The sequence below is a fragment of the Tamandua tetradactyla genome, chromosome 14 (genome assembly GCF_023851605.1).
Source record: "Tamandua tetradactyla isolate mTamTet1 chromosome 14, mTamTet1.pri, whole genome shotgun sequence".
Lineage (NCBI taxonomy): Eukaryota > Metazoa > Chordata > Mammalia > Pilosa > Myrmecophagidae > Tamandua > Tamandua tetradactyla.
This window is the reverse complement of record NC_135340.1, coordinates 17,272,201-17,416,379: the sequence shown is the minus strand read 5'-3', so window position 1 is coordinate 17,416,379 and position 144,179 is coordinate 17,272,201. Positions and strand designations below refer to the sequence as shown.

At 37.8% G+C, this 144,179-nt stretch overlaps 1 protein-coding gene and 3 long non-coding RNA genes across 6 annotated transcripts; 3 read left to right on the top strand and 1 right to left on the bottom strand.

The window, feature by feature from the left end:
* The first annotated feature begins 39,513 nt into the window (after positions 1-39,513).
* On the top strand, positions 39,514-79,503 carry LOC143654822 (uncharacterized). Its single transcript, XR_013161985.1, has 3 exons — positions 39,514-39,686; positions 71,012-71,143; positions 79,420-79,503. It is a non-coding gene; the product is annotated as an uncharacterized LOC143654822 (long non-coding RNA).
* On the top strand, positions 45,450-49,703 carry LOC143654820 (uncharacterized). Its single transcript, XR_013161982.1, has 3 exons — positions 45,450-45,856; positions 47,315-47,466; positions 48,885-49,703. It is a non-coding gene; the product is annotated as an uncharacterized LOC143654820 (long non-coding RNA).
* An 8-nt stretch (positions 79,504-79,511) lies between the features above and the next one.
* LOC143654821 (uncharacterized) lies at positions 79,512-86,546 on the top strand. 2 transcript variants are annotated; one of them, XR_013161983.1, is made up of 4 exons: positions 79,512-79,611; positions 82,174-82,320; positions 83,325-83,375; positions 86,316-86,546. It is a non-coding gene; the product is annotated as an uncharacterized LOC143654821 (long non-coding RNA). The 2 variants fall into 2 exon arrangements; XR_013161984.1 differs by lacking the exon at positions 79,512-79,611 and adding an exon at positions 79,686-79,765.
* A 26,947-nt stretch (positions 86,547-113,493) lies between these two features.
* MBIP (MAP3K12 binding inhibitory protein 1) lies at positions 113,494-140,661 on the bottom strand. Of its 2 annotated transcripts, none has more exons than XM_077126929.1 (9): positions 140,440-140,661; positions 136,652-136,771; positions 134,632-134,856; positions 134,446-134,542; positions 131,973-132,038; positions 131,591-131,743; positions 127,871-127,968; positions 118,728-118,766; positions 113,494-117,656 (listed from the first exon to the last, which is right to left on the bottom strand). In XM_077126929.1, the coding sequence occupies exons 1-9, from the start codon at positions 140,566-140,568 to the stop codon at positions 117,552-117,554; spliced, it is 1,032 nt and encodes a 343-aa protein (XP_076983044.1). In that variant the 5' UTR covers positions 140,569-140,661; the 3' UTR covers positions 113,494-117,551. The 2 variants fall into 2 exon arrangements, with proteins under 2 accessions (XP_076983044.1, XP_076983045.1); XM_077126930.1 differs by having other exon boundaries at positions 113,494-117,659; positions 140,440-140,659.
* Positions 140,662-144,179: the final 3,518 nt, after the last annotated feature.

Genomic DNA, 144,179 nt, shown 5'->3' with positions numbered 1-144,179 from the left:
CTACAGGCGAACTCACTACCCTCCCCTTCATGTGGGACATGACTCCTGGGGTGTAAATCTCCCTGGCAATGTGGGACACGACTCCTAGGGATAAGCCTGGCCCTTGCATTGTGGAATTGAGAAACACTTCTTGACCAAAAGGGACAAAAGAAATGAAATAAAATAAAGTTGCAGTGGCTGAGAGACTTCAAACAGAGTCGAGGGTTTATCCTGGAGGTTATTCTTATGCAGTATATAGATATCCCTTTTCAGTTTTTGTTGTACTGTAGTAGCTAGAGGTAAATAACTGAAACTGTCAAATTGTGATCCAATAGCCTTGATTCTTGAAGATGATCGAATCTAGAGCTTTTAAGGTATGACCATGCGATCATGAAAACCTTATGACCGCCATAAGGTTTATCCAGTGCGTGGGCAGATGAGTAAGAAAAAATAAATAAATAATAGGGTAGAGGGGTTATGAGATATTTTGGGTGTTCTTTTTTAACTTTTATTTTTACTTTTATTCTTTTTTTTTGAGTTATGAAAATGTTCAAAACTCAATTGTGATAATGAATGCACAGCTAAATGAGGAAAGTGTGAACCACTGATTGTACAATTTGGACGATTATATGGTATGTGAATTATATCTCAATAAAATTGCATTAAAAAAAGAAAAAATATGGATTCACTACCCTCTGCTTCATGACAATGCTATTATGGGAAGCAGTGCCTTATTTTAGTTTACTGTTTTATATATATAATAACAGAGTAATTATTTAGCACAAAACAGGGAATGACTTAAAATTTGAATACTGGACAGCTCTATTGCTAAAGTTATCTGAAATCTCCACCTTCAGGGATATCTTTCGGCAGTCTTCTCACTCTGTATTTCTGCAGCCTTCTCTTTGTCCTCTAAGAAAGCTTTCTGTTTTCATTTCCTCTCTTTTATGTTCTGACTCTCCTCAGTCCGGCAGGGGTGTGAGGAAAGCACTCTAAATTCCTGTAACTTTATGATGCAGAGAAGATTGACTCTCTCTTAGGCTCACCTTTTCCTATCCAAACTGTCCTATGGTCTACCTCACTCAATCAAAAAAGCCCATCAGATGCTTTCCCAAACAAAAAGGAGTTCTCTCTTCAAGAGTGATTCTGCTGCCCTCCTACAGCAACCAACTACAGCAGCTGTCAGCCTTAACAGACATTTTCTTTTAAGTCATAGCCATAAGTTTCTCTAACACTAGTTTGCATAATGCTTTAAATAAAGTGATTTGACAGAACAATTGAGTAGAAAAGGATGATGTCCAGTTGTCAAGGGAGTTGATTCTAGCTGAAGCAGGAAAAGCTATAGATTGAGGAAGAGAAAGAGCTTGTGATTCCTACAGCTCTTTCCTCCCATGGTCTCAGAGTGAGTGTGTGATGAAGAAGGTATGTGAGATAGGCAGCAAAAAACGTCTAACCTGTGGCTTCCAGAAGCTTGGAAAATAAAGCTATCCCAATGTGTGTAACTGAGGGGGTGGAAGCCAGTGTTTTCAAAGAAAAGAATGAAGGTTCAACTGAGACCAGGGTGAGAAGGAATTCCTGGCTACTTCTCATTTTCCAAGAATGCACTTGAGCTGAAAGGCTGATTTGAAGGCAAGCAAGCTCCCAAGACTCACCTTAGGGCTCCACTTAGGAGAGCGATATCCTGGGAAGGGAGGGGAATGAGCATTGCAGACAAAGATTACCCAGAAATTTTCTATATTTCATCTACATATTCTAGTGTTATTGCATAATATACTACCTCAAAAGTTCATCTTAAAATAACTTTATGTTAAGAGTACTTCTAAGTGGGTGCAAGGGTGGTTCAGTGGTAGAATTCTCGCCTGCCATGTGGGAGACCCGGGTTCAATTCTCGGTCCATGTATGTCCCTGCCCCCTCCCCCCATAAAATCTTCAGCAAATGGTGCTGAAATAATGGGACACTCACATGGAAAAAGAATGAAATGTGACCCCCACCATACAGCATACAAAAACAAAAATCAGTTGAATGAGTACTTCTATATTTCAGGGATTCCAGAGAATGTTGTGAAAAGGAAACATATTGTATGGCAGTATTCCATAAAATAAAGTGTCTGGAGAAATTTATAAAAGTTTGCAAGGCTACTTCCAGATGGCACTATTACAAATGTATAAAGAATATATGACTACTTTTAGGTATAATATCCTAACAAATCCAAATATTGCCTAGTGGATATCTCTTATGTATTTTGCACAAACTGCTTCATTTAAAAATGAATATGAAGCAGTGTTTATAATAAAAAGTGTGTGAATATAATAAGCTTGTAGAGTGAGAATAAAAAAATAGTTGCCCCAGTGAGAAATAAGCTGTTCAACAGCAATGGAGACATATGCCAATTTCTTATTTTGAGTTAACTTTCTACCACTTCTTGCAACAGTGATCATGAAACTTTCTATTCACAGCTTCACTTTCAAATACATCATCAGCTGATTTATTTTTATATATATTTCTATAGTGTGTGAATATTTTTCAGGTTTTAAGAAAGCCAATCAAAGCTGTATTCATAGCATGTACTTAGTCTAGTTTCCCTAAAACTTTTTTGGAGCTTTTCACAATGTAAACTCGTGTATGAATATTGTCTTTTGGTCTAAGTGGTTTTACATGGTGGTTAAAAAAATAAGCAAAGAGGCATACACTAAATGTTTACAGTGGTTATTTTTGCATGGTGAAATTGTTGGTGATTTTTTCATTTTCTCATTTTTCTTTCTATTGTTCTCCAAATTTTTACATTGACCATTGATTAAGGTTCAAATGTAGAAAATAAAGTCTTAAAAGTACTAGAAGAATTATTGTAATGCCTGGATACATCTAAGAGTATATTAAGCAGATAATCAAAAAGTATTGGCTAAAAGTCTCCTGAGGGAGGGGAGAAAGACTATGGAACTATTAAACTTTACCATCAGGGAATCCCCTGATACTGTGTCAAACTTTAGGGACACCCAAATCAATAGGCCATGCCCTCGAGCATGAGGTTTACTCTTGTGGTAGAGAAACTTAGACTACCTATAGGCATGCCTAAGAGTTACTTCTGGAGGGCCTCTTTTGTTGCTCAGATGTGGCCTCAGTCTCTCTAAGCCCAACTCTGCAAGTGAAATCATTGTCCTCCCCCCCCACGTGGGACATGACATCAAGGGGTGAAAGTCTCCCTGGAGACATGGGAGAGGACTCCCAGGAATGAAACCAGACCTGGCACGGTGGGATCAACAATTACATTCCGACCAAAAGGGGGTAAGAAATGTAATTAATAAAGTATCAGTGGCAGAGGGAGTTCAAATAGAGTCGAAAGACTACTCTGGAAGTTGCTCTTATGCAAGTTTCAGGTGGACCTTGCTACCTATCATAACCTGCCAACCCCTTACAAGGACCATTCAAACCAATCCTAAAGAACACCTAGGGCAATACATAAGATTCCGCAAGGGTTCCAGGCACTAGAGACACTTTCCAGAAACATACAACCTCCAGATGGGTCCCTGGTCCAGATAAGTCCTGAAACCTAGCTCAGCCTCTCCAGAACATCAGATAGTTTCATCTCCCTACCCCATATTAGTGACAGACCCTTCCAATATGAGAAATTTAGAATTGCCATAGCTCAAACACCCCTAAAGAGAGGGATGGAAAGATTAAAGATGATGGTGGGATTATACAGAAAAGATAGGATTTAACAAATGAATATGAATGCTGAATCATTAAACTGATATCTCTTTTAGTCTCCAGTATTTTAGAGCAGCAAAAAGTAAAAACCTGAAATTGTGAAATTGTAAGCCATGTCAAAGTCTGAAATATGTTCTACAGCTAATTGTGGTACTATGCTTTGAAATTTATAGCTTTTTGTATATATGTTATTTTTCACAAAAAAAGAAGGAAAAAAGTCGATTGTGATGATAAAAATTATTTAAGCCCTCTAGCCTCCTATATTCTGGAGCAACTAGAAGGAAAAATATGAGAGGATTGTATGGTAGCCCACGATAAACTCTGGGATCTGTCCTGTAACTACTTGTTAAAGAGTACTTTGAAAGCTATTGTTTTTTTTATTTCTCTGCTTTGCATATATATTATACTATACGATAAAAAAAGTACGAGAAGAAAATATTACTGCATATTTTAATGATCTTTGGTCTTTCTAAATATGACAGCAAAGTCAGAAACCATAAGTGAAAAAACTTTTGTATTAGACTACATCTATAATATTAAAATTCAGTATGGTAAATGAGTCCTTAAAAAACATAAAAGAACAGTTGCTGTGGAAATATTCACAACATAGATGACAAAAAGTTAATATAACTAACAAATAACTACTATAATTCAGAAAATAAGATGAATGACTCAAAAGAAAAATGTCAAAGACCAGGAACTGGCATTTCGCAAAAGAAATTCAAGTGACCTAAAACATGAAAAATATATACATTCTTAGAGGCAAATAAGTAAATAAAAATAAAACTCCAAAGTAGTGCATTCCATCTTTCATCCTGACAAATATTTAAAATAGTGAAATATTCAGTGTTGACAAAGATGTGAAATAAGAGACACTCTATATTCTTGATGGGAGTATAAATTGGTTCAACTTTTACAGAGAGTAAATTGACATTACCTATCAAAACTAAAGTGTTCATAAGTGATTCCATATTTATGAGTTTATCCTATAGGGATGTTTAATAGACATGTCATAGTGAAGCAGTTAGTGCTGTGTAGTACCTGTGTCCTTTTCTTTCTGACACACACTTGGATTTGCACACATGCCAAGCCTTGTAACTAGTTATTTCCAGGACAATGTGACTGGAAGTATGTGGGCTGTTTCCAGACGGAGGTGACTGGGAGTGGATTTGTGGGTCTTTTCCATGTACTCTAGGATTTCCTCATCCATGGGCAGAATGCAGGGGAGGGAAAAGACCAGAAGGTTAGTGGAACCAAACAATTGAAGGAGTCTGAATGCCTGAGTAACTGCGTAGACCAGAGCCCATCACCACCCTCGCTTGCCAAACTACATTGGGCTGTGGTGGGACCAAGAAATAAGCTTTTTTTTTTTGTCTTAAGGCACTGAGATGTTGTTACAACAGATAATCTACTCGGACTGATGCATGTACATTACTTTCATTGAAAGATAGTCATTGCAGTGTTATTTGTAATAGCCAGGATATAAACACAACCTAACTGTCCATTAACAAGCTACTTATAGAACAATATGTATAGTGTGATCTCGCTTTTTAAAAAATCACATATGCATATCCTCATAAGCAGAGGGCAATGCTGGAAAGAATCTATGCCGACCTGGGAGTGTGGGAGGCGTGCTTTTCATGTCAAGTGCATTTTTCAATGATTTGAATATGTCAGAGTTTCCTATTACTTTTATATTCAAGAGAAAAATTCAATAAAAATTCATAGCATGTAGTAGGTTTGTGGGCTTAAGTAGCTTTAAATACTTCCTGAAACAAGAAATAATAATAGCAAACAGTTAATAATGCTTATGTCTAGAAGTGGGTAGCACATAGCAGTAAGCAAAGTAAACAAGTAAAAAAAGGCAAAGCAGCATATACCAAAAAGAAAATAGTGCTTATCTTGAGTGGTGGAATGACAGGTGGATTTTATGATTTTTGCTTTGTGCTTTTCCTTGTTTTCCAAACGTTCTGCATTGGGCATGTAATACTATTGTAATTAGGTGGAAAGCAACAGCGTAAACATTGCAAATGTAGGCAGTAAATAAGACACTTTCAAATAAGACTACTCTGCTAACCTCTCTTAAACCAGGGCTGCACTCTCTGAAGATATAAAAGCATTAACTTGACCTTCACAGCCCTTCCTATACAGTTACACTTTTTCTAGTCCCCACCTGCTAAAATAATCTTTTTGCCTAGAAGGATAGAAAGAAACCTCAAGTAAACACAGACCTAGCTGGGTCTTGACTCAGGAAGAAGTAGGTGATTCTTTTAAAAACCCAGAAAACTTCTTTATTTAATAAATCACCATGGTCCAGCTATTATAAATAGAAGGCAGGGAACTGTATTATAATTGCCTGTACTTGGCTGGCAATTGCCAGCTAATTTTGCCTGATCTAAAACAAACAATAACAACAAAAAAACATGTAAGACAGTTCACAAACAGAACTTTAAAAACTAACTCCATCCCTGGGTTCATCAAGGAATGGCTAGTACAGAGGGTCTTTCACCAGAGAAATGCCCTGAGTTATTAGCTGAGAGAACTATGGAGTCGCCTCCAGGACTGCGGTTCTACTTGAGAACTTAGTGGTGACAGTGGTGGGAGCCAAAAACTGCAGTGCGTTCTGTTTGTGCCTGTTTTCAGGAGGGAGAACAATGCATATACATGTGAGAAGCAAGCTGGTCCCCCTCCAACAAATGAAGAACTAAGTATTTGAGAAAGAACTCTCCATATTGTGAATTTCACAAGGAAATGAAGAGTTCCTCAGTAGAAAATGAAAGGAAGTGTAGGAAATTCAAGACGAGGAGGAAAAGAAGACTCAAAGTCCGTGTTGAGAAGAGGATGGAGGAAGGACTGTGATGGAGGTTCTTCCCTTAAAGGGTGGCTCTGAGCTCTCCTGGTCTGTGTGGGTGTCTTGAGGTACAGCAGACGATCAGAATGACTCTTTTCTGATGAGCAGTATTGATGAGAGTTACCTAAAGATGGATCTAGAAGAACCCTCTTCAAAACTGATGTCCTCCAGTCAGAAAATTCCCGTTTCTCTAGGTCAGAAGTTTTAGGTCCAGCAGTGAATTTTGAAAATTTTCAAACATACAGAAAATGAAAGAATTTGATAGTGAACACCTGTATACCTACCACCTAGGTCCTACCACTGACATTTTATTATATTTGTTTTATCACCCACATATGCATCCATCCAACCCTGTATCCACCATTCAATCCATCTTATTTTTGATGCATTTGAAAGTAAGTTTCAATCATCAATGCACTTGTCCTTAAATGCATTAGCATGCATATCATAAATTAGAGCTGAATATTAGTTTACAGTTCTTCTTTTAAGGTAAAAGTTTACATGCAATGAAATATACAACTCTTATGTGTGCCATCTAATGAATTTTGACAACTGTGTGCACCTTTGTAACCCAAACCTTTATCAAGATACAGAACATTATCATCTCTCTGGAAAGTTCTTGAATCTTTCAGTTAACTGCCCCCTTCCCCACCAGGAGAAACCACTGTTCTATTTTTTTTTTCCATCACAGACTAGTGTTGTCTGTTCTAGAACTTCAATGAAATATAATTATACGGTGTGTAGTCTTTTGTATAAGGCTTCTTTCTCTCAGTGTAATGTTTTTGAGATTCATTCATGTTGTTGCATATGTCAGTATTTCATTTCTTTTTAATGCTATGTTGTATTTCAGTTGACTAAATATACCAGAGTTGATTGGTCCAGTCTGCTATCCAGTCCAAATATCTGCATTGTTTTCAGTTTTAGACTATTATAAATAAAGTTGCTATAAATGTTCTTGTAAAAGTATTTGTGTGGACCACATGTTTTCATTTCCCTTGGGAAAATACTTAGGAATGGAATTGCTTTGTAATAGAGTAGGCATATGTTTAGTTTTAGAAGAAACTGCCAGACATTTTCACAAAGTGCTTGTATGATGTCACACTCTGACCCTGGTGTTTGAGAGTTCCAGTTGCTCCATATCCTCATTTACTGACCACATCCAACATTTGTTGTGGTCAGTCCTTTTTAATTTTAGCCATTCTGGAAGGTGTATAGTGGAAGTTGTGTAGTGATTTTAATTTGTATTTCCTAAGCTAGTAGTTTTCAAACTTTAGTGTGCTTAAGACACACCTGGAGTACTTGTAAAACAGATTCCTGGGCCCAACTCAAGAATTGTGTATTTTTATTTGTTAATTCTGGAAATCCTAGCCCCAGCAGAGCTGCAAGTTTATTAGGTGTGTGGTGGGACTCAAGTATCTCTCTCTCACCAAGCACCCTTGGAGATTTTGATGAACGTGATTCATAGAATAGCTCTAAGAAACTGGCCCACTGGTGGTTGCAAAACCAGTATCTGATATCTACTATGACTATGCATTGGTTTCTTCCTGACAACTAGAATTCATTTAACTAGTTCCAATGGAAGTGTTTGAGTACTTTTTTGTGCTTAATAATGAAACATTTATTCTGGTTGCTAAAGTTTTCATCTTATAAAATTGGGGAATCAGGGATGAGCACATTATCTTAAACAGAATAAAATAATCTAAATTATTTGAAAATTCCAAATGAAATATTCTAAACTACTCATATTTTCTGGTATCTAATTTCATATTATCCTAAAACTTATGTGATGCATCAGAAATGAAGGAAAGGATTACCATGATTTTATGTTTTCTCATGGTTAAATTTTTTTTAATAAGAGAAGTAGCTTTACAGAAAAGTAATGTAGAAAATATGGAGTTCCCATATATCCCCTCAACATGCACAATTTTCCTTAATATTAACATTTTGCCTTAGCACGGTGCCATTGTTATAATTGATGAAAGAGTGTTATTGTAATTATAATATTAACTATAGGGTTCACTGTTTGTTATCCATTCCTGTTTTTTTTTTCTAATTTTTATTCTAGTAACATATTTACGATCTAAAATTTCCCGTTTTAACCACAGATGAATAATTACATTCACAATGTTGTGCTACCATCAGTACCACCCGTTACTAAAACAGAAACTCTATACAACTAAGCATTAACTCCTCATCCCTTTAGCCCTAAACTGGCCCCTGGTAACCTGTATTCTACTGTCTGACGTTATGAATTTGCTTGAATCTAATGATTTCATAGCAGTAAGTTCATACAATATTTACCCTTTTGTTCATTCAACATGAGTCTTCCAGGTTCATCCATATTGTTGAAAATATCAGAACTTCATGCCTCTTTTTTTTTGCATGGAGGCACCTGGAATTGAGCCTGCGTCTCCGCATGGCAGGCAAGAACTTTACCTGCCATGACTCACCCCAGAACTTCATTCATTTTATCCAAATAATATTGCATTGTATGTACATACCACATTTTGTTTATTCATTCTTCTATTGGTGAACACATGGGTTGCTTCCATCTTTTGACAATTGTGAATAATGCCACTATGAGCATTGGTATGCAAATATCTGCTTGGGTTTCTACTTTCAATTCTTTTGTGTATTCACCTAGAAGTGGGTTTGCCAGGTCACATGGCAATTCTATATTTGACTTTGCAAAGAATCACCAAAATTTTCCACACAAGCTGTACCATTTTACATCCCCACCAACAATTAATGAGTGTTTTTATTTTTCTGTATCCTCTCCAACACTTCATTTTTCTGTTTTTTTAATAGTAGTCATTCTAATGGGTATGAAATATCTCATTGTGATTTTGATTCATATTTCTCTAATGATTAATGATGTTAAGTAGCTACTCATGTGCTTCTTGGCCATTTGTATGTCTTCTTTGGAAAGATATTTATTTAACTTTTTGTCCATTTTGGAAAGATATCTATTTAACTTTTTGTTCATCTTTTTGTTGTTGCGTTGTAGGATTCCTTTAGGTTTTCTGCATATTAAACCCTTATTGGATATGTAGTTTCCAAATATTTTCACCCATTCTGTGGGTTGTCTTTTTACTTATGTGATGAAGTCCTTTGATGTACAGAAGTTTTTAATTGGGGAGGTCCTTTTCATATTTTTTTCTTTTGTTGTTCATGCTTTTGGTGTAAAGTCCAAGAAACTATTGCCTAACACAAGGCCCTAAAGATGCTTCCCTATGATTACTTGGTTCTTATATTTGGGTCTTAAGTATATTTTGAGTTAATTTTTGTATATGGGTGAGGTAGGAGTCTATCTTCATTCTTTTGCATTGAGATATCTGATATTCCAGCACTGTTTGTTGAAGAGACGCTCCTTTTCCCAATGAGAGTACTTGGCACAATTGTCAAAAAACAACTGGCAATAGATATAAAAGTGTATTTCTGGACTCTCAATTGAATTCCATTGTCTATATGCCACTTCTTGTGCCAGAACCATGCTGCTTTGATTACTATGGCTTTGTAATGAGTTTTAAGATTGGGAAATGTGAATCCTTCAACTTCATTCTGTTTCAAGATGGTTTTGCCTATTCAGGGCCCATGACCCTTCCCATACAAAATTGATGATTGGCTTTTCCATTTCTGCAAAAAAGGCTGTTGAAATTTTGATGGGGATTTCATTGAGTCTGCAAAACTCTTTGGGCAGAGTTGTCCTTTTAACAACAGTCAGTCTGCCAATCCATGAATGCAGAATGTCTTTCCATTTATTTAGCTCTTATTTTATAGTTTTCATGTAGAAATCCTTTACACCTTTGGTTGAATTAATTATTAGATATTTGATTCTCTTAGTTGCTATTGCAAATGGACTTTTTCTTGATTTCCTCTTCAGATTTTTCATTGCTAGTGTATAGAAACACTACTTATTTTTGCATGTTAAACTTTTATCCCACACTTTGTGGAATTCATTTATTATTCTAGTAGCTTTGTTGTGGGGGGATAAAGTGGTGTACCTATTCACTGTCAGTAGGGAAATGAAAGGTGCAGCCCCTTGGAGGGCAGTGTGGTGGTTCCACAGGAGTCTGGGGGTGGGTTTGCCATATGATCCTGATGCCCCATTGCTCCAGTATATACCTGGAGTAGCTGAGTGTGGGGACATGAATGGACATTTGTACACTGTTGTCTGTGGTGGCAGTGTTCATTGATCCACTATGAATGGAGGTGGCCTAAGGATACAATCACTGAGAAGTGGAAAGGGGAAATATGGTGTATGCATTCAATGGACTACTGAGAGGCTGAAAGAGGGAATGAAGTTGTGAGGCATGCAACTAGATGAATGAACCCTAAGAACTGTATGTTGAATGAAATGTCAGGAACAAGAAGACAATATTATCATGGCTCAATCATATGAACTAACTATAATACAAAAATTTGGTGAACTGAAGTTGAGAGCATGGGATATTAGGTTGGGACATATTGTAAGGGGTCCTAGATTGTAAGCTCTCATAGCAGTCACATATATTCAGAAAGTGTAACTGTTAATTCTAAATTCTCAGATACTGGGTTTTTTGTATATAACCTAGTCTTTCCCAGAAACTTCAGGTATTTATGTGACACCTGAGACTCAGAGTTAGAGCTCTGAAGCTATGAAAGTCAGCAGTACCCTATACAGAAACTGTTTAAAAGTTGTAAAAGTGATCAGACATCGAGTAGAGATATGAATGAAGCTGATCCGGATAGGACTAAACTCTATGAGAAAACAGGGTAAAAGATGATATCATCCATATTTTAAAACTTCAACTTCTGTATGAGACTAAAGGGAGAGATGTTTATTTGGTGCAAAATTTGTATTTTGGGTAGCGCATTTACTAATTTAACTTGTATGGTCAGTTTAATTCAACACCATTAGTACATGGAAACTTGAATAGGGCATGAGATTTTATTGGTTTGTCCAGGTTAGTATGATGCCCTGATAAAACCCAGAGTGATGTGAACAGTGAATAAAGAAGTATTTGCAAAGTCCCCTTGGAGGGAATGGGGAGAAAGGGGGAAATATTCAACTTCCCCATTTGGAGAATTTCTGATATTCTTGCAAGCTTTGGGGACAACCAAATCAATAGGCTGAGCCCTCAATCTTGGGGTTTATCCCTATGAAACTTATTCCTGCAAAAGACAGGCTAAGCCAACTTAAAATTAGGCCTAAGAATCATCCCCAGAGAACCTCTTTTGTTGCTCAGATGTGGCCTCTCTTTCTATGCTGACATGGTAAGTGAACTCACTGCCCTTCCCCCCTACATCTCCCTGGCAACATGGGACAGAAATTCTGGGATGAACTGGGACCTGGCATCAAGGGGTTAAGAAAACCATCTCAACCAAAAAGGGAAAGAGAGAAATGAGACAAACTAAAGTTTCAGTGCCTGAGAGATTTCAAACAGAGTTGAGAAGTTATCCTGGAGGTTATTCTTATGCATTATATAGATATCCTCTTTTTAGTTTATGGTATATTGGAGTGGCTAGGGGGAAGTACCTGAAACTGTAGACCTGTGTTCTAGTAGCCTTGTTTCTTGAAGATGATTTTATAATGATATAGATTTTACAGTGTGACTGTGTGATTATGAAAACCTTGTGTCTGATGCTCCTTTTCTTTAGGATATGGACAGATGAGTAAAAAATATGGATAAAAAAATAAAGAAATAATAGGGAAAACAAAGGTTAAAATAAATTGGATAGATTGAAATACCAGTGGTCAATTAGAGGGAGGGGTAAGGGGTATTGTATGTATGAGGTTTTTTTCTTTTTTTTTCTTTTTCTAGAGAAACGCAAATGATCAAAAAAAAGGCCATGCGATGAATATACAACTATGTGATGATATTGTGAACCATTGATTATACATCATGTATGGAATGTCTGTATGTCAAGAATGTTTGTATGTTTGTGTAAGTTTTTACAATAAAACTATGAAAGTCAGAATAAAAAAGAAGGGATTGCCGGATTTTTTTCCAACACATTTCATGTATCAGTTGAGGTGATCATGTGTTTTTTCCCTCCAATCTATTAATGTGGTATATTACATTTATTGATTTTTTAATGTCTGACCATCCTTGCATATGTGAAGCAAATCCCATTTGATCATGATATATCATTTTTTTCCTGTGCTGCTGGATTCATTTTGCTAGTATTTTGTTGAGGACTTTTGCATTTACATTCATAAGGGATATTGATCAGTAATTTTCTTATGGTATCTTTACCTGGCTTTGGTATTAGGGTGATGTTGGCCTCACAGAATGAATTAGGAAGTAATCTCTCCTCTTGAGTTTTTTGGAAGAGCTTGAGTAAGGTTGGTGTCAATTCCTCATATGAAATATTTGATAAAATTCACCAGTGAAACTATCTGGTCCTGGACTTTTCTTCATTCAGGAGTTTGAATCACTTTGCTTACTATAGGTCTGCGAAGATCTATTCTTCTCGAGTCAGTGTAGTTTATTTTCGTGTCTGCTTAGGAATTTGTTCATTTCATCTAGGTTATCTAATTTGTTGACATATAGTTGTTTAAGGAATTCTCTCATGATCCTTTTGTTTCTGTGGATCAATAGCAATGTCCCCTTTCATTTCTGATTTTAGTTATTTGTGTCCTCTTTCCTCGTTAACCCAGCTGAAGTTTTATTGATTAATAAAATCTGTTTTTTAGTGTTGATTTTCTCAATTTTAAAAAGTTCTCTATTTCATTTACCTCTTCCATAATCTTTGTAATTTCCTTTATTTTGCTCACTTTTGGTATAGTTTGCTTTTCTTTTTCTAGATTCTTTAGTTGTGAGGTTAGGTCTCTGATTTGAGATTTTTCTTCTTTTTCACTTGTAAGCATTTAGAGCCATAAATTTCCCTCCCAACACTGACTTTGCTGCATCCCATAAGTTTTAGTGTGTTGTGTTTGCTTTTTCATTTGCCTCAAGTTATTTCCTAATTTCTCTTGTGATTTCTTCTTTGACCCATTGGTTAAGAGAGTGTGGTTTAATTTCCATGTTTATTTCTCATTTCATTCCACTGTAGTCACAGAGGATACTTTGTATGATATCCAAACTTTAAAATTTATTGAAACTTGTTTTGTGACCTAACATATGATCTATCCTGGAGAATGACCCACGTGCACTAAAGAAGAGTGTGTATTCTGCTGCTGTTGGTGAAGTGATCTATATATGTCTGTTAGGACGAGTTGGTTCAGAGTATCATTCAAGTCTTCTATTTCCTTATTTATATTCTGTCTAGATGATCTATCCACTACTGAAAGTGGTGTTTGAAGTCTCCTACTATTAATGTAAAACCATTTATTTTTCTATTCAAATCTGGCAATACTTGCTTAATATACTTTGAGGCTCTTCGGTTGGATACATATATATTTTCTTGTTGAATTCACCCCTTTATTGGTACAAAGTCCTACTTTGTCCCTCATAACAGTTTTTTGACTGACAGTCTATTTTGTCTGAGATTAGTATAACTACCCCAGCTCTCTTTTGGTTGCTATTCATGTGGTATATTTTTCCTATCCTTTTCGACCTACTTGTGTCTTTGAATTTAAGAGTCTCTTGTAAACAGCATACAGTTGAGTTATGCTTTTATATCCATTCTGCTAATCTCTGCCTTTTGAATGAAGAATTTATTCCATGTACATTTAAGGTAACTACTGATAATGTGGGACTGCCTTCTGCCATTTTGCTATATGGTCTTTGTAAGTCCCTCAATTCTTCTGTTAATGCCTACTTCCATATTTACTGGATTTTATAGTGTACCATTTTTAATCCCTTCGCATTTCTTAATGTATTTTTCATATACATGCAAAAGGAAGTTTTTTAGACTGAAAGGAAGCTTACCAGGGGACTAAATTTAACATTCTAAATCTATAGCAATCAAATTTGCTTTAATATAAACTTAACTTCAATAGCACACACATACACTGTTCCTATATTCTTCTGTGCTGCACCTTTTTGTTGTACTTGTCACAAATTATATCTTTATAGATTGTATATCCAAAAACTATAGATTCATTAGTACTTTTTTGCACTTGCATTTTAGAACCTGTAGAAAGTAAAAATTGGATTTACATACCAAAAACATTTAAATACAAACAATACAATTCCAAAAAATCCAATTCAGTAGTATTGGTATTTGAATTCCCCATATGGTTACCTTTGCTGGAGGTCCTTATTACTTTATGTTGTTTTGATCCACTGTCTATTGTCCCTTCCTTTCCATCTAAAAAACTTCCTTTTGCATTGCTTGTAGGACAGGCTGAGTGGTGATGAACTCCTTCAGCTTTTGCTTTATCTGGGAATGTCTTAATCAAATTTTTGAAAGATTTTCTTACTGGATATAAAATTTTTGGCTGGTAATTGTTTTCTTTTAGCACTTTAACTATTTGTTTCCACTACTTTTTTTTTTCTCCATGGTTTCTGTTGAGAAATCTGCCCTTATTATAGGGATGCTCTTGTATATAAAATGTTGCTTTCCTCCTAAAGCTTTCAGAACACTCTCCTTGTCCTTGGCATTTGGCAATTTGATTACTATGTGTCTTAGCATGGTTCTCTTACAGTTTATTCTGTTTGGGGTTTATTGGTCTTGAATGTGTGGATTCCTCTTTTGTTAAATTGGGGGAACTTTTCTACATCATTTTTTTTTTTTAGTATTCCCTCTGCTTCTTTTTTCTTCTTTCTCCTCTGGGACTCCCATATGCATATCTTGGTATACTTGATGGCATCCCACAGGTATCTTAGACTCTGTTCGAGTTTTTAAAATTCTTTTTCCTTTCTGTTTCTCAGTCTGACTCATTTCAGTTTTCTTGTCTTCAAGTTTGCTGATTCTTTCTTCTGCCAACTTCAACATGCAGTTGAAACCCTCTGAGGAATTTTTCATTTCAGTTATTGTGGTCTTTAACTCCAGTATTTTTGTTTATTTACTTTAAAAATTTTTTTCTCTCATTATTGAGAGTCTCGTATTGTCCATTCTTTGTTTGCCTGATATCCTTTAGTTTTTTCCTCCATATTTTCCTATATCTTTTTTAGCATAATGAAGATCATTAAAAAAAAATCTTTTTCTGTTATTTTCCATCTTCTTGTTGATGATTTCTGGATTTATATCTTGTTCCTTTGGATGGACCGTTATTTTCTGTTTCTTTGTTTGTATTATAATATTTTTTTGCACACTGTACATTTCAGTATTTTAAAGTGTGATTCTGGGATTTAGCCCCTCAATTGTCTGTTCCTCAAGTTTGTCTCCAGCTAGTAATATGACAGAAATTTCCATGAGTGCCTAGAGCTAACAAAACCAAACCAACCAAAGCGAAAAATACCTTTCACGGACTTTTCGAACTGTCCCTGCACTCACTGGTGCTCTCCTTCAGAATTTAACCCTTCTTCAAGAAGTTCAGCCTAAGGCAACTGTGAGGTGTAGGGTTCTCTCTGTCCTTCATGAGCCTGAGTTGCATGTTGGGTTTGTGTTGCTCATAGTCTTAGTAATTCCCTCATTTATAAGCATTCAAATGCTCCTTCCACTTCCCTGAAATAGACTTTTCCCCACCCAGTGTGCTTTACTGTGATTCTTAAAGCTAGTAGCCCTTCATTCCAATTAAGCAGCTCGGACTGAATTGTTTCTTACATTGCTTTAGCTGTCTGCAGACTGCATCTGCCTGCAAAGTAAGTTCTGGGGTGGGGGAGAGCCAGAGATGATTTTCTTGGTTCAGTCTTTCAGACTGCCTCTCTGTAGATTGGCATTCACATATAGGGACCACAGTACATGTGGTGGTTTCTCAGCTCCTTCCAGAACAGGGCCAGGAGGGGGTGGATTAGGGTCCAGCAAGGTCTTCTCCTACTTTTTTTTAAAAAGCTGTGTTTCTGAATTTAGCTCTCACCTTGTTGTTGTAACCCTTTTGCTGTTTTCTGGAGTTTGAAAGAATAGGGCTCTAGCAGTTTTTGCTAGTTGTCAAAAGATTCTGTTGGGGAATGGCACCCTGGAGCATCTTATTCTGCCATCTTGGTGTACCAGAAACCACCACGATTTTATTTTTATCAGTGGATTCATGTATTTACTAGTTCTATTTTACACTAATACTGTTGAATGTGATCTAGTGAGTGAAATATAGGACTGAAGTAGCCTAGTGGCAATTGGTAAGAAAAATAGTGGAAACAAATACTTTATTATTATTATTGCATAGGTTGGTAAGAATGAAAAAGAAAAATAGGCTAGAGCTGCCATTAACCTAGAGGGACAATAATGATGTTGTACATAGGCCTTGGCTAAGGAAAGACTTAGATAAATAATGAAAATAATAACAATAATATTAAATTTGTTAGTGCTTTTTTTATCAAGAACTCAAAGGCATTTATGAATGATGGCTCATTTTATCTTTCAGCATTCCTGTAAGTCAGGCAGGAGAGAGATATTTTTCCAGTGCAGAAATGAATGGATAGAACCTTTAACAAAGGGATAAAGATAGAACCATAAAAGACAGAACCAAAAACATACAAGAATAGAACTAAACATGGCCCAGAGCTCCTAACTTCCTTTCGTACATTCCAGTTCCCAAGCCCTGCTTGGTGTATGCAGTCATTCCCAGAACACATCTTGGGTGGAAATGTCTTTGCTGCGTTGGACATTCAGTTGGGGTTCTCAGATTCGGCTGCACACAGACGCACAGTTGTACTGGTCAGCATTTGAAGAATGTTGACAGGCAGAGTTCCTTTCTTGAATTATATAGTTCCTATTTCTTTTTTCTTTAGATACACTCTGTCTAAAGAATACAGAGTAATTTTTAAGGAGAGCAAAGCAAAAGCAATCCTATTTCAGTTCTCAGAGTTTTAAGATAAATGTCTTAATTAAACACAAAGCCTAAATTTCCCATTTCTTCCTTGAATGATTTCCCCGTTTTCCTCCCACACCGAACGTGTCCCCGGAAGAATTTATCTGGCGTGGGAGATAACCGGAGCTGCTGAAGACTGGCAGTCATCACAGTTGCATTTACGGTGGCAGTCAGACTGCTTCTTGGAGTCCCTTCAGTTTTCTGACACCTGCAGCTCTAGCCTGATTACAACTAGATATTCTACCAAGATGCATCATCTGTAGATCTCTGAAAAGTGAAACCACCTTAGGTGTTTGGTTTGGACAAAACGTCATCTTTCAGATCTGCTGTGTCTGAGACCATCTGTGGAAAGATTTGCCATGATTCTGCAAATTCTGTTTGGCAGGTGGGAAGTGGGTGCAGTTTTAAGTGAGCATGTTTTCTCCTGTTTGAAAACCTCCACAGTTTCTCTTCTGACAGTGGAATCCTCTACTCTCCTTTTTCTTACCTCCACAGTTTTTGCCAATTCCTTTTCTTCTATCAATTTTATACTTCTTTATTCTTTTTTAATTGAACCAGTTTTCCAGTCAAGTTTAGTAATTATCATTTTAGCACTGGGCCATGATGTGTCCTCTCCTAAGTAGAAATAGGTACAATGGATCTCTATCATTGTGTGAACGCCTGTTTGGGCCTTTCCATTTTTCCCCATTTTTTAATCATCTTTGTTACTCTGTACTGAATCTCTCCCAATTCTCCATGACTCACTTAAGATGAAAATACTAGAAAGTGATTATGCCTCCTTTGTCATGTTCTAATCTTCAGCATCATATATGAGCATTGATTTTGGTTCTGAGTCATCAGATGTACAGTCAGTTAAATCCCCCCTCAAAAAAAAAAGGAAAATATTTTTAAGATAAAGCCCAGCACCTCCTTCTTGTCTCCTCTACCATAATTTCACCTTGCTGCCTATTGGTCATTAACCTTTTAAAAAGGAACACCAAGTCAGTGCTTTGGTGCTCAATTATCTTTGACCCTCAGTCTAAAATACACCACTTACTGAACAAACCGGGAGGGAAACATTAAAAGCAAAGCTATTAAAGAATTATAGACTTAAGAAACCTCACAGTATCTGTGCATTTTACTCTGTAGTCGCAGAACCTATAAAATTGTACACACATAAGAAGAAAACTTTTCACCCAGCATGCACTGATTTAATAGAATAACTCCTGGTAATGTAAAGTATGGACCTTGATTCTTAGAGCACATTTTTTTTGTTAGCCTTTCTTTCTTAATAAGACAGGGTTTAAAAATATGCCACGGCATACACAATAGCTGCCTTCCACTTATGTTTTTATCTGTGCAGAAATTATTCTCTCAGGCAAGAGATTAAAATAAATGCATAACAACTTTTCAAAATTGGTTATCCAGGCAAACTTCTCTCAGAAAACTCAGATTTTGAAAAAGTGATCTCAAACCTGGACATAAACAATGAACATAATAAAATTTACGTTTTTCTACAATGGACAATGATGAAAGTGAAATAGACATATGATTTTTCCTTAAGAAGCCAAATTGGTGCTATGAAAAAAACAATTTATACATTACTACTTTATTATACTCTACCAATAAGGTTGGATTTCTGTGCATGCATTTTGTTTTTAAGCCCAAACATGGATCCAATAAGGTTGCTCTTTTGAGTCAAGTGGATAATAGGATGGGATATAAAATGAGTGCAGACTGATAGCGTGGGAGGAACTCTGTGAGGTCTGAAACCGGAATCACCCATACTAGGTGATGGTGGGAACCACAGGAGGAAGACACTTTGTGCCAGGGGCAATGCTAGAAACTTCATTGCATTATCTCATTTTGACCTTTACTTCCATTGTTTTCTTTTTAAAGGAAGAGACAGACTCAGAGAACTTATGAATTTCATTGAATCTCTTAGGAGAAAGTCATTTCTGTGCTAGGATTGAAATAGTCAATGCCTGAATTCTTATGGATTTTTTTTTCCACTTAGTTATGTCGCTTGTCTCCTGCCCACTCTGTCTTTCTTCCCATTTGGGCCCTCCGGGCTCTGTCCAACAGAATTCCCAACCAGGTTTATTCGCTGTGTAATTGATGCTCTGGCTATAAAGCCTAGACAGGGATTCTTTGTGTCAACGATTTCTCTTTTCTTCTTTCTCTGGCAGACCTGCCCCAATCTTCCTAGCAAGTCAGATTACCCTCTGGCTTTCATTTCCTGGTACCTCCTCATCCAGCTTTCTTTTAGGATCCTTTCTGATAGTCATGGTTTCACTTAAAAGGCATCCTTAGCTCTTTAGAACCCATGCCCATTTGGAGATGTCTATCCCCTATTAAAAAATCACAAAAATCTCAAGGCTAGTGGAAACCATCGAAGTGAGTTTTAAGTATATCTCAAAAGGTCCCATAGAATGATAAAGCAATACTAGAACTGAATGTGACCTTGGCGAAGATGAAGTTAATGCTTGTTTTACAGATGAAGAAATTTTGGTCCTGATTTTCCCAAGGTTATAAAGTAGCTGAACTGAAGAGCTAGGACTAGAACCCTGTTGCTTGACTCCCAGTCTAGGGCTCTCTCTACCGCATCAGACAGTACTTCAAGCATGACTATCTTGCCTTGAGAAATCCCACTACCATCTCCTTTTACAAATCTAAAAAATGGAACTCCACATTTACACTTTCAATTTTGTTCCTCCTGTTACACTATGACCAGTATACCCCTTGAGTGTCAAATATATATGTATATTTTTCTTTTAACAAGAAGAATATGTTGACCAGAAGTACACGGAGTTATATGACTTGCTCCATATTGTTCTTCTCTTATAAAATGACTGCCAGGGCTCGCTCCCTTGAATAGATAACCCAAATCGAACTCTTTTCCCTGGTATACCGTACCATGTGCACCAGTCATAGTGTTACCCACACCTCTATCTTTTAGTTCAGTGGTTCTCAAACTTTAGCTTGCATAAGAATCATCTGGATGGTTTGTTAATATACAAATAGTTGGGTCTCACCTCCAGAATTTCTGATTCAGTGGGTCTGTGTTGGAGCCTGAGAATTTGCTTTTCTAGCAAGCTCCCAGCAATGCTGATTCTGCTGGTCCAGAACTATACTTTGAGAAGTACTTTCGTAACCTAAACAGCCTCTCCATAAGCCCTTTGGAAAGGAGTGCTACCAATTGGTCTGGAGGAAGCCAACAAAAGCATAAGTGCAGAGGGTAAATGAGAGAGAATGAAAGACAAGGCGAGCTTGCAATGCTGGTGCCATGACTGACAAGTGCAGTGCTGTACCTCGGGCAGATTTAAGAGATTGTCTTTGTGAATCTTCTTTCCATTATGTTTGACTGAGGGGCTTTCTTGGAATGGAAACCTGCATAGAAATGAGGATTATGGACATTTTTCAGGGCCAGTTCTCTAAGGAAATAAACAGTGAGGTGGGCAAAGAGCCATGTCAAAGATATTCCTCGCTGCCTTGCGGACAACAGTTGTGGTGAACATGGAATACCAGGAACTCAGCATCCTTCCAACCTTGTCTCGTTGACCCCTTTCTTCTGCAGAAGCTAGAAGGCTAAAACTTACAAGCTGCTTGTAGTTGGAGCTATTGGGACCCACCCAGAGCTAGTAATGAGAGATCTTTAGGGAATTGTTTGAACTTCTAGTCTTACCCTGAAAGCAATAAAATAGGTAACATGGGTTTTAAGCAGTGGCAAATCAGAATTTGTATATAGGAAAAGGTTAGTGGAACTACAATCTAAATAGAGTGGGGCATCATATGAATTCATCTTGAAGTTGCACTCCTGGCCAAAAAAATCTAAATTTTTATTTAGATTGCATGCCTGTAAGTGTGCTAAGAGGTGCTGGGTAAAGTTATGGGTAGATGGAAAAGAAGCCCCATTCACAGCTTGACACTGGCATTGGATTCTAGGAGAGAAAACAACTTCAAGTATCTATATCCCACCCCTTGCCTTTTGCCTTAGCAATTGCGGTTAGTACAGAGCCTCTACTTCCACACACACCAGTGTCCTTTTGCTTCAAAGGCCTTGTACAGACTCTTGGTGAAGTGCCTCTTCTCAAGGCAAACAACATGATTAGCTAAACTGTTGTTGAGGACTTCATTTATAATGGGTCTTTAGGGACATACATAATCTGAGTCCCTGGGATATACTGGAGAGAGTCTTGGTTTTCTTACTAATAGAGGGATAATAAGACTGCTTATTTTCAGGTTTCCACCACTGATTCTGAAGACTTTCACTGAAGAATTGATATAATTTCATTTTGAATAAATATGTTGAGGAATATTGATTTACCTTACAGCATTGTTGGGATGTAATAATAAATTCCAATCATTCTTAAGTAATGATTTAAGAAAATGAACGTCAATATGATTTTTAAGAGTCTCGATCAATACCGGCAAGGGTATGATGAGATGGGCACTTTCACATCATGCGTACTCTCTATAATGTGTATAGTGATACAACTTTGCTGGAAAGCAACTTGGCTTGGAATATACATATTCCACTCCCAGAAATCTACCTTGAGGAGATAAATAGTGAAGTAGGCAAAAATCCATGTCAACCTTGGAGACAATCTATGTGGTAGACATGGTAGTTAAGGGATCTCAGCATCCTTCCAACCTTATCTTGTGGACCTCTTTGTTCTGCAGAGCCCAGGAAGCTAAAACCTACTCCACCCAGTCTACCTTACGTATAGGATCATATGCAATTAGATTTTCCCAAAGTAGATGCACTCATGTGATGTTTGGAGGGTGAAAGGGAAGCAGAGACATCTTCCCATTGCCTCAGCAATTTTTTTTCCTGTTGGCAAAGATAGTAGTGGAGACATTAGGTTTTTCTGACGAAGCATCCTAGTGCTCAGTCCCTCATGTAGGGAGTACTAGGAGAGACTGTGGTTGTGGTGGCAGTGGTCCTGCTGCTTGGGTCACAGCTTTGCAGTATGTTCTCCACGTCGGCAGTCCTTTCAGGTCACTCCTCACACCTTCCATGCATCACTGCTGTGGTGATGTTCTTGGAACCATTCCCGAGGCCCTCCCCATAGTTGACTCTTTCAAACCTACAATTTTGCAAGCTCCTGATTCCCTATATTATGTGCCTTTCTGCTTAAAATAGCTAGGGAGGAATCTGTCTCCCAATTGGGATTGACCTAAATCTCCTACAATATCGGAAGTCTCAGTACGTTGTAGTGCCACCCTACGATGGAAAATCTTGCAATTATTAAAAATAACGTTTTTGAAGGAAATGTAATAATATGGATCTTTTGGGGGAAAAAAGAAAGTAAGGAGATTTAAAAAGAAAAAAAAAACCTGCTGATAGAACATGATCCCAAAGACTGGGAAGAAATTGACTCTAAAGTGTTACCAGTCATTACCTCTGGGCAGTGAGATTATGAATGCTCTTAATTCTATTTGGAATACTTTCTTATTTTCAAAAAAAATTATGATGAACAGATATTACTTATGTAACTAGAAAGAAATAAAAATAATAAATGTCAGCGTTTTTTTTAGATGAAGTATTTTGCTAACTCATAATGACATAAATTTTTAAATACCAAATTCAATTGTTGATCCAACTTGTTAAAAAGTCATTAACTGGAACGTTTGTATGTTGGCCTGTAGGAACCATCATTTCTTTTCTATGCCAATTTGTTCCTTGAATTTCACAACCTGTTTTACTAAGACCGTGCTATAATACAGTACCTGGCTATATGGAAATTGGTACGTGGTTGATAGCCAAAGGATTTCACATCAGTATATTCAGAATCATTGTCCTTTACTTTCTATCTTGTATAAAGAATAAACCATAAAGCTATCAGGTAATGGATAATAGAGGATCCTAGGGTTCAACTCGATATTGATAGAATGAGTTCACATTCCTAGTTGATGCAAGTCACAGCCTTGATCCAGACTGACTCCATTTGGGAGGGAAGTAATTAGGTCCATTATGCGTTTATTCCTTATCTCAGTTTTGGAAATAGTGCCTTGGTCACGATTTGTTTAACTAGATATCAAAGTTCTGATCAGTCTGTCCTCAAGGAATTATAGATTTTAATCCTAAAATGTCATCTTTCCCATCATGCTTCTCTTATTTAAATGATCTCCAGCAGACGAAGCTGCCCTGTTGAACACCAAAAGTGAAGAAAGTTTTACCTTAGTAGGTAATTTGTTTCTATTCCTGCCATGAAAATTATTTCTTATATCTAAACTTATTTCTTACTCCTCTATTTCAGCTTATTTCTTTTTTTGATCTGGCTTTAATATAGATGGTGTTGGAATGCAATATACCAGAAATGGATTGGCTTTTACCAAGGGGATTTGCTACATTACAAGGTACAATTCTAAGGCTGTGAAAATGTCCAAATTAAGGCACCAACAAAAGGAGATGTTCTCAGAGGAAAGGCAGCTGGTGGCCTGGGTTTCTCTGTCACATGGAAAGACACATGCTGATGTCTGCTGGCCTTTCTCTACAAAATGTCTCTGTAGCAGTTTCCTTTCTTAGCTTCTCTCCAATCTGAGCTCTCTACAAAAAAGTCTGTCCCTTAAAGAACTCCAGCAAGTAAATTAAGACTCACCTTGAATGAGCAGGGTCACATCTCCATGGAAACGACCTAATCAAAAGGTCCCACCCAACAATAGGTCTGCCCTCACAAGATTGGATTGATGGGTGATTACTGATTTCAATAAAAGATATATTAAAAAAAAAAAAAAAGACCATGGGCTTTTCTGGGGCACATAGCAGACTCAAATCTGCACAGATGGGGAACAATGGTCTAACTGTACTTTTTGTGTTTAAAGTTTATTCTCAAATTGCTTTTCGATCCTTAACAAAGAAATATATGATAATATCAAAGGCTGAGTTCCTTCTGTCCATCAATGCTCTACGTGAACATAACAATATAACCTTGAACTCTCAATGGACGAGAAGAGGAAGAACAGGAAAATGTAGGCAATTGTAGCCCCTTCTTTATCATCTTCCCTAGAGAGGAAGTGAGGAAAGGACATGATAAAGAAGAAAGTAAGGAGATTTCCTAATAGATCCCCCCAAAATACCTTAAATAGGCTGGTGGAAGGGAAAAGAAACAAAGAAAGCTATACAGCTCAAAAGACCTATAGCTAAACTCTAGTTATCTCAGATTAAGAGATTTGTACCCTGTAAGGATGTCCCTTACCACAGTTTTCTGTTCCCCATAGTGATGACTTTACTCCTAGAACTAAAAATGTTATGGTATATTTCAAAACAGTTTTGCTGAGAGTAGAGAATCTTATTGTAGCTGTTTTCCCTTCCTGGCATGATATCATACAAGCTCTTCAATGTCAGTCTCCTGTATGTATCCCCTAATTATATGAACCCTTTACAAACAAGTGCCAGTGTAACTGAATGCAAAGGAGGGAGAGATCATGTTGCCTGGTATAATCAAGGAAAGTTTCATGGAGAAGAGGATTTGATTTGGGCTCCAAGTGACCGGGTAGGATTGATAGGTGAATACTGGGGACAATAGGGACTTCCTTGAGCAAGTCAAGATTATTCCGCTGGCAATGATCAGCTAATAACCAGTCTCTAGGTAATGTCCTCCCAATTATGTATGTACCTATCAAAGACCTTGTTGGTAAGGGGCCTCAAACATATCTTTGCATTTGATTAATTAAATTGTCAACTTTTTTTGATTTTTCAAATATAATTTTTAGAAAATCTCATTTTGTTAATATAAAGAGAAAAGCACTTTTTAAATATGGAAACACAATTCTGCAAATATTATTGGCTTATCTAATAAAAGCCTATTTTTCTCCTATACTCTTCTCTCAAAATCTGATAATCTGTTGACTAAGTATGAATGAAAATCCCACTAAATACCTTAGAGTCATTAATAAAGAAAGGAGAAAACTGAGGTAATTTGAAGGTGAAATATATCCCTGGAGAAAAATAATGAAACAAAAGGAAAAAATACAGCTGAAGCCGCTATATGTTGAGAAATAATCTTTAACACACTGTGTGATGATGAGGATAAGCACTGGCTGCCAAGTTTTGCAGAGCAAAGCATGAAATTGATGTCAGATAAAAATTGGTCTATGATTTTGGAAGGAGTGAAAAGTGATGGGCTTAATTCTATCACAAGGAGTGGTCTAGATTAAAAATATCACCCAGCGGAATGACTTATTTCCAACCCTCTTATTTCCAATAATAATGACTGCAGAATTTAAAAAATTTATTCCAGAACAAATTTGTCTGAAGATTTCAGAAATTGAGATAGAAGGAGATGGGACAACCTCTTCAATGTGCTTTCTGGAAGTCATGGAACCTTAAGTTATCAGGCCTCTGATTTTTGTTTTCTATTGCAAGATATGGTCAGTCTATTTAAAGCTGAAAAAAGTAAATAGGAAAAGTACTTAATGTTTGTGGCAAATGGAATCTAAATCATCCTTTCAATGAAACCCCTACAATTTTATGTTTTTGAAGGAACAAACACAATGCACTCTAAACTCAGACAAATGAATTTATCTAGGGAACATCGCAAGAAAACAGCAAAAGCCTGACATTGTTTATTTCTTGTAGACTAAGAAAACTGTTCTCTAAGAACAAATTAAACTTGCCCTTCGCAAGAACCTAGTAAGGGCACTTGGGGTCTAGTCTTCACCTTTGAGACAAGCATCAGGTATCCCTCCAAACATCCCTGGGTGCCACTGTCAAGTCAAAATTCTGGTATAGATAGACTATTGTTTCTGAATAATAACCATGGTCTTGTAAGTTCTTGTTTTTCTGAATAAGGAAAATCCAACATGAGAATACAGTCCCTGTGACCAAAATTTGGAAAGGACAGGCATTTTTGCATCTCTTCGTTGCAGTTTGCTCCTCCCCATCCCTGCCCGACTGTGCTGTCAGCAGAATTCCACCACAGCCTCTGAAGGCGCAGGAAGATGTCCTCCTCCATACACACAGTTATCGCTGATCTCTTTCTTTTATGCTTAGAGAGAAAGAATGAGAATCTTCCAGAGAGTACATTAAAACAAATTTTCATGCTCATTTATTTCAGCTTTGCAAATGCCTTCTTTTAAAAGATATCTGGTTTTCCACAGTGCTACTCTCCTCCTTCAGCTCCAGCAAGTTCGTCTTAGGGAACTGAAGTTGAATTTACAGACATGGTGGCCTGACCAACGGATTCAGGGCATCCACCACTAGAGTGTAAATTCCATGAGACTAGTGGCTGGCACATGAGAGGCACTCAATAAATACTTATAGAATGAATGAATTAACCCTATTTGGAAGATACATTGAAAAATGCCCCAGAGGAGCCAGAGATAGGAGTTCTGGGTTTCCGTAACTCACATCACCCTGTCACTTTCCAGTGGGGAATAGCTGCCTTGCATTTCTTATTCACACTAGCTTTGCTGCTTTGTTTGGCAGCATGCAACTTATTTAAGTATTTACATCATTTTTGGGCATTAAAATCATATGCTGATATTTATGCACAACTCCTCATAAATCTAGGGAACACATTTAAATGATGTTCCTTTACTTAATCTACCACTCAAATGTTTGAAGCTAGAATGCTGGTTTAAGGCTTGGGATATGTGACACATATTCCTTGGCAAGAATAGTTTATTTACTTTTTGTCTACTTATTATGATGCATTGTGGTTTCTGAGGCAGTAAATTCAAGTTAAAATGAGCAAAATAAGTGGGAGTGTATATAAATTAATATGATTCTTGTTTTCAGACTCCTGGGTAATGTGTTAAAATGCAGGGTCCAGGGCTCTACTTCCTCAGATTCTGATTCAGTAAGTTTGGGGTAGGCCCAGGAATCATCATTTTAACAAATCCAAGAGCTTAATGTAATAATGTACTAGCTTGTTAAGCTTCTGGAATGCAATATACCAGAAATGGAACAGCTTTTAAAAGGGAGTTTAATAAGTGACAAGTTTATAGTGCTTAGGTTATAAAAATGTCCAAACTAAGGTATCCAGGGAAAGATACTCTAATTCAAGAAAGGCCAATGAGTCTGTAAAAGCTCTGTTATCTAAGAAGGCATAGACGTGGCTGGCATCAGCTAGCGTCTTCAGTTTCTTGTTTCAAACAGCTTCCTCAGGAGCATTTTCTTTCTGCATCTCCAAAGCTGTCTGGCTATGTGAGCTGTGAGCTTTCTCCAAAGTGTTTCTCCTTTTAAAGGACTCCAATAAACTAATAAAGACCCACCCCAAATGGGTGGAGTCACATCTCCTTCTAGCCAAAATGCCACACCCACCTTTGGGCACTCTACATCTCTGTGAAGATAATCTAATCAGAAGGGTTTCCCGCCCTGCAAAATTGAATTAGGATTAAAGGGCATGGCTTTTCTGGGGTACACAACGCTTTCAAACTGGCACAAGTAAGTCCATGGATTTTACTTTAAGGAAATGGCATGTATGAAATGTATGGTATGTATGAAAGTCTTGTAAAATATATGTAGAAGAAAATTTTAAGTTGTTAATAAACTTTGCGCAGTAAGAGCTGGCATTCATTCATCAGTTTCTGTGTTCCAGACTCATGATCTAGGACATGTATTTGAGAGATGAGAAAACTGAGACATAGAGAGACGAATAAGTGATGGAGTCAGGACTCAACTCAAGGTGGTCTGACCTGCTGTCCACTGTCTTGACCACAGGTTAGCCTGCCCCTTGGGCTGCTACCCTGCTTCCCATTAGATACCCCAGAAGTAGACAGCCTGAAGCTTCTGGGGTTCTAGGTAGCTCCATTATCTCTGTTACTGGTCAGGTTTATATATATTTATGGGCTGAAAATCCTCAGTGAATGTGAGGCAAAAGTTGAGATCCTTGACTGTAGGTTGAGTTCTGGCCAGGCTGAAACCTGGGCCCAAAGACAGTATAATACTTTTCCATTCCTTGATTCATAAGTTGATTCACATTTGAGTCAATTCAAGAGGAAAGAATCATTTCAAGTAGGGTGGGCGGTTATCACTTAAATTGTTTGGCATTAGGTAGCATTCCGGTGGTAGTGCTTGTGCTGCTGAAGCAAATATGGATGAAACATTTCGCTGATGGACAGAATTTTTACTGAATTAATCAGACATTTGAGCATTATGAAAAATAGTCATTTTCCTTTAACATTCAATTATTGCCTTTTAAGTAAATGAATGATTATGAAAGGAAAAAGTGAGACCTCAGTAGAAACTGTGATAGGTAACACTAATACATATTTTATGGTATAGACAAAAGAATGGCTGATTTGCAGGCCAAACATGTTTTATTAATTTATTTGTAATTCACTTTGGTAAGTTTTACAAATAAAGTAAACTATGTGGCTTACTCAAAGGGACTCTTACTTCTCCCTTATCCCTTTTGTCCCCCCTTGTCTCTTTCATTCCCCTGTACCTGTGGCACTTTAATGTAGAACATAGGCTCATTTATCTTCTCATCTAACAAGCTTTGATTGTACAATGTAAGAAAACCTATAGTCTGGCAAGGGGTGTTAATGCTGGATTCTAAGAGCCTCAGCATTTGTACTTTTGACTCTATCATCTTTTATCATGTAACAAAAGACATAAAAACCAACAAAATGTACTATCTAGAGAAAATACCTGTAACTGTTTTGTTAACCCAAGGAGTGACCCCTTTACCGTAATTTTAAGTTTAAAATAAGATCAAAGGCCAACATTTGAGGTATGTATGCGCTGTGCCCGCGCCCTCCGTCTGTGAGCTCCCTGGAGGGAAGAACTAGGGCTTTGTGTCACATCGCGTCACGTCCGCCAGCCGCCCTCAGAGCGTGTCTGAGGATGAATAGTTTGTGCAAACCACTGTCCAGATCCTGGGACGGTCGGACAGCAGCATCTTAGCCAGGGAAGTGGCACCTTGGCACCTGCGATGTGCCAGATTTTTATAGAGTCAGTGTGGTTTGGTGGGGAGGATGCTGGGTGGGGAGTCCAGAGACATGAGGGCGCTCGCTATTTTTGTGGCCATAAGAAATTCTCATCAGCACTTTAGACGATAGTTTTTTCATACACAAAGCAAAATGCATGAGTTAAATGGTTTCCAGCTTTAAAATAGGAAAAAACCTATCGTTTCTTTTTTATATTTTTATTTTGAAATAGTATCAAATTTACAGAAAAATTGTTAGGATAGTACAACTGCCCTTACGCCTGTTTAACCTTCCCCCAGATTCACCAACTATTAACATTTTGTCTCATGTATATTTATCTATATAGATACAGATATGTAGAGAGAGACTAATAAGTGACTCAAATCCTATAAGGTTTTGAGTTTCAGACATTGTGCTTCTTTACCTCCACATACTTCAGAGTGTGTTTCCCAAGTACAATGACATTTTATTACATAACTATGGTACAATTAATGATCAAATTCAGGAAAATTAACATTGATTGAATGCTATCTAATAAACGGTCCATATGCAAATCTTCCTACTTGTCCCAATCAGGTTTTCTATGTCAGTTTTGCCACTGCTCCAGGGCCTAATCCAGGATTGCACATTACATTTAGTTGGCTCATCTCTTTAGTCCGGAACAGTCCTCAGCAGTTTTTGTCTTGAATGACTTGAGTGTTTTTGAAAATTATAGCTGTTTTTTTTTTTTTGTAGAAAGTCTCTTAATTTGGGCTTTTTTATGTTTCCTCATGATTAACTTCAGGTGCTCACTTTTGGCAGCATGTTGTGGCAAGTGGGACTGTGTCCTCAGTGCATCCCATCAGGACGAGCATGATACTGTGTGGCTAAAACATTATTAAGATGTGAAATTCATGGGGGAAACTTTTTGCATTCTCACTGGATTTGGGTTCTGTCTATAAGAAGACTGTCAACAGATGGAAATATTTACTAAATTACCCAGATATTGGCATTCTCTAGAAGAACTATCCAGCTGATTGCCTGTATATTTTAGTTGTTGTCTAAAGTTATTTTACTTGCATTTTGTAGAGCCTGAAATTACCTGTGCCTGTGCTCAACTAAAGAAATTTCAATACATTTGAAAAACATGTGAAAAGTGCATTTAAGGGGATTCAAATGCCTTCATTCTGGGGCTCACATGATGATATGATGCACTTTTTTGTCCTAGAAGAAAGAAATCCAAAAGATTACCTCCCTAAGATTGTAAAGGAAAACCAGAAAACAAGGTCAAGTGATGGCAGAGAAAAGAATAAGAATAAGAACACATCTCTCCTGACATTTAACTCAGCATTTTTCCACTACCTCTTTGCTCCCATGAATCACCATTTGGAAAGAAATATGGCTACTTGTTTATTTTTTATAAAGAAAGCAGCTGCTCAAAGACTATATATATTTAATATATTTCATAGTGCCCTTAGAATAGCACTTGTGGAGCAGTTCCAATGATGATGCCCCTAAGGAAAATAAAAATAACTACCTAGGATTCACTGGGCCACTTTGGGGCATTGTAGTGTTACTGCTAAGCAGTAGATGGCACTGTTAATATGCATTGATTTTATTATAAAATCTGGAAAAGGGAAGTAGTATTCCAGAGATTTACTATGTGGTTGTTCCAAATAAAGTAAATGACACTTCATTTATTTGGAAAAGTCCTGTTAACTCTGTGATGCTTATTTCTACCACCCTAACATGATTTTCTTTTGAGGGGTTTTGCTGCTGTTTGCATGCACAAATAATGCAACTTCTAAACTTTGCTCCAAGGGTTTGGTCTTTGTTTGGCATTAAGAAGGCATTTCTTACTTACCTCACACTTGATACTGGAAACTTAGGAGGCTACAGTTTCTCTCTCTGATAATCTTTATACACATCTTAGCTAAAGAAATCCGCTCTAAAGCATTTTATGCCTTTGACCTGTTTACATAATACCTTTATAGAAAAAATTAATGTGCTTAATTTCTGTAATGTTTCATTTGTTTAAAACAACTAGATGGTTGACTATTTCGCTCTTCATCTAGATGCAAAATTCATAAAAAATATGTTTTTCATATTTCATGACATCATTTTTGTGGGGTTTTTTTTTGAATGAGTGGGAAAGCTATTTTATACATCAACACACATAAACCTCAAAAATCTGGAAATAGCAGCATTTCCATAATCCTTAATGAATTCAGGTCTTGATTATTTGCATTAACTGCAAACCTTTACTGGCTCATCACATCACCTTTTAAACACCTCACTTAAATTATGCAGATAAAATTATCTTCGGTCCCTTTATAAAAAAATAAAACCTTGAAGAAATAATTAAAAATTATGTTTAACCAAATGCTTCAGATGAGAAAAATCATAAATAACGAAATGGTGTTTGTCTTTGCTTCTTTTAAAACATAGAATAATTTAAGTTTTCCATCTCAGGGGGGAAAAGTCATACCTTCTAAAATGGTGACATCATATGAAATGTTGACATGCATTATCAACCTAATTAACTATTTACTGTTCAAATGTGGTGAAAGTACATCGAGACTTCTTTTGTACTCTTATCGCTTGTTTAATACCAAATTGCCTAGCATCTGTATATCAAGACTTTGATCTAATACTCTATCAGTTGTTGGCTCAGGCACAAGAGACTGCAGAGTACACAAAGCTGTCACCGCAGACTCCAGGACTAAAAAGAGACTGTTGATAATACAGCCCCTGATTAGCTAAGTCAGTCAATATTTGCAGGATGCAACGATAATGCCTTCTTTATGTTAGGTTGTTATTTCACTAAAGCAAGTAGGAAACTTCCTTTTCAAGAGCTGGGCGTATTTTTTAGAAATTCTTTTCCCCTGTCAGGTACATATATGGGATATTTTCTTTCATCTTTCCCCATTTCCCTTCCTGCGCTCAACATTTGACCAGACACAAATGCAACGTAATGATACATGTTCTTGAGGAGTCCATATTATTTTTCAAGATGGATATGTAAAGGAATTGGATAAAGTTATGGTCCTCCTGCAGCCTGGCAAAATTTCACCATCAAAATTGGCTGTTTCGTTTTTATGTGCCTTAAATATAAAGGCTGGCTGCTTTATGCCTATGTTCTATTCTCTTATCTTCAGCTAGTTGATTTGTCAACTGAAAGCCAGGATGTCACTACTTTCTAGTATAGTCCATAGTCTAATATATCTTTTAACGTAACTGAAAATCATAACTCATTTCATATAACTCAGTTGGTGATGAGAAATGAATCTTATAAATATTTGAACAAAGACTATGAGCTAAAGCTAAGAGCTATGCTGAGTTCCCAGCAATTTGTTTCACAATATTTTCAAATTCTTGGCCTTTTTTTTTATCAGGATTCGATATTCAGAAGATTCTGTTTCTATCTAGCAAATATCTCCAATCACATTCTATTATCTGAGATGTCCTTCCTCTCTCCACCCCTTTGTCCACTTCTTTCCTTCTTAACAAATGAAATGGAGTTGATGATGATAAAAAAAAAAAAAGCAGACTGGTATCCCCTTTAGAGTCATTCACTCAACATTTATTGAATGTCCTTAAGGTCCAAGTACCATGTTTTTTGTTTCAAGCGACAAAAACAAACGAAAAGGCACTTGCTCCTACCCTTAGAGAGTAAATAGTGTAGCTCATGACCCAACCTGTGAACAAGTCAGTACCAGAGAGTAATGTGGGCATTATGGTCAAGCTCTGTGTACTACGTGTTGGGGCATAGAGGAAGAAGTGGTCATTGCTATCTGAGCTGGAAGGTCTGGTGGGCTTGGAGGCAAAAGGAACACTGAAAAGACAGGGAGAAAAGCATCCAGGCCAAGAAAGCAATGTGAGCAAAGATGAAGAATAACCGGGAAGGTAGACGCAATTTAAGTATTAAAAATGCATCTCAGGGCCACGGTGGCTCAGCAGACAGAGTTCTCACCTGTCGTGCCAGAAACCCGGGTTTGTTTCCCAGTGCCCTGTCCATGCCAAAAAAGCATCACAGATTGCTTGTTGAGTTATAAGGAGAAAAGTAAACTGAGACAGAAATGGCTGCAGAAGCTGGCAGGAGCCAAATTGCATGGAACCTTACAAATGAGTTTGGCTTTTATATCAAAATGGTAAGCTGTGGTAGTCTAGGGTTTTTTAATAGGCAGTCCCTTAGCTGATTTATATTTTGGAAAGATATTTGGGCAGCAGGATGGCGGACGGGTCAGAAGGTTGAGACAAGAAACAGGGAGGACAATTAGGAGACAATAACAACAGACTAAGTTAATTGTTCTTAACCTCCTTGGGGCAGGGGTCTTAGATCTCTTTTTAGAGTCATATATGCATGCACACACATACTTATGTCATAATATAAAGTGGTTCACAGATCTTCTGAAAACCATCCATGGATCCATGAAAGCCCATGAATTCTGGGATAAAAATAACTTCAGTAGATGATGAAAGCAGAAGTTAATGCAGTGGCATTGGGGAAAGAGAGTAACAGGTGGGTATAACAGGCACAAATAAGACACTATAGGACTTGCTAACAGATTGAGTATGGGACATGAAGGATGATGGAGACTCTAGATGACTCCCAGGTCTAGAGTAGCTATGGCAGCAGAGCTTTCATCAAGATAGGGAGAGGAAGATGTTTCTAAGATTGTTGGCCTGCCTGTGGAATATCCTGGTGGAAATGTCAGAAGGGAGGTAGAAATAAAGATCTAGAGTTCAGAAGCAGGGATCTCAGCTGAAGATATTGAGGTTATCTTGAGAATATATTGAGAATCTTGTGCCTTGTGAGTAGAAATTAGGGCCATTGCTTGTGTTCATCCAAGGAGATGATGTAGAGTAAGAAAGAGTAGGCCAGGGACAAAACCCTGGGGGACACAAATTTTGAAGGATCACTCAGAGAAAGAGGAGAGAGGAGACTGAGAGAAAAATCCAAGGATGAAGAGTTTTGGAAGCCAAAGAAAAATAATTACAAAAAAAAAAAATAAGAATGGTCCACAGCATCAAATATTTCAAGGACAAATACCTAAAGGATTCCATTGTATATGACAATTAGGTAGTTATTGATACACCCACCAGAGGAGTGTCAATAGAATTACGGGTGGCTTGAGGGTAATAAGCCAAGTCAAAGAGTGAATGGGAGATGAGAAAATGGTTGTAGACTGTTCCTTCAAGGATATTGCCTGTGATGGCAAGATGGTTGATAAGGCTAGAAGAGAATTTATGGGATTTCTGTGTTAGAACACATATTTTCAATATAGATTAGTATCTGATTGCCTCCTAAAAAGGTTACATCCATTCATGTCTACTAACTATGTAGGAGAGGACCCATTTCTCTGCCCCTCGTGCTTCTGTATGTTAACATGCTTCCCAACTTTTGCTTCTCAACAGCAAAAACAAACTTTTTTAAATTTGCAATTGCTTGATTATTGAGTTTGAACATCTAGTCGCATTAATTTTTTAGCTATCGCCATCCTTGTCTTGCTTGTTTATAATCTTTGTTCGTTTTCTGATCAGGTTTGTCATTTCAATAATTTGTAAGAATGTTTTACAGTTCTGAATGTTGGTCCTTTTTCTACTGTATAATGTTGAAAACATTTTCTTCCAAGCTAAGCTTGTGTTTTAGCCTTAGCTTTAGTGTCTTTATGGCAATCATAGATATATATTAGTCTTTACCTTTATAAAAATTTTAAAATAGCCACATCTATTTTATTCAAAAGCTCTAAAACTTTTGTTTATTAGATATGACTCTTTATTCCACCTGAAATTTATTTATTGTATCATATGATATAGTGCACAAACTTAATTCTTGCAAAATGGGTACTTGATTTTCCCCATGTCACGTGTTAAATATCCATCCTTCTCCTGATGATTTGAAATGACACCTTTATTATATATCAAGTTCCAAATATATAAGTCTATTTCAGTTGATCTATTTGTTCTATTAATCTATTTTCCTATTCTGTTCTAACACAGCTTCATTATATCTTTGATATCTGATACGAATTCTTCATTTTTCTTCTTTCTCAAAAATTTGAATATCTACTCTTGCTCTTTTTCTTCTTCAGATGAATTTTAGAATCAACTGGACAAGTGTTATTAAAGATCTTATTGGATTTTCAACTTATACTATATTAAATTATAAATTAAAATATTTATAATAGGAAATCTTCCCAACCAGAAGATCAAAAGTCCATCCATTTTTCAGGCCTTTAAAAAATAGTTTTCTTCATAAAGGCTTTGCATATTTCTTCTTATATTTGTTTCTAACGTAATAGTGGTTGCTTCTTCTGTGCATGAAATCCTTTTTCCATTACATTTTCTAATTGGCTACTTCTTATGTTTCAGTTGGAAATGACATTGGCCACAAACCATGGAAAACCCCACAGTGGCTTACAGAAACCGGCACTTATTCACCTCACAGAAAAAGCCCAAAGTAAGCAGCTGCCAGTGTTGATTTAGCAATTTGATCATTGCAAGGGATGTGTCCCTGTGATTTTTTCCTTTTGCCTCATCACCTCATCTTCAAAAGACGCCCAATGCAGCTCTAGCCTCATGTCAGCATTGCATAAAGAAGGAGAAGGGGAAGTTGTGATGTCTCTATGGGGAATGCAAAGGTATCCACGGGATTCTTGGTCCACTTCTAATTAGCTAAGACTGTATCACACAGCCACGGCCAGGTTGAAAATGGCAAGGGAGAAGTGGGATAAGAAGCACTGTTAGGTTAGCGGAAGACCAGTGTTTCCCTTACTGGGTCAAAGGAAAGTTATTGATGTATGTTTATCGATCTTTATCAGCTGCCTTACTAAAAGCTTTTATTAATGTCAGTAACGTTTCAGTTGACTCCCTTATATTGTCTTGGTAGATGATTGTATGTCTACAAATAATGACAGTTCTGTCATTCATCCACCGTTCCCTGGAGGGATGCTTATAAAATCATTTCCATGGGGCCAGTTAGTTGTCATTCACAAAGCAAACAAAATACAGCTGTGTGGTGATTAATGGTTAAGTCACCGTTTTGTATTGTAGAAATCTTCCAATAATAAAGACACTGTTCATTTGATGTATAATGCTGCATTTTTGTAGGCCTTATTTTGAGAAAATGAACAGTGATGTTCTAAAGTATGGATTTTATATCTCCCAAAGTGTTGTCCTCATTATTTAACGTCTGTACTTTGTGTGCTTGTCTCACTTTGGAGACAATTTCTTTTTAAAAAGATTGCTTAGGAATCTTCTGACAATGCAGAATTTCTTAATGTAATGTTCAAATAACATTGGTGCCTAGAGATTATAAATAGAAGCTCAATCCACTATATTTTTTTGTTATTGTTCTTTTCTTTTCTTTTGGACAAGGAAAGAGGGTTGAAAAAGATTTTCTTGTTTCTTCAGTAATGAAATTTTTCATTAAAGTAAGCTATTATATTATTTTATCAATATGTTTTATTTTATGTCCAATAAGAGCTAAATTCACCGTGGGGGTGACTACCTTTGTCTAGCAGGAAAGCTTTGAAAGCTCATCTAATGACTAGACAGAAAAGTTTCCATGCAAAATTAAGACTAACTTCCTTACTGACTGTGGAATAGAAAACCTAAGTCATTACCACCACTAATGCATGGCAAAATCTGTAGTGCTACCTGTGAGAATGAAAGCGGATGCTATATAGGACAAACTGATTTCAATGGTGGGCTCTGGTTTCTCCTTCTCAAAATCTTGATGCTCATCATGTTAAAATGCTACAAGAATTATGCCATATGAGATGGCATCACAAGACTCTAAATCAACCAACAAATAAACGCCATGCCTGGAATTAGTAAAATTGAGTAGTGCTATGATTCAGTCATTCTCACAGGGTTATATGGGACTGACAATGATTCCATAAATGGAAACGCCTCAAGTCTTTCTATATCTATTTGTTTTGTCGAAAGGGCAGTAGTACTGCAAACTTTGATGGGGATAAAATTGGGTAAACATGCTAGAAATCATTGCATAGCTCTGTAAAAAACATACTTAAGAATAACAAGTGTCTCTTAGTTTTTACTTCCAGGAACTATTATTTTACTCTTAATGACTTAGAAACTTGCTATCTTATTTTTTTATTTTTAGTGCTAGTTCTTCCTCCTCTTTCTCTTGGTCATTGTGATGCTTCCTAGAGCTATCATCAAAAGAAGGGTAGTAAAAAAAAAAAAAAAGAAGAAGAAGGGTAATTTTTAAATAAGGAGGCGTAACTCAATCCAGTTTAGCCTAGTTTGTAAGTAAAACATTTGGAGAGAAAATGAATTGGGCCATCAGCTAAAATAGGGTTTTAGGGTTTTCAAGAGGGAATAATAATTTCTGTAGAATTTTTTACTCTGATTAGTATTTAATTATGAATCCTACATATATCAGTGAGAGATTAATATGCTCCCAATGGCCACCCCAATGGCCAAAGGACAATGTAAGATTCTCTGGACAAACACTCCTGCAGGGCCAGAAATGTTTTCAGAATTTCCTCAGAATGATCACAGTGTTTGTCTTTATTCTAATTTAAACCACACAGTGATTTGCTAAGGCTTTAAAATGCAATTTAATCCTGCTCAGTTTCCAAAGAGGGGTGAACGTACAATGAGATGAATTAACTAGGCCAATCATAATCAAACACTACAGAAAGCCAGGCAGATCCACCATATGCCAAGGGTGCTGCAAACAGATCTCATTCATTCTGCCTGGGAACACTTGACACTGCGCGTGTGTGTGCGCGCGTGCGTGGGTGTGTGTGTGCATACATGCGTGCACGTGGTAACTGGGGACATCAGATAGTCCATCAAGGAAGAAGCATCACTCCTCTCAGGAGATCTGTTCACATACCTTTCAACAAAGCACCCCCAAAGTTGTCCTTATATATTGTGAGCAGCTAAATTGCTCTGTACGCTGAGAACAAAATTGGAAGCCACTGTGAAGGCTGCCTCTTTCCCCTCATACCCTGGATAAAGGTGGCGTCCTTATTCTCGCTGAGGATAATTTGTTTATCTAATAAAATGGCACTAAATCTAGAACAATCACTGAGTATTTTCTAAACTCAAGTTAAGAAATGCTGCTTGGGGTTAAGAACCCAGGGCCTGGAGAAAGGCAGTATGGCTCTGTAACCTGGCTTTGCTCCTGATGGCTTGTGACCTTAGGTGAGTGGCCTAACTTCTATGCACTTCATTTTTCTTGTCTGTGAAATGGGAATAATAACAGTACCTACCTCATGAAGTTGATGTGAGGACTAAGTGAGGAAATGTAAGTCAAGTGCTTGGCACACTACAGAGCACATTGTAAATACTCAATAAACATTCACAATTATTATTAACATTATTTCTACTATCATTAGAGTAATCATATGCACCACAACTTTTCTTCATTCCATAAATATTTATGAGCATTTACTGTGTGCCAAACCTTATTAAGTACCAAAAAAGGAAAATACACTATATTCGGTGACCAAGAAAAGAAACTGCCTCTGGATACATCACTCACTTAAACAGAACAGCCCATTATCACATTTCTTAATTTTGTAGGGCTAATGCAGTTGATGGATGCTCAATGAACACCAAAGGCAGCAACAGATAAATTCAAGTTCACTCCAACTGGCTCCTGTCTCAAATAGCATATAGGTAGCGGGGTGCAATCAGGATTTACAAGGGACCAAGGTTACACACCACTGCAGTCCTTCGGCCTGGATTATTTTTAGTTTTGATCCCCTCCCTTGAAATCTGACACGTGCTAAGATTTTTATTTCTATAACCACCGCCCTCCTGGTACGCAGCTTGGCCCCTGGGTGATCACGGAGCCCCTTTGCAGCTAGGTTGGCTCGTGCACCTGCAGCCGCTGGAGGAGGTATCACGGCTGCGGGGTGGGAGGCAGCCTGAGGGGGCACTTTGCAGCAGCGTGAGCCATGGGCCAGGGAATTGTCTGGACTTCCCATTAATCTTTGGTTGGGAGGGTAATCCCTTCACAAATATGGGAATGAGGGCTGCCCTGAGGCTGGCAAATAATAAACGAGGTGGTGGTGGTGGGGGGGGGCAGTTGTTTCGTTTTTAATCCTGGATTTCTCCAGCCCTCCTTTCTCTAGTCCTGGGGAAAAACTCAGCCCTAGTGTGCCTCTCTGAAGGATTTAAATGGAATGACCTTAATTCTCATTTTGTTTGCACTCGATCTTTTAAGGAGCTGCGAGGAAGACCAAGACAAACAGGAGATTAACAGTGGTACCTTTTATAAGGCTGATTCGTTCCTAAAATATGCTGAAAGGAAACGAAACCAAAAAAGGGGGGGAACAGAGGAGTGGGAGCTGAGACGGAAGCCTTTGTGGGTGAGTTTGAAACAGCTCCATTTCGTTCAGTAGTTGCAGATATTGACCTTCCAGTGAAATATTTCCTTTGTGTGAGAAGGCTTTGCCGGGATAGCGTTTACGGTATTAAGCAGGTACCTGGTAAGTGTTTCTAAACAAATATTACTCCACTGCCTAATTTTGGTTTAAGGGGAGAGGTGTGCTAGGGATAAATTCAGAAAACATTTGATTATGGCTCTTCTGCAGCTCACCGTAGCAGGGGCTATCAAGTGGCTGACGGTGTCAAAATCAGAATTCCAAAGATGCTGCTCCAGGCAGAGTCACTAAGAGATGCACAGCCTCCTAGAATCTCCTTCAGCTCCTCTGGATTTGAAGGAATTTACAGAGAAACTTCCAAGGCACCGCAGCTATATCTGAACGAAAGCCAAGCATTATAGTTTGACAGAGATGAAAATGCATCTCTGGAAACAGAAAAAAATATATAAAGCAGCACAGAAAATAATTCTGGGCATCGGCTTCTGTTTCCTTTAAGAGATTGGAGGATGGTAACTGAAATTGTTCCATTTGATTTAAAGTTAAATAAAAATGCAAAAGTCTAGGGTGCATTCATAAGATGATCCATCTGCTTTTAATAATAGGATAATTCATATCCTCATTGTCAGAGCAGAAAACCTCCCAATAAAGTCAATCATTAAGCTCAATATGTTTCATTCTTTGGTGCCGTCTCACTTAGATTCTCAGTGCCACTTGTCTGCCCTTCTTTTCCACTATACACCTATATTGCAAATTTAGTTCCATTAGGTAGATGCCTGCACCATTAAGAAGCCTGATTTCATCATTTTCAAAGTGCCAAAAGCCATTTAAATACAGTACAGTCCTTGGTCATATTTAATCCAAACATTTACACACATCCAGCTCCTTCTTATCTTTTTAAATAGGATGCATGGCTTATTTTAAAATTACGTCTTCATTCATGCTTTATGAAAGCATCAAGAAAACCCGTCCATGGGATTTAAATTCTGGTCTACAGGTGCTGCTTCCAATTCCTGGCATGGCCATTAAACCCTAGCCTCAGTGTAATTCTCGGCATGACACTCTTGGGTCGAGGCAGCAAAAGATAAAATAGAAACAGCCATTTCTTTCCCTCCCAGAAATTATCTACACTGAAGTGCACTGTAGCTTTTGCTTTCTCCGCTATTTATGCCAAATTTAAAGAGCATTTTAAATAAGGATCCCCTTATCAATGGTATATCAATGGGAAGTTAGGATGCTTGAAATGATACAAGTGCTTACCAAAAAAAAAAAAAAAAAAAGTGAGGAGTGCATGATTTCTGTCACCACATGGGGTCGATTAGATGTGCATCTATTTGGGAGAGGTTTCTTTCAGTATAATGGGGCCCCTATGACTTGGGTGCTATGATTGCCAGCACGTTGAAACAATCCTGAGACATGGGTGTTTCCTTCAAACCCTTGATACGATCTTTTCACAAATTCTCCCTCCTTTTGCACATATTTGCTCTCTTTTCACTTTCTACCATCAGCTATTCAATTAGTCATTAACAAATGCACAGACACCCATAAGCTGTCGATGCCAGAGCTTGCTTTCTCCCATCGCTGTGCAGAGATATTGACTCTGCAAGAAATCTCTCATCAATTTGGGAAAGCACTTGGACCAAACTAGTTTTTGCTTAAAACACACACACAAACATACACCCACACACACATACACACAGCACTCCATCTCAATCTACCTTGTTTCATCGTATACTTTAAAAAGAAAATTTCTAACAATTCAGTAGGGGCTGCAGGGGGAGTCTGCATGAGATCCCCGAGTGATCACAACTCTGCAATTGTCCTAGCGCCTCTTTGATGGGCTGCCATTTGCTCCCACTCACCTAGAGAGCTTGTGGATTGCCTAAGGGGTGTGTTTGTGTGTGTGTGTGCGCGTGCATGCTGCATTTTACCAAATTTTCAAAAGTTGCCATGGGAAGAGAATAGAAAGAAAGCTCTTCAAAAAGAAAATTATTTTCACAGCCTCATCATGAGAAAAACACCCCTGCAATGGATATATTTGAAGGTCGACTGCAATCTGAACTAATTGGGGAGGGAACAGGAGAGCTGTCAGTTTGGCTCACCTTTTATAATGGCCTCAGAGAAGTGATTGGTGGCCAAACGCTTCCTACAATGAGTGGTTTGGGCAAAAAGAAAGGCTCTTCCAGCTTCTTCTTGTTCATGTCACTGAGAGAGGTCACCACCTGCCCCCTTTTGCTTTCCACTTCTAATTATTGGGTAGGTTCTGCTCCAAAAGTCATCTTTTGTTGTGAGGACATTAATCTCTTCCCCAGCGTGAAAATGGCTTGATAAGAAGGAGGGGCTGGAACGGGAAAGCTGATCTCGAAACCTCAAGATCATAGCTGAAGAGCATTCTTTATAGGCCTTTTCTGGAAATCAACCTCAATCTGTGTGAATGTGCTATGTTAAACCAGTAACAGACAACAAGCTGGTGAATATTTGGCACGATGATGAAATTGGCTGCAGCCCCTTTGCAGTGGGGAGAGAGCAAAGCACAATCTAGGACGCGCTGGCACTCCTTCTTGGAGTGTGTCTGTTGTGATTGCTAGCTGGTTTCCACAGATCCTCGCTGAATATTATGCCATTAAACAGTATGAAAGAAAATCAAAATATATGTTTACTGGGTACTAAATAGTAAGTGCCCTTTCAAATGCTCTTTAATGACTAGGCTTTAAAGTCACTGTGGAGCACCCTCAGAAGGCGAAAGCAGCATCTTTCATAGATTTCTGTTTCTGTAAACGACTATGAGATGCTGGAGGAGTGCACACTGAGATATGCAAACACCCCACAACTCTGCACCCTTAAAGGCATATTCAGAAAAGGAAAAGAGCCCTCTGCTATATGCATTCTCGAACTTGTAGTTTTACTCGAAAAATTGGTGATGTCTCAGCTGTATTTTCCCAGAACTTAAGTGACACTCAATGTCTGGTTCAACAGAGCAGCTATACGTCCTGGGGGATTCAGAGGGAGAATATATGTTTGGACAGTTAGTTCTAGTTAACAGAGGCTGTAAATAAGGCAAAAAAAAAAAAAAAACCTGCGGTGTCAAAATACAGATATGTTGTTAAGAGGGTTTATAAATAAAGTATACATTTTGAAGCTGCCTGTTCATTATATTTGTATTTTTTTAAATGTACTCGTACTCCATGCCTAAACAGACAGGTAGGCCAAAAGAACGAAGTAGAAAGTACAGAAACAGACCAAAAGCAGACTAGACTTTCCTATCTGGTAAAGGGAGCATCTCAAATCAGTGGGAGGAAAGATGGACTGACTATTCAATAATTGGTGATAAGGTAACTGGGGGAAAAACATCTAAAGTTGGATCCATATCTCATAGTTCGCTCAAGGAGAAAGTTTAAGTAGATAAAATATTAAACTGTAATAAAAAGGAGAACTAAAGAAAAGAAAGAAAAAGAAACCATGCAAGTACTACAAAAATGCATGGGATGGTGTAGCAGTTAGGTGCAGATGTCAACCTGGCCAGGTGAGGGTGCCCAGTTGTTGTGCTGCTGTGGACTTAAATCATCAGCATGTGCATTTCATCTATGGCTGATTATACCTGCGGTCGGCTAAGGGAAGTGCCTTCCGCAACGAGCGAGGCTTAAAAGAGAGAGGTCAGAAGAGAGAGAAGCAGCTCAGTACAGCTCAGCATAGGCAGCTTAGCACACCTGAGCTCAGTGCTCAGCGCTCAGACCCAGGTGTTTGGAGATGCAGAAAGGAATCACCACGGGGAAAGCCGTTTGAACCCAGAAGCAGGGAGGCAAGCCCAGCAGATGTCGCCATGTGCCTTCCCATGTGACAGAGAAAGCCAGAGAAAGGCCAGCTGTCTTTCCTCTGAGGAACTATAAATTTGGAACTAAGTAAACCCCCTTTGTAAAGGCCAGTCCATTTCTGGTGCATTGCATTCTGGCAGCATTAGCAAAATAAAATAGATGGTTTCTTTATAGCCTTAGAGTGGGGAAGATAGAGAAAAGTCAGAAAAGATTAGTATTTTTGGCTATGCAAAAATCAGAAATTCTGCATGGGAGAAAAAATCCATAACTAAAGTCAATAGACAAATGACAAATTGGGAAAAAATATTTGCAACTTATGTCACAACATAAGGGCAAATTTCCCCAATACGTAAAGAGCTCCTAGAAAATTATAAGATACCAACTCCCCAAAAGAAATATGGGTAAAGTTAAAAGAAGAGATAGTTAACCTGAAAAGAAAAACAAATGGCTCTAAAACATAAAAAGGTATTTGACCTCACTGATAACATAAATTTAAATTGAACTATGGAGTGGTACTATTTTTCACCTATCAGACTGGTAGAATTTCAAAAGTTTGATATTATGTTTTGTTGGCAAGGTATAGGGAAACAGGTATTTTTGTACACCGTTGATGGGAGTGAAAATTGGAACAACCCTTACAGTGGGCAATTCAACAATTTTCATCAAAATTATAGATGTAATACTCTTAGATCTAGCAATTTCACTTCCGGGAAATTATTCTTCAGATATATTTACATATAGGAGAAATGACAAATGCACAAGTTTATTCATTATAAATGCAAAATACTGCATTTATACATACATTATAAATGCAAAATACAATCCAAAGGTCCATCAGTAGGGAATAAATACATTATAGCACATCCATACAATGGAATACTATGCTGTTGTTAAAAGAAAAAGGAGCTGGCGGGCCAAGGTGGCTCAGTGGCAGAGTTCTTGCCTGCCATGCCGGAGACCCGGGTTCAATTCCTGCTGCCTGCCCATGCAAAAAAGAAAAAGAAAAAAAAAGGACGATCTTTATGTTTTGATACAGATATAGTATTAAGTGAATAGTATAGAACAGAGTGGGACATATACTATCATTTGTGTAAGCAAGAGGTAAACTAAGAATCTCTATTAGTATTATTTAATTCACTAGCATAAAGAAACTGATAAATCTACAAGAGAAACTAACACCAGGATTATATGTGGAGGATAAGGAGAACTGGACAGATGGATTTCAGGGTTGGAGGGAAATCTTACATAGTAAACCTCTTAATCTTTTTTCAGTTTTTGAGTCAAATTTTCCAAATGTTACCTACTTAAAACTTTGTATCATTAAAATAATTCAATGGAATAGTTAAATTTAAAATTAAATCATTTTTAAAAATCAAATAAAGCCAAAACTTTATGATGGAAAAAAATTAGACCATTAATGAAATTAATTGCTAATTATGGAAGGTATATGTCTAGCAATGCAATGTAATGATGGGAGAAGATTTAGAGCAATTTTATAAGAACCGTTATTAATTTAGTCCTTGGCTATGATATATCCCTTCATTCATCATATATCAAAGATCTTCCCCTTCACTTTCTGGTTAAAATATCAGAAAAATTGAAAAATAAATTAAGGAGGGATTATCTTCATCCTCGTTAGTTTCAAAAGCATTTTCTTTTTACTACTAGAAATAAAAATTGGACCCAAGTCCTCCTTTGCAGTCAGCTCTAATCCTTTTTTAAAAAATTATTTCTCCATTCCCAAAGTAGAAATTAACCCTAATACTATCTTACAACCAAAAGAAAATTTGTCCAACTTTTAATTTTGCTTCAGTCTTAACTTTCAGTATGATAGCTTTAGGTTAAACAGAACCTAAAGTTAAAGTAGCGCAGCCTCGAGAAGCAAAGAGTTGATGCTACAATTGTATAGTTAAAAACTATATTTATTCTAAATTGCAAAATGTTAGGTATTGTATGTGATGTTTAAGTTGCAGCAATTGTTCTAGTAATAAATGCAATATTCAGCAGCATTTTTCATACATTACTCAGTTCATCATTAGTGCCATTTTGCCTCTTTATAATAATGTGCACTTCCCTTTAGAAAGAGCTTGGTTATTCTTTGGTTGGGCCTATTTGCTCCTTTTTTATGTGAGATTTTTCAATACTATGAAATGATGCAGAGCAAAAAAGGTCCATCCACTTCATTTGTGTTGCCTCCTGCGTTACCTAAACCACAACAGCACAATGACAGACAACAGAGCCTTTCTCCTCTCTAACAATTCAGTCACCATGACAACCAGCAGAAGAACGTGGGGCCAGAAAAAAGCTTTGAGCTGGAGGGACTAGACTAATCAAAAAATGGAATAACATGGCAACAATTACACTGATGAGTGAGAAGGAAGCTCCAGATGCATTCAGACACCTATGGCACTGCAGGCTCGACGCATTCAGCATTTTGTGTTTAGTGCCTTGTGTTTTTGAGAGCAGGTAAATAGACAAGATCGAATTGTGTAACAGAATGTCAGTGCTCTAGTTAAATAGAAAATTCCTTTCCTTTGCCTGTGCTACTTCAAGCGCATTGAAGAGGGTTTAGGGGAGATGAGATTTTGAAGTGAAATGTGTAATAGATACAATATGAGTGCCACAAGGCAAAGTTATTTAGTTTTTAAAAAGTAAACTTGGGTATGGGTAGCCCCTCCCCCCCTTTTTTTCAAATATATAGGCACAAATAAAGGGGGAATGCTGCTGGGCTAGTGGCTGACACCGTCTTAAATCCAGCTTCATGTCGGCAACATAATGATGCCCCTCTTTTAATGAAATTCTAGGGTACGTTGGTTCCTATTGACAGAATCAAGCGCCACAGTTTTAGCAGGGTCAGTTCTATTGTCTGGAGAAAGTTAAGCTGAAGTGATGGTTCTGAGGGTCAGATAATAAGTATAGGTAGATATCCCACTCATCTCCCACCTCCACCACTGCCTCATTTACCTCCTTCAGGATTCTTTCCCCATCCTAGAGCAGTTTAGTATGATATATATATATATATATATATATATATATATTTCTTTTCAATGGCATTTATGTCAGCATTACCTTTTGATTGCAGACATAGGCTGTTGGGTTGTAAAGAGGTTTTGTATATACCTACCTCTGTCTCAATTTTTCTGATGGAATTTTTCTCATAATTTTAATAGTTATGTATGTGTTGTTTTTAATTAATTTGGTGGACGTTTTTTAGTGATTCACATCAGCTGATTTTGATCAACAGACTTTTCTAAAGCGGTTTTTTCTTCTGCGCCCCTAAGTGGAAAAATTCTAATTAGGATTATTTTCTTAAATTGTGAACAGAACTAATAACCACCCCTTCCCAACACGCACACAACACACACACACTAAAAGATGTGAAATAGAGACATTTTAGGTGGGAAGGAATGATTCCGACATTTTTTAAGGTGCCAAGTTTAAATTATTTGTATTGGGGTGGGATTATAAGGCTCCGATGTGCAGACTTCAAATTGATTCTCTCTGCACAGATCTCATACAGTGGAAGGTCTCCAGCTGTTCCCTGTTCTGTAACTTAGCATATTCTCTTAGGCTGGTTATTTTGACTTCCTGTGACTAGGTTTAGTTGTCTATAAAATAGGCTGCTGTTTGACCCTATGTTACTGAAGAACAAAAGCAGGGAGGAGGGACGAGTAGAAGTCGTCATAAGTTTACTTTGAGCCTATAGGGAACTGTTTATCGATGATGAGAAAGGTTTTGTGTGAATGAATGAACTGTTCTCTTTATTTTGATCTTGGTGTGAGAGCAAAAGCTTCTAGCTAGAAATCACTCATCAGGAAGATGATTCTAAATCGGTTTCCTGGGTTAATTTTTCTTCTGCTCAGGTGAGAGAAGCTGGGATTGGGATAATGATCCCCCATTTAAAAATGTTTTATTTGCTCCTAGTTCATCTACTTCTCAAAAAAAGAGCCTGAGGCAAGTTACACGAGAAATGGGAGTTCTAATAATACCGAGACTCGTTAACAGAAGATAAAGGCATCAAACAAACACGGAGAGATAGTTGAAGGAAAATTCATACAACTCCATCCTGGCAAAGGGTAGGACAGCTGCCTCTGAGCTTTGCAGCTGCCACGCAGAGAGGAGCCCTGTGGACTCTAGAGCCCTCGCTCGTGACTAAGCATGAGCATCTGGCTGGGTCTTTAAGAGAAACAACATTTTTCTGGCACTGAGCTCCCCCAGGTGGAATTTTCCTGGGGCGTGGTCCGGGGGAGGTGGCCAGTGAGTTGCCACAAGAAGTCTGGTTTCGGTAGAAGTGGGGGCAGCTCTCCGTGGGGACAGGGGACAGCTTTGTCCCGCTGCGTGGCTGCCGTGTGTTTTGAGCCAGGAGCAAAGGAGAGTCGTTTTCTTCCTCTCGGGTCAAATCACATGCAGGAAAAGAGGAAAGGGAGAAAAGGGTACTTTGGGACATCAAGAAGGTCGCCACGGCCCCCCAGGAGGGAGTTACACAGCTTATTTGGAAACCCTATGTAGAGGAAGGCTTCAACTGGGCCAAAATATTTGTTTTTACCAAAGGTATTTTGGGGTTAAAGGTAAAGCAGCTGATGATTGGATATTAAGAAAGGGCGTCAGTTGCATGGGTCTCCTATCCAAAGAAAGCCGGTTGAGCTGCTGCCAGGCGATCTCGTGCCAAATACCAACGAAAAATGAAGGTTTTCTATGGGATTATTGTGAAAAGATGAGAACACAACTAAATCAGCTTTGTGGGAGATAAACAGTGATAGCTTGAATAGACGACACTTTACAAAAGCCAGGTCTTCTTATTTTAGACAACATAAGCATGATCATTCTTTCTGCAGAGTCTCTGATATTTTACTTTACTGCGAAGAAAATCTGCCTATCAGTTTTAACACCCTTCTCTTAGTTGCCAGATAAAAGGCCACAGCGATCTGAAGAAATTTATCTTTAAAATGTTTCTATTATGCTTGGTGACAATGCACGCTTCCACCAAGGACTTCTCTAGTATTTTTTTTTTTTCTTTTTGCTTTATGGATGAAGCAGGAATCAAAAAGGACTTTTCGCTTTGCCTCTGGAAAACAGTACAGGCATGCAAACACTGAGCCTGGCATTGCATTAAGCTTTGCAATGCTTTAGGGAACTGGTGGTATCATGCATGTGCATCATGGCAGGATTCTTTATATTCTAGCAAATTCATCTCAGTTCTGGGGCTCCCAAAACTGTTCGTTCTACCTGGTTTTACCTCCTTTATTTCCCTTGCATAGACTCAGACATTCTGGAATGTGTCTGAAGGGAGGTTCTAGTTTCCTAGCTACTAAAACAAACACCAGACAATGAGCTGGCTTAATAATAGGAATTTATTGACTCACAGTTTCAGGGGCTAGAAAGCTTGCTTCCTCCCAGGGTCAGTATCTTCTGGTTGGCTGGCAATCTTTGGGGTTCCTTGGATTTTCCATCACATGGCAGTGCCCATGGTGGTTTCTTGTCCTTTCTCCTCCAGGTTTTGTTGACTTTGAGCTTCTACTGCTCCCCGTGGCTTCTCCCTCCATCTGATTCTCACCCTGCTTATAAAGGACTCCAGTAATTTGGATGAAACCCCAACCTGATGCAGTTGGGCGCACCTTAAGTGAAGTATCTATTTGAAGAATCTTATTTGCAATGGGTCCATATCCGCCAGAACACCAGCCAGGACCAGAACATGCCCCAACTGGAGCACACGATTCAGTCCACATCAGGGAGAAATCCACGAAGGGTTCAAACGAAGGGAAGAAGCAGCGCGCTGGTTCAGTTCACCTTCCCTCATCCTACTCCTGCATCGTGGAGTCAGGAAGCCTGCCCCTTGCGATCACTGCTTATCTGCCTTGTGCAGACACCGATGAATCCCTTCATCCCATTATTGCTAACCCTCACTGCAGCCCTATAAAACCAAGTATTTTTATCCTGCCTGAATCCGTGTCTTAATCTGGCATGCATTCAACACACTGGTGGAGACCTACCCTACATGTCAGCAGACACTGTCGGAGACCTTGAGAGCCCACTGATAAATGAGCTATGGCTCTCTGCATGGAAATGGGGAAACTACTGCCCCGGAAAGGAAGGGGTGACCAGAACATGAAGGCATTTCTCCATTTCTGAAGCTCATGCTGTTTCTACCCTATCGTGCTATTCTCTTGACCAGTCCTTGTCTTCTGATTTCTGAGGTTAAGGCACTGATCTTGGGGCTCCAGGTACAGCATTGCCACATTTTAACTGGGTGATCTTGAGAAAATTACTCAATCTCTCTACCTTTAACTATTTTACCTGTAAGCTATTTCCTAATACCAACACCATAATCGTATTGTAAGGTTTAAATGAGGTTGTGCTTACAAAGTCCTTAGCACTGCGCTCAGCACAAAGTCGGAGCCCAATAAGTATAAAATATTAATGTTATCTTCTTCATTACAGCTCTCTCTTACCCTGAGGTCCTCTGGAGCTGTTTATTTTTACCCTTTCTTCCCTGTCTGGCTTTGCCATATTGCTCATCAGAGATTTTGTTCTGACCTAAGGTGGCACTTGTCATGATTTTGATGTAAACACTAGGGGTCTCCATGAATAATGATGGAGAGATGTACTTGTGCTCAGGAACACATACATGACCTTACATGGTACTAAACTATAGAAAGAGACACCATTTCTGTAATGAACAAATAGACGATGCAAATTATTTAAGGAGAATTGGTTTCTTAGCCTTTCTCTTAAAGCAATTGCCTGCAAGGCTCTTGCCTGCACCTGCTATAACAGAAAGCAGGAGGCATGGGGGGACTGGGCAGGGCAGTCCCACGTGAAGGACTCTGAAGACCTGAGCTTTAGCATCTGTGATCCTGAGACTCACAGAGAGACAAATTACTTGTGCTTTTAATCCCCATCTTTGAAGCTGAACGTGAGAAATGGTGAGAGGATCAGGAAGAGGAGCAAACGAATAACTCACACAAACAGGAAAAGATTGTAAGATGAGAGTGAGGCCCATGGGTACCTGTGAAACTGCCAGTCGTTGATTTGGTGCCTTTCACGTGTGGTGAAAGACCTTCCTTTAACAGCTGTCCCCAGACCGGGTCAGATAAAGGAGAGGGATTAGGGCATATTCCACAGAGTCTTGGGAGTTGGCCAGCTGTTTCCTATCTCAGAGCTAAATGTAGACTGGATCCTCTCATGGTCTAACAGTGACGTTTAACAGCCTCCTCATCTATGCTTTGGGGATGAACTCATCCCATCTACGGCCAACCTAGGCCAGTAACTTCCAAACTTTGCACCAAATGGCTCCCTGTAGCAGTTCTGGTTGTCCAGGATGCAAAGGCCAAGATGGAATGCAAAGCAGAGGAGATTTATCTGGGGAAACATCTGTGAGGGATAAAGGGGAGAGGGAGCAAGAGGAGCCAAGGGCGACATCACATGGCGACGCGGGTCTGATGCCTGCGGGGGCAAGGAAGGAGAATGGGATAGAAGGAAACTCAGGACTCTGATGCAGCCCTGAGAAAGTCTCAGCTAGGCCAGTGGGCAGCCCATGGGCAACTGCACCTGTAGGAGGAGGTCTGCACTGGGCAGGCCTGGTCTAAGCTCGGTCTTTGGCTGCGAGCAGCTTCACCCACCCCCTTCCCCAGGAGACAGTTGGCTTCAGCGTGACGCCTGCAGTGGATCCCAAAGGTGCATCAGTTGGAGGTTGTCCATTCCCCTCCCTCCTCTCAAAGGGAGGTCTGAGTGGCACAATTCCATGGCTGCCTTTTTATTTTATTTTTTATTTTTTTAACTAACCAAAGGCAAATATTGTAGCCCACAAGAACTTTCTAATTAGAGGTGATAGTAATACCAATAGCTTCTGGGTCTAGGCGCTGGCCTTAGTGCTTTATATAACTGACTCGAATCCTTTCAAAATCCCTGTAGGCCAGTACTGTAATTATTCCCTCTTTACAGGTTAGGAAACTAAGGTACTCTCCCAAATGATTAGTAGAGCCAAGAGCCCTGGTCGCATGCTATGAGCTGTGACAGAATCCCTGCCAAAAGCCTCTTAGAGGGCTCACGAACAGTGTGGCGATATTGAAAATAGTTTGCAGGCCCGGCTACTGTTTTCGAGAAACGCTACCCTGAGTTATTACCACAGCGGGGAAAAGTACATCTTCCTTCAGTTTCCACAATATCTTTGTTTCAACGCAACGGAGGTGAATATGAACCCCTCGGCAATCACACAAGGTTTGTATCCAGTGCCAAACAGCCAGACGTTTTTAAGAGAGCCCCAATTTGTCCCTTTACAAGGAGAAATGGGAGGCACACGATAAATATATTTAGCATTTACATACATCAAGGACATGCAGAGATAAATAAGCAATGGAAGCTCCAGAATTTCTGTGTGAGAAGGGTGAGGGGACAGAAATCTGTGGGCAAGTGCGAAAGGATTAGGGATATGTCTTGAGGCTGGGTTGGCATGGCTTTCCTACTGCAGCTCGTATACATATTTCATGGAGTAGAAAGGAGCTGGTGCTGATCAGGCAGTATAAGCCTCCTGCCCACCTCCCACTTCAAGCTTCTCCCTCACATTGTCATATGTTAAGAAAACATGGTCCCATACCCTCAGGGAGCTTACCGTCCATTTGAGGTGAGACTTAGGAGAGACTTCAAGTAACAACACAGGGCAGGATCTCCTTTCTAGTGAGTAGTATTCTGACATCCACTCCCAGCTCTTTTCCCAGGCCCCTGCTGGACCCATAGTCTCAGCTCCACCCAACCTCTCCAGACTTGCAGAACTGTGTGCCCTTCATGCACAAAAGATGTCCTTTCTTCATTCTCTCACTGATTCATCAAACAAAACCCCAGGGGGTGCCTCATAGGGGCCAGGCACTGGATTATTTCTCCAGGTCTTTCCCCCAAAAGCTGAGCACATGTGAAGTGCTTAATGCCAGTCTCTCTGCCATTGCTGTTGTGGTTTCTAATTGATACTCTCTGAAGGACCCAGGTCAGACGTCAGCTCTGGGGCACAGCTTTCGGTGCCAGCCACCCACAACGTCTTGGGCATCATGAACAGATTATGCCTCTGTCACTGTCTGTCTCCCTCTTTAGACCAGGGGATACATCAAGGACATAACATGATCTTACTCTCTTTGTCACCCTTGCACCTGACATGGTGCCTAGCATATAGTGGCTCACAAACTATTGTGCAATGAGGGAAGAATGAAAAGTGAGCCAAAGAGTTCCATTGCTTTGTTTGTTGCTTTTTAATGTATATACTTCTGCCTTTCAAAAGGACCGGAAAGACATATCAAAAATGTAATGCGAAACAATGATTATCTCCTCCAGGGGCTAGGATTTGGAAGTGGTATTTTTTCCTTAGTGCTTTTAGAGTTTTGTGGATCATTAATATGAGCAGCAATCCATGTTGCCAAGAAAAGATATTTGGACTCTAACTTGTGGGTGGAAGACACTAGCATTTCTAGACTAGAGGGGTGATGTGGCGAGAGCTGGAGCCACAGGAAATTCAATGGGCTGGTTGGGGTACAGCATCACCCTTGCCCTCCTCGCTCCGGGCACTGAACAGACTATGTTTACTAGGCCTTAGTAGTTCAAATTATATCGCTCTTGCAGGGAACTCTGAACTTTGAAGCTATTATGGCATTCAGCCTTCCAACTTAGGGGCAGGCATAACCAACATTGGACAGGGGATCAGAGAGATTATGCCTTTGACCCAAGTTTAAGGACCACACTGTGCTCTCCTATAATCCAACCTTCTATTCCTTAGCTCAGAGTGTCTCTTCCCCACCCCCGTCCAGTGCTAAATGCTTACTGATGTGAGCAATCAGCAGGAGCCAGGAAGCTTAATTATATTTAGTTTACAAGCAATGTCATTCTTAAAGGTTTGAGAAAGTTTCATCCCTTTTCCTTTCCTCCACTGTCCCTGACTCTCTTAACTGTTGTCATTTTTCAGCAATGCTCCTCATCCTCATTTCCTCTTCACAGGTAGAGGGAACGTGAGGGTCTGCTTGTCATCCTGAGCGCTATTGCTTCCAGACTAGTATGTGATGTTGCTATAAAGGTTACGAGTTACTAAAGAAAAGTTTCAAGCCAATACTTCCCTTCTGTGATCCAGGAGGTTACTTTGAAAAATGCAAAATAAACATGGTGCTGTCATTTGGGTCTCCACGGGTCAATGGGGCCTCCTGGAGTAGATTCAATGGCAGCGCATCAAGGCTATTTGGCTCCTGGGCATCATGGCAGAGGCACCCCACCCCACCCCCACATCAGGCCACCATGGGCTCTTTCTCTGGCTGTAACTAATTCATGGGAAGATGACACCACAGATTAGGAGAAGTGAATGGGTCTCACAGGTACAAGGAATTTATAAACTGAGTTAGCCTTGACTAGATTTTGTATCTCTTCAAAAAAAATTAGTATGGGCTGGATTCTCCCCAACATAGAGTCTATTATTTAGTAGTCAGTTGGGTGATTTGGGGGGGAATAAATCAAATACATTAATCTCCACTATTGTGTTAGACAATTTATGTGTCATCTTTCCCAGGCAGCTTATGCTTTGGCTCAGTTAACTTGTCTCTGTTTCTATGAGGCCTTCGATAAGTGAAGCCAATGGAGGGCTTTCAAGTCCCTGAAGAAGATCTCTATGGTCAGAAGGGACTTTGGCGGGGGGGGGGGGGGGTCCCCCAAATTCCATCCTAGAAGGAACTCCCTAATATAGCCCTTTACCCAGCATCAGGAAATTTATCATGAAATCATTATATCAGCCAGACCCTTCAGAAAGTCCAGAGTCGAATTCTAAATTACTTCAGACAAATCTTTAGTACATTCTGGAAAGTCTGTTTCTGGATTTTTATTTCTTCCAAGATGGAAATAATTGTACTTGTTTACTGCATTAGTAGGTAGGTGGTTTCAGCAGGTTCTTTGAGGTTTGTGGACAAAAGCCCGCTAAACGGTGGCAGGTGGCAGAGTGGCTCAGGGATGTGGAGTGTCTTACCTGGCATTGTTTTCGGAGGGGTCTGGCGGTGGTTGGTTTGTTGAGGTTAGTATTATCTTCCCTTGACGCCTGACAAGGCATCAGGGATGTGTGAACTCACCCCTGAGACAGATCCAAAGTCCAGCACACAGCTGGTGGCATTTGGTAAAGGGTTGACGGTGAATGCAAAAGGTTGTTTGTGCATTTTTTGAATGAATAAACAAGTAGTCCCCAACACCTTTCTTCCCGGGAGTTCACCTTCTTGAAGAACCTGACACAAGGAGCCCTAAAGGCATAAGCAATGATTAACTCCTGGCTGCAATACAGGGCCAAAATGCCCTGTTTTGTTATCAGTTCTCCGAATCTCTGGGAGATTAAACATTTGATTAAACATTTCAGCAACAGAAACTACTGAAATGGCTTTTGAACTGTTTTAGTCACCTAGCAGTATGTTTACCTTCTACCCACGGGAACGATATCCTGCACTCTGCTCATTTGTTTATGTGCTTGAAGGAGCTGAGCCTCCACATCTATTCATTCCGCCCTTTCTTGAATATCAAGGAAATGATTCAATTCAAGAAATATTTGGCCAGCGCCTACCCTGTGCCCTGTACCCTGTTAGAGCTGGATGGGTTATCGCAGGAGTAAAAGGCGAGGGCCTCCCAGTTCATCAGGATGGCGGAATATAATGCTTGTACCAAAACCCCCACACCATCAAGAGAGATGTGTGGAAAGCTCCCCAGGCAAGTGTCAGTAGACACTGCTGATTTCCCCCTTTTTCTCTAGCAGATCCTTCTTGACATATTCTCCTGTACTAGCCATTAAATGGATATGTCCCAGGAGGATATATGTCCAGGGGGACACTGCTGCCTCAGTTACCAACAAGACCCCCAAATATATATCTTCAGCCCAGAGATTTTTCTCTCAGCTCTAATACACATAGCCAACTCTCTTGACATCTCTTAGATGTCTTACAGGCACATCTCATTCCATATGTCAGACAAAACTGATCTCTGACCCCTCACCTCAGATCTAACTTCACTGTGCCCCCTGCCCAAGAATGACCAAGACACAATAAATGCCTTTTTATTGAATAAATGCACAAAATCACTATGGAAACTCTTCATAACTGGTAATGAATCGTATTGCGCCCTTATCCAGAAATAAGAGAAAATCTCACTCTGGTCTGCTTACTTAGTAGGTTGCCTCCCACCCCTGACTGAAGGAATGCTGGCTGCCAAAGCCCAGTGGAAGTTTTATTGAAAAAAAGAGAAGCTAAGCCCTTTTTTAAAAATTATTCAGCATTATGCAACAGGCAAATCAAAATTTCTCAAAGTCCTAACCGCAATAAGCACCCCAAGCTAGCAATAAATGTTAGAGGAAACAGGGACAGAGTGGTAACCCAAAAGACCCTCTAATAAAAGTTATAGTGACATTTATTTTTATCTTGTTTTCTGGGATTGCATACTAGTTTGTAATTGGGGGATCTATGCTAAACCCTTGACAGAAATAAGGCAGCAAAACAAGAAGCTGATAAAGCTGCGCCTTGTGGAAATGATGATCTAATTCCTGCTTGAACAATTTTAGCAAAACAATCAAGTATTTACTTGGTAGCTGTGTGATACCTGGATGAATTTTAATTTTCGGCGAATAGTGTCCCACTTGGTGATACAGTATATGGGATCCTCCTAACTGCTGTGCAGACAGCTACCCCCATCCCCCCATCCCCATCTCCCCACCCCCTTTCCCCCACTCCCATCCCCCTACCCCCATCCCTGGTAATTATCGAGCAATAATCACATACTTCATGTGTGTTATCTTATTTACTTATTATAATACGTATAAGCATGTGATGTTCACCCTATAAATCATGTATAAGCATGTGATGTTCACCCTATAAATCATGTGTCCTAAACTTTAACAAGCATCAGAATCACCTGGAGGGCTGATTAAACCACTGTTTGGGGATCCCACCCACAGTTCCTGAGTTGTAGGGTAGGGTGAGTACTGAGCATTTGCATATCTAACCATTTAGGTGATAGATCTGGCGTTCAGGTCCAGGGACCACACTTTGAGAACTACTCCTCTAGGGGTAAGTATTACTGTTATTATTATTCCCCATTTTACTGATAAAGAAAATAAGGCTTTGAAAGGTTAATTAACTTTCCCAAGATGGCGTGATTGGTAAGCTATGCAGCCAGGATTCAAATCGAAGTTGGCTGATCTCAAAACCCTAGAGAACACTGTCAGAAATAAACACTCTTTCGATCCCATAATCTAAGGTCCTGAAACGTGGCCATTAAGATAAATCTCTTCAGGGAACTCAAAACATTCTCAAAAACTTTGGTTCGTTTTAATGTGGTCATGTTTTAAATGGTTGCTTCATTAAGTTTCAGTATGTTAAATATGACATCATTTAAGAAAAGAGGTCATTAAAATGATAGTTTGAAAATCTTGATCAAGAAACATTGAGGAGTCCAAAAGGAATTTGAACAGGCTGACACCAGCAGGACTCACAGTCACTTCTCATAGAAGATTAAAGTAGATTAAGATTGAACACAGGTCTGAGCAAGGAAAGCTCACTGTCACTGTGTTCAGTCTGCAGGCAGAGGCACACCTGGAACCTTGACATTTTGAGGTGATAGGAACCGGCAACATAGCCATTTTTAATTCTGTGTTAAATATAGCTTGTCCTGGATTGTCTGTATGTTCAATGGCTAGAAGTAGTATCTCTTTTCCACTAATCTCTGTTGCTTTCCTCTGGATCTCACCCCCAATGCTAAGATTATCCCAATGCCTTCTGATTGTTTTCCAACGCCAGGCTTGCCTTGCTATGATAACCAACTGAGTAGCAACTTCATCCTTCTTCAGTTTTCACAGAATTCTTCCCAGATGGTGAACTTACAGGGGTATATTCAAGACATATTAAGAAGTTTCCTTTTCCCTTCTGTCACTTTTCTCACCGAACTCATTTTTCATTATTCCTTAATGAAACTTCTGCTCCAATAAGCAAATCTTCTTCCTCAGCTCTTAAACATTTTACTTCTGCCTCCTTCTTTTATCTTTCTGCACACCAATTACTATAATTTATTGTCTTTAAGCCTGTTTTAGTTTCCTAGGATACTTAAAGCAAATATCGTGAAATGGTTTGGTTGAATAACTGGAATTTATTAGCTTAATTGTTTTAAGGCTGAGAAAGCGTCCAAATCAAGTTATCATCAAGGCAATGCTTTTTTCCTGAAGATCAGCTGCCAGGGATCCTTGGCTCCTTGGCCCTATGGCAGGGCATGTGGCAGGGTCTGCTGGGCTCCCCTTCTCTTCCAGGTTTCCTTGGCTTCAGCTTCTTGCTTTCCTGGCTTTCTCTTGTTCTCTGTATTTATTCCATCTATAAAGGACTCCAGTGAGAGGATTAGAAGCCATTCTGAATGAGGTGGGTCACACCTTAACTGAAGTAGCCTCATCAAAAATCCTATTTACAATGAGTCCATACCCACAGGAACGGATTAGATTTAAGAACATGTTTTCTTAGGGAACATTCAGCTTCAAACCACCATAGAGCCCAACTCAAAACTCCCTTCCCCTAGGCAGTCTTTTGTGATTGACTTCATCTAACTCTGGTATTGCCCCTCATCCCTTCAGGGCCAAGTTGGTAGTAAACTAGTTTTTATGGGTTGGAAGTTGTTCTGCTCTAGTATTCTTCAGTGTTTCAACTAGTGTTTTCTATCTCTCCAAGAACTACAAATCCTTTGAGAGCAGATATTTTCTTTCTTTCTTCTATTAAGTATCCACTGGCCCTCTTTCATCCATTCATTCACTGGTATTTGCATGAAGCACTTCCTGTGTACTGGGCAGTGGGTCCTTCCTATTCTCAATAGAAGCTCATTTGCTCTCATGAGCCCTGCACTGAACAGGAGCTTTCAAATCCAGGGCTTTGAGCAACGACTTGAGTCGTTGTAAGTCCCTTTAATTTACTTGTGGAGGAAGAAATACAGGGACAGGTAAAGATCAGAGGAGGCTTTCTGAGGAGTCAGAGTGGTTTTGTGGTGAGGGAACTGGGTTGGACAGGGTGAGGTGAGGGGAGGCTTGTTGAGGAAGTAGAATTGAGTTCTGCGTAACATTTTCTTTCCAGGATCCTTTGGCAAATATGAAATGAAAGAAAGAACTCATTTCCAACAGCTTTGCCTAGGCCAGGGGCAGAACTGTCAAATTTTCAATAGGCAGCAATTAAATAAATATCAAAACCAAAGAGAGTGGCTTTCTGAATTCACGTACCTTAGGAATTTGCTGTCCTTGGTTATCATCTTTGTACCTGAGTCTCCTTCCTCTATAAAATTAGAATTAGCATATTAATGTAGCTGTTCATCCATAAATTAAAAGTCCCTTGAATAATATTGCTATACAGAATGGTTACAAATAATGCAAAGCTCTGTTAGAAATGGGTTATCTTTTCTGTATCTAAGATACAGAAAATGGGGATATAACAGAATTCTAAATTTTTGCTCATTCTAAGCAACTTTTCCTGCAACCGTAAAGGCAAACCATCCCAGGATCATAGTGACAAGCACTGATAGATAGTTTCAGTTTCTTTGCTTACCAGTCCTCCTTGACTAAAAATGTCAAGAGACCTAATACTTCTGAGAGACACAGGAGGAACCAGGGTTCCTGGGCTTCCGTGAATTTGTGCCTGAAGGGATGAGATGCAGCAATCATTATGGGACATCTGGGAGTCAGAGCCCAGTAACCACAGGCCCTCAGGGAGAGCTAGAAAATCTTTCTCAAATATTTTCTGTGTTCATCTTTTCTTTCCTTTTTCCTTTCTGCTCCTTGATCCACTGCCCAATTCACCTTCCTCACTTTTGCTTCACCGATCTAAAACCATGCCAAAATCCCCAGGTGCTCTCACTCTGTCTCCTTCCCTCATGGTGTTTCAGCTGGAGGAGCTCTCTCAGCATTATTGCATGCCCTTCCTAGGGTCCTTCCTGTAACCCAACTGAAAGGCAGTTATCTTTGTGTCCTCATCTTCCCCTCCAAGGCTAATAATGGTGGCAGAAGCAGGGTGGACCACGGCAGGGAGGGATGGGTTGAGGGGTGTGGACAGCCTTACTGTCCCCTCATGATCCCCAAGCAATGGAAATGTATGTACCCTGGAAAAATATGTTCTTAAATTCAATCCATTCCAATGGGTGTGAATCTATTGATAGTAGGACCTTTTGATAAGGCTATTTCAGTTAAGGTGTCTCCCACCTCAGTCAGGATGGGTCTTGATTCTATTACTGGAGCCCTTTATAAGAGGAATGAAATTCAGACAGAGAGAGAGTGAAAGCCACAGAGGGAGCAGCCAGAAACTAAACATCAATGGAACCCCTCCCCCCCCCCCCAAAAAAAAGGAGAGACCAGGAAACACTCAGCCATGTACCTTGCAGTAGGGGCAAGAGTGGACTGTGTAGGAGACTTGAAAGCAAAACGAGGAGTGGGATGAGTCGTGGCCAGCACGCTGAAGATGCAAGAGGGGTGAGGAACGGCGTACACGAGAAGAGTCGTGGCCCTCCTGTCCTGTGGGTAATAAGTTGGATAACAAAAGAATAGGAGGAAATCAGGGGTCTTGAGCCTTCCTGGTTTCTCTCCTGCTATCTAAGACACCCCATTGTTACAAAATACATTTTTCAGGCACCGTTCTATTTATTCTATTCCGTTCTATTTCAGGCATCTATCTATTTATTCTGACTTTTAGTTTATCTGGGGTTATTCTTCTTTAATGATCATTTCCCTTCTGATTCCTCAGACATAGCTACTTATATAAAGCCTTGTGTTTAAGTGACATCTTCTCACCTTCTGTTTCCTGGACAAATATCCTGAGGTCCTAGTGGCTAGATAGCGCTGTTGTCTCCTGTTCACCACCACCTGCTCTCATAACCAAAAATTTGCAAAAGGCATTCTCATGCTCAGTTTTTTACTTTGCAGGGTCAGCATGTAAAAGATCATTGCATTTTAAAAATCAGAGTTTTAGTGGATAAACTTCAAAATAAGTTGCATTTTCCCTGTTTCCCTTTCCTAGCGAATTCCCTTCCTCTCTCATTTCCCCCTTCCTTTGGGAGCATTGCTCCTAACACAGAGGCTGGTACACAGTTGGGGCATGATAAATTTATCATGAATGAATAAGTGAATGAATTGTCACTTGATAGCACAAATCTTTCCAAGATTCTTTCATCACCATCTTTCTAGAGGCATGGAGAGAGATGCTTTTCTGAAATTCCTATAGTTGCAAGGCCTTGAACATTTAAAGATATGCATTCAGAGAACTTTCAAAGCAGGAATACTATAATCCATTGTCAGTATCATGGAAGTGAGCTGGAGGGAGAGGGATAGTGTGTGTGTGTGTGTGTGTGTGTGTGTGTGTGTGTGTGTGTGTGTGTGCATCTGCCCATCACGCACATACACACACACATCTCTCTGACCATTTCTCACACACTATCATATTTGACATTAATCTTTAATAATTAACACAAGATACGCGACTCTAAAGCATCCACATTTCATGAAGAATCGAATACTTTGTCATTCGTAAGTGTAATTGTCACTCACAGACAAGACAGAGTCATGGATTTAGTGCTGGTAATAGAATGACCTTGATCAGCTTCTTAAATTACGCATAAGCAAACTCAGGCCCAGGAAAGGTCAATGAGCTCCCAAGTCCACACAAGGAACAGATGGCAGAGAAGAAACTGGACTTCCAAGTCCCTGCCTCCCGGTTCAGCAGCTCATCCTCTGGGGCTGGTTGTCAGGGTGCTAAGAGCTGTCAGCCTTGGGAAGAACTTAAAGAAGCAGAAACATTGTAGACACTTGTTATGAAGAGGGTTTAGTGACTTACAGGGTTGCAAAGAAGAACCATTAAAAAGAAAATGTCCAGGAATATTCTTTCTTTTAAATCCTAAGGGACATTTGCCATATCTATGAGTAATATCTAGGAAGACTACACAGATATAAACAGAGTTTGGTGGTGTTTTTGTTTTGCCTTTTAGATTAATTTATTTTGGTGTGTTAGGTGCAATTAAGAGTTCCCTTTTAATATTAAACACTCTTGGGAATGGGAAAAGAAGCTTAAATATATATATATCCATCAGCATGAAGGAAAAAAGCGATTGATTTCAGAAATATAGGTTTAAAAAATAGCTTATTTTTCAAAAAAATTAATTTATTTTTAAAACCTGATCCTGTTTTATCTATTTCTTTTAAATACATTCTCCCATAGGTAAACAAGATTGCTTTTATTTCTATTGCTATAATAAAATATCATTGCTGACCAGTTGGTGGAGCAATTACATTTCCATACTCTTAATGGCTATTTTACTTGGGTACTAGTAACTTAATTAGAATCAAGAAAGAGACTATTAATATTCTAAGGAATAACCAAACTGATCACAAACTTTCAGGAGAAATGAGAGAGAGAAAATCACTTTAACTCATTGAAGACAATCTTTAATTAAATTAAAGAGGTGATTCCACTCATGGCAGCTGGAGAGTCTCCTCTTGGCTCACCTTGAAGATGTAGGCTCTGTCCCTGCAAAAGCCACAGTTCTGCTCAGGTATGAGAAAGGAATGAGAAAAGGTCAGCCCTAGAGTTCCAAACTCCCAGAAGCAGAGGTTAAGGCAATTATAATTTTTAGTAGCAAACAAGATACCCTTTTATAAAACCATACAGCACAGGTTTCAATGAAATTATTAGCCTCTTTGGCTTAAGCAGCTGTCCTGGAGAGACGGCCTCTGGGAAAGCAATTTGCTCACTCCAGATTTCCTCTAAAAGTATGTTTGGCTGAGAGTTTTGCCAATCCAAGTATTTGAGTGCCCCCAAATTGTCATGGCTACTTACAGATTGTAGAAAATCTAACTTTCACCATGATATATTTAAGTGAAAAATGTAGGGATTTTAAAATTATGATTATGTTTAAAAAACCCTTTGAATAGACAAAAGACTATCAGGAAATATAAAATAATAATGGTTATATTTGAATAATGAAACAGTGATATTTTTTCTATTTTTTTATTTTCTAAATTCTCTAAAATAAACATGTACTACTTTCTTAAAAACTATTTTTAACATGTTATTTAAAAAATAGGAAGTGAGTGCCAATGAACTGAAGGGATGAATATGTTTATAGATATATACATAAATACCCACAAAATGGTATCTAAAAGCTGCCTAAATACATTCTTGTCTCAGAGACCAGGCAGTGCAGAGACTGGGTACCTGCTCGTAGCTGAAATCAAGGATTAACCTGCATATGTTGGTAATGTTACCTTCTTTGACAAGCTTAAGAGAAAAGGGGGCCAACGAGTTAGGGCCGGGCAGGTTTTATTTTCTTATAGCTAACTTTCTTGTAGGCATGTGTTATTAAGGCCATCCTTAAAATAAATAAATATCTGTCAAGTGCCTACTATGTGCCAAGCACCGTTCTAAATAGTAATACTACAACAGCAAACAAAATAGAAACCTTTGCTCTTTTGGAACTCACATTTTAGATGGGAGAGACTGAGCATAATACATAAACAAAGCTGTAGTATTTTAAATAGCGAAAAGAACAATAAAGAAAACTAAAGGAAGGGAAAAAATAAACAATGCCTGGAAAGGGAAGACGGAGGTCACTTTTTAAAAGGGTTGTGGTGGCTTGGAGCTAGGTACCCCAGAAAAATATGTTCTTAATCTTAACCTTTGTAAGTAGGACCTTTTGATGAGGTTACTTCAGGTAAGGTGTGACCCACCTCAATCAGGATGGTTCTTAAGATCACCCAGTCTGAGGAACAGAAAGAAAAAAGAATGAAGAAACATGAACAGAGCCCAAAGACCTTTTGGCACAGCATCTGACATACCAACGTACTCATAATGGGAGGGCCAGAAGGAAAGAAGAGGAAAAGGGGCAGAAAGAATATTTGAATAAATAATCCTCCCGAATTCTACAACTTTGATGAAAAACAACACATACATCCGAGAAGCTCAACTAACTCCATGTAGGATAAGCTGAAAGAGAGCTGACCTAAACATATCATAACCAAACTGTTGAAAACGAAGACAGAGAACCTTGAAAGAAACAAACACAAGCAAAAAAGGGACTGACTCATCATGCACAAGAGCTCCTCTGCAAGATCAATAGCTGGTTTCTCATCAGAACCCAATGAAGCCATAAAGCACCAAAATGCTGAATGGGAAAGACTGTCAACAAAGGATTCTATATCCAGAAAACCTATTCTTAAAAAATGAAGGTGAAATTAAGACATGTCACGATTTAAAAAAAAAAAGTGAGAGAATTTGTCACTAGCTGACTGACTGTACGAGTAATGCTAAATGGCATCCTTCAGGATGAAAAGAAAAGGTGCTAGAAAATAACTTTAATCCACATCAAGATATAAAGAGTACCAGTAAAGGTAACTATGCCAATAAATATAAAAGATAGTTTAAGCATATTTTGTCATTGTAATTCATTTTTCCCTTATCTGATTTAGAAGACAACTGTATAAAGCAAGAATTTTAAATCTGTGTGGATGGGTTTATAATGTTTGAGGATCTAATTTGTTTGACAATAACAGTACAAAGATAGAGAAGGAATGGAGCTATATAGGAGCAAAGTGTTTGTCTCAAAGTTTTTAAAATTAAACTTGTATTAATCCAAATTAAATTTTTATAAAATGTTCATTGTAATGCCCAGAGCAACCACTAACGAAAGAAATACAAAAAATATAGTACACAAATGTTAAAGGAATTAAAATAATGCAGTATAAAATATCTATCACAAAAGAATAAAAAAAGACATAAAATAACAAAATGGCAGATGTAAATTTGATCTTATCAATCATTACATTAAATTTTAAATGATTAAATACTCCAATCAGGCAGAGATTGGCAGATTAAAAAAAAATGATTCAATTATACATTCTATACAAGAGACACACTTTTCATTCAAAGACACAAGTACATTGAAAATAAAAGTATGGAGAAAGATGCACTGTGCAAACAGTTACCTAATAAAAGTGGGAATGACTTTGCAAAATATCAGGTGAAATTTGACTGTGAGACAAAAATTGTTTTTAGAGACAAATAAGGAAATAAAAGGGTCAGTATATGAAAAAGACATAACAATTATAAATAAATAGGAACTTAACAAGAGTCCCAAAATACATGAAGCAAAACTGATAGGAATAGACAATTTATCAATAATAGTTGTAGGCTTCAATACCTACTTCAATAAAGGATGCATAATTCTTCAACAAAGAATTACATGGAAGATCTACTGGAAAATAGACAACTTGACATAACTATAATTTAACCAGACCCACCAGGCACAGAACACTTACACCCAAAACCACAGAATTACATTTTTCTCGAGTACACAAGAATATTCTCCAGGATAGACCATATGTTAGGTCATCAACCAAGTCTCAATAAATTTAAAAAGATTGAAATTTTTAATCCATAGCCACATGAATGAAATTAGAATCAAAACAGAAAGAAACTTGGGAACTTCACAAATTTGTGGAAATTAAATAGCACCCCCTTAAATAATCAATGGGATCAAAGAATAAAACACAATGGATATTAGAAAATACTTTATGATGAGAGAAGAGGAAAATATAACATATCAAAATTATGAGATGCAATTGAAACAGTGCTTAAAGTGAAATATATAGCTGTAAAGGCCTCTGTTAAAAAAGAAGCAAAAATCCAGCAAACCAAATGCAACAGCATATTAAAAGAATTATATACCATAAACAAGTGGGATTTATCCCAGGTTCAACATAAGAAAATCAACTAACTCAATATACCACATTAATAGAACAAAGAGGAAAGAAAACACAATCATCTCAATTAATGTGGAAAAGGCATTTGAGAAATCCAGCACTCCTTGATAAAAACACTTAGATAACTAGGAATAGAAAGAAACTTCCTCAGCATTATAAGTAAAAAGGATTATAAAGGAAAATGATGAAAAAATGTATGCCAACAAACTAGATAACCCAGATACCCAGATGAAATGGACTAATTCCTAGAAAGACATAAACTACTGAAACTGACTTAAGAAGAAATAGAAAACCTATAACAAGCAAAGAGATTGAATTAGTAAGGCAGACACTTACCAGAAAGAAATTTCAGGCCCAAATGATTTCACTGGTGAATTTAACCAAACATTTGAAGAAAAATAATACCTGTACTTAACAAAATCTCCAAAAACAAAAAGCAGAAGACAAGGAAGCACTTTCCAACTCATTATATGAGGCCAGTATAGCCCTTCTACCAAAATCAAAGACATCACAAGAAAAGAAGACTACAGCCCAATATCCCTTGTAGGTATAAATACAAAAATCCTCAACAAAATACTATTAAGCAAAATCCCTTAACATATAGAAAGAATTATATACACCATGACCAAGTGGGATTTTTCCCAGGAACACAAGAATGGTTAAATATATAAAATTCAATCAATGTTATATACATTTTTATAGAATAAAGGATAAAAACCACATGATTATCTTATTAGACACAGAAGAAAAAATATTTGACAAAATCCAACACACACATTTATTGGAAAAAATATTCAGCACTAGAAATAGAAGAGAACTTCATCAACTTGATAAAGGATATCTATGAAGTACCCAGAGTTAATATTATATTTAATAGTGAAAGGCTGAAACTTTTCCCCCAAAGAACAGGAAAAGGATAAGGATGTTCATTCTCACCACTTCTACTCGCTTTGTATTGGAGGTTCTACACAGAGCAATTAGGCAAGAAAATGAAATAAAAGGAATACAGGTTGGAAAGGAAGAAGTAGAACTACATTTGTAGATGATGTGATTTGTATATAGAAAATCATAAGGAATACACAAGCATACTGTTAGAACTAATATATGAACTTAGCAAGGTTGCAGGATACAAGAGCAATATACAAAAATCAATTTTATTTTTATACACTAGCAGTGAACAATCCAGATATGAAATTAAGAAAATGATTCCATTTAGAATAACATAGAAAGGAATAACAAACAGGAATAAGTTGAACAACAACAACAAAAAAGTACACTGAAAATTACAAAGCACTTTTAAAATATATTAACGATCTAAATAAAAATGTAGAGAAGCATATCCATGATTGGAAAACTTAATATTGTTACGATGGATATTCCTCAAATATATCTACAGATTCAGGCAATCCCTCTCAAAATCTAAGATGGCTTTACGGTAGAAATTGACAAGCTGCTCACAAAATTCATAAGGAAATCCAAGGGACCTAGAATAATCAAAACAGTTTTGATAAAGAACAAAGTTGAAGGCTTACTCTTACCAATTTCAAAATTTACTAAAAAGCTAAAGTAATCTATATAGTATAATACCGGCACAGGGACAGACATACAGATAAGCGGAATAGAATGAACAGTATGGAAATAAATCCTTACCCTTATGTTCTATTGATTTTGACAAGGGTGCCAAGAAAATTCTCTCAGGAAAGAACAATCTTTTCAACAAACAGTGCTGGGAAAACTGGGTGCCCACCTGCTAAAAGTTGGACCACTACCTAATTACATAGACAAAAATTAACTCAACATGGGTCAGAGACAAATATAAGAACTAAATTATAAAACTCTTATAGAAGAAAACATAAGGAAATATTTCCAGAATCTTATATTAGGTAATAATTCTTAGAATTAACCCATAAAGCATAAGGAACAAAAAGAAAAAAAGTAGATAAATTGGACTTCAATGGGTAGATAAAATACAGGATATTCTTACAATGGAATATTATTCATCCATAAAAAGGAATGAAGTTCTGATACGTGCTACAACGTGGATGAAACTTAAACACATGCTAAGAAGTCAGACCCAAACAGTCATCTATTATACAATTCCATCTACATGAAATGTCTCAAGCAGATAAATCCATAGAAACAAAAAGTAGATCAGTGGTAACTAGGAGCTGGGGGAAGGGAGGAATTGGAGAGTGACTGCTAATGTGTATGAAGTTTCTTTTAGAGGTGATAAAAATGTTATGAAATTAGATTGTTGTATCATTGCACAATTTTGTGAATACACTAAAAACCTGTATTGTATACTTCAAAAGGGTGAATTTTATTTTATGTGAATTGCATCTCAATTTTAAAAAGTGATTGGGAAAAAGGGAAGCGAAGACAGCAAATATCAGCAATCACTCTAGGAGTCTGTAAAAAGGAGCAGAGATATGGAATGATGGCTAGAAGGAAATGTGGGGACAAGAGATGGTTAGCTATTTTTTTAATGGCTATGTATAATCTTTATTTCAGGGATGGCTCGTTTGAGGATACACAATCACCCTAGCTCAACAAAAATAACATTAGTTTGCTTGAATGTTAATATTGCTCTTAGCTTTTAAAAATTTTAGGACAGTAACATGTGTGTACATATATATATACAACATAACATTTACCATTTTAACCATTTTTTAAGTTTATGATTCAGTAGTAGCAATTTAATTTTCAATGTTCTGCTACCATATATTAGTCAGGGTTCTCCAGGGAAATAACAATGACAGGAAATATTTATATAAATGTAAATGTATTTATATATATCTAACTATTATGAGATTTATTAAAGGAATTGGCTCATGCGACTGTGGGTTTAGCAAGTCTGAATTCCATGGTACAGGCCACAAGTTGCAAATTCTCATGAAGGTTTTGATGAATTACCCAGGAGAAGCTGGCTGACTGAAGTAGAGAGAGAAATTCTTTCTGACGGTTGAAATCATCATTTCTCCCTTTAAGACCTTCAGCTGATTGGATGAGACTCTCTCATGACTGAAGGCAATGCCCTTTATTGGTTATACATGTAATTAGGCATAGAGGCAGTCAACTGGCTAGTGATTTAAATTCATGAAAAGCCTTACCGTAGCAATCATACCAGTCCTTGCTGGACCATAACCTAGCCAAGTTGGCACATGAACTTAACCATCACCACCAGCCATTACCAAAAGTTTATCACCCCAAACAGAAATTCTGCACCCATTTACCAATAACTTCCTGTTCTCTCCTCCCTCAACCCTGGTAACCTCTAATCTACTTTCTGTCTCTATGAATTTGCTTATTCTAGATATTTCATATAAGTGGAATCTTGAGTCTTTTATATCTGACATTTCACGTAACATAACGTTTCCAAGATTCTTCCATGTTGTAGCATATATTAAAACTTCATTTCTCTTTATAGAATAATATTTCATTGTATGGACATACCACACTTTATCCATTCATCAGTTAATGGACGCTTAGATTGTTTCCACCTTTTGTTGATTGTGTGAATAATGATGCTCTGAACATTGGCATACAGGTATCTGTTTGAGTCCTTGTTTTCAGTTTTTTGGGGTATATATATATACCTATGAGTCAAATTGCTAAATCAAATGGTATCGCTATGGTTAACTTTTTGAGGAAACACCAACTGTTTTCCAAAGGCAGCTGCACCATTTTACGTTCTCATCAACAATGCTTTAGGTTTCCAAGCACTCCATATGCTTGCTAACATTTTTGTTTTCCTCTTTTTTTATACTAGCCATCCTGGGGGATGTGAAGTAATATCTCATTATGGTTTGACTTGCATTTCTCTGCTGACTTGATGATGTTCAGGACCTTTTCATGTACTTACTGGCCATTTCTATATCTTCATTGGAGAAATGTCTGTCCAAGTCCTTTGCCTATTTTTAAAATTGGATTGTTTGTCTTTTGTTAAGTTGTAGGAATTCTTTATATATTCTGGATTTTAAAGACTTGTCGGATATATAATTTGCAGATATTTTCTCCCCCCATTCTATAAGTGGTCTGGTCATTCTTTTTTTTTACATGGGCAGGCACCGGGAATCAAACCCAGGTCCTCGGGCATGGCAGGCAAGCATTCTTACCTGCTGAGCCACCATGGCCTGCCCACACTTTCTTGATAATGTCCTTTGATGCACAAAAGTTTTAAATTTTGATAAAGTCCAATTTATTTTTTCTTTTGTTGCTCATCCTTTTGGTGTAAAGTCCAAGAATTCACTGTTTAATTCAATGAATACATTTCCCTATATTTTCTTCTAAGAGTTTTATAGTTTAGGTCATATATTTAGATCATTGATCCATTTGGGGTTAACATTTTTGCATATGGAGTGAATTAGGTGCCCACTTTCATTCTTTGCATGTAGATCTCCATTTTCCCAAAAGCCATTTGTCAAGGAGCCTATACTTTCCTCCACTGAGTGGAATTGACACTCTTGTCAGAAATCGTTTGGCAAAAAATAGTGGGGGTTTATTTCCAAATTCTCAATTCTGATTCTGTATGTCTGTCCCTGTACCTGTACCACACTGCTTTCATTACTGTAGCTTTGTAATAACTTTTGAAATAAGGTAGTATGTGTCTTCAAACTTCTTTTTCAAGATTATTTTGGCTATTTAGGCCACCAGAAATTCCATATGAATTTGAAGATTTCTGTTAAAAAAAAAAAATAGGGTGCTGGAATTTTGATAGGTGATGGTTAAATTTCATGTGGGAAAAATTATAGCATAATGGTTTACTAGTGGTAATGTTCCAATAGAGTGAGAAAAAATAGAAGAGAATTGGTAGATTGATGTTCTGAGTATTGAGAAGGCGGATAGCATTTGTTGAACAAAGGAGGGCCTTAGGTAGGAGCACAGATGCTATAGTGTCAGTGCAAACTGTAGTTGAGATTGCTTTAAGTGTGAAAGAAGTTAAAACGTTTAGCTTGCATTAGGTAAATATATAATGACTTGCTGTATCACACAGCCTGGATGATATTTATCCTTTATCTTTGTAGTCATAAAATATAATTTAAAATGTTTTCATGGAGGAAGGAGCCCATAAAGGTGAAAGTGCCTAAGGCCTGTGGAAGTCATAATATGACCTTGCTTCCCTGCTCCTAACTGGAGAAATGAGCTACACTCAGTGGGGAAAAGCTGAAGCTCCCTAGCCTCAGCCCAGTTCTCAACCACAAGCTACCCTCCTCCTCTTCCTTTTAACTGGAGTCCCTAGATAGCCAGCTTCAGTTTTTAGTCCCATCTCCAGACTGAAGACCAATCCATCTTCTGAGGTCAGAGATTAAGCTTAGGACTCTTTGGAATGTCCCATAGTAAGTACCTGATAAATTTTGGGTGACTGGGTGGGTGGCTGGGGAGATGCAAGGATGGATGCATGTATGATTGGAAATGCTGAGGATCAGACCATCTTCAAATGCCCTTAGAGGCAAAAGGCAGGGGTCAGTAGGTTTTCTCTGGGCCACATAATGAATATTTTAAAGTTTGCAGGCCATAGGGTCTCTTGTAACTACTCAGATCAGCCATTGTAATGCAAACGCAGCATAGATGATATGTAAATGATTGGTGCACCTGTGTTCCCACAAAACTTTGTGAACACTGAAATCTGAATTCCATATAATCTTCATGTGTTATTGTCATGGTCAGGTTCATGTGTCAACTCGATCAGGTGGTGGTACCTGTTTGTCTGATTGTGCAAGTGCTGGCCTGTCTGTTGCTATGAGGACATTTCATAGAATTAAATCATGAGCATGTCGGCTACATCCACAGCTGATTCCATTTGTAATCAGCCAACAGGAGTGTCTTCTGCAATGAGTGATGCTTAATCTAATCACTGAAAGTCTTTTAAGGAGGATTCAGAAGACACAGGCTCTCTTCCTGCTTCAGCTGGCGAGCCTCTCCTGTGGAGTTCATCCAGAGCCTCCATCAGAGCCGCCAGCTTCACAGCCTGCCCTGCAGATTTTGGACTCTACGTTCCCATGGTTACGTGAGACACTTTTATAAATTTTGTGTTTACGAATATTTTCTGTTGATTCTGTTTCTCTAAAGAACCCAAACTGATACAGTCATGAACACTAAAATAATTTTTTTTCAACCATTTAAAAATGGAAAAAACTTTCTTAGCTAATGGCTATCCAAAGACAGGCAGTGAGCTGGATGTGGTCCACAGGCTATAGTTTGCTGACCCTTGACATGACCTAGGGATGAGGCTGACCATGGAAAACTTGCCTAAAAGGCAAAGGATGTGGTTGCTACTGAGGCAGCAGAGTCATTGGAGCTACCCTGCCCTTTACTCTTGTAGGGTTTTGTCCTGTCATCCAAGCCTCCTTGAGTCAAACTTAAAACTCCCTTCAACATCTTGGTTAAAACTTTTGACTATCACTCAACAGAATTCCTACACTTTCAAGCTTCTTACCTTGATCATCCCAGGAATCCTGACCTAACCAAGCCAAATAGATTTGATGTTTTGCCATCATTTCAAACTCAACATGTTTAAAATTAACATCTTCTTGGGTGGTGCAATGGTGACTCAGTGGCAGAGTTCTCATCTGCCTTGCCGGAGGCCTGTGTTCGAGTCCCAGAGCCTGCCTGTGCCAAAAAATAATAATAATAAAATAACCTCTTTTTCTCTTTCTTCTATTTATGCTTCCCAAATTTTCTAAGCATCCCAAGTTCAAATCCTCAAATCTTTCTTCTTCACCACCACCCCCATATCTGATTTTCCCCTCAAGCTACAAATCTGACCACCTCTATCTCAGGACTAAGACAGGGTCTGGCAGAAAAAACAGCCCTGAGTTCTTGTCCCAACCCTGCCATGACGTGGCTAGATGATCTTTGAGGTCTCTCTGAATTCAAGCTCACTTTCAAGATGCTGTAGGAATTCAGAGAAGGTCTGTTTCCCTGCGAACTACGAGTGTTCAGGAAACATGGCATGAACTTACACTGTGAGTGTATTTCTTACACTCTTGAAGAAATCAAGTCTAAATTGGTAGCATCTGAATGGCATATGTATCTGTGATGCCGGCCTTCCAATTCTCTGATTTATTGTTCTTCCTCTGTTCAGTGCCTTTTGTTAAGAATTATTCTTCCTGTATTAGATTTTGACATTATCTATGTATTATAAGCACTTTAAGAATATAGCCATGGCTTTTAGCACAAGTGACTGCTAAATATGAGGCTTTAAAAATTTATTCTTTTCATTGAAAAGGAACATATGATTCTCTTCGTATTGTAGTCTGTCTGAAATGAGGGAGAATGGGCTGGCAGAACAAGGAGGTAATTTAGCCAGAATTCCTGCGCTCTGTCCTTGAGTTATAAACAAGGTTTTCATAAGGGCCCTGTGCACTTTTAAACTTTAATAACTCAGGTTGTACGTGTTAGAGAAACAATCTGTAAATGGTACTCAAAAGTAAATGTATTAAAGTTTAGGGCAACTACATTACACAATTGCACACAATATGTACTCATTTTAGATCCTGTGGCAAATGAAATATGGCTAGCAGAATTGAAGTTCATGACAGCTCTAAGGAGAAAATTGAATTTGCCTTTGAATTCCATTTATGGTTTACCATCATCTCCCTTGTATGCTTTTTGAAGTTAAAAGTTTAAAATGGCACAGAGATTTATAAAGATCCTATACTTGAATTCAGCAATAAGTGTAATCAGAGAGAACATCATACCGTCTCTTAGGAAAGATAATATACCTGCTTATTTTGGTTGTTTTTAGAACAGCTTCAGAAATAGAAGGTATGATGAGTCTCCAGTTAGTACAGCTCAGTAAACAAGAACAATAAAGCAGAAGCATCTGAAACAGGAGACTAGTTTCAGTCTTTGCCAATAGCTTAGCTAAGTGATTCGAGAAGATCAATTCTCTCTCCTATTTGGGATCTTTTCATCGTCTGCTAAAAGTCAGGTTAACTGAGCCACTGATGAAAGGACGCATCATTTTTATAAGCTTATATGGTGTGTTTGTGTGTGTGTGTGTGTGTGTGTGTGTGTGCAAGGAAAGAAGGGATCATTTATATCTATTTTTCTATTTAAAAGTCTGTTCCAAGTATCTCATTTGTAGGACAAAACACTAGGAGAATTCCACACTCAGGAGTCAGGCCCGATCTGAAGTCAGCTAACAGTTGCAAACAGGGTTTTGGAAACAGTCTGGAAATGCAGATTTCAGGGTGACCTGATGGACTTTAATATTTGGGAAAATGGGAATGACAGTGCTCCTCTGAGTTTTCTTCTTGGCAGTACTTAGTTAAAGCTGTGGCAACTTGAAAGGTATAGAAGCAACTAATATTGAAATCACTGTTGTCTGAAGAGCAGGCAGTGAGCTTGGCTTCTTGGTTCAGGGCTGGAGCTTGAGGAATCCTCAATAAACAGGATTTACTCCACTTAATAGAACTTACTCAGACTCAGAAGTATTCTGTATTAGAACGTGTTTTTGCAACTTCAAAGACATAGAATGGAAAACGTCATCTATGCTGGTCCCGGCATTCCAAGCTTTGGTTGAAAGTTCTCCAAGTTTTGGGAGAAGCTCTTCCAGTGAAAGATTTTGGACTACTGGAGTATGTTGTTGCCTTTATCCCATTCTGGCTTGCCTTAGGAACTTTACACAAATGTGTTATTTGTTGTTTTGTTATCTTATTTATGACAATGGTTTTGCACAATATCTCTAAATTCTTTGGGTTGGCTTATTTTAGATACAATGTCCCCCTTTTCTAACCGCACAGGCAGCCAGAGTACCTCAGCCCAAACAGTCTCCGTTTAAATAGCACAACAATGAAAAGAGCAAGAGCCAAAGCTTTTCCCGCAAATTCTCAACTGTCATTTGGGAGAAAGAGAACACCTAATGTATCAACTTGGACCCATGCTGTCCTGCCCTCATAGGAAAAAGCTCTTCGAATGCTTAGGGCAACATTTACGCATTCAGAACTTTTTAAACCCTTTAATAAATTAAAGGTGTTAGCACTCTTTGGGTTTGTTCTTATCTAGACTGGCAAACATAAGGATTTGGTAGATTTGATTAGAAATTCTTTTGAGCAGTACTCCAGAAAAATGTTGCCCCCATCTCTGCTTCACTGAGACCACTGGTGTTGTGCGTTCTCCTCCTGGATCTTCTGTCGTCTCCGAGCTCCAGTTTTCTCGTCAACTGAAATACATAAAATTAAATAATAAAATATAATATACAGGAAATGGCATCTATGTATCCCATTGAAGGTTAAGTTCCTAATTCATAGGAAAAATCCCTTCACCCAAAACACACAGCTGCTGTAATGTAGCCTTGGATAACACTCATGGAGCAGGAGTGAAGGCAGCCTATTTCTGCTCAGCTTTTCCTTTATCCCTGAGTTCCTTATGGGGCATCCAGCTGAGACTAAAACTCCCCCCAGATAGGGTACTCAGGACAAGAAAGAAACCACATTCTTACTGCATCACTAAGCCAGAAAAATGTCCTTGAACTAACTAACTCTGTGCTTCTCTTTATGGTAATGTTTACAAATACCAGGCTTTCTTGGTTCTTGAACCAAACACAGCACCAGCAAGGACTCCATGCAAATGGAGAAAGAAAGCAGGGTCAGCGCCCAAGCGTACCCGAGCAATCTCGCTGCCCTCAACTTTGCAGGTCTCTCCAGACCCTGCCTCAGTGCTCCATGGAATTAGATGAGACTACGTGCACTGAGTGCTCTGCTCGCTCTGATGCATTTTGCAAACACGGGACATTGTCATTGTTCCACTATACCTGTCGCACAGTTAAGAAGCTACAGCAACTCTGATTTGGTGGTTGGGGTGAGTTTCCTGGTACATATTGTACCAGCTCGTGTGTATGCTGGCACTTGACACCTTGGATGAGTGTTTTCCTTTTCACGGAGCAGTTTTGTACTTGGGAGAGGTCAGAAGAACACGAGAGAAATTTTCATTTCTACAGCACTTTCTGGTTTACATATAGAGCCTCAGAATTGGAAGATACCCTAAAATTCCCCAGGCCTTGTTTAAATCCTCTCTAAAATGCTCCAACTCATGATGTTCCAGCCTGGAGTGGGCTCCTCAGGGGACAGGAAAGCCAGTGACTTCAGAAAGTCTTCCTCTGTTCTCCAAGTTCAAATTCATCCCCTCAAAACTATTTTAAAATGTAGGTGATGCAAAGTTTTTCTTATAGTAATAATAATTCATGCTTATTGTAGAAAGTTCAGAAAGTGTAATGAAAGTATAAAAAAACTAAAAATCACCCACTACACCACCACTGACTTTTCTCTATTTCAGTGCTCTCTTTCTTGCCCTCTCTGAACCACATATTAGGGCATACCCAACATTCTATCCTGGTTTTTTTTTAATATATATATAACAAGGTATCTGAAGTAATTTCCATGCCATCAAATATTCTTTGAAAGCACAATTTTTCCTAGCATTTTATTTTGAACATTTGCGAGCCTATAGCAAAGTTGAAAGAATGTTATGTTAATCTGCTGTATAGCTACCACTTAGTTTCTACCATTATTATTTTATTGTACTTGCTTTATCACATACCTTTTTATATATTCATCCTTCTACCCATCCACCCATCCATCTCTTTTTGATGCAGCTCATAGTTAATTACAGACATAACTACACTTCCTCTTAAATATTTCTAGCATTCATATATTTAACTCAAGTTCAACATTTCTTTATAGTTTCTTTTCTTTTAAGGTAAAATTTACATACAATAAAATGCACAGATCATGAGTGTCCATGCGAGTTTGGACAAATGCATACACCTGTGTAATTCAAACCCCCATCAAAATAGAAAACGTCACCATCAATCCCAGAAGGTTCCCTTTGTTCCTTTCCAATCCATCCCTGCCCCAAGCCCCCACCATGGATTACTTTTGCCTGATCTTTTGCTTCATATCTATGGTAACCTATAATACGTGCTCTTCTGTGTAAAGCTTCTTTCTTTCAACATAACGTTTTTTTGAGATTTATCCATCTTTCTCTATGTATCAGTTGTTCATTTGTTTTTACTCCTAGTCATTATTCCATGGTATGAACTATACCAGTTTATCTTGTTTTTCTACTGAAGACACCTGGGCTGAGTGGAGTTTGGGGCTATTATGAACAAAGTTGCTATAAACATTTCTTATATAAAGGTCTTTTTGTGACTGGTGTTTCTCTTAAGTAAATACCTAGGAGTGGAGTTGCTATGTCATTGGGTCAATATGTTTAATTTTTTTAAAACTGCCAATCATTCACCCAAATTTGTTTTAACGTTCTACACTTCCACTAGCAAACTATGAAAGTTCCAATTGTCCCACATCCTCACCAGCATTAAGTGTTGCGGTCATTTTGATGATAGACGTTCTGGTGAGTATAAAGTGGTGATGCCTCATGGTTTTAATTTTAGTTTTCATTTCCCTGATCATGAATGGTATTTAACATTTTTCTAGGTGCTTATTGGCTATAGGTATATTTTCGTTTTTGTGAAGTGTCTTTTAAAATCTTTTGCCCATTTTTATTGGGTTGTTTCTCTTTTCATTGCTGAGTTTAGGAGCTCTTTATATTCCAGTTACCATTTCTTTGTCAAACATGTTTTATGAATTTTTTCTGAGTCTGGCTTGCCTATTTTCTTAATGGAGGGGTTGAAACATAATTGTTCAGTAGTTACAAAATTCCAATAATATGGATTTATATAATTCACTATTTCTGCACTGTTATTTATAAATAACATTGTGGTGAGATTCATATACATCCTTATGTATTTTAAACACCAACCCTTTGTCATATTTGTTGAAGCTATTTCCCCCTAGTTTGCCAATCATACTTGAAATCTTTTAGAGTTTTAAAACTCTACAAATGACAAAGAGCAGAGGCTTTGCATTTAAAGCAGGCCCAAAACTAATATATCACCTATGGTATTGGGCAAAATAAGCTGTCTGGATCTCAATTTCCTCATCTTAATGGGTTTCTCTGTGAAGATTAAAAGAGTTATGGAATTAGACAGGTTGACATAATGATTCAGGGGCTCTCATGAAGTTGTAGTCAAGATATGGCCAGAGCTACTGTCATATGAAGGTTTGAGAGGATGGAGAGTCTGCTTCCACGGTGACTCGCTCCCATGGCTGTTGGCTGGAGGGCTCAGTCCCCCTCCACATGGACTCCCCATGGAGGCTTAGGTATCCCCCTGACATGGCAGCCAACTTCCCCTACGGCTTACTCTCCCCAAAGAGAGTAAAAACTAGGAAGCCATAGTGAAATTTATGACCTAGTTTCCAAAGTCATATACTGTCACTTCTGCTTTATTCTAATTTGTTAGAAGCAACTGACTAAATCCAACCCCCACACAGGAGGGAATTGGGCTCAGCCCCATGGAGGGATTCTTTCTGACCCTTATCTTTAATAAAATCATCCCTAGAATTTTTTCATGACTCTTGCTTTGAGAGAGATATTCTTATATCATATTAAGCACAAAACCATTGATCTCTAGATTTCAACATATTTCCTTTCTTGATAGTTCGTTTTGTCAGTTTCCTTTTGACAAAATCATCTTACCTTCCCCCTTTAACCTATCCGTGGAGCACATAGCGTTGATCAGCTCCCTAATGTTAGACCATTCTTGCATTCCTGAAATAAACAGCACTTGGCTAAACAATTCTTAAATATACCGCTCGCTGGCTTTGATTTGCTGGAATGTTAGGCAGAATTTTTGTTTTAATATTTATATATGAATCCATCCTCTTAGGGTTCACCTATTTTGTTTTACACATGTGTCTTTGAAGTTGCATATAATTAGACCTTTAATATCGCTGATATACAATAAATGCAATATATGCTGTAGTTCTTAATATTTTCTGTGGCTTTGGGGCCCAAATTTATGTTAAAAATTGCTTTTGGAATATTCTTTCAAACAATATTTTGCATTTTTTTGTATTTTGAATATTCTTTCAAAAAATATCTCGTATCATTTCAGGCATCACATTTTCATTGATCATTTAGACTCAACGCTGTTAAAGTGGCTCAGATGTTTACTGTTAATTCTTCTATGCCACAATTCCTCTTATTTGTGAGCTCATTTTGATTCACATTTTGTTAGCTGCAGTACATCTTCAGGCAAACTTTTCAAAAAGGAGCACACGCTCTTTGAGTCTTTGCATATCTGTGACTGTCCTTCTGATAGCTTCATGTAAGAAAAACACCATGGTACTGCACTGACTATAACCTATTTGTACCACAATCTCTCTATAATTTTGGTATTTACTTTGAAGAGAGGAAATCTGAGTTCTGTCTTATTTTTTCTTCTCTGTAAAAAATCCTTTCTTTCATTTTTCCCAGGGTGCTGTGTTCTAGGTATCACCTTTCATTCAAAGTAGCAGCCTTATTTTGACTCTGATACACTTAAATGGACCCTCTGCTCCCTCTGTAGGCTGATTTACTGACACTCCACACCTGTGAAACACACAAACACCCTCTACCTCAAGTTCGGTCCCCCACGCTCTGCGCCCAGCCCCCACCCTGACTGTCATTGGAAGGAATGGCACTTGCCATGGCTCTGTGGACCCCAAGTAGTCCTCCCCAATGCTCCCCCTTTTTTCTTAGTGGTTTCTTGGGAAGGGCACATCAAAATGTGAATTGTTGAGAACATGGGGGCCAGTGCAGGACAAGAATCTGGTTTCCTCCAAATGCATGCCAGCCGCAGGGAAAAGGATATGCTCATGAACTGTTGGCAGAAGTACAAATTATTACAACTTTTTCAGAAGCCCACCTAGAAATATACATTAAATGTCTTCAAAATGTACTTGCTTCTTTTGAACCCAGTAATTCTACCTCTAGGAATGTATCTTACAGAAATGATGTGGGACATATGCAAAGCATTTTGCTCAGGATCAGTAACTGCTGTTAAGGGAAAATTTGAAAATAGCCTACATGGCTAATGGTAAAATACTGATCAAATAAATGCTGATATTTCCATCTCATGAGATACCCCATAACCATTAAAATACTGTGGTTGACAAAGATGTAAATATGAAAGAAATATTAACTATATATTGAAAAATAGGAAAGCAGCATGTACAGCAAGCTCCCAGGTTTTTTTTTCATTTAAAAAGAATATATATGTATTTATGCATCGAAAGGAAGGATATAAAATAATAATGGTTGTTATTTTTGAGTAGTGGGATTATGGGTGATTTTATTTTTCCTTTGCGTCTTTCTGGACCTTACACATTTTCTGCACTGCACATCGATTACTTTTGTAATCAGAGAAATCATAATTATTTCTTTTAAAATGCAGCAACTGCACAGTGGTGGAAATCCACCCACCTACATCTCTGTCCTGAACCAGAAGAAGAGGAGATGGTCAGAGTGAGACCACAACCCTTCCGTGCGGCGTTTGAGTTAGGAATGCTTTCAGATTTGAGTAACAGAAAAATTAACAGCTGAATGGGCTGTTCCAATATTTACTATTTGCCCGACAGGTCTGGAGGTGAGTAATTTCGGGATTGGCCTGGCAGCTTCTGCTCTGCCATGCTTAGGGTGTTAGCTTTTCATCCACAGGCACTTCCCCACTTCATCTCAAGATTGCTGTCCTCTCACTTTCACGTTCAAGGGAAGGGGGACAGCACTGGCAGGACTGGAAAGTAAGTCTTTCGGGGGCAAAGGAGAAGGGGCTTGGGAACAGCTGGTACTGAAGTGTTGGCCACAGGTGAGAAAGGGCTGTTATCTTTGTTGAAACATATCACAGGCTGATTACTATTTTTCTCACTCCAGCTTCCTCAATCGTAAAGTCAGTGAAAAAAAATTCCTTGTGAGTTTCAGTTGGTGTGAGTTTTTCTTTCTTTGTCTTTAGTGGCGTTGGGAATGGGGATGTAGAGGACATTTTGAACTAGAGGTACTTGAGTTGTCAAACATATTTGCATCCTTTCTCTCATAAGGACACATGAGGTGAGTAAGTAGGTATGTACAGATAATAAGCATGAAAATATTCTGCAGATTTTACATATGAGGACATTGAGAGCCAGAGAGACTAAATGATTTAAAAAAAAAAAAAAAAAAGACAGACGGTCATAAGCCAGGAAGTATTTATGATGTTCATGGATAACCAGCAATGAGGTAGGCAGAGCACAGCAGGTTTTTAGTACCTGTTCCAAATCAGACACAATTCATTTCTATTGCGTTTGATTATACTATTTAGTCTAGTGGTAAGGAGCATTTCAGAAATAAAAGACACACGGTCCACAAATCATTTCGAAAATCCAAGAATTTCTTTCATTTCACTGTGGCTATAACTAACCCTTACCTTCTCTAGGATAAATATTATCTTAAGAAATTTTGCTTATTAACCTATCTGTAAAATGGGAATTATTTTCTATAGTGCTTGCCTTGCTGTTATTTGAATTAATTTGTTAAGGTGCATAACACGTCTTTTAAGATGAAAAGTGTGAGACATTATTGTTAGTTCTTCTTATGGTGCATTTATGTGTGATGGTTAAGCCTCCAAAAAAACCAAACAAACAAAAAATGAAGGCTTGAAATTCTCTGTAATAGGTAGCACTTAGCTGATGATGTTGCTAGCTAAATGGTTATGAAGCTCTTTCAATAGTCTCACAAGTGAAATGAATCTAGAAATAAAAATTAAATGAGTTTCACTTACAAGTGAACTGGATTTAGCAGTGGAGTTTAATTGACCTGCAAGCTTTTAATGTTCCAGCAGTAAGATTTTGCTTTATAGTTCCATTGTGTCAGTATCACTTTTATTGTATTATTTAATTCATTCTAGCTTAATACTCCTTCTTACTGTTTTCCCATTATTTCTTATAAATAACCATTATTGGATGAATGAATTATTCTCCATCATCTACACTGCTTGATTTTTCAAATAAAATATTTCTTCAGCCTTTATGAGCTGCCTCTTTGTGGAATATAAACCCCTTTATCATGCCCATCCTTATATTCTGCATTGGAATTTTTCATAGTGGTTTCAAATGCGTACGTTTTCTCCTGAACTACAGAAACCTAGAAGCTACCTCCTTTATTTAGAAATCTTAATGAAAATGTTATTAATATATAGTATAATAATGTAGCCCTTTATGTTTACATAATACTTAATTTTCAAGGCATTTTCACTTCTGTTAGTTCATTCGATCTTCACAGAGGGGTGATACTTTCCATATATATGCAGACACATCATATATCTTTATATGATATTTTCTCCTTGTCATATGAAAATAAAACTATAATCAATTCATGACTTAGAGAAACATAACATTAATATTTTCATAATATCTCTTTCATTTTTGTCCATGCTCAGCAGTCTGAGATAGGAAGGATTAAGATAATGCAGGCCAGAGAAGTTAAGGAATATGCTTAAAGTTATGTGTTTTTGGTAACCAATGCGAGACCAGAATTTAGGGAAAGCCTTAGACATTGGTGAAATAATCTCAGGTGGATATGCATCTTCGGTGGCAAAGAACCTGGGAGAGATGGGTGTTCTTTTAAAAAAACATTTTTTTTCAAGCATTAAAAATCATCCTACATGCAACAATTGTGCACCTGCAAACCAAACACTCTCTCTTTATAGAGGTAACTAAGGCCTGCACTCTCCCCTCAGAGTTGTTCGTGACTTATGGTGAGACATACACTTGCATAAGTCCCTGCTGGTCAATGGAGATGGTACTTTGGGAAACAAGAAAAGGCCACACTTAACTGTGCCTAGTTTAGCATATAAGATGGGAGTGGCTGCGGGGGGAGAGGCAGGAGATGGGAAAAAGTAGAGAAAACTGTATGGAAGAGGAATAAATTATATCTATGAGTGGAAAATTTAAAAAAAGATGTCACCAACTTTGCATAAAACTAAATAACTCTTATTTCGCTCTATCTTAATTGTTTATTCATCAAACTATCATTGCCACTGAACTCTGAGTTCCTCATCATCAGAAACCATTCTGTGGCAGATACTGCTACATGGACTCTAAAATTCATTCCTCCTTTCTTTCTTAGCATCAGAATCCTGACTTTTTTTTTTTTTTTTTTTTTTTGGCATGGGCAGGCACCAGGATTTGAACCCGGGTCTCCAGCATGGCAGGCAACAACTCTACCTGCTGAGCCACCAGGGCCCACCCAGAATCCTGACTTTTTGACTGGACCAGTGACACCTAGATTAAAATGTGCATCTCTCAGACTCCCTTGCAGCTAGGTATATGACTTAAGTTCTGGCAAATAATACACGAGCAGAATAGTTTCGTGGTAGTTCTAGGAAGACTCCTTAAGTTCCCTTTAAGAAAACTTTACTTCCATCTCTCAACCTGCTGCCTGGGATACAGATGCAACAGCTGATATTTTAACAATCATTTTGGACCATGAGATGACCTTGAGAGTGAAAATCAAAATCAGAGAGCAATAAGAACCACGGAGCTCCCATTCTTTGTGCTTGTGCCTCCCGCCTTCCTTAACACAAGAGAATAAACTTGAAGGTGTTTAAGCTATGTAGTTAAGTTTCTGTTAATATTAGCTGAAACAAATCCTAAGCAATTCACATTGGATCTCCATATGCCCAAAGATAGCAGGTGCCTGGATTGATGGATGGCTCAAGATAGTACACCTTAAATTTTATTTAAGTGTTTATACCGCCCTTATTCTGAAAAGAATTAAAGGCAGGGTGCTAAATAAGTGGCAGCAAATACTGAAATTACACCAGCTTATATTAAATCCTCAAGACACAAAACCATAGAAATGATACAAGGGAAATGCAAAGGCAAATATCACTCCTTTGCTAGGGAAGAAAATCTGGCATCCTGGCTGCAAAAACAAATATAATTTTAAAATATAGATAACGAAATACAAAATCGGAAGATAATAGATTTTAAGTATGACTTGTAAATATCCCAAAAGATAACAATCAAGCATAATTGATAGTCAAGAATTGATCCATATCAAGATTGGGAAAGGTTGACCTGCACAACTGGTGTGATAAAATGAACTAGCAAATAAGGTAAGAAAATGAACAGGCAAAACTTTGACAGAAACAAGCTATGTCAGAGGGCCACAGGCTGAATAAGTGCTAACTATAGTTTATTTAACAAACACTGATTTAACAATTCTTCTGTGCCAGGCACTTTTCTAAACACTTTAGAAATATTAACTCATTGAATCCACATAAACCTTTTGAAGCAGTCAACATTATAATCCCCATTTTTTCAGATGGGTAAACTGAAGCCCAAAGAGATGACGTCACATGCCCAAGCTCATACAGTAAGTAGAAGAGCAGGATTTTAAACTAGACAGTTTTGGTCTTAGGTTCATATTTAAACACTCTCGACATCGTACTTTTGAAATTTACAGCTTTTTTGTGTATTTGTTATTTTCACAGAAAAAGAAGGAAAAAAAGTTGGTTGTGTTGCTAAAAAAAAAAAAAAAAAACTATTTAAGCCCTCTAGCTTCCTATATTCTGAAGCAGCTAGAAAGAAAAATATGAGAGGATGGTATGGTAGCCCATGACAAACTCTGGGATCTGTCCTGTAACTGCTTGTTGAAGACTGCTTTGAAAATTGTTGCTTTTTTATTTATATTATACAGTAAAAAGGTTAAAAATCAATTTAAAAAAACCCTACATCCTCCCACCTTATGACAGGAGAATGACAGCCGAAGACCACCAGCCTTTCTACTTACAGATGGGCAGGTCATCTACTTCACATTTTGAAATTGTGGAGAAAGGAAAGGAATCGGAAAAAGGCTCAGAAGCAGTTTGTTTTTTTAAGTCATAAGATAAAAAAAACTTGACTCCTGAGAAAAAGCCAAAGATACTGAATGTCTTAAAATTTAGAAAAGAGAAGATACCAGTGCATTTTCCAGCCTTCAATGAGTGTGGGCAGATGAGAGAATGAAAAACTAGACTGCAAAAGCTATAAAGGAAGGCTTTGAAATATCTGATTCTGATAGTCCTTCAAAGGATAGATGATACAAAAGACAAAGATTAATTCTGAAGCTTTTATAGACATTTACATCACTTTTCCTATATAAATTCTTCAGAATTAATCCTTATGATTCACATAAGTAGAACCACTTGCTCAAAGTCGTATCTACCTTTTTCCCCTTGTCTGCTGGAGACTCTTCCTCATCCTCCAAGATTCTGCTCCAATGTCACATCATCCTGTCCCCACCCCTCTGAGCTCTCTCTTACCCCTCACTCTGCCCCTCTGGCCTGCAGGTGAGTGGAGAGAGCTTCAAAATTTGTAACCCTTCTATATGCTTCTATTTGAGCTCTTTTCTACTGTGTTTGCAACTATTCGTCCACATGCATGCATCCCTCTAACAGGCTATGCGGGCAGAAACCAACTCTTATTTATCCTCATAACCTTAGCACTCAGCAGTGATGGGTTCATGCTTGGCTCTGAAGAAAAACATGTTGAATGAAAATGGTAATAAATGACCACTTGACTAAGCATATATGCTATTCTCGTGTGATCCGAAGGTATAATATCTTTTTGCAAATCCTTCTTGAATTTGACAATGATAATACGAAGAAGCAGATTCACTGTCCAGAAACAATATCAGAATAGAAGCCTAAAAGCAAGGTGCCAAGGAAACTGTCAGTGTTACCAGTTTTATTTTCTTTGGAGAAGTCACTCACTGACCTTGCCTCCAGTGGCCAGGAGACATACTCATCGTTTCTCTGGCCTTTGTTTCCAAAAAGGTAAATGAAAATATCCCAAGCAAAATAATCAAACAACAGGAAGACAAAAAAAAAGGGGGGGGGGGGTGTGGGGTGGATTTGACCTCGCCGTTCAGTTTTCTTGAGAATTTTCAGTCGTTTTGTTATGCAACCTCAGTACTCTCGCTATCCCCTCTATGTACCCCAAGGTCAGGTCAGCTTTGCTTATAGCTTATGGATTAATTCCTTGATTTTTTTTTATGGATTCATCCATTTAGAGCCTGGGCTTTAACTGGTCTCGAGCACATGCACCCCAGCCTGCATATTCGTTTCTCTTGCTGCTTTTTCTTCTGCTTTCGAAAGGATGGGGGCTCTGTTTTAAAGCTGAGTTTCAAAAGACAGTGGCTAGAATTTATGCTGAAGTGGAGAAACAGGCTTTGGAGCTGAGCGGTGTCCTAATGCAGGTGAAAAGCATGTATTGATTACTTAAAGAAAGTTAAAATAAAAGCAATTTTTCTCCCCATTTTGGCGCATTGCAGCTTTTGGCCTATCCACTCATAGCTAAAAAAGCATTCTTTCCTGATAATCAAGCTTCAGCTGTCTGAATTTCAGGCCGAGCCTCTCCTCCTGAGCTCTGCTGAAGAGCTGCTTTAATTAACCATTATACCACAGATGTTATTGATTTTTTTTTTTCAAAATCTGGTTGAAACATCATTGTGCTGGATCATGGCCAAAACGAAGGCCTGAATTTGTGTGTGCGCGCTGCTTTTACTCCTTCTGCATACCTTATTAGTCTCCATGTCTGTTAAGTGCAATCCTCAGTATTAACTCAGAAAATATAGAATTGATTTTTAGCCTAGCCGCCGTGATCTAAGGGCTCCTAATTTGAAATCTGAAAACCTCAGTTGCTGAGGAAGTCTTTCCACTGTTACTCTACCCTTGCTTGAAGTAAGCTTTTTATTCTTTAATTTAAAAAAAAGAAATCTCCCTCTTTTTTTTCCTAAACTTCTCTTTCGCGCACATACACAGGGACATGGCCCATTCTTTGCATTTTGAACAGGTTTGTTGTGAAGGGCCCAGAACCTTATCTCTCCAAATTTTTGACCTGCAGTGGGGACTGTGTGAAATTTTGAAATGGAAATGTCTCAATATTTACCATATTTTGAACGACATTTGGGAGAACTGAAGCAGAGTTCACTTGGAGCAAATTGCAGGGTATCAGACACGACAGGGCATCTACATTCCTTTCACAATCCACCTTCCAGTGATGATAAACTCAAGGATTAAACAATCACAGTAGGTTCCTAAATTCTGATAAGGTTTCTGTGAGTTTAGTGATACGTTCTTTAAACATAATTTGAAGCTTTTAAAATACTGTAATGGCAGCTCTTGACCTTTAAAAATCACATGGAGCAAGAGGTGGTGAAAAATGTTTATTTACTTTGCATTAGTGGCTAAACTCCTGTTCCTTCCTAGAACCGGCAGTTCCTTTATCCTCGGGAACTCACGCATGTCACCCCCATTCTTTCCACACGAACCAGACAGGCCCACTTGAACTGGAGAAACAATGCCCTGCAGTCAGGCCCATGCCTCAGTGAGAAACAACAATTGCCGGCCTCTTGACAAATTTCTGGCGTCACGAGTGGAATCTTGCAGTTCAACATGTCTGCTGAACAGAAGTTGGAAAAAGAAAAGATCATCTTGTAAACAATTAATTAATGTTTGTCATGAATTATCATTTTTACTTCCTTCTCAAGAGGCTCAAAGGGAATAAAAAGGCATTTTTGCAGGTGGTGGCATTCAAACTAAGGGCAATCAAAGGTTTGAGAGCTGAGGCACAGCACTCTGAGTCTCTAAGGGTGAATGGTGCTAGGATTAGAGCCCAGCAGGGGGTTGAGGGCTTCAGGTGTGAAGCTTAATGTTTGTGATCAGCAAAAAAAAAAAAGTCTTGAATTTATCTAAACTGCTCTTCTGCTAACAGTACTTCTAGCACATAAATGTTCTGAAACTGACAAGTGTTCTCTTTGCTCTTCTAATGCAAACATGATCTGCATTTGAAAGATGCATCCCTTTTGCCTAATTTAGAATGTGCATCACAAAGAGCGTTAGATGATGACCCCACAAAAACACACTCACACACACTCCAAACGTGGATGCTGCATGCATAGACACACAAGAAAACGGTTTCTTTTTAGCCTGGTTCTTCTCTGGAGCTCCCACCAAAGACCCTGAAAGATTTTCTCTCTCTCCATTCTTAAGCCAGAGGTGGAGAACTAGGAGACGCAGTAGCCATCTGACCAGTGAGTGCCTCTAGATATCCTCCGTGACTAGTTCCTTTCCATTTGGTTCGAATAATTGACTAGAATATCATGCTGCATTTTAATTTGCACTTCCTCCCCCGGTCTCCACCCAAGCTTCTACCCGTAGCAAGATATTACAGAGTATCTGATACACATACAACGATATTCCATTTCCCTAATGAATTATAAGTAGTGGTTGCAAGCCCTAGAAACAAAAACTACGTAGGCATTGATGGTTAGAAGGTTGCTAAAGTCCATGTAAATATATCTGACCACTTAATGAATCCTCTCCATAATCTACTACCGAACTCTAATTAAATACTCATTTTCTCTATTTATATCACAGATAGATGTCACCTACTTGGAGAGCTCTAAAAGGAAAGACTAAGTTAAAAGTTGATGAGGCATCACTTAGTGAAAAACAATCATAGGCAAAATTTGGAAGGACCAAGTTGAAACAGAGTTGTGAGTGAATTTTTTAATCTCACCTTCCAAAATTCTTCCCCATGTGCTGGTACCCACCCATTTTCCTTTCTACATTCATATTTCCAATTCCTTTTAGTATGCACTTTCCATTGTCTAATAAGCACAAGTTCTTGAGGCATCAAGTCTCCTCTTCCCCACTGGAGGCTCTGCTCAATCTAAGACAAGAAAGGTGGATGTTGACTTACTTATGCTTTTTTGCCTTATCTCCTCTGAAGCCAACACTGAGCTTTCTGGTCACTGTCTTGGACCTGCACGGGGTCTTCCCTTGCATCCAAGCATGCAGTGCAAACCTGTGAACTTAAGACCCTCAGAAGCCACAAAAGAGTTTGTGTAGGAAGGACCAAACTAGAATGCCGTCAGATAAAAGACATGAAAGGAGTTTCAGAAGATTTAGAAGAGAAAGAACTAGCACCACCTCTGAGACAGACTAGAGAGGCCATATAGAGGTCAAGGAACCCCTTTCCTGAAATTTCTGGAGACTCTGGCTTAAGTTAACTTCTAAAAGTAGATAGAGTGATTTTCCAGAAAAGGTAATTTTTCAACATTGATATCAAAGTTCTTCAAACCCAGGGGTCTACAAAACAAGGCATTTAGTTTTGTTCCCCAGTTGTAAAGATGTTAAAATCTCATTAAAGGCCTAATACCAACTGCTTTAGAATCATATAAAAACAGTGAAGAAAAAAAAATAGCAATGCTTGCGATTAAACTGAAAAGGAAGTGCGTTTATAACTTCTGACCTGTGACATGCACACTGGGGTTGTTTCTGGGGCTTGGACCCTCATCAGGGTCTATGGCTCTTTCTGGTGGCCCGTCCCGTGTCCACACCGTCTCTGAATCTATCTCCCACCCCCCAGCCCACCTTGCTGAATGAAGTGTGGCACTATCTCCAGGATGGAAAACTTGCTTTATTTCATGCCTGTCTCCTGCCAGGCTCCTGGCCACATGCCGCCATTCAATCTCACCATTTTGGATGGCTGAGACAGCACTCACTGTGGGGGGTAGAAGGGTTGCTGAAAAGGTCATAAAGAGTGAAAAACAGAAAGTATCTGTGGCTTTTATTGGTATTGGCTCGATTGCTCTGACTTGAACTGGAAAATATTTTACTGTAGGGTGAATTTTTACAAAATCCAGAGACTTTAGCTTTAAAATAAAGGGCATTGATTAATCCAACCATAAAAAATATGTGCAAAAAGTATCAGCCATTCCCTTCCCTCCACTAGAAATTACATGGATTAAAAAATAGGTAGCAATGGTTTATTTTTTCAAGTGCAAACAATTAGATTCCTCCAACAAGTGTTTAGCCGCAAGCTGGATTAACCCAAAGCAACAAGGAATAGTTTTAAGGAATATTACTAGGAATGTACCTCTTTTCCCCAATAGCAGAAAAACTAGGTTTTTGCAATAAACTCTTATAAATTGCTAATAAATGCCTACGCGAACCTCAAAGCGCCCAAGAGTGAGCTGGTGACAAAAGAATTAAAAATCGTTCCCAATTGAACGGCTCTCCTGGTTGGATCTGTCTTTTCCAAAGGGACTGACCTGTCTAGGACTTTTGTCTGCAGGAGAGGCGCCGCCCACCCGTTACTATTTTAAGGAGAGCCTTGAACGGCTCCTTATTTGGCTTCCCCGCCCCCACCCCCATTATGCCACCACTGTGTGCTAGTGCTTGAAATTAATCAAGGGCCCCTTCTGGGAAAGGGATTCCACTCCGAGAGAAGCGGAACTGGACACTTCTCTGCCTTCCCACGTCCCCTCGCCCTGCCAGCCCCCCGGACAAAGCCCCCCGACTCCCTGCCGGGGAAGCTGCCGGGAGCCTCAGACCTGCCCTTGCCAGGCAGCTGCTGTTGGAACCCAGCTCTGACCGTAAAATCAAAAGTGGGTCCGAGGGAAGCGGTAAACACTGTGCAATGAGCCTTTTGAAGGCAGCTGATGCCTCATTTGGGGTGACATGTTGTGGCTGATGAGTGTGGATGATGTGGGGTTTTCGATAAGTGCCTCATCAGTATCCTCATCATGCCCGTGTTGCCGCGCCGCGGCGTGTGCCCTGACTTGATTGTAATTGCCCGAATCTGCTCCCGCTGCTCAGGCGCGCACAGTAATATGCAATAAAACAGCAAGAAGTGAATGTTAACCATCTGAGTTCTGACACGGCGGCTCTGCAGTTCAAGATCTCCATTAAGGACCCCCCCCCCCCCAAAATATAAAAAAGCCTGCAAGAAAAGAAGGAATCAGAAAATTCCCAAGGTCTGCGTCGATGAGCAAAGGGAAAGTCCAGAAATGACGGAGTTGTTGAGCCTTTTTGAGTTCTCTTAGGTGGAGACTAACAGGTAGTTTGACGGTATTTAGTTTTTAATTTTTGCATCCCAGGTGTCCCTGCTTTTGCTCATTAGGTCTAATAGCATGCACTGCTTTTTGCCTTTTCCCAGGTGTGGATGGGGGTCAACTATCTCCCACGTAGGGAAGCCTCCGCCCCCACCCCCACACCCCTGCAACCCAATCTGTCAGAGCCCCGCGGATACAATAGGATTGCTTGGGGCCCTGAATTTATAAGGGCTAATTTTTTAGCAAACCTGAGGCAGCTGCCCAACTGGCTTGGTTTTTAACTTCAACACCCAGAGTGGCCTAAATTCTCTTCAGTCCTTCCTACTACCGCCACACACCTACTGAGGCCTTGTTTCCATGGTTTTCAAATTCAACCATTAAATGTCAGGGGCCCCTGGGGAGCCAATTCCTGGGGAGTGAGGATGTCCCCTGGACTGTGCATTTAACCCCTAATTATAAGGAAAGGAAGACCTCTGTCTGGGAAAGGAGAGCTTAGTCAGGTGTGAGTAGAGTCATCTCCTGTCTGTTTTTAAATGAGATATTTTAAACTGGAGGGGCTGGGGGGGTGTCATAGTTTATTTTTAAGAAAAAAGGTGACTTTCTAAGTAAAATCAGACTTTATACAAGGTATCATTTTCAAGCTGAATTTCAGTTTAGGTCAATGACAAATATACACACTTGAAAATGCCACTTCCATATTATAAACCTGCCTTTTTCTCCTTAACCTTGTTTCTTCCTTCCTGGATGTACCATAATTGCTTATCCTTTTAAGGTAAAAGCTACTGACCAACCCATTGTCTACTTAGGAGCATACCTTAAATCATTTCAAAGAAAATACCATATTCTTTGCAGTTTCCTGTTGAGTCCTTTCAGAGCCAGTGGCGATGTTAACTTCAGAATATTTTAATTACATACGGAAACCTTTACCATTGTTTCTCATTTTAAAGAAAACAGGGTTACCTCTAAAGCATTAGTTCCTTTTTGTTTTTCTTTCTCATTTTCAGTAGCAAGGTCTTTTCAGAACTTTACAAACGCTGTTTGTTTGGACTGTGGGTTTTCTCTTTGCTTAAAAAAAAGAAGCCTCACATCAGAAACTAATGAATTCAGCCAGCACTCCCACTTGGAAACCCCTATCCAGATGGAGTTTCATTAACTGTGTGACTATCTGTATCAGAAACTGCTCGAGAGAAACAATCCCTGCCCACACGGATAATTAATGGAACACTTCACAGGAAAAGACCATCTCTTACACTAACTACCTGGCATTGCTTAGCAAACCTGTCAAGTTTAACGGTCCCCCTGCCTGTTCCAATCTTTGCTACGAGCAACCCAAAAACTCTTCTTCGTAAGAAATGCCTGTCTTCCTTATCAACAGACAGTCCTCCAACTGCAGCCCACCAGGTCTCACCTAAATTCCTGTTAGGTTCAGCTTGGGTCTACCTAAGGAAAGAACGGAATTACCCTGCGACTGGTGTCCTCGGGAAAGCTGTCAGAGACAGCTTCGCCCTGCAACCCCAACCATGCCCTAGCCTGGTGTTTGGGCCTATCCATCTTTGATTATAAAGCAAGATTTAACCCTGCGTTTTTGGATCAAATTCCATTCCAGCTTTTAAAATCCAGCCCCTTTTCCCCCTGCAAATTTCCGTAAAGAATGTCTTTCCATTCACCGCCTCCCTGCTTTAACCAGGTGTGCGGTGCCAGCGGCTCTGTGCTTTCACCAGCTGTTGCTTTTTATCCAAGAAGTAAGTGGCTGCTTTTCAGAGGTGGGTGATTCCAGCATAGAGTTCTGGCTCTTCTAATTAACTTGGCATTCTAATGCAGTTTATTAAAGAGGTTCTTTAGGTGACGTACAAATGAAGAAGTATTAGGGTTTTTAATCTCTATGTGACAGACATACTAAATGAATACAATTTTAAAATGTTTTTATTTAAAATAAAAAGCTGAAAGAATCGGAATGGTATCAAAGCAGGAAAAATGGATAAACTGGGTAAATACACAATACCCCGTGACGGTGTGAGTGTACCTTAAATCAGGGTGCTTTGGGAGTGTACTCTGGGAGAAAAGAAGCTAAATCAGGAAATGTTATCAAATGTCAACTGAACCAGTAGCAAATTTCTTCTCAGAAACTGATGATTCGTCATTTCTTTTCAGAAACTAATTATGAAGTATGTACAAATGAGCAAATACGTGACCTATAAAATACATCCTGCATGGGGGATGGGGGTGGGGGTTTAAGGTTCTGCTCTTAACTAATGCTACTAAGTTTAATAAGATAGCCCAGAGGTATGGTAAATTGAAAGGACGTTCCATAGAACTTTCTAGATATAAATCTAGAATATCTATGAGCTTTTGAATGCACATTCCTTCAAGTGTTGTGTGTACACACACACATACCCACTTTATGTGTGTATAGTCATGTAAATCTTAAGTACAGGATAGCAAGAGTTTGCTTCCGAATCTAGTTTTCTGTTGTAGCAATTAAGAGAAAATAGTGAAAGGAGGAAAATGAATTCTGAAATGCAAGCTTTTGTAAAATGGCAGGTTTAATCAGTAAGAAGGCATAAGCCGCTTTTAGATGGTGTGACTTGGTTGAACCTGATTGGATTCAGGCTCGTAAGTTCTGACTGTGGGTTCTGCACAAGTTGAAGGATGTGCAAAAACTGCAGCATCAACAGTTTATTGAAGTTTCATTTCAGAAAGGTTCCAGAAAAAAAAAGGAAAAGAAAAAGGGCCCTGCAGTAACATTACAGCATTAATAAACGGTGTTGCCATGGGCACCAAAGAGAATTCGGTATAAGGACTGCTGCCTGAGTGCCTTGCGGGAAATGGGCAAATGCAGGCTGCATATGTGGGGGCTGCCATCTCCAGCGAATGGCAATGTCTTCATTCCATGGGACCCCAACAAATGCTGTGACTGCTGCGTCTATAAGCTTGTATATCCCTGTGAGGTGAAAAATAACTGACACCCTTGAGTTTATAGGGAGATAAATTGAAATTCCTTGGACAGGCAGTTTGAGCAGGGCTAGAGAACCAGTTCATGACCACATGCAGTCGCCCGGTCCTAGTCCTGCCCCCACGTGGTGTATTTTAGGGCAGTGATTGGCAGGCAGTCTATCCTTCCAGATAGGAGGTGAGCCCCGGTCAGCATCAACCCAAAGCTGCAAATAGGGATCTGGTGTGGGCAGCTCTCTTACCCTGGGCCAAAACCCAGCAAAAGAGTCAAGGAAAGACTTAGCTCCTTCCAGAACCAAACCTGGAGTTTGAGTTTATCCAAGCCAAGATTTAGGGCAGTCTTGGTATTCCCCAGTAAATCACTCGTCCTTATGGAGATTCTAACCGAAATATAAAGTGTCCTCAGTTTAGAACCACACCCCTGGGGTTGAGTGGAGCAATTCAATGTATAATTTTCTATTCCATGAACTTATGAGGGAGCTTTATTGATTAAGAGTAAATTCACAGGAGAGAGTTAGCATCACATCGTGAGGAGAGTGTATTACAGACAATGAAAATCGTAGCTGTTATGAGTACAGCAAAGAAAATGATCAAATACCCAAGCGCTCATGAATAAGGCATTCCCATCCTTCCTAAACTTGGAACAAAAGGGGACAAAGAGGCAAGGATCTGATTTTTATTCCTATCTTTTAGCCAGGAAGGAGAACTTCTGAAGAAAAAAGAAATCCATGGAATAAACTCAAAATGTGCCTCCAGACAGACAAAAGGAATGCAAAATTAAGTTCTCGATGTGAAAGGGAAGGTACAATGAAGCTTTCTAGATGAGATACCGTTGGAGAAAATTTCAATTTCGCTGTTTCTTTTCTTGCTTGCTTGCTTGCTTTATTTTTTTTCACAGATATGCTCTGTGGAAACCATGAATGCCTTTTTATTATTTCTTATTTTCTTTTACTTTTTACAATGTGGTGTACATTCTTCTTTATTCCTTCCAATGTTGAAGGAGTTCCCATTTTTTCTGGTTTTGTTTCTGACACCTAGCTCTGACCAACAATACCTTCCATTGAACCCTTTCTTTCATCTGTTCATTTTCTCTTATTACCTTCATCTCTCCTTTTCCTTCTCCTTACCTCGTATTAACCCTTGTAGTTCCAGATAGAATGTTACTCTCATAAAAATGCATTTCCCTTTTCTTTTCAAGCCACCCTACTTTTCTTCATAAACTCAAGTTTCTATCCATTATTCTATCCAACTATAGATTCCTGGACTCAGTATTGTTAGCAACAGGAAGCTCATATTAACTCACAAGAAATTATATAATTTTGATTTTGTTTTGAGGGTGTTTGTAAGATATTGTTTTCCTTAAGAGAATAAAGTATATTTCAGTCTCCTCAAACCAGCTTTCCATTGTGTTGACTTTCTAAGTCTCTGATTTCTGAGGGTCATTTAACCGAATTATGACATGGTTTGAACATGCTGATGCCCTTTGTCCTCTTTTCATATGGTTTTTCTTATGGAAAGTGATGAGTTACCATTGTGCAGTGTTTATGTCAGGGAAAAATATCTTTAGGGAGCCAGATCTCTGGGAGAGGAACTAAAATTGAAAGTTGCCAGGTAATTTTACCATCTTGAGCTTTCTTCCAGGCACATACTATGATATTTGGGTACACTCATAATTTTTCACCATGAAAATTCCAAATTTATGAATCAAAATCTCTAATTTATAATGCACTCCCTAATCATTGAATGTTTGCTTTTTCTCTTGCTTTGCTTTTATTTTGATGCTATGTTTCTTTGTAAAAGGCTCTGAAACATAAGTAAAAAAAAACAGTATTCTTGAGAACTAGGGGTTATGCTTGCTTGTGGGTATGGAAGATGTAAGAGAATATTTTATTTTTAAATCTTTAAGTAATATAAAATAAAGGCAGAGAAGCTATAAATCTAAATTTGCTTATTTAGCAGAAAAAGTCTTGCATTACATGTACCCAGAAAGGGATTTTTTCAATTCATAGTTTGACTCAATTTTCAGAGCGTATGCTACATAAGAGCCTCTTTAGAGATTTGTACATGAATCAATAATGGAATATTTTTACACATTTAATTTACTTGGATTGTTTTTTTCTGGTGGTCTTTTCTATTTTGGAAATAAGGCTTAAGGAAAGCACTTTTGTTTTTTTCTCTTCCAAGGAAAATTTCACTTTTAATACAACAAAATCCTTACTTTTTAAAACTTTAATACACGTAAACCCTTGAGTGAATGAAATATTTGAAAAACTAAGGAAAACATTTTTGGATGTAGCTGAGTAATAATGGAGTATTATTTTTTTGTCACAATCCTTCATTCCATTCAATTTACTTTAATTCATTAAGTAAGGCAAATTTTAAATAAATGAAAGAAATAATTTTGAGAAAAAGACTATAATTGAATTAGAAATCTGATGGAAATGTGAAGTATTTAGGAAAATATTTCCTGTGATATTTTAAAGAATATTTTGAAAATATTTTTGTTTCCCAGATTCAGAAAATTCATTAAACTCTATAGGCTTGTGTACCACTAAAAATTGTAGAATACAGAACTTATCTTTACCATACTATTCTGAAAGAGCTACAAAGCTGAAAATAGAGGCATGCTTCCAAAGTATTTGTTCATGCACCATAGTTTTTTTTTGGATACAAGTATCATGCTTAATATCAAAATGCACATTTTAAAAAAAAACATATTAGAAAGAGAGGGCAAGTTGTCTTTTTGTCTTAGGAGCAGTTCCTCTTTTAATCTTATTCTGTTCTTTTATTTTCTTAGTTGTCATTTGCAGCATAAACTTTCACTATCATCAATTGTTGGACTCAAACAATAATGTTTCTGTTTATACTGTGTTCTAGGAGGGATTTTTTAGCATAAATGAATTGCAAAGCCTGTGAGTTTTGGATCCTGCTTTTCTTTTATTCATTAATTCGGAGGTATTGTACCAGTCAAATATGCTTTCAGGATTGCTGAGGATATCATATTCTTTTAATAGACAACAGTAATTTTCTCCAACTACATTATGTCTCTCTGTATCAGTCTAATAATTACATGCTATCATTTTGTGTCATTTCCTCTGGGATTCCCTGTCTACTGTGCACCACTTTTGACTGTTTCACTTTATTCAACATGCTCTCTAATTGCCATATCAAAGGTTTACTTGAACTCATTTTTAAGTTTAATGCATTTGACCATAAAATCATGCATTTTCAGTTGAGTATGCATTTACATCAAACTTAGAGCTTTAAATTTCACTTAGGGAGAAAAGCCTCATATTTTAAATGCAGGTTTTGAATGCGGATTCACTATAAAATAAGTGAATAATAATGCCAGGTTATTTTGGAAAGTGTTCTTTTATGCAATCACTGCATTTAATACAATCACAAAATGGCTGCCCAACAGGTGGTCTTTTCAGAGTGTTAAAGCCACAACAATCAGAACAAAAAGGACACCAGAATCTAATGTTCTTCAGAATTTAAAAAGCTGTTCGCTTTCTTTTGTTAATTTTCAGATTTAGCCATGTTCATTATTGTTGAGCCCCAAATGCAGGACATTCTTTTTTGACATTTTGCCCTAAATAGACACTGACCGCGGCTGACTCGCCAACTAGCTGTTTTGTCACATGCAAAGCGGAAACGAGTGGACAATGCGTGTGCATTCTTGGTACTTAAATGGCGAAGGAAAGGACCAGTTTTGACATGCTGCAAATCTGGCAAAGTCTGGGTTAACAAAAGTGTGTTTGACAAAAGATGAAGTTTCTTTTCCTATATTTTCCCCAAAAGTAGGTATTTAATTATGTCCTAACACATTTTCTTCTTTTTGGCCTGGAGGATTGTATTCCCTAGTGACAGGCTCATTCACTCTCTGAGGTTATGGTCTGGCACTACGGACCATAGCATTCAAAAACCTCCTTTGGAAGAAACTATTCTTTCATCAATAATTATGAACAGAAGGGAAAAGTTTCCAGAAATATACCTAATGTCATTGTGCTATCATAACGTGGCGCTAGCATTTTATAAGGCAAAGATGTTTAAGGAACTTATCAGAAAGTTGATGAATGTGGCAATATATTTTTCTAAGCAAAAGATCAGGCTACATTAAATTCAAGTGGGAAAACATTTGAAAGGATGTGAATTAACAGACGGTGAATAAAAGGAGGAAATAAAGACAATAACTTTCATACTTAAATGTCAGATTTAAAGTGACCTTAGAGTAAGTTGTTCAATGTCCTATACATGGCTGCAAATTCAGTAACCTTTTAAATCCAGGTTTTAAATATTAATATGTTCAAAGTAGGGCACTGTTTATATTTCTGTAAAGCTAAATAGTCCCTCAGTTAGGAAAAGAGCCTAATAATAGGGACTTATAAGCAGGGCATAAATAGTAGATTTTATGATATGAATAAATTGAAATAACACACATATAATACCTACTTACCTGCAACAAATAGGAAAGGTTAAAAAATCTGAAATAATATTGCCTGGGTGATGTCACAGAAAGAAAAAAGCAATAAAAAAATCTTGCATTTAAGGACTCTATTTGAAAGTGAAACCTATGGAATGTAATGGGTGCTCCACATTCAGTCGAGTCACCCCTAACTCCTGCATCAGCCAAGTACTGTCTAAAAAACACTGATGTGCAGAATCGTAAACCCGAGGCATTTGGGATTCGGATTTGTCTTCACAATCATCAAAAATACATTGCATTATATCTGGCTGTGCTTTGAAAACTTCTCAATATTACTGTACCTCTATCTTTGATATTCAGTAACATGTGTATTTTAAGTGGAATTTTCAGTTTCCAAGACAGTCTTTTAAAAAATATTTTATATTGATGCTCATAACTTTCATTAAACTGACCTAAAAAACTATCATTCTCAAGATTCCAAAGCTTTCTGGATTAGGGAATTTTAGCCTAATCACCTGAAATTCTGATTTTTGAAGTAGATTCTCACCATATAAATATGTATTGACCCAAAAGGAAATTTAGGAAGAGACCAAAAGGTTTTCTGGCCAGGCCAGACTGATGGCTTACATCACTTCCACCCACATCCTATTGGCCAGAACCCAGTTACACGGTACCGATCTACTGCAAAGCAGTCTGGGAAGTGTAGTCTTCCCTTTACGCCCAGAGAAAGAAAAGGTTATTGGTGATCCCTTAAAGGATCTCAGCCATGGTGATTGAAGCAAAGGATTAGAGAACATTTCCTTGTCCTTCTATCCACTTAGTGTCCGTTACCCCATTACCCTTCTTGTGCACGGGTAATAATCAAAGCATCTTCTTCACCATCCCTAGTCTGCTGGGTTTTTTCCACTGAGTTGATGATTAGCATTTGGGGAGAGAAGTGAAAATAGCCTTCCGATCCTTCCAAAACATTTTTAACTGATCTGGATTTGAAGAACGTAGTTTTAATTAGCTTTTAGTAGCATAAAGAAAAAAAGCATACTGTTATTTGCCAAATAAACAATAGCCCTTAAAGTTGTTCACAGCTATCCAAGTGCTTAAATCTAAACATTAAAAAAAAATTGTGTAATAAACTTAAAGAAAACTGAAAGGTTCTTAAGGACACTTATGGTATTAATGATAATTCAAAGCAAAACAATAAAGTACATAAATACGATGTTCAACATAGTTATGTTCTAAAGTAAAAACAAAATCTGTTCATTGAAAGAATTAGTGCTTCAATGGACTATTTGTGTAGACTCTCGCTCTCCAGATTATCAAATGTATATCCATTTACTCATTTACTTGTTTTTAATAGGTGACTATAACTTTTTATCCTCTGGTTCAGAAGTCTGAGGAGAGGTATAATATGTCTTCATGTGGATTTTAACAAGTAGCATTGGCGATGACTCTTCTTTTATTGCGCTCTTGGAAAGTTTGTATTATATTATGGAGCTAGAAAACTGTACCATAATTTTTTTGGATAGCTAGTCCAGCCACATGGACAGAAGCAGTGCACCTGTACTTATGAAACTGATTGGTAGAGAACAGCTCTTTCACTGATGAGCCTAAATAGATTTTTCATGATGCTGTTTTCTGAAATTGAACATCACACCTTTTATGTTATCTCCATTTGGCTTTGAATAAACATCAGCACAATAATAATCTAAATGCTGTGCAAGTGGTCATGAGCAGTTGTCCATCTGCTTTGGACAGAATTATACAAATCAATTACATGGACATAAAAGCCCAACAAATATGGGTGACTCAACAACAGAAATGAAATGGATGAACTCTTAAGTTTTGTTTCTCATATGTAACCCCTTCAGTAACCAAAGGTGGGTAAATTACACTCATTAACCTTGAAAAATTAGATGATTTGAACATAATAGGTTTTAAACAATACCTTTCTATTCTAGGTTATGATTAGTATTTTGTCCAGGACACAGCATAGTTTAATTGAAGGTCTACAAAGAGGATTGTTTTCATATAGTTTGTGCCTTCATAGAGAAATTTTTCCATGAAATTAGCTTTCATTTGTTTCCCACTCTGTAACTCAAACCATAAACGCCAATTGCACAATTGTACTTGGGTAAAAGTGAGCATTGACTGCCCTAGCAGTAAAGGGAGCATGCATTTAGTTTTAATAAATTTATACTGCACCTGTGGGTAGGCACTTACCTTGAGAGAAACCAAAGGGAGCATTATTTAAGCTTTCTGTTGAGCATTTTTTGGGGGGTTGCATGGGCTGGGTATCAAACCAGGGTCTTCCGCATGGCAGGCAAGCATTCTACCACTAAACCACCTGTGCACTGTATGTTGGAGTAAAGTTAAACAAAATCTGAAATAGGTAGCTTTTCAGATGCTGTTCTTATCCCATAGAATTAAGACTTAAAGGGCAGGCCACGGTGGCTCAGCAGGCAGAGTTCTCGCCTGTCATGCTGGAGACCTGGGTTTGATTCCTGGTGCCTGCACATGTGAAAAAAAAAAAGACTTAAAGAGATTACATTTCTAAACATGAGATTGTTGGGGGAGACCATTGCTGGGGATCCCCCAGGCAGAGGTTTCTGGTCCTGGTTCTTAGTTTCTGTTGAGATGAGATACTTCATTATCGCCATGTTTTGGTTTCCCATTCCCCATCAAAGAAGCCTCCAATTTGCAGGATCTTGGCTGAAAATAGTAGTGCCAATCCTCTAAGAATGGCTTTGGAAGAAGCCATTGGCCACAAGTTCTCCAAACTGAGAGACACCTGGGCACGAGGAAGCAGGCTTCTATTAACAGAAAGAGAATATTGTTTTGGTGTAGAAGAATGATTTTGTTGCTTAATTAATTAAGCTGAAATGGAACACCTCAGTTTATGATCATACCTCATCAGGTGCTATGGTAGATTGAATCATGCCCCCTACAAAGACATGTTCAAGTCCAATCCCCAGTCTTGTGGGTGTGGACTCATTTGTAAAGAGGATCTTTGAAGATCCTGTTTGGATGAGGCCAAGCTGAATCAGGGTGAGCCTTAGTCCAGCATGACTGGAGTCCTTATGAGCAAAGGTAATTTGGACAAGGAAATAAAAAGCCACAGGAGACCAATCACCATGTAACAGAGGCAGAAAGTGATGTCAGCGAGCTATCAACAGAACATTACAGATTTCTGGGAGAAGGCATGGCTTGCCTTCAGTTTGGATTTCTAGCCTCCAAACTTTGAACCAATAAATTCTTGTTTAAACCAACCAGTTTATGGTATTTTGTTATACCAACCCTGACAAACTATGACAGTTTTTGATGTTGGAAAGTGGGGCAATGCTATAACAAATACATACAAAAGTGGAAGTGGTTTTGGAATTAGGTAATGGACAGAAGCTGGAAAAATTTTGAGGTACTTAATAGAAAAAACTAAACTGTCTTGTAGACACTGCTAGAAGAGATATGGATATAAAAGGTGATTCTGGTGAGGACTCAGAAAGAAGTGAGGAGAGGTTTAGAGAAAGTTCCCTTATCTTCGAGGATACATATGTCATCATGAACAGATTTGGGGGAGAAATTTGGGGGGTTAAAGGTGTTTCCAGTGAGGCCTTAGAAGAAAATGATGAACGTGTTATTGGAAACTGAAGGAAAGGTAATCCTTCTTATACATAGCCAAGAACTTGGTAAAGTTGTATTCTATCTGATAGAATGAGAACTTGTAAGCAATAAATGTGGATATTTATAATAAACGTGGATATTATAATAAAGTGTAGGAGATTTCCGAGCAAATTGTTGGAGGTGCAGCCTTGTTTCTCCTTGCTGCTTATAGTAAAATGTGAGAGGAAAAAGGTAAAGTGAGTACTGAACTGTTAAGCAAAAATGAACCAGCATCTGATGATTTGAAAAATTCCCAGCCTATCCAAAAACGATGCTCTGAGACTAGGGCCAAAAGTGACCCTAACAGGGCCCTCCCTGAGCTCCTGGGAGGTGAGTCCCCAGAGAATGGGACTCCAGACTAGGGTGTGTCTGGATAGCCATTTGTTAAAGAGATCAGGCATTTGACTCATGGACCCTATCAACTATTTCAGAGTAAGTCAGGATTGTAGATGCAGTTATCCAGAAGGATCTGTGAAAGGTCCTTTAATCTTGTGGCTTGGATTCTCTTGAATTGCATGGAAAACCTTCAAGGTTTCTGAAAGTTTTATATAAGCAGAAACACTACCAGTCCCCAAACCTAGAGGGACAGAGACAGGGTGAAGTGAACGAAGACCAATTCCCAAAATGGAACCATGGATATAAAGGTCAAGGTTGAAAGGAACTCTTTGGATGAAGACAGACTGGCTATTGCCTCAGCATTTGGAAAGAGCAGGTGCTTGGAAAGGGCAGGGTTGCTTCTCCAGCAGGTCCAGAGGACAAAGCACCAAGGCACAGATGACTCTCCATTAGACATTGGCATTTAATGGAGTTTGCCCTGATGGGTTTTGGACTTCCTTGGAATCCATGACCCCTGTTTTCCATCCAATTTTCCCTTCTGGAATAGACATGTGTGTCCTATGCCTGTCCCACCTCTGTATTTTGGAAAACCATAATTTGTTTTCTAGGTTTCACAGGTCCACAGATGGAAAATAATTTTGCTCCAGGACAAACCAACACCTAAAACTGGTTTTGATAAGATTTTGGACTTAGAGATGTTCACTGAAATGGCTTAAGGCTTTTGGGATGTTGGAATAGGATAAATGAATTTTGCATATGGGAAGAATTGGTCTTTTGGCGTTCCAAAGGGCAGACTTTGGGAGATTGAATCACATCCCCACAAAGACATGTTCAAGTTTGCAGTCTTGTGGGTGGGGACTCATTTGTAAATATTATATATGAAGATCCTGTTTGGATGACGGCAAATTGAATTGGGGTGGGCCTTAATCCAGTATGACTGGGGTCCTTATAAGCAAAGGAAATTTGGACAGGGAAGCAGAAAGCCCCAGGAGGAGTCCAAGGAGACAGATTTTCATGTGACAGAGGCAAACTGATTGCCAGCAGCCTACCACCAGAATCCTACAGACTTCAGTGAAAACTGCCAATACCTTGATTGTGGACTTTCAGACTCCAAAATTCTGAGCCAATAAATTCCTGTTGTTTAAACCAACCAGTCTGTGGTATTTTTTTCAGTAGTCCTTGCAAACTAAGCCAGAGTTCAAGAGCCTGGACAAAAGATTCCTTGTGTTACTTTCCAGAGGTACGATACTCCCATAGACAATGAGCACGGAAAAATTGTTTTCCGTCCCGATTTTTGTCACTAAGCTTTTGCTTGTTTCATATTAACTTTTATTGACCACTTACTCTGTTCTAGGCTTGGCTAAGGGATTTGCATCTTTCCTATGCTTCCTGTCCCTTCTCCTTCCCTTATTTATGTTTCGTCATATAAATCTAGCAGTTTCCAAGCCTTAAATTTTTAGCTTGCCCAGTATGTCTGGGCAAGCCTTCTAATTTCCACTTGCCATCTTTCTGCCTATTTTTTTACCAGCACCTGCACACATCTTGATTTCTTAATCACTCAGGGTTTTTGCTTACCATTGTTATGCTTTCAAAGCTCTTCATGCATCAGGATTAATCCAAAAGATTTAAGCTTGGCGCTGGGGGAGTTAAAACACTTCAGAGGTAGTGAAAGTTCTTAATTAATACAGAAAGAAGAATCACTTATAATTTATTTTAAAAAAATACCCAATGCTGATCCAAATAATATTTTGGAGTAAATGGGTATGTAGTGAACAGTCTTCCATGGTTCCTCATTCACTGATTCTTCCTGCTGGTGTGAGGGCTGTTCAAAATAGCACTTCACTTTTTAGTTTATTTATTAAGATCCTGCACTCAACTATAAGAAATTAGCCTCCTAGAGATGAATCACTTCTTACACTGCAAAGAAGAAATCTGTTCCTATAGCAAAGAGCCAAATCCTGTTTCTTTGCCTACATCCAGAAGCCGACAATAAAGAAAAGATCAAATGGATTTATTGCATAGTCCGTTCTAAGTGTAAAATAGGGCAGCTGGATGTTTAAGTAATGTGGACTCTAGTGTTTTGAAAGAGTGATCTTGTTACTACCCAGTTGAGCACGGGCATGTCTGAAATGGGAGCATGATGGGGTTTTTTGGTGAACTTTTAAACTCAAATCTCTTTAGTAATTGAAAAATGGAATAGCTCAAAGAAAAGTGGTTTTCCCTCCTTGTAGGATATTCTGAAAGCTAATAGCATAACTGTACTGGAAGAGACATTGCAAGAGCTCCGGTCCAACCCTGTGTCAGGTATGCTAAAACTGCCCTGCTGCATGTCAGTCTTTGCTTTAATTATCTGCAAAATGCCGTGGCTGCGGGAAGGTTTCTCTTTCCTCCTCTTGTTCTCAGCCCGTGTAGTGGCTGCTGGTTTATCACATTGGAGCTTTCAAATCGTCAACCCCTTCTATTTCCGGGTAGCTTAGGCCAGCTAGACTTTGCCTTTCGGAAAAAATATACTCCTCAATAAAGGCCAACTTGGGGACAAGGGCATACTGATTTACACTGCAACCACCTGCCTAAGTGAAGCTGCACACAAGCCTCTAAGAGGCCGCACAGGGCTGATAGAATTTCTGAATTTCGGTCTTGCCTCTCTTCTTTTCTTTCATCTCTTTCTTTGCTGCTTTGTTAATAAATAGGAAGACCCCCAAATCCACTCTACTTGGAAGAAAAAAGCTCACATGTGCCTCACAACCATGTCCCATGGAAAGGGTATATAGAGGTAACTTCACCTTGCCACCCCTCTGTCCAGTTAAGTTCTTGCCCATTCAGTAAAAACTTGTTAAATAAGCCTGAGCTTGGGAGTGGGGGGTGCTGCCCTCTAATCCATACTTCTCATAACACTTCAACATTTATTCAAGAAGCTTGTATTGAGCGCTGACTGTGTACCTGGCACGGTGTGGTATGTTGGATATACAGCTCCTGTCCTCTTTACCACCACAGATTCACCGACTTCCTTCCTTTGGAGGCAGATAACCCTGGGCCAGCTGCCCTCTTCTCACCCTCCCAGTTGAAGCTCACCATTCTGTGTTCCATTCCTTCTAGATTTGGTGACTGGCCAATTAATGAGTTGAACGGGGGTAATGACTCAACTACACATATGTATCCAAGCCCTGCACCAGGTACTGGCTTCAGGAAGGAAACATTTCCTGTCCTCCTGAAAGCTTAACATGGGGGTGGCCATTAGCTGCAAAACTAGCCAAGGATTGGACTGTGTCTTAGAAAGGACTTGAAGTCAGAGTGACTGCATCTCTCTCCTAAGAAAGTCTGTATTCTAGAGTTTGGGGCATAAAGATGATGCAAGTTCCTGGAGGGAAGGGGAGACCTATTGTTCCCTGTAGCAAAGAGGACTGGCCTAACTGGCAGCCAAATCTACCCAAAGCAGCTGGCTGTCCGAGGATCTGAATATCGATTAAGCTTTCCTGGCCAATGTCATATACCAAGGTATGCGAGAGGGCTTTTATCTAACAAGTAGACTTCTATGTAGCATTTCACCTTTAATGTTAATACCTCAGCAAGAAGGCCATTCACTGAATACAGTAGTTCAATAGAAACTATGCTTATACTATAATTGTGGTGTGCAGAAATACTGAAGTATCTCCATGTCTCTTCATTTCAGAAGCAAACTGCCTTTTTTTCTTATCAAAAGGGTAATTCATCATAATTTTATTTTGACAATTAATTTTTCCCTTTGCTCTAGCTGACCATTTTCCCCCTTTTATTACATTTTTACTCAAGGTTATTTCAGCTTTTCACCTATCCATCTGCTGCTTAACTTAACTATACTGTAAATGCATTTGCAGCTCACTTTAGAGGCAAGCACATGAGTGAGCTTTGGAGAGGGCAGGCTGATCAACCCTGCCTCTTACTGAGGGCAGGGCCACTTGCCTCAAATCCCTTACCTGCAAAATAGGGATCATAATACAATAGCCTCTTTGTTTAATGTAAGAATTAATGAGATGTTGCACATGAAGTCCTTCACACTTCACTGGCTTGTGTTACTCAAAATTGTTAATTCCTGCCAGTTCTTTCTTCCTTTTTCTCCATTTTTTCCCCCATCCATATGGAAATAACTAAAGGACACTCAAATGAGGACAAAGGCCATTTATTCAGAGTTTGCTGTAGCAGGGGAGTCAGCTACCATCACTTGTCTTTGGCAGAGACACAAAGGCAGACTGAGGAGTGGGAAAGCTTTAGAGTGAAAAAAAGGGAAGACACAGGTATGTCCAGATGAGAGGCTGTTGGCATGGGGAAGCTAGAGGTGGGCTCAATAAGAACGGGGCACCCTATGTCATGGATTGGGTGAGCATATTTAACTTTCTCCACTTGGCCCTAAGTTGGAAACAGGGATAGAAATTGGGGAAGCTGCTTGTTATCAGTCAAGCCCTAGCTCTTTGGGGTTGATTGTTATAGGAATTGTGGTTTAGCTTCCCGGACTGGTTGCTGTGGGTTGTGGGTGAGGGTTTCCAGGTCTGGTTACTGCTGATGGTGTACCAGAAGTTTCGGGTTGTTGTCCAATCGTATATTCTGTCTCTCATCCATTAGCAAAAATTTACAGAATTGAATAAAATTGTACCTATAGAGTTGCAGACGTTTGCTATACAGATAACTTTAAAAACTACATTTAAACAGACCACAATAAAGTATTTTAAAACAGATCTACAATAGTTCCTTCAAAGGACCCTTTTTTGTAATTTTTCCTTTGTGGCCCCGAAGTTAAGGCTATCACCCTTTTCATAATAACAACTTCTTATTCATGTGAAATGTACCTAAGCATGGTAATCTATTCTCCACACTGTAGCCAGATGCCAGGGTGATTTTTCTAAAGTGCAAATCTGATCAGGCCATTCCTCTGCTCCTCCCTGCTGCTCCTGTAGATGATTTGCAAGGTCCTTTGGACCTGGATCCTTCTTCCTCTTGAGAATATGTCTCACACTTCTCCCTCCCAGTGCCTGACGTGGCGCTCTGTACATGGCAGTGAAATAATGACTGTACAGTGAATGAAAAAAATGAATGAATGAGGAAGGTGAACAAGATATTAACATATTCCATAGCTCTTACTGAACTACACAATTTAACACAATTGGCTTTCTTGCTGCTGCAGAAAAAAAAAGTCCATTTATTCATTTTTAATACTATGTGTCTTTATTTGGTTGCTATCAAAGAAAGGACATAATTGGGAAATTCAGTCACACAATGCTTGGATTTGTTTAAGGTAATTACCCCCCTTCCTTCCTCTGATTAGAATTTCCTGTTTCATCATTTATGTATAGGGTGTATTTTTTTTTTTTTTGGAAGACAAACTTTTCTACAGTTTATTGCAAATGGTTAGCTTTGAATGGAAATGAATTCTATTAATTTATGTGTATATGTATTAGATGTGTTAAATAGTAAGGGTGGAGAAAGAAGCTTCTATGTTTCTCCCAAGTGTTTTCATGAACGATTTCCAACTCTTTGAAACAATGGGAAAGAAATATGCTGAAAAAATAAAATCCTTTAGCAACAAATTAAATCTTGCTTTTATGCTATAACTGCTCAGGTGGAGATGATTTCCCAGACGAGGGAGACAGAAAAACAATATACATGATGTATAAGTAAATTATGTGACTTACTAAAAGCAGTTGAGTGTTATGAGGCAAAACCAAAAAAGCAAATAAAAGCAGATGAGTGGAATCTGGGGTGTTGAGGGGTTTGGGATAAGGCAGGTTGTACTTGGGTCAGGGTAGAAGCCATTGCAGGGTTGCCAGATTTAGGAAAAACAAGACAAAGCAAAACAGGATGCCCTGGTAAAGTTGAATTTCAGAAAAACAACAAAATTTTTCTTAGTATATCTCATGCATTATTTGGTACGTACTTATACTAAAATATTATTGTTTATCTGAAATTTAAATTTAACTGTTGCCCTGTATTTTATCTGAGGATCCTACTCCATTGTGAAAGTGAAATTTGAGCAAAGATCTGAACAGGCCGTGGGACAGTGATCTAGAAGAGTGTTCCTGGCAGTGAAAACACTGAAAAGCCCAGGCTAAGAGGTGGGAGCACAGCCGGTATGCTCAGGGGGCAACTGTCACAGAAGGAAGGAGGGATGTGGAGGGTGGGCAGGTCACAGAAGGGAGGAGGGACAGAGAGAGTGGGCCTCTGCAAGGGCTTTGTTTTTTCTCTTGATTGACCTGAGAATCCAAAGTAGGGGTTTCAGCAAAGAAGTGGAGTGAAGTGACAAAGGATTGTAAAGGATCTTTCTGGATGCTGTGTTGAAGATGGCAGAGGAGCAAGGGCAGAAACAGAGGGACCCTAGGAGGCCTTTGAAGTAATCCAAGGGATTAGTATGATGGTGGCTCAGACTGGGGTGGTAGCAGTGAAGCAATGAGAAATGGTTTGATTCGGAATATATTTTGGAGGTAGAGACACAAAAATGGGGTTTGTGGGGTTCGAGAGAAAGAAAGGAGTTAAACATAGCTCCAGGGTTTTTCTATCTGTGCAACTGGAAGGAAGGGAGTTGTCATTCACTGAGATGGGGGCAATGTGGCTGGAGAAGGTCAAGAAAAGATCAGGACGTGGTCGCTTTTTAAAAATAGTTGGAACATATAATAAGAAATTTGCATTTTAACCCCTTTAAACGTACAAGTCAGTGGTATTGATTACATTTGCAATGTTGTGTCACCATCAACACAATCCATTACTAAAACTTTTTCTTCACAGGCTGGGAACATGCTGAGCTTGATATGGCTCAGGATCTAAGTGAAGATCATGAGTAGACATCTGCAGATAGAAGTATGGAGTTCGAGGGAGAGGTCTAGGCAGGAAATACACAATTTTCACTTGCTAAAATTTCCACTTATATCAGCTTTTCCAAAAGGAAATGGCTTGTCACAATTCTTTGAAGGAGATTTTTACCCCTCTCTTCCAGTTTTAGTTGGAAAATAACTTTTTCTTTGAACCCATTTCTTTGCTTACTTTCCTATCCCACACCCGTCGCTTTTGAACAAGTGACTTATTTAAGGCATTTCTTCATTTTTTTTCTTTTTTTTTTTCTACATGGGCAGGCACCGGGAATCGAACCTGGGTCCTTGGGCATGGCAGGCAAGCACTCTTACCTGCTGAGCCACCGTGGCCCACCCCATTTCTTTATTTTTGACCCTTATGGAATTCAGGAAAATGAAGAGTTGTTTTTCCTAATCAAAGCACTTTCTAATGAAATTTTTCTCAAATTTATCTTTGAGGTTCTTATTCTAGGTAATCTTGTCCTTTTCCATTTTGACTTTTGGCTTTTTCAGAATTAAAATGTAAATGGGATTTAAAGTCACACCTGTTCCCAAGCCCATATGTACTGGATTTTTAATTCATTCCATAATTATACAGAATATGTAGTGATTCTAATAGGGGAAAGAGATAGGAGAATTTGGAAAAGGAAAATTTTGAATCTAACATATCTAATGATGGCAAACTAGATTTCAAGAATTTAATTCCTGGGGCTAGACTGGAGAAGGCAAGATCTAAAAGAGGTCATATTTGAATTTATTCAGTTATTGCATATTTGAGTCATCAGGAGATTCTGATGTTCCTAGCTAGGTGGGTTTTTTTTTAATTATTTCTTTTTATTAATATATATTATATATTCCCATACCATGTAATCATCCAGAGTGTACAATCAATGGTTCACGATATCATCATATAGGTGTGCATTTATCATCACAATTGACTTTTTTCTTTTTGTGTGTGAAAAACAACATATATACAAAAAAGCAATAAATTTCAAAGCCCATCACAACAATTAGCTATAGAAATTATTTGAGTTTGGTATGTGTTATAATTCCACAATTTTAGGTTTTTACTTCTAAATGTTCTAAGACACTGGAGACTAAATGAAATATCAATATGATTCAGCAATCATGCTCATTTGTTAAACCCTACCTTCTTTGTACAACTCCACCATCATCTTTGATCTTTCTCCCACTTTTTAGGAATATTTGGGCTATGTCCAGTCTAGTTTTTTCATGTTGGAAGGGGTTATCGATCATATGGGATAGGGGGATGGAACTAGTTGATGATCTATTGAGGTTGGCCTCTCTGTATTTCAGAACTCCAGGGACCCATCTGGAGGTTGTAGATTTCTGAAAAGTTACCCTAGTGCATAGAACCTTTGTAGAGTCTTACATAATGCCCTATGTGGTTGACAGGAATGGTTTTGGTTAGGGTTTAACAAGTTATGGCAGGTAGCATTGTCTAACTGAAGCATGCATAAGAGTGACCTCCAGAGCAGCCTCTCAACTCTATTTGAACTCTCACAGCCACTGATACCTTATTTGTTACACTGCTTTTCCCACTTTTGGTCAGGATGGCATTGTTGATCCCATGGTGCCAGGGCCAGACTCATCCCTGAGAGTCATCTTCCACACTACCATGGAGACTTTCCCCCCTGGATGTCATGTCCCACAAAGGCATTTCACTTGGACTTACGAGTTGGACTTAAAGAGAGTGAGGCCACATCTGAGCAACAAAAGAGGTCCTCCAGAAGTAACTCTTCGGCATACCTATAGGTAGGCTATGCTTCTCTGCTACATACATAAGCTTCACAAGAGCAAGCCTCAAGATCAAGGGCTTGACCTATTGATTTGGGTGTCCCTAATATTTGACACAGTATCAGGGGTTTCCCAGATGGAAAAGTTTAATAGTCGCATATTTTTTCTCCTATTCCTCAAGGTACTTGAGTACTTTTTTTTTTTTTTTTCCTACACAGGCAGGCACCGGGAACTGAACCTGGGTCTCTGACATGGCAGGTGAGAACTCTGCCTGCTGAACTACCGTGGCCTGCCCTAGCCAGTACTTTCTTATTATCTGCTTAATATACTCCAGGATGTATCCAGGCATTACATTAAGCTGTACAGAATTAGAGGCCCTCATTCTTATTCTGGGTTCGCTGTGTTTGGATTGTCTAAAATGATCTATCTAGACAGGTTGAGTTAGATATGTGCTACAGAAAATTTAGATTCTGGACAAAATAAACCTTTCTTCCTTTGGGTCTCAAAATGTAGATGAGGCTCTAAACTATACACAATGTCTTCTTTACCCCTGTATTCTGAATTACCTTAATCCTGACCTGATCAGCTTCATTCTTATCTCTAAATACCAGGTTTTATATATATATATATATAAAACAGCCTCCCCAGCTAGGTTTTTACAGTGTCAAATAATTTTTTTAATCACAAAAAATCTTCTTAATTTGTCAAAAAAGCATTGGCATAGGAATAAAAGTAATTTGGTTTTAATCCTGATTCTTCAACTACTTAAAGAAATGATTGGGTAAATCATTAAAAGTTTGGGATGTCTGGTTCTTACATCTAAAATGCAATTGTATATCCATTCTCAGAGCAGGAACGAGACATCATTCAAATTGATGAGAAAGCACTTTGAAAACGTAATGTACCCTACAAATTCAAGGGATTATTTCCCTTGTCAGCAGTGTCATTTAATCTAATTCCTTCTAATCTAATCATCAACACAAAACAAAGTTTGGCTCACTGGCAAAATATAAATGTCAGGGACTTACCTTTATTTCTTGAGGGAAAAGAGTGTCCTTTTAATAGTGGTGTTTCTTTGATGAGATGAACAAGAGTTTAAATATTGAGTGATGCCTACTTTCTATTATATTTCCCACTTAAACTTGCAGATTTGTAATTATTTTGCTGAGAATAAGAAAACACGAGGAAGACTTGTGATTAATATGGGAATAGGGACCTCCCAACATTGATCTTCTTTCCATATCGCAGATAACTAGTATATTCAGTTGAAAACATTAAAAAAAAATTGTTAATTGATTTGACACACGGATTTTAATTTCCCATTCACAAATATGCCTGTATATCCCTGAGCTTTACATAATGCTTGCCCTTTATGATGGTTTGTCTGTTTTTTTTCCCCAGCTGTAAGTAGAGAACATATAGTTGCTCAATAAATATTTTTAAATGAATTAAATTCATCTAGGCCAATCATGGAAATTTAAATTCCCTGGTCAGTGTCTGGTTTAGGAAGAGCTGTGATGCCTACATGAGAATGATACATACCAACGTTAGGATTGTGGTTCCTTCTGGAGAGAGAAAGAGCAAAGGAGTAGATTTTAACTATATCTTCCCTATTTCTTTAAAAATTAAACTTGAAGCAAATATAGCAAATGTTAATATCTATTAAATCTGGGAGTGAGACATGGTTGTCTGATATATTATTATTTTCTGTATTCTTCGGTATGTTTTTAATAATTCATACTTTTTGAAAAAAAATGGGCTCTAACTTTGCCATTCTATAATGGTAAAAATCTATTATTAACTTAGCTTCATGTTTGATATTCTAAAATAATATAGATTAAAAATTTCTATTTACTACTGGTTTATAGCAATGTAGATAAAGACCACTTTGAAAAGGCCATCTAGAAAAGAGAATATACTTATACTGAATTGAATTCCTCCAACAGTTCTGTGTTTATCAAGAACTGCACATTATAAGAACAAGTCAGAATATTTGAAGCGTCTTGTTCTACAAGAAACATCTTTCACTGTCAATTGTCTTCTACTTGCCATTTTGGGCAAAAATTCAGAATTCTAAATTATGTTCATTGTAAGTCAAAAAAAAGCCTTCAGTAATGTTGTCTCATGACTTTTTAAATTTCTCCTTGATGCAATATTTTGGGCAATGCAGTATAAAAACTGAAGAATGATGAACAGTGATAATCTTGGTAATTCCATCATTATTCTGTTTTATTATTTTAGTCACCTTTTAGCATCGTTGGGAATCATTAGTAATGATTTTATTCTATTTTTTAAAAGTAAAATTTCTTTATCCTTAGAATATTTAAGAAAGATTGAAAGTCATGAGATACCAATCCTTACAGGTAGTTAGAACTACTCAAAAAAGAAACCCCAAACTAAAATTTTGTCTGATGGACCTGGATGGAAGGTATATCAAAGTTTAAAGGATCATATAAAGTTTTCACAATTAATGTCATAGAAAAAAAAAACATTCCTTAGAGAACTGAAAAATTAAGAGGTCAACTGTATGCTCAACAGGGCCAGGTTTCCAGCCCATGCTTTCTTTATTTAGTGATTCTCAACCCCCAAAGAACTGGTGCTGTGGCTATTTTTGTTCATAGAGATCCCACCACTCGAGCCAGTTCATTGGTCCAGAGGTGAACACTTGACCCAAGTTGAGAATGAGTTCCTCTTTCCATATTTTGAATCATAAAAAACAAACACTGGACACTGGAGTCAAAGATCTGGGTCAGAACTAGTGCACCCCATGTCCAAAGCTTTGAGCAAGCCTAAATTGCAAGGAGGCAGGAAAGAAGACATGTTTGGAGAAGCCAAGCTATAATGGAAATGAGGCAGATATGCAGGGGAATCCAGACAATATGGGCCAATGAAGGAGAGAGGTTGACAACCTGGCATGGCTAAACTTCCTGCAATTTGGATTTCTTGTGTTCTTTATAACAACACCCCTTTATTAAAGTTAGAATTGGGTTTCTTTTTCTTGAACACAATATTATCCCTAAAACAGGTTAGTCCCAGGAGTGAGATTGTGAATAACAGATCCATACTAAAAATTTTAAACTGGCTGTGGAGTCAAGGCAAAGAGGGAAAGGGATAAGGGGAAGGGGTGGATACAGAGGATTCCCTATTCCATGGAAAACTAGTAGTTTGAGATAACTGATGGCAAAGTAGCTAGATAATTATAACTGAAAAGTTAGGATTTAAGGAATAATTATGATTACTGAATTATATAGATATTCCTTTTTACTTTCTAGTGTAGTAGAGGGAAATACCTGAAATGCTTACATTGTAATCCAGCTGCCTTGATCTCTGATAATGATTACAGAGCCTTTATCTTGTGCCCTTGTAATTGTAAAAAACCTTATGACTAAATCTTCACTTTTACCCACTTATCCAGTTTTTTGACTTTAGAGTCTTGTGATCACCAAAGACAGCCCCTAATATTCATTAATGAAGGGTTTTGGGTCAGCCCAGAACTAACCCACCCCAAGTCCAAAAAAAAAAAAAATCGTTATTTTTTTTTCACTTAAAAAAAATTTTTTTTATTATGAACAAACAAACAAACATACATTCTTAACATACAAACATTCTTGACATGGTTACAATCAATGGCTCACAATATCATCACATAGTTGTGTATTCATCACCATGATCATTTTTTTGAACATTTGCATTTCTCCAGCAAAAGAAAGAAAAAACTCATACATGCCATACCCCTTACCCCTCCCTCTCATTGATCTCTAATATTTCAAATTACTCAACTTATTTTAACCTTTGTACCCCCTATTATTTATTTATCCATATTTTTTACTCATCTGTTCATACCATAGATAAAAGGATCATTAGACACAAGGTTTTCACAATCACATGCAAAAGCTATTATCATTATACAATCATCTTCAAGAATCTAGGCTACTGAAACACAGCTCTACAGTTTCAGGTACTTCCCTCTAGCCACCATAATACACCATAAACTAAAAAGGGGATATCTATATAATGCGTAAGAATAACTTCCAGGATAACCTCTTGACTGTTGGCAATCTCTCAGTCACTGACACTTTATTTTGTCTCATTTCTCTCTTCCCCCTTTTGGTTGAGGTTTTCTCAACCCCTTGATGCCAAATCCCAGCTTATTCTAGGATTTCTGTCTCAAGTTGCCAGGGAGGTTTACACCCCTGGGAGTCATGTCCATGTAGTGAGTTCACTTGCTGTGTTGACTGAGAGATAGAGGCCACATCTGAGCAACAAAAGAGGTTCTATGGGGTGACTCCTAGGCCTAATTTTAAGTTGGCTTAGCCTATCCTTTGCTGAGGTAAATTTCATAGGGGCAAACCCCAAGATTGAGGTCTTGGCCTATTGATCTGGTTGCCCCCACTGCTTGCGAGAGTATCAGGAATTCTCCAAATGGAGGAGTTGAATTTTTGCCCCTTTCTCCCCATTCCCCCAAGGGGACCCTTCAAATACCTCTTTATTCACTATTTAAATCACTCTGGGATTTATTGGAAGTCCACATATCTTGATAACCAAAACTGGATCTAACCAAAGTGAGGCCCACGTGATATGCACAGTAGATTAGATTTTAACGTATAAGTCACCTATACCTCATTATAATATTAAATATCATGTCCATCATCATATTAAGGCGGTCATTTTCTGACATACATTCTGTAACTAAGCAAGTAATCAATCTTGCTCAATAATTAAATTGCCACTAATTATATCATCTGGGGCCATTGTGCTCAATATACTAAAACCTGTCCATCTTTTAATATTATAAAACTATCAGAATTACTCCAGTTCAAAGAGACAGATTTTGGGGCCAATAGACCATCTCCTACTTCTCCCCTAGTAATAAACTTTCTCCTTGAAATCCCGGTGTCTTAGGAATTGGTCATTTGGCAGCATGGGTAAAAGAATCCACCACCATTGTCTGGTAACACAATTGCCTAAAATCTCTTGAAACCCAAATCACGTGTCTATTAAAGCAAAACTTTAGAAGATTTAAAAGTCATCAAATGTAAAATGTAGAAATGTGTTAATTCTCTGTGGATATAATTAAAATACAATGGCAAAGAAATACATTTCTGTACTAGGTTGTGTGACTGAAAGCAGAGGGAAAAGTAAATAACACCACCATGTTCCGTGAAGGGAAATCTTTTCTGCTGAGATTGCTGAAGACAACTAGGTTCAGATTATTTATGAGTTTGGTAAAACTCAGGAGCCTTGCAAATGAAAGGATATCCAGCAGTAGCTAGAATTGTTTGGGAATCCCAACCCTTGTCCACAGGATAAACATGTTGGCACCCATTCCCCCACACTCCCATCCCCAACTCCTTATAAAATACCTTTTAGTTTGGAATGTAACCGTCAGAGGCAGTGGGGAAAGGATACACCTTTATAAGAACAGGTGGGAAGAAGTGCTTCCTACCCTGCAAGCCTCCTTCCCTACACTTCTCCTCCTGTATTCTCTTAAGGACAGAGCCATTAAGAAGAAACAATAGGGATAAGAAGAGTTGAATGAGAAAAATCCTGCAGAAATGGTCATTAGATAACTTGGTGATTAGAGCAAGCTTACCCCTACAAAAATTCCTGGCATCACCTTTTAGTCAATGGCATACTCAAGAAAGACAATGACTGAAAGTCCATTAAAGTTCTGGGGAATTAACACCTGAAGAACCTTAGTCTTGAAGAAGACGGACCTCTATCAACTCATGTCAACATGATGTTGAGTCTTAGCCTCTTCTGTAGGCTCCAGACTCAAGTAGAAAAGGATGATGGCATCAGACAATAAGTACTTAGTGGAAGGGAGAGAAGACTCTTCTCTCATGTCCTGCAGAAGAGCAGACCTGAAGGATAATGAAGAAGGAAATCCTCCTAATGGGCAGATCTTCGGATTGTCAGATAGGACTTAGGAACTTATTCTACTACTAAGCATATCAAGAACAGACTCATGGCATTTACTGGTTTAGACCAATGACCAAGATATAATCCTATTTTCCAGAGTCCCTCCCCACCTTGAAGCCAACTTCCTTTTCTAATGTAAAAAAAAATGTGTCATAAAACCTAAAGGATGTCATTCTGGCAGGATGGTGATCACATCTGGGCAATAGGGATATTGGTGAAGAGGCATTTATAATAATAATAACTTGAACAAGTTAGGCAAGAATATCTTGAAGGACAAGTTTGTTGGGCAGAGAAAAATACAGTGGTAAGACTTTAGTGGAATTGTCCTAGCTCACATCCACTTCTTAAGACTGATTCCAAAGAGCCCAGTTTTTACTAAGTGACCACATTTTCAAGGCTTCCATAAATAGTTATGCAAGGTTGAATGCATAATTCTATGAAGAGGATAGAATTCATCCTGACCACAACTGACTGAGTCAGATCCCTGTTCACAGTGAGTGAGATTCAGTCTCTGATGCATATGAACTAAGAGATACAAAGACTGAGGTAAGCAGTAGTCACTGAAGTTGTGACATTTTATAGTTGGGTTTAGAGTTTGCACCACGGCAGCTAAACAGAATAAGATACAGAGAGATAGGCAGAGTCAGAGCCTGCCAGCCAGAGACACAGAGAAACAGATCAGCTGCCTGGTGACTTTCTAGGTCCCACAATGTCCAATTACACTTTCTGCAACTGATTTCTAATTCTTTTTTTTTTTCCAGTGCATGATCCGCGAAGCAAACTCGGCTCTCCCGCATGCAAGGCAAGCATTCTACCACTGAACCACCCATGTACCCTCTAATTCTTTTTTTAAAACACCCCTTTATAAGCTATTTTGATGGACTTCTGATTCTAGCAACCAAACAATTCTTGAACTAAAAAACTACTCCATGAAAAATTTCTTACCTAATTGTAGCTGCATCTTTTAAATGATTCATGGCTCTGGCAATATATGTACATTCTAATATAAATGAGGCAATGTAAAAAGGTGAGGATTTCAACACAGGCACTGTAACTTGTTTGTATCATCTTATCTACTGCCCAAAAATAGGCCTTGTTTTATACAATAATAGCTATCATTTACTGAACAATTCTCTTAGGCCTGACTTTATTTCAAAAGTTGTACATGCATTGACTCATCTATTCTTCATTACAACCAATGAAGTAGGTGCTACTATTATCACAACATTGTATACATAAGGCAATTAAGGCACAGAGAGAGTAGGTAACCTGCTCAAGGTCACAAGCTAATAAAGAGCTAAAGTTGTAATCTATGTACAAAACAATTCTATTGTTTATTTACATTAAAATTGTCTGACATTTGAAAAACAAAAAATGTTTATACATGCATTTAAAATTCATTTCAGTCAAATTTTTTTGTTGTTGAACACCTATTATGTACAAAGTATTGTAAACTAATAAACTGGTTAACATTGATTTTACAAATATATAAAGTCCATGAACTAACACTATCCAAAATACATATTCCACTCTGTGGTCCACAAAAAAAAAATATGTACTTTCAAATTAAGTTTTTCCATTTCCAAAATACCTCCTTTATAACAGAAGGGAATAAGTTCCAACATACTATTTTTAAGGCATCACTATTTCTAAACTCACTATTTTAAGATACTTGTTGGACTCACATGAAAATAAACCTTGATTTTGTAAGGAAGTCTATGTTGATAAATACTTATCCATTTAATTAATTATAGTGTATGTTACATGAATGTATATAAAAAAGTAAAATGAGAAGGCTGAGAGGACTTTTCATGGAAGGTGGTGGCCTGCAATAGATTCTGCTTCTCTTGATTTTCTGAGCAGGGCTTGTTTGAGGGCACTAATTTTCTCATCAAGTTCTGCCAGTGAATAGTTCTGCTGTAAACAATAAGAACACAAACTGCTGAATAAGACTCTGAAGTGTCTTAATGCAGAAAAAGTGCAATATGAACTATAAATAGATAAAACATCCAATAGCATGTTAAAATGTATTTTTTCTCCTCCTCATGAGAATAATACTTAAGTTGAACAACTATATGTGCTGACCATATCCTAAATGTAAAGGCACACATTAATAAGGCGTAAATATTTCTTATTTTTCTTTTTCCTAATAACTAAGCTCTTCAACACCTTTTGTACTCTGAAAGGGCTGTAAAAACTTTTTTTTTTTACCTGATTATTCTCATAATCAATGATTTTTAAAAATTACATTTTAGGATTAGTTTAACTGTTTAAAATATCTAGAAATTCTCTTTTAAGAGATCAACTTCAACTACTTCAGAAAAAATGTCTGCTCTCAAAAACCTATCCAAAATTTTGTAGTATAAAATATATGTTACTCTTGAGCAGGCCACAGTGGCTCAGCAGGCAGTTTTCGCCTGCCACACTGGAGACCCAGGTTTGATTCCCAGTGCCTGCCCATGTGAAAAAAGTAAAAATAAAAATATATGTTACTCTTAAAAAACAAACAAAAAAGTTCTTTTTTTTACATTTTCCCTAACTTTAAATTTACATGACCACCATTAAAGATGAAAACTTTAAAGACTAACATTAAGATTCAACTAATTAATAAAATGCAGCACTTTGGATAGGGGTGGGCCAAGCTCCCTTTATCGAATTAAATGCAGTGGTGTCTGCAAGAGGTGGAGGGAATGGAGGAGTAATTTAAATCTTTTAAGCACTTATTTTTAAACATTTTGTAATTGATACACTGTTTTGTCAAAAGTAGAACAGAGATTTTTATATTTATTTGACCCATCTGAGTGACTCCATGTCCTTAATAAAATTATTTCTCTAATTCAAGTATATTGGTTTATGCTTTTTCCTCAGTCCTAAATTCTAGGATACGAAGTAAAGGCAGACATAGAAACGTTTACTAATATGAAAGGTATTAAACTAATCAAACTGTTTCAGAAGCCAGAATGAAAATGCAGTAACTTAACTTACTTGAGGTGGTTGAACTTTTCTTCTTTTTCCAGAAAAATTCTAGATTAAAAGTAAAAAAAAAACCAAAAACAAAAAAGAAGGGGAGAAGAGATTAAACAATTAATCACTGCTTATATTTTCCTTTAATGAATATAGTACAATTAATCACTGCTTAGATTTTCCTTTAATGAATATAGTACATGCTGTGCTTGGAAACTTATAGCTTTTTTATATATATGTTATTGTTCACAAAAAAAAAGAAGGAAAAAAAAAGTTGATTGTGATGATAAAAAAGTATTAAAGCCCTCTAGCCTCCTATATTCTGGAGCAGCTAGAAGGAAAAATATGAGAGGATTGTGTGACAAATTCTGGGATCTATCCTGTAACCACTTTTTGAAGACTGCTTAGAAACCTATGGCTTTTTTATTTCTTTCCTTTGTATATATGTTATACTATACAATAAAAAAGTTGTTTTTTTTAAAATAGACAAAGCTAAATATAATATTAAGGCAAGACAGTGGTTTAGAAAGGAGAGTGGAAAAGTGATGAGAGCAAAGGCTGGAGATACAGAGGGCTAAAACTTCTATTCCTTGACCTGACTCGTAGTTAATGGTTCTATTCATTTTGTGAACAATCTGCACCATTACGTTAACTTTAATTCTCTTTAGGTCTAATGAAACTAAATTAAGTTTATTTTAGGAAAAGAGTATATATAGGAACATTTTATGAAGACAACTGAAAATAAGCAACTATATATCAATGGTATAAAAATATAAATCAAATGTAAATTCAAATAGGAATATTATACAGTCTTGATAAAAAGTATAAGTAAGGCATATATATGGATGATTCCTATAAATATAACATCATTTGAAGTAAGTTTTAATCAACTGTTAGAAACACTTAAAAAAAAAAGAGAGAGAGAGAGAATATAGTACAAAATATGGAGAACCTTTGAGAACCCTGACAAAAACAGAGCTCAATAAGTACTGCCTGTAACCAACATTTACCTTCTTATACTCTGGAAGTTACCCTTCAAAGATGATGATGTTAAAAGTATATAGTAGGGGGCAGGCCATGGTGACTCAGCAGGCAGAGTTCTTGCCTGCCATGCCGGAGACCCGGGTTCAATTCCTGGTGCCTGCCCATGCTAATAAAAAAACGTATATAGTTGGCCCACTGCAGCAACATGCTTGTTCCTCACAATACATACTTTCCCATTAATTACCAGATTCTAATGTGGCTGAGTGATTGCTGAAGTGCTCTGGGGATTTTCTACTAGTTTCCTTCTTTTTTGTAATATTTCCATGCCAGGATGATAAACAAGTGAAGCAGCAACAGAGGAAAATAGAATTTTGGTATACCAGGCCAAGGAACTCAAACCCACACACCTACACACATTTGACTGACATGGACACTGGTTCCCTATGCACGCAGCTGTTTACTGCTCCCATATGGAGCCATGTGACTCAGGGGAATGCTGATCCCAACCCAAATAAAGCAAGTGGTTTTGCCAGTGACTGGAATGGACATAGGCCCAATTCTGGCCAATAAGTATAGAGAGGTCTGATGGAAGGGAGGGAGTGTGCTTCTGGATAAAGCTTCCTCACTCTTAAGAGAAAATCCTCAAAAGAGACAGTTTCTCTTCCTCCTCTGGAAACTACTATATCTGGATGGGACACCTGGAAGTGCTGCAACTGGCCATCTGTCCGGGGGAGAAACCAATACCAAGCAGAGCTGAGAAGAGACAGAACCCGTATCTTTGACAATCATGATTTAGCCAATGAATCAATTAACCCTGCACACTGCCGTGCCATCCAGACTTATTTTATAAGGCAATTTCCAAACTGTTTAAGCCAGTTTGAGTCAAATTTCTATTACTTGAAACTAAGAACATTCTCAATGACAGGCTGCTGAACCTTTTAAACCTTATCTAATAAGTTTTTTCTATATTTTGTTCCTAGTTTTACATCACAAGTTTTTTTGTTTTGTTTTTTTTAACATGGGCAGGCACCAGGAATTGAACCCACGTCTCCGGCATGGCAGGTGAGAATTCTGGCACTGAGCCACCTTCACACTGCCCCATCATAAGCTTTTGAATTGCAAATTAGTAAATTTGACAAAGAAACTGTGAACACAGGTGGCAAAATTTTTCATGTGCATTTCTGAGTATGTGATCTAGAAGAGAAGGTTAAAATTCATATTTTCCGTTCTATCAAAAGCTGATTCAGAGAATTTAGAGGTTTGCCTCTTATCAGTATACTTATAATACATAGAAACCATTAAGCATCGGAATTATCAAATGAGAAAAAATACAGACAAATATGTTCCTTCCTTTGCCAAACTGCCAATGTGTGAGAGCTTAATGTTTAATATGGCCACTTTATTAAGTGACTTAGGAAGTCTCCTACCTTCCTAAGAGGTGGCTTTTTATATACCTGATGAAAACATACTTCCCCTTGCTCTCCTAACAATTAAACCTACATTTGATAGTTTCTAAGTCATTGAGTAATAAGATTACTCTATCATGAATCCAAAAGTTAGAATAAGGAGAATAAACACTTATGTGGTTTAATGACAAAAATATAGCAAAATGTGGTCTTTGGAGTTTATTTTAGGCCTGAGCAAGATGTTTTAACAAGCAGAACACTTAGAAACACTGCATCTACTGTGGACACACTAAACTAGTTTGAAAATGTATTTCTTAGGTACAAAAAAAAACTCAGTATAAAAAGTGGAAATTTCAATAGGCTTTGATACCTGAGAAAAGAACATCTGAAAGCACAGCACACTAAATAAACAGTGAGAGACAAATGAAGTTTCTCTTCTCTCCCATTATTTCATCTCAGCTTGTAATTTATAGCTGTAATGCCTGTGGCAATGGAAAGGTAATCAAACACACACACATACACACACACACACACACACACACATCCAGGGAAACTTTTCTAAGGAAAATCAGGGGTAAAGAGGTCTCTTTTATGACCACCTCCTCACTTCTAATCGGCTATAAAGGACGGATGATCCTATAGATGCAGTGTCTTAAATGTTTCTTCCTTTCTAGTCCTACTGCTCTGATTCAGACCCTCATTTCACTTTGCCTTGGACAATGACTTGTTTGCTAAACTCATTTCCTTGCCTCTCAATTTCTCTTCAACTCAGACTTCATAATGCTATCACACAGGTGCCTAAATTACAAGTTTGTATCTCTCAAAATTTTAACTGTGTTCCAATGCCATTGAAAGTGCAAAGTGCTTAGCGTGACCTTCAAGGCCCTCCAAAACGTACTCATAATCTTCAGGGTCCTCCAAAATGTACTCAATCTTAATTTTCCAGCCCGATCTGGTTGTGTCCCTCATGCATCAGGACCCAGTACAGTTTTATACACAGAGGGCTGTTGCACATGGTACTCTCCTCCTCCCTTACTTTCCTTCCTTTAGAACCAAAAGTTATCATTGAAGACTAGAGTTAAGATGCTACCTGGACAGTGCTTTGGAACAAAGACGGCACAGCTTTAAAAGTCTAATAATTAACCGTCAGTCAAGTCTCATCCATTCATTCACAGTTAGTTGGTGCCTACTACATTCTGCATGTTCAAAGGTTAACAAGACACAGTTTTGCCCTTAGAGGTTCAAAAGACAATGTGAAAAACAGATGTGTAAATATATAAGTGATAAGTGCTATAAATGGTGATGTGGAAACACGTCTTGAAGTATGTTATACTTACAATTTTTAAGTGTCATAATTTAAAATCAGTAATTCTTTGGAAATACTCATAAGGATTATATCTTTAAAAGGTCTGTTAAGCCATGCTTAACATTTTAAAAGTGCTACCACATTCATATCTTTCCTCATTTCACACAAAAGGTAAAGACTAAAAGAATTGTTACATAAAAAGGCAACAAATATTAACCTTTGTTGTAATTTCTGTTTTATGTACATTAATTTTATTTTGGAGTTTTATGTCTTTCATAAAATGAAAAGAACTTTTGATAATCTGGCTTTGTTTTAAGAGCTGAATACAATTTACATTTTTTATGTTAATGTTTTCCTTTTCATATACCATATATACCATGCTTCAATGTTACCCAAGATGATAAATTTTTATCCTACTGTTGAGAGTCCTGATGCATGAGGGACACAACCAGATCAGGCTGGAAAATTAAGATTATGAGTACATTTTGGAGGACCTTGAAGGTCACGCTAAGCACTTTGTACTTTCAGTGGCATTGGAACACAGTTAAAATTTTGAGAGATACAAACTTGTAATTTAGGCCCCTGTGTGATAGCATTATGAAGTCTGAGTTGAAGAGAAATTGAGAGGCAAGGAAATGAGTTTAGCAAACAAGTCATTGCCCAAGGCAAAATGAAATGAGGGTCTGAAATGAGGTTCCCCTGTGTACAGAATTCATTTAGTATCTTGAAAAATATCATACCAGTATCTTCTCGCCTCCATGGTTTCTGCTGAGAAATCTACACATAGTCTTACTGGGGTTCCCTTGAATGTAATGGATTGCTTTTCTCTTTCTGCTTTCAAGAGTCTCTCTTTCTCTCTGACATCTGACATTCTGATTAGTAAGTGTCTTGGAGTACGTCTATTTGGATCCATTCTGTTTGGGGAATGCTGCACTTCTTGGATCTGTAATTTTAAGTCTTTCATAAGAGTTGGGAAATTTTCAGTGATAATTTCCTCCATTAGTTTTTCTGCTCCTTTTCCCTTCTCTTCTCCTTCTGGGGCACCCACAACATGTATATTGGTGTGCTTCATGTTGTCATTCAATTCCCTGAGTCCCTGGCTCATATTTTTCCATTCTTTTCCCTGTATTTTCTTTTGCTTGTTGGATTTCAGATGTTCCATCCTCCAGTTCACTAATCCTATCCTTCTTGAAATCAAACATTGTAGGTTTCCATTGTTTTTTTTTTCATCTCTTCTACCGTGCCTTTCATTCCCATAAGTTCTGTGATTTGTTTTTTCAGACTTTCAATTTCTTCTTTTTGTTCATTCCTTGCCTTCTTTATATCCTCCTTCAATTCACTGATTTGATATTTGATGAAGTTTTCCCTGTCTGTTCAAACATTCTGAATTAACTGTTTCAACTCTCATTTGAATTGTTGGTTTGTTCCTTTGACTGGGTCATTGCTTCAATTTTCCTAGTATGATTTATTATTTTTTGCTGACATCTAGGCATTTAACTTCGTTAATCAGTTTATTCTGGAGACTGTTTTCACTTTTTTTTACCTAGGATTTTCTTGCTGGATGACTTTGTTGTCTATCTGTTCTCTGACATTCAGTTCAGCTTATTCTAGACCTCTCTAGCTTAGGTTTCATTTAACAGATCAGAATTTTTCAGTTCTTGTTTTCTTGTTTCTTGCTTTGTCTTTATGGTGCCTTTCTTTTTTTTCCCCCTTAGGGGGGGTCTATTTAGGTATTATAGACCCCAGTTAGATTTTCCCAGACCAAACCGGCCTCCTCTCTGGAGGAAAGAGTCACCTGCATCAGTTTTCTGTGAGGGTGAGACCCAGCAGGTTGAAAGACTTTCCTATGAAGCCTCTGGACTCTGTGTTTTTCCTTTCCTATCCATTTTGTGGCGCTTGTGTGCCTGCGGGTTCCACCAGCATAAGGTGATATGGTACCGTTAACTTTAGCAGACTCTCCCTGCTGGGGGCATGGTTGAGCCAGAGGAGAGATTGTAGGCTAGTTTAATCACTTCAATTTTCCAGACCCTGGGGTCTGAATTCCCTGAGGGAGGGGTTCCACCTGAGCTGGCCAGACCCCTCTCCTGGGGAAGGCACAGTCTCCAGACAAACTCTCAAACAAGCTTAGTTCTGCCCATGCCTTGGGCAGTTGGAGCCTGAGAAGCCCTGCAGCTGTAGCCAAAGAGCAGTCAAGCCATAGAAACACAGCCACAAAAAAGAAAAGGAAAAAAAATCTTTTTCGGAGCAGGACCCCCATTCCTCAGGTTTGCCAATCAAGAGCTTGGTACACTGCTCTTTGTATCTCCAGGTCCTATGTGCCCCCTCCTTTTCTTCAGGGCCCAGACCCTTTCAAGTATTTTGTGTTGTCTGATCAAAAAAAAAAAGTTTGTTTTTTTTCGTTTTTCTTTTCTCCATCAGCCCTGCTCCCCCATGCAGGAGTAAAAACCAGCCATCTCAGCTTTTTACTCAACGTTCAAGCTGAGCTGGGGGCCTATTTTTAGTAGTCAGAATTTGTGAATTAATTCCACAATTGGAGCTTGGTTGCCCTTAGCCCCTTGCTGCTAGTAAAGTCTCTTTCCTTTCCCCTCTGGGAAGCAGCCTGTAGGAGAGGGGTGCCGGCTGCCATCGGTTGGGGAACTCATGGTTCTGGGTGGGCTCACAGCTGATCCAGCTTGTTCAGACTAGAGTATGCCATGTATCCAGTCACTGCTGTGGCCCCAGTAGTTGTTCTGTACTGTTTCTGGCTATTTACTAGCTGCTCTGGAGTATGAACTAAATCCCACACCTCACTAAGTCGCCATCTTGGCTCGGATCTCCAGAATTCATTTAGATGTGAATTTGGATAAACATACTTCAATTAAAATACCTTCAGAGTTCAAAAGTTCAGTTTCCAACAAAAGTTCAATCCATAAGAAATTTAATAGGTCCAACTTTCCTTTAACTTTAGAAGCCAGAAGATTGTGCTATATATGTAGTTTCTCCCGTACATATTTGAGGGATAAATAGACAAAGTTATGGAATTACATATGTGTACTCCCAGCATATGAAGATGGTGAAGATGCTGAATAACGTGCTATGTACTCCGCAGGGTATGTGTTCAACTCCTCTTATGCTGAAGGACAATCCTAGAGCTGGTTCTATTCCAAGTGGGGAATACAGCTTGCAGAGATGGCTCATTAATTCTATTGTGGAAAGGTGAATACTGATTTTAACACATTTGGTAATACCTTTAAAACACTAACTTTAATATACACTGTCATCATCCATCCTCTTCCGAATGCTGAACACATTCACACCAAGTCTGTTTCATACTTCCCTTCATTTTATACTGCTATAATTTATACTGCTTCCTGCTCCTGAAGTTAAACCAAGCTTCCCTAAGACCGCCGAAAATCCCAGTATTCTTACTCAATGTTTTAACTATCACTTTGACACACTCTCACAATTGTCTTTAAAAATTTATCTGATATTTCTATCTGCATATTCTGTTATGACTTCAAATTCACATTTCCTTCCTGCAAATTCTCCCCCACCAGATTTTATTTCTATCAATGATGGTGATGGTATCATTCTCTGAACCCAAATTGGACTCATTCTTGATGAACGTCTTTCTTTCCACATCTAATCAATCATCAGTTTTTGTCAACTTCCCTCTCCTATTGTCTCTTGCATTAATTTTTTCTATTCCCCTCTCATATCCCTAGTTCAAGATCTTACTTTATATCTAAATTAATACAATATTGTTTCCATATCTTTCATCTCTTCTTTTCCATCTATCTCCTACACTAGTATTAGATAAACCTTTCTCAACACTACTTTCACAAGTCACTCCTCTGCTCAAAAGCTTTCAAGAGAGCTTCCCTGACAGAAAAGACTTTAAATGTTAAACTTCTTGGCACAGCACTAAAAGTTCTCTACAATCTGACTACTTCGACCTCTTTAACCAGACATTCTCTCCATTCTACATATAAAAGTTCCCCAAAAAAGCAAGATTATGGTTTTAAGGGCTTGTCTTTTGTTAACCAAGTCTAGTAATGGGTATATGTTAAGCTTTCATAAATCAGAATCAGAGAGAAGAGATAAATGATGGAGGTTTCACTGGAGGCCTCTGATACTATGACATTCTCTCGTAAGATCAGTTCTACTATTAACAAGAATTATTTTAACAAGGTGTGAAAATGAACAAGAAAAAAGCTTCCTAGGGATAATTAATAAAAGCAATTTGAATGGTAAAAACTTAATGGTAGACTATTATAGGAAAAGTCATAAAATCTTTACAAAGTTTTCTAAGGATATATTCAAAGAATGCTAAAATCATTAAAGTGGAAAGAACTTTGTAATTATGTAGTTCAAACAACAAATTTTCTAAAATTAGGTAACTAAAGGCCAGAGGAACTTATACATATTTATACAGCTACTACACAAATGGTGTCCGAAACTAAATAAATGAAAATAGTTAATACTTACTGAGGTTGTAACATGTGGTAGGCACTGTGTTGAGTATTCAATTTGTATCGTCTCACTTAATCCTTGCTTTAACCCTTATACTTTTATAAATCCCATTTTACATATAAGGGAATTAAATCACTTAAAACCCGGTTTCTGAGTTATTGACATTTAGGACTTGCTGTCCACTTTTTTTTTTTTAATGTGACCTGCCTTTTTGCTCTAGAAATACTTCTTCTCTGTATAATTTTGGAAATATTGCTACTATATCTAAAATTAAACATTTTCACAAGTTGACTTATATTATACCATGCTAATATAAGGGTAAGAATGAATGAGTGAATGAATGAATGCAAAAGTTGAAGAATCAGACAAATATAGATTAGTCATTCAAAGTCTGGTGGTTAAGGTAAAGAAAATGGTAGAGTAACATCTTGAGGTGTTTGTTCAGCACAGAGAAATGTAAGTATATATACGAGCTAAGGTAAGGAGTCTGTGGAGAGGATTAAAGAGAAACAAAGGATAACTGATAGAGCAATGACCCAGAAGAATTCTCTGTTTTACAAAATAGCAATTTCATAGTGACAGGACTGACCACTATCCAGGATGATTTACTATGCAATAAAAATGGCTTAAGTTTAAGAATGTGCGTAATATATAATAAAAGTATCCTACTTTAAAAATTATAAGTCTATAATATAATATTTAGAAGCAGAATATTTAAAGAACTAGGTAACCCCCTTCACTGGACTATGTTCATTCATTTTTTAATTTTTTTTTTTGGTTGTTTAAGGCATCAAACATTTTGTTTAAGGCATTTTAAGGGAATCAAACCCAGGTCTCTGGCATGGCAGGTAAGAACTCTGCCTGCTGAGCCACCATGGCCCACCCCTGTTCATTCATTTTTGAAGTAGAAAAACAGTGTTTCACATATAGCAGATCAATAAGTGAACTGTTATACAAAGAAGAATCCTGAAATAAAATAACATTTCTATTTATTTTTTAAAGGCACTTATACTTACTATTGATTGGAAATATTCAGGAGAGATACCTTCCAATTCAAGGATTTTATTCTCAAGTTTTTTAATTCTCTGATAAATGTCTCTTGGTACTGGACCACCTAAATGGATTAAAAAGAAATTTTGAGAAACTATTGACTAGTTCTCTCTTATTATAATTTTTAATCTTAAAATATGCAGAAGAATGGGAAACAGTTAAACTTTAAAAAAAATAATGAACAAAAGTAAAATAGAATGAAATCCTTAGTACACATTTTCATATTGTGCCCTATGGGAGCCTCCTTTCCCCAGTTATGCTTCCTACATTGCTAATGTTTTATGTTATATTCATTTTACAAAATATTGAATGGCTCCTCTATAGAACAATTTGTATTTCTGGCAGGCTATGAGAGTTACCTGGGAGGAACAAAATAGTGACAACTGACAATTCAATGGTTGCAATATGTGATATTATTTACCCTAGTTTATATATCTCTTCATATGCCATATATTTTCCTTTATCCTAGAAGAACATTAAAGAAGGGCTTTACCATAAGTCTAAAATAATAAACTTTCTGGAGGGTGGGTGGGAGAGGATAGTAAATTAGGGTCACTCAAATTTCAAGTTTATGATTATATCGAGAATCCTTTTACTTTCTCACCACCTCCACTGGGACCATTCTAATCCAAACCACCACCATCTCTCTCTTGGATTATCGCAGCCTCCAAACCAGTCTCCCCGCTTCTGCTTTGCTCCCGGAGTCGATTCACCACACAGCAACCAGTGATTCTTTTAAAATTTAAGTCAGATCACATCACTTCTCTCTTTAAAACCTTCCAATACTTTTCCATCTCTTTCAGATTAAAAGCTAATGCCTTTACAATGGCTTACAAGGTTCTACACGATCTGGACTGGACATTCTCCCCAACACCCAATTCACTCTGTTCACTATCACTGTTTAGTCACTTATTCCTTTTTTCTACTATTCAACTAGGCCAAGCATCCTCACAGCTTTAGCACTTGTGGTTCACTCTACCTCCATATTCTCAATGCTTGCTCTCAAAAACTTCAACTCTTGGCTCAAAAATTACTGTATCAGTAAGGCCTTCTCTGACCACCCTACCATCTCACCCTACCTGATAAACCCTCTCCTCTTTCCCTAACTTTTCTCCAGAAAATTACCATCACCTGGCATTCTTTATATTTTGTTTATCTGCTGTCTGTTCCCACTCTAACATAAGATCTTTTTTTGAGTGTGTATGACTAGGCAGCCCATGCACTGCATCAACCCAGGAAATATTAATTGATGGACTACTATGCCTGGCACATAGCAGTTGTTCAGTATTTACTAATTGTATTAATACATGATAGCAATTAAAGAATATAGGCAACTTTTCATATCAAATTTATCAACTTGTTAAATATAAAAAGTCTAGAAGTTCCTTTTTTTGAGAATTTTTTTTTTCTTAAGACCTTGATTGTAAGGTATGATGAATAACTTAACTTTGCTCTTGCTGCTCCCTTTACCTAGAATGTTCTCTGCCTCACCTCTACCGTTCAATAGCTAGTGTAAGCTTAACTGGGTCAATGAAGTTTCGCCTGAACTTCTTCACATAGAGGCTTCCCTTGTGCTCTCACTGTACCCTTCCTTCACAGCTTCTTTAACATTCTATTTCAATATTAATATGTCTTTCTCCCACTACTAGATTATAAAAGTCCTCGAAGCCAGGGCCTATGACTACATTACCTCAGTATCCTCAGTTCCTAAAATAGTACTAGGCACATTGTAGGCAGTTAATAGACATTACCAAAAGAATTAACTACCTGATCCTATTCAAGACTTAATAAACCAATTAAGCCTTTTATTCAGTTGCCTTCTAAATGAATCTACTTCTGGGGGAGGGGATTAATTTTTAATGCTAATCTTTTACCTTCAAAGACTTACTCATTCTCTTACCCTTTTCCACCGTCATCCAGGTAAACTGGGTTCAGAAATTTCCAGAACCCTATTTTGTGTCCCTTTGCTTTCTGGAGATGCTGTGTCCTCCTTTTGGAATGCTTTGTTTCTACCTACTAGAAAATTTCCACTAATCCTTCAAGAACTCAAATGTAATTTCAACAAGGATGCCACCACTTAAACTCCCCTGAAGAGAGCTAAACACTAATTCTGTGTCCCTGCTGTACTTTGTATATATCTGAAAAGGTGGAATGAACAACCATTCATTGAACAAACATTTGCATACTTACTTTGTACAAGGCACTGTACTAGGCACAAAGTAATGGCCATGACAGACAGAGTCCTGCTCTCACTGACTCTATTACCAAGCAGGGAAGACAGACCATAAACAAACAGAACTATGATAACTGCAATAAAGGAGGGGAGGGAGCACTAGGTGCTGAGACTGTAAAAAAGGAGAACATACACTGCTCCAAGATCAGAAAGAAAAACTTACAAGGCAGCCCTGAGGTCTGGAGAAGAAAGTCTAATGGTAAAGAGATCAGTTAGTATCATTCCATCGGTTCAAGGGAGAGATCAGCTAGAGGAATAGTGGTGTAGACAGAAAGAAGTAGGAAGACATGGAAGACACTTAGATGACAGATCTACAGGACCTAGTAGCTAGATCAGGAGGGAGATGCAGGCTTCACAACCAGCTAAGATATGGGTCTGAATTCTAGTTGTCACTTACTACCTTGGGCATATTGCTCAAGCTCTTTGAACTTCAGTTTCTTGATCCATATAATGACACCACCAGCACACAAGGATACTGTTCAGAATTAAGTGTGCTGATATATGCAGAACATTCTCAGAATGACCAGCACTTACCATTGTTCAATAAATGTTAGTTCACTTTCCCTTATTTATTTACTTATATGCTTATCCTCACTGAGAGATCCTGGAGGAATAGGATTGCATTTATGGACACTTTGTACCTAGCACAGTGGGTGATAAGAATGAGAGGTGGTTATGTCAAGTTATGAAAATGGTGGCAGAAAAAAGACTATGTTAGTTTTCAGTTGTGAATTCAATAAATTGAGAATGTCAGGATCTCTTTGGAACCTGCTCCCATCCTGCTAGCATTCTCTCAATTTTAAAAAGTAGTGAAATATTTACTAGAATAAAAATTAAAAGATAAAACATAGGACTTGAACAACACAATGAACCCTATTATAAACAATGGACTATAATTAATTTACAAGTATAAAAATGTTCTTTCATGAATTATAACAAATACACCACACTAATGCAAGGTGTTAATAATAGGGTGGTATATGGGGGAAAAATACACACTAATGTAAACTATAAACTACTGTAGTACAATTATAATATTCCTCCAACAACTGTTACAAAGGTACCACACTATTGCTAAGTGTTAATAATGGGGGCAGGATATATGTGGAAGTGCTATATATTTCTACATGATTTTTCCGTAAACCTATAACTTCTCTAATCAAAAATTTAAAAAAACCACTTAGACAAGTTTTAAGATATTAGCAAAAAAATAAAGAAGTTTAAAGAAAAAAGTGGTGGTAAGAATGAGAGGAGGAAAAAGAACATAAATAACAAGAACTATACATTCCTTGAGAGCAGAGACCATGCTTTATTCATTTTTATATCAACTAGGAAAATGCTTTGTACACGACAGATGCTCAATGAATAATTGCTTGTTAAATGAACTGAAATTTCTTTAAGCACTTGCAAAGGAGGTTAAACATGATGCAGCACCATTCAGCACACTGCTTACCTGTTTGCAATCGCAAGTGGGCCTCAATATTTTGTAGTCTTTCTTCTACGGCCTGATTCCCACAATCTCGAAGCATGCTGTTAGGTTTATGACCCAACCCTTGAACTCCTTCGGGTCTAGTCTGTGGTCCATAGGTATTCACAACTCTAGAAACTAAGTTAAGATACTTTTGAGCCTATATAACTTACATTTTAAATGTCAAAAATTCTCTCTCCCTAATGGTACTTTATATAAAGACCATCTAACCACAAACCAAGATGAAGAAAGATTTTTTTTTGACTTGTTTTAAAATAAATAAAATTTGGATTAGAAAATAGTTTCTATTCCACAATCTAGAATAAATTTCTGTCAGTGATGAAGATATTATATGGTGTTTACTTACCTTTTACATGACTTTTAAATCCAGGATAAGGGGTAAAAACAGCATCGGTTCTTGCACAACTATTTTCTAAGGAAAATTGAGATAAGTTTAAAAATATTATTAAATTCAAATGTGTGAGATTTTGATAAACTTCCGATGTTCATATTAATGTTATAAAAAGACAGTATGTTAAATAACAGTTTATTTAAATTTTAGTGACCTTTAATGCCCTCTAAAACTCATCATAATATCCAATCTTACTTAATTTTCAGATTTACATAAAGAAAAGGCCTCAAAATTTAGGGGCATAGTTTAATATTATTGTTTTTAATGAAAATCACTAGGCCTTTGGAGAAAATGATTGATATGTTGTAGAGAGTGTTCTGATTCTAAGCCAGAGACATTTTTCACTTTACTTCATTATAGAAATAGAACTCAGTGTTTTTATTGAAAGATCTTTTTTAAAAATTCCAGCATCTTTGATCTTACTGATCAAATTAGTGAACATCTAATAAAATGGTTTAATTGCATATTTAACACAATTTTATTTCAGAACTTTTCACCCAAAAGACATTGAAACTTCAAGTATAATACATCCTTTCCACTTTATCTAGATTTCCAATGCTAATTAAAAAAAAATTTCCTATTCACAAAAACCACATACCTCTTCCTTTCCTACCCCTTTCAAAAAATGTGACTTTAGGAAAGATAACATTGCAAAAATTTGTTCCATTTTTTTCCCCAACTGGAAAGTACAGTGACTTTCTTTAAAACTAAGTAACAACAAATAACAACCAAGAGGTAAAATTAGAAAGTGTTAACATGATACATAAACATCTCAAATATTATAAAATAATATTTAATGTAACATTAAGTAAAACCTACAAAATTTCCTACAAAAATTTCTTTGAATCACTTTATTAAAATGGGTGGTAAATCAGATACTAAAAGAAAATTATTTCCCCCTCTACAGAATTTGATTTTTTTTTAATCCACTGTTTATTTTTAGGTCAAATTGAGAGGTATTAAAAGGAATACACTAGCACATTAAAATACATATTTTTTCAGTTTAAGATTTCTTAATAAAGTAGTATCACTGATAAATCTAATTGTGTGAATAAAATTCCAAATTCACTTGCTTATCTTTTATATCTAGATACCAGACAGCCATGTTCTGTTCTTTTATTCTTTCTTTCTTCTTCGATACACCTCAAAATATGTTTAAAGGGCCATCACTTCTCTAATCTCTTTCTACCATTTCATGGGGCTAAGGTTAAAAAAAGAAGCTATTATCCATTCCAGAGCTATATTCTAAATATATAGATTAACTGACCCATCAGTAAGAAATTCAGTATGGTATAAAGACAGTGAATATATAAGTGTTAGTCACTCTCCACAGCAATTCTTCCTAGCACTGTTTTGAGCCAGCAAGGGATTGAATGGGCCAAGGAATCCTGCTGAGCATTTCAATTCTTGTCAATTTCTATCCCCTGGTGGTTTATAATAATAGAGTTAGCAGGGAGAACAGAGGAATAACATTAGTGACACATGTGCTTGCTCCTTCAACAAACCCTTTCTCATGGGTTTCTCGCAGATAAATTTTGCCACTGATGCATTTCTTCTGAAAAATTAACAGGAAAATATACCAAATTCAGAGATACACATGCACAATGTTAATAATGGAAAAAGGTGAATTTTGAACCCACCTCAAGCCTGCATTTTTACCTTATCAAGAGAATCAGTGTATTAATGTGATATGAGTCACTTCTAGATTCATCTGACAATTCTATGTTTATAATAATTAGCCAAGAGTTATTAGAGGAAACAAGAAAAATGTTCATTCTAATTATGAACTCTTCTCCATAATTTTTTCTAAGAACTACTTGTTCTGATTATTCCTATGATGCCAGCATAGAATCTATGGTACTGCTTTGCCATATTTTGTATTCTGCAGCATATCTTCAGATCTCTAAACATTACTGTAACATCAAGTGGAGAGGGAAAGGAAAACCTGATGAAAAACAGTAAAAGTATGTACTGTAACAGAAAGAGGAAAAATTGTAAGACACCATGGTCTTCATGACAATTTGGTTGTATCGTGACATAAAACATTTCAGACAGCTAAGGAGTAGCGAGAAAATTGCTCCCTCTTGAGGAGTATCAACTTCACTAAGTTCATTTTATGTATAAGCATCACAATTTAATAACTAATGTTATAGGCTTAAAATTTTCACAACTCAGTTCCTTCTTACTAGTAAGACCAAGCCACCCATAGTTCACCTTCATTTTCTAAAGGAACTTAAAATAATCTGTTCTCCTGTGATTAACATTAGCCTTTTTAAACAGAAGGAAATGCCTCCGCCTTGGTTCCAAATAAACCTGTGAAATAAATAAAATTGTGTACTCAATTTTATTCATTTTTTAAATGAAAAATCTGGCCAACTGTAAAAATTGTGCTTATAGTCCTATGAAAAATTAACTTCTAGGTAGTTACCTTGATTACAATCAATAACATTGCAAAATTCCCTGACGTTGTTTTCATTTATTTCAGCTTGCTTTCTTTCAATAAATGCAGATATTCGTCTGTCAATCTATAAGGAAAAAACATGCCTGTTTTAATAACTCGAAAATGATAAGATTTAAAAAAATAATGAGTCTCCCCCAAAGAAAACCTTCTTACTTCTGCTTTTCCAGCCTTTATTTGAACTATTTCTGGATCAAAATGGATTTGTGTCTTTTTCACATCTCCTAAATCACAATCTTTGTGCTTTTCTTCCTTTTGAAGGCTGCCAACGGGAAATTTGGCACTCACTTCATTCTTGTTGCCCGTTTCTGTTTTTCTTATCTCTTCAACAGCAGTTGAAGTCTCCTCTTTAATCAGAGGCTGAAGCTTTGCTAAAAAAGGCTAAGAAGAACACAATTCCATCTGTTCAAGTTCAAACTGATCAAAATCAATTACACATTTAGCATAGTTATAGAAATTTCTGCTAAGTAAATGCAATATTTATTATCAATTACTAAATATAAAAAATTGGCAAATCCAGTTACATAAATCTGATTACACATAAGTGCTTGTAGTCTCTGCTATTGTAACCATTATCATTTGCTATACATTTGTTTTAAGAAAAGAAAGAAGAAAAAAAAACGAGTAAATTTTAAATTTTCTTTGAGGGAATCATTCTGTCACTCACCTTTTATTTTGAGCCAAATCAAAGCCTCAGGCTCTAGCACCAATGCCACTTAATTAACATGTCATTCAAATGCCTCCTCAGAACACTAAGGCTTAGTATTTTTCCTCCTTAACATGAGAGCCAGTGCTCTCACTCAGCAAAGCCCTGCATTATCACTGTATCACTGGAGATCCTCCACTTGAAACTGCTGTTGGCCAAAGCGAATGAGAGTGCATAGATATGAAATATATAGGTGTTACACCGAGTGAACACTCGGGCTTTTCCTGACATGGCAGGATATCTTCTTGGGTCATGAAATTAAATTTTGAAAAAGAAAATGAATCAGGAAAACAGGAAAAAAAAACCCCACCAACATCCATAGCTGAAAATAGCCAGAGCTACACTAGGTGAAAATAGATAGAGCTACACTAGGAGGGTGCAAAAAGCCCTGCTGTACAATGTATATCATACTATGCCCCCCCAACACCCCCCACAACAACCCAACTAGGTCTTGCTTGAGTTCTACAGCTCACTGCTTCTGTCCTTTAAAACTAGGGTTAACTATCACTTCTAATAGGAAACAGAGTTAAATTTTCCCACAAAGTCAATGAAAAAGGGTGGGTTGAAAATTAATGTCTATTGCATTAATCAAAACACATTGACACTTATCAATGTTCCAATAATTTTTTACATACCTACAATTTTATTTTATTATATCTTATGAAACCATATAACACTTTAATAGCAGTACACTGACTAATCCAAAGAGTTCTTCCACATATCTTTTTGACACTATACATTTTACACTTTCATTAGAGATAAACTGTAAACTTACAACAATTATAACTGCAGAGATGTCCAATTAGAAATTAGTAAGGTCATAATACTGTTCAGTTACTGAACTTAAACATTAAAAAATATAACAACACTATCACAAGTAACAATTCCTCGTCAACTTCTGATATAAAGGATGAGTTATTTTAAACTGCTTAAAATAAAAGATATAATAGTGACTGGCTACTTACTAAGATGAGACATTAATGTTACAGAAATTACTTTCTTTTTAAAAACTATGCTGAAACTATTTAATTGCAATAGACACTCCAGGATGTGTCATGCTGGGATAATGCCACTTCTTGAACCACTGAAAGCACTCCATGAGCCTCCAAACTCACCCAAGGCATGGAATCATTATCATAGCATGACACACACCTGCCGTGTCTTATTGCTTAATTATAACCCACCATAGATGGAACTGTACTGAATTGTCAATGCAAGTCTAGAATTGAATAGAAATGCATTCATTCAATCTTTACACTCACATCAGTTTATTGGGCTACATTTCCGTAACTGTCCTGATCACTATGTAAATTAATAGATTTGGCTCCAATCTGAATGTAAGTAACCTTTTATTAATAACACTATTAATATAGTGTTAAGATAGGACTGACAAATACTCCAGCTTGTAAATTTAACCACAATTAATTTCTATTCTCAATATCGAGTTAACATGTCTAACAAGAAATTTACCTGTAAATACAAAACATGTTGCTCAAGTGCACTAAAGAGCAATGCAGGCTGGAATGCTGAGACACTCTGGAGCTTCTTCCAATCGATTGTAATTTTCACCACATCATCTCTGAGGTTAAGCTTCAAAAGGACAAACCAGCAACATCACAAATATTACATAAACTGTACACATAGGAATGTCACAAAAATAAGATTTCTACAGAATAGTAACATGCCTATTTTGCTCAGTTTACCAAGTTTTTTATCTTACTTAAATACTCTTCCTAGTTAACATTTTAAAATACCAAGAAAGATAAAAAAAAATAGAATTCATAAAAAACAATGACATTTTGTTTTAATTCTATTCTTGGGTCTTTGTAATGGGGCCATCTTAGAGGTGAAACCATCCATGAAAGATCTAAAAACCTTTGGATGGGGTCCAAGACAGGCTTGCCCTATTCAGAATGCTACTATTTCTAGCTCAGAGCATTAAACAGAGGAGGCACAAGTGTCTTACTGAAGTTCTAATATGCACATTTTCTTTTGTTAGATAAATGCGTACAAACATATTTACCCAAAACATATCATGACTCTGTCTTCTGAATCATATTTTTATTGTTTTCATCTCTAAGCAATTTTAAAATAATTTAAACTCAAGATTATCCTTTTATATTACAAAGTCTAGAAATAAATGGCAACATGTTTATCTACTTCAAATAAAAATTAAACTTATTTAGCTGTGGAAATCTGAAATTGTAAAACAAACACTTTTCAACAATTGTGAAATAAATGGCCAGAGCCTGGATGAAATGTCCAGGATTTTTGTTAAATGTTATTTTCTAGTAAGGTATGAGAGCCCATTGTATGAAAATTTCTTTAAAGTTGGCTGTGTGTGATCTTTTGGAATAAAATTATATCCCAAACCTGCGTATAAAATTTATATCAAAATCAATGAAAATTTTAGAGTAAGAATTTCTATCTATAGTCTGGTGAGTGAATAAACTTGAGCCCCCATAAGGTTTTCTAGGGCAGGTCTTTACAGCACACTATAAAAATACAACATACGGTACATACAACTTAATTATATTAATTTATCCAAAATCTTTGATAAAAAGTCAGTCATGTTTTCTACAAAATAAAGTAAGTGCTGCATGAGTTCACAAACAGATTTTATAAGTTCTGTATATAACAAAAAGATAAATCCTCCTTGTACAAGGAACCAGATATCCAAAGTTACCAATAAAAAGGCACTAGACTGAATGAATACTGCATGGCAGAAATTTACTGCACTTTGAACATGAGACCAGAAAAATCTCAAGTCAGTATTAGACAAGTGTAAACAAATAATGAAGTTTTATGTAGGTTGCACTGGCAAAGATGAATTCCCCCTAATTTTTATTATTTTGATGTCTATAAAGCTTTCATTATATAGCAATTGGTTATGTTGGAACTAAGCTATTCCTATACTTTCACAGTCCTTGAAGATATCTATTGCTGATTATAGCAAATTTCTGAAAACAGCTGAAGATAAAGCAGGCAAATCCTCAACCAAAGCAAAGCATCAAATTTTCTAGATATAGAAAATAAATCTAAATGTTTGAATCATATCCTCATTTCAATTCAACCGAATTATATGAGCCTTCAAGTGCAATTAAGGAACTTGGTCTTTTAGGAAAACCAAATACAAATGTCACATATTAACTTTAAAACTATCCCAACAGATCCAATTATTCATTCAACAAATCCTCTATTAGTAAAACAATTTCTACACATTTTATCCTATATAATTTGTAAGAATAAATCAATCTATAGACCATATAAATATGAATTTTCAGTTAAAACTTTATTAAAATTAATATGAAAATCTAAGTTAACAATAAATAATTCCTTAGTGAGGTAAAATGGGCCATTTAGAGGCAAGCAATAAGGTTAAAATTCGTAAATTTTGCAATCTAGGAGTATAAAATACTGTTTAACATTTAATTTTATGCTTCCCATTGAGGAAAACTAATACTACAACAACTATACAGAATGAACTTAAGACATATATGGCATACATTTTAAAAATCCTCTAAACACGTTGCAAAAGTTTGAAATAGCTATTCCCTCAACATGATTTTTATAAATATAGTACTCTGTTTCTATTCTAATCTTTAGACAATACATCTCGAAATATAAACAGAATTATCAAAGTATAGTTTAACTGATCAGACAATCTTATTTTCTGACACTTGTATAGAAGATCCCTTCACTGGGTCAGGCAAATTCACCAAATATTTACTCTGAACGTTTTTAATACGTAACACAGTATATTTTAATCACATCTCTACCTATCTCTACAGAATACCTGAATGTTTAAATTTCTAAATGTTTGAAAAATTCAGTATGCAAAATATTTCAAAAGAAATGTTTAAATCATGTCTCAATGTTAATTTTTAAAACTATTCATCATTGAAACAAAAACATCTTCTGTAATAACAAGATAGCATACTTTTTTCATCCTAACATTAGAATGTAAATAAACTTCCAAAAAGTTCCAATGTCCACATCTTAAAAATAAAAGGTTCTCTTAACTGTTAAAGCATTTACAATGTTAACAATAATTAATCAAAAGTCCCAAGTCTTTAAAAACATTTTTTTCGGTGAGTTTTTGGCAAACAAATGGGTTTAAAAGTTACATTATGCCTTTTTGCAGATTCCATCAATAAATTGTTCCATTACAGCAAACTGAAGGTTTAACTTTGTAAGTCATGAAATACATACTAGAATTTTTTTAAATAGTGAAATACCATTTTAAAACATTTATTCTCCGTATACTTAAGGCTTTTAAAAATAATTTTCACAAATCACACTCTATTTTTATAGAAATCCACCATTTCCCTCAACAAAAAAAAAATGTCTGCGGTGTCTAATTCACTATATGCACTAGTACCAGTCCCAGAACAAATTTTTATAGCTACAAAATATTCTAAGATATAAAAGAAAGTATGTCCTTTTAAAAAGCAGGCTAACATTTTCAAGTTGTTTTTCATTTAAAATTTACTTTGAACGATAGACAATGAAATCAAATAGCAAGTTGATCCGAATAGTTTGAAGAGCCCAGTTTTTCCAAATCCACTTTTACCATGACATTCATGCAAAAGCTATTTGTCAGCCAGTTAAACTAATTAATAGTTAAACAACAGGTCTGATGTAAACAGCATCAATAATGGACAACCCACCCAATTTTACGCTAGAAGTACTTTAGATTTATTCCTTTTATTCTCCTCTTCGTTCAAAAGGGTAAGAGATGCACACGACGGCCAGAAGGAAAAAGCAAATAACAAAACCAAGTGACTCATAAGAGTAAACCACTCAATAAAGGCAAAGAGAGCGCGTTTCCAGAATCTCAGGCCGCAATGACCAAACAACTTCTAAAAATGAATTGGAGAAAAAGAGGACCTGAGCGCCAGGTGTCTCCCAAAGACTTAGAGCAGCTTTTCCGAATTTTTACTCTCCGACCAAGCCAAGCCAGCTCCTCCCTGGAGCTGGATTTTCATACAGCATCCTCACTCACTTTTGGAGATCACAGTTAACAGGAAATCCCATCTGCAACCAGTTCTAAACTAAGCCTGTGCTGCGTTCTCCTCCCTCCGACCGGACGCGGCTGGACTCGGGCTTCTCCCCAGGAATCCGCTACCCTGTCAAGAGTCCCACAAGCCCCACAGGCCCGCAGGCCCCGGCGGTCCCCGCCCTCCGCTAGAGGGAAAAAGGGGTTGGGGGGGCGCACGATGGTCCCCAAACCCCTGTTCCCCCAGGCCGCCACTTACCTGTCCAGCCAGGGTGCACAGAGAGCCAAAGATTTCGCAGAGCACTTCGCGGGAGAGGCTGAGGCTGCAGTTCTGCTCCAAGCTCCTGTCACCGCTGCTTGGGAGACTAAGCTCCGCGGCAGCAGCCATGACACTTTCGCAGGCCGCCCCCACCACCACCAAAGTACGCAAGCTATCCCCCTCCTTCTCCAGCTTTCGTCGCTCTGCGATGACGTAAACCACCGCGTCTCTTTTCGCTCGGGATTTTTGGCTCCCCACCCTCTCAATGTGACTGACAAGTACGGGCACCAATCACGTGATCAGCCGCTGTAGCCTTACTTCCTCGGCTGGGAGCCGGCGGTTGCTGACCTGCGCGAGGCTGGTTGCTGTGTGTCGGACGGCGGTAGGAGCCGTGGTTCTTTCGAGGGTTAGCACCATAATACCTAGCTTAATTCATGTTTATGAGTGTTGGCAAAAGGAGAATTGTTAACTGTTAGAATTTGAGCTCCAAAATAAGTTGACATTTTAACGTGGCGTTTGTAGTCTGGAGAAGTATCTGGTCGGGGATGGAGTTTGAGAAACGGTCTTTCTCACGGAATCATGCTCAGGGTAGAATTTTCTCATCTTCACAAGCTGTTTAAAAATTACAACAAATTAACTCTATAATTTTTCGTGCGGGTTACACGAACAATGAAAGTGTTCTTTTATGCCTGTAACTATCAAGGGAATGACATTAACGACTTTAAATCTGCGGAATAATTTTTCAGGTTTTAAAACGTGGCATCGGTTGCTATTATCTGGGTGATACGGTAGAGATGCTCAACCCTAAAATTGTTTCAAATGGATGAACTTACAAGTATTTCCACGCAGTACAATCTTTGAAAATAGAAGGAGAAATTAAAATTTATCAGATAGCTTTATTACAATGAGGTTTGAAGGACTCTAATCTTTTTTAAAAAGGCTAACACTTAGAAAAAAATTTTTGGTTCTCCAATTGAAAAAAACAAATTTTAGAGGAATTTTTATGTAAGGTTCTATTCAAAAACACCAAAAAAAAAAATCTATCAGTTTGGAGATAAAGGGGGATTTTTTTAAACTCCTAATTCTACTCTAACCCATTTACAGTAAAGGAAACAATGGTGGAAACTTGCACATTGTATATTCTTCAGTTTTAGAGTAGGCTGAATGAAAGGAGAAGAAATAAGGTATCTAGAAACTGGGATAAGGACAGTAGGGATTAAAAAAAAAACCCTTTGACCTATCTCTAGGGAGCCTCTTATTTAGGTTTTCATTTCCAAGGATTTGTGGAATCATCAGACTTCTATAGGATCTTCAGAAATCTTGTCTGTTTCCTTATTAGCTGACAAAATATACAACTGATAGTCCAGCCTATGTCTAGAGACATCCAGAAAATATATCACAATATCTAATCCTAAATTGAGCAAATCTCATTCAAACCACTTATCCCCAAATTTATAGTTTTTTATAATGTTAGCCTCTGATTCTACTTTTAATGGAAAATACTTGCGATTGAGTAACTACAAGTTTGGTTTCTGTGGCAAATTACAAACCAGTATCACGTAGATTAGCAAGCAGTATCAGATCATTTGCTGTCATCTAGGTGTGAAGAATTTTTTCAAATATTCAGGACACTGGTATGAAAGACATTTGTGAACACGCATCTTTAACAAGTGCTGCTCATTCTTCTCTTTGCCATAACTGATTTTGAAGTTTCAAGTTTCTCTACCACAGAATTAACTGATGGCCATTTGATTCATACTATCTCATCTCTCAATGCAATTCTCTTTTGATATCTAGATGTCCATTTGTATCTTGTATTGTTTACCTACATAATATTTGGAATTTGTTAATTCTTTTGTGACTTATTTCTTCTTCCTTTCCTACTGCTTCCTGAAGCCTATTATCTGCATTTTGGAATTTTTTTTTTCTCTCTTTTTTTATTTTATAATAGGAAATTCCATTTTGAATAGAAGAGTTTGTAGACTGAAAAGATGTGGGTTCCTTTTGCCTAAATTTAAGCAGAAATTGATAGATATTAATGTATAACAGAAATAAATAAATAAAAGCTATGCAATTTAGAAAAGGAATAAAGAAAAAAATTGCCATTTATAGAAAACTATGGATTATGACGTGGTTTACTAAAAAATCTGCTGCTTGGCAGAAATGATTCAAAAATATTGATTTTGGCATTAGCTACAGAGTTATAAATATGATTCTGCAAGTTTATGCCAAGAATCAATTGAGCAGGATAGAAATTATATATATATGACAATTAGGCTATGTACTTGTCTTAATCTTAATACGTTCCTGTGGGTATGACCCCATTGTAAAGAGGACCATTTGATGAGGTTACTTCAGTTAAGGTGTGGCCCCGCTGAATCAGGATGGGTCTTAATCCTACTACTGGAGGCTTTACAGAGAAGTCCACAAAGTAGAAATCAGGACAGAGCAATCACAAGTCAAAGAAACTGGAGGAGAAGAAAAGACATCGTCATTTTCATTGTCATGTGGCGGAAAAGCCAAGGACCAATGATCACTGGTATCAGCCCCGAATGCCACAGTCTTTAGGGAGAAAGCATTGCCTTGCTGTAGCCTCAGTTTAGGCTTCTCCTCCCTTCAAAACCCTGAGCCAGTAAATTCCCATTGTTTAAGCCACTCCATTTTATGATATTTGTTTTGGCATCTAGGAAAATAAAACACTACCTCATCAACAAAAATGTCTTTTATGACAAGCTTTAAAGGCATAATTCTATTAAATACAACAGTGCCTAGTAAAATGCCTGAATTATTAAATGTGTTTTAACAGATGTTTGTTGAATGAATGATGATAACAGATTTTCCCTAATGCAGAAAAAGCAAAACAAATGGTATTTGCCTTCTCTGGTTCCCCATCACCTGCTGGGTAAATCCCAGTGCCTTTAGCATGGCCTCTAAGGCCCTTCTCATGATATGACTGTTGCCTATATCTTACCTCGTTTTTTGCTACAAACTTTGTTACTTAATACTCCCCAGTCTGCTGTTACTTCATCAAAATTCTGCTGTTTCTTGCCTCCATGCCTTTATTCATGCCTTTTGCTTTTGTCTATTTGGAAACGTCCTATTCAAATAGGAGTTCAGAAATCTTCAAACCCCAGTCCAGAAATTACCCTCTTTAGGAAGGCTTTCCTCATATCCCTCTTCATAAAGAGTGTATTGTCTCCTCTGCTAAACTATTCCTGCAACTTGTTTGTATGTACTTATCATTTTATTTTGTGCTTATTATCGTATTTACCACATTAACATAGAAATTTGTTTGAATACATGACTATCTCCTGATTGGACTAGGAGTGTTTATATGTATCGTGTTCCTGTACCTAAGGCTTTCCATAGTTCCTTGCAGAGAGCAGTTGCTCGGTATATGCTTGTTGAACTGAATTTATTTGCCTGCCTAAGGTGAACAGATTTGTGAAATGGGGGGAGGGAGAAGTAATTTCTACTCTTGGGTGAAAATTTTGATACATAAAAAGAATACTATAAACAGTTTGCTTTAAGTAATGAAGCATAAACCTAGGGAAGCAAATTCAAAGTGCTCAAATTTTTCTTGACTGAATAAATTTAGCTATCCCCCATAACCATTCTCCTCAGTGATGTCCTTGCAAATTAATTCTATCCACCGTATGACTGGCTTTCTCATAGGCATTGGGGGGTGCAAAGATGAATCAGACAAGAGCCTTGCCTCAAAGAGTTCCAATTCTAGTGAG

What these genes read in the sequence shown, in the direction of transcription:
- MBIP (XM_077126930.1), bottom strand. Translation starts at nt 140,568, where the DNA reads ATGGCTGCTGCCGCGGAGCTTAGTCTCCCAAGCAGCGGTGACAGGAGC. An exon ending in CCACTTGCGATTGCAAACAG is followed by an intron (nt 127,969 to 131,590) that starts GTAAGCAGTGTG and finishes TAATCCATTTAG; the next exon opens with GTGGTCCAGTACCAAGAGAC. An exon ending in GAAAAGTTCAACCACCTCAA is followed by an intron (nt 117,660 to 118,727) that starts GTAAGTTAAGTT and finishes TATTGTTTACAG; the next exon opens with CAGAACTATTCACTGGCAGA.